General features: G+C 49.0%; 1 protein-coding gene across 1 annotated transcript; it reads right to left on the bottom strand.

The window, feature by feature from the left end:
- Positions 1-40,214: 40,214 nt before the first annotated feature.
- Positions 40,215-129,301, bottom strand: GULP1 (GULP PTB domain containing engulfment adaptor 1). Its single transcript, XM_081095552.1, has 11 exons — positions 129,190-129,301; positions 90,942-91,013; positions 86,757-86,818; positions 67,584-67,655; positions 60,358-60,456; positions 59,061-59,198; positions 55,920-56,036; positions 55,206-55,298; positions 47,447-47,585; positions 45,108-45,202; positions 40,215-41,997 (listed from the first exon to the last, which is right to left on the bottom strand). Exons 2-11 carry the CDS (start codon positions 90,967-90,969, stop codon positions 41,926-41,928), a joined length of 915 nt encoding a protein of 304 aa, XP_080951678.1. The 5' UTR covers positions 90,970-91,013; positions 129,190-129,301; the 3' UTR covers positions 40,215-41,925.
- Between the last annotated feature and the right edge of the window lie 14,878 nt (positions 129,302-144,179).

Here is a 144,179-nt window from a genome sequence, read left to right as displayed (position 1 = left end):
GGATCTACCACAAGTAAAGGTCAGGGATTGTTATCTTCCTTTTAAATTTTTTTTACTGTTTCCCTTCATGACGCTGTGTCTGTGCTCCATGTGAGTGACGTAGGTGCTGATGCAGATGGTTCCGACTCCGGTGAAAATCGTGTTACGTGGCCGTAGGAACGGATCTCCCACGAGGACCTGCTGTGCAGCAAAGTGACTTGAGAGCGAGAAAAACCCCATAGAGAGAGCAGAGCGATAGAGAGGGGGGGTCCCAGGGAGCAAGGGAGGCACCTCTGTGTTGTCAGGAGGACTTGCCCCTCCCCTGCCACGGCACGCTCAGGTGAGCCGGTGAACACGGGCTGAGCTCGAGTGTGGGGCATTTTAGCTTCTCAGGGAAGCAGAAACTGGGCTCCCCTTACTGCTTGCTTCCGACGTGAGGAAAATGCCGCCACCCACTCTTGGCTGCTGCGGGCAGCGCGTCTCTGCAGGCGCTCACTGAGCCTCTCCCTGCGCGTCTGTTCCACGCGGAGCGGCAGGCTCGTGGGCCTGAGCATCTTCGTAAAAGGCCTTGGCGCCTCGGTTCCTGGAGATGTCGTGCTGCTCTCTGTGCTGAGGAGCTCCCACGTTGAGTCTTTGCTTCAGTATTCGCATCTCACAACCGTTCGTGGGCGGGTCAGTGAGACTCATGTAAACATTCGCGGACTTATGAACGTAGCACAGCTGGTGCACAAGAAAGCCCCGTTTGTTTTACCTGGGGACTCTGCTAGTCTAAGCATCGAGAGAATCACGTCTTCACCTTTAAAATGCACGTGATCGAACATGCTGCAAGGGATCTTTCTCATTTCCCAACTCTGCAGATTCTCCACCGCACTTTTTTTTTTTTAATATTTTTTTATTGATTTTTTACAGAGAGGAAGGGAGAGAGATAGAGAGTTAGAAACATTGATGAGAGAGAATCATCGATCAGCTGCCTCCTGCACATCCCCCACTGGGGATATGCCCGCAACCCAGGTACATGCCCTTGACCGGAATCGAACCTGGGACTTCTCAGTCCGCAGGCCGACGCTCTATCCACTGAGCCAAACCAGTTTCGGCTCCACCGCACTTTTAACCAGATTTGAGATTTGCTACACACTTCCTGCACTTTAAAAGCTGCTGTTTCTGTTTGTTTGTATGTATGTTTTTTGGTTGTTATTGTTGTTGTTGTTAATCCTCACCCCAGAATATTTTTTCCATTGGTTTTGTAGAGTGGAAGGGGAGCAGGGAAGAGAGAGAGAGAAACATCGATGAGAGAGAGAGAGACAGACAGACAGACAGACAGACGGACAGACATCAATGTGAGAAAGACACATCGATTGGTTGCCTCAAGCAGCACTCTGACCCAGGATCAGGGAACAAACCTGCAACCCAGGTATGTGCCCTTAACCAGAATCGAACCTGCCACCCTTCAGTGTGCGGGCCGACACTCTAACCACTGAGCACACCAGCCAGGGCTCTGCTATTTCTGAAATAAGTAAAAAAATAAGAAAGTGAAAGACAGAGCCGCTTGTCCACGATCATGTTCAAAGGGGATTGTTTCCACGAAACTATTAAATTTAATAGCATAATGAAGCAAAATTCCTAAGGACTTTTAATGCTAATTATCTCATGGCTGCATCTTTGGCAAAATAAAACCTTAAGAGCTTTTAAAGATGACAGTAAAACTCAACTTATAACTATAATTATGCTAAAAGCAGTATTAAAACGCTAAAGAGGACATGTATCTCTGTTGTGTAAACTATATAAATAGTGAAAAGTAAATTGTAAAACACCAACTAGCACTTTTTTCCGTATTCATTTAGAATACTGTTGGCAGATGACCCCGCTGTGTTAGGTTAACAATATTGTTAAAGTTATTCCCTATGCGGAGTTGATATAACATCTGTATCATTCAAGTATGTTCCCAGATTCTTCGAAACACTCTAGATGTCATGCAGCCAAGGCTGCTGCTCCCCCTGCCCGTCACGGGTGTGGACTGGGCAGATACGGCCGGAGTCAAAGCACGTGACCTGCCTGTCCGCGTGTCAGTCATCCTCAAAAACATCATTCAAAAGGCACCGTCAGCATGAGAACTGATCCGGTATCCGTGTGTTCAGCTCTTTAGTTGTATATCTTTTCCATGTTCTTGACCTTAAAAAGAAATAATATCCCCATGAGTTACTTTACTTCACTAAAGATACAATGGTCTAGACCAGCCGTGGGCAAACTACGGCCCGCGGGCCCGATCCGGCCCGTTTGAAATGAATAAAACTAAAAAAAAAAAAAAGACCGTACCCTTTTATGTAATGATGTTTACTTTGAATTTATATTAGTTCACACAAACACTCCATCCATGCTTTTGTTCCGGCCCTCCGGTCAAGTTTAAGAACCCATTGTGGCCCTCAAGTCAAAAAGTTTGCCCACCCCTGGTCTAGACCCATGGTCGGCAAACTGTGGTTTGCGAGCCACATGCGGCTCTTTGGCCCCTTGAGTGTGGCTCTTCCTAAGCCTTAGGAATGCCCTAATTAAGTTAATAGCAGTGTACCTACCTATGTAGTTTAAGTTTAAAAAATTTGGCTATTTGGCTCTGTTGACTAATGAGTTTGCCGACCACTGGTAGGCTCATGATGAGCAAATCCAGTCTGTCTAATGCTCTATGATAAAACAACCAAAAGTGTTAATTAAATTCCATGCCTACAACCTAAATGTTTATGTCACATGTATTATTTCATATTCTCAACTTTTTTATTTAAAATGTTTTGGTTAGCCCTGGTTTGGCTCAGTGGATAGAGTGTGGACTGAAGGGTCCTGGGTTTGATTCCTGGTCAGGGCACAAGCCCAGGTTGCAGGCTCAATCCCCAGTAGGGGGCGTGCAGGAGACAGCCAGTCAGTGATTCTCTCTCATCACTGATGTTTCTATCTCTCTCTCCCCCTTTCCCTTTCTGAAATCAGTAAAAATATATTTAATAAAATGTTTGGTTTTGCCCGGCCAGTTGCTCAGTGGTTAGAGCCTTGGCCACCCACCAAATGGTAGCAGGTTCAATCCCATCCAGGTTGGGGCATATGCAGGAGGTATTTCTCCTCCCCTCCCCTCCCCCCTCCCCTCCCATCCCCTTCCCTCCCCTCTCCTTTCCACTCTAAAAATCAAATCAATGGAAAAAATATTCTCAGGTGAGAATTAACAAGAAAATAAATAAATGAATAAATAATTAAATTAAAAAATGATTTGGTTTTACATTTGATCTTGCTTTTAAAATAGAATTCTACCCTGGGTGGGCTCAGTGGATTGGCACACCCTCCTGTGCACTGATTCTGGCCAGGGCAGGGCCCCCTCAGGCTTCTGGTTCGTTCTCTCTCCCCCCTCCCCCCCCCCCCCACTAAAATCAATAAAAATAAAAGGGATTCGGAGCCTCGGGAGCCTGGCTCCTGCTCACATGCGATACTTTTGAGGTTGATTCTGAGCCACAGGCCAGAGAAAGAGGCTCCCAGAGGCACCCGGCCTGCTTCCCAGAAGGAAGCTGGAGGGCAGCTCTCCAGGCTGCCAGCAGGAGGACAGCGCTAGAGAGGAAGCATCCGGAGAAGCCATCGCCTTCCCGGCCGGGCCCAGGCCTGAGCTGCAGATCTACAGGGTGTGACTTTGGGAGGACATCCTAGACCAGAAGGGGGTGCAGAGCTGGGCAGACTGCAGAGGCGGCGTGGTGCAGAGAGGCCTGGGGAACTGGGCATGGCCAGAGTGAAGGCGCGTAGCTGGACACGAGGCCTTCAGCTGAGGCCAAGAGGCCACATCCTTGTCCCAGAACCAGGCCCTAGGGCCTAGAGTGAGTGCTTGGCCCGACAGCACAGGTCAGGGCCCCCCTGGAACAAAAGAGCCCCGAGGGCCCTAAGCCCAAGCTTGCAAAAGTCAAGGTCACCCTCAGCACAAGTCAAGGTCACCCTCAGCACAAGTCAAGGTCGCCCTCAGCACAAGTCAAGGTCATCTCCAGCACAAGTCAAGGTCACCCTCAGCACAAGTCAAGGTCATCTCCAGCACAAGTCAAGGTCATCTCCAGCACAAGTCAAGGTCACCCTCGGCACAAGTCAAGGTCATCTCCAGCACAAGTCAAGGTCACCCTCAGCACAAGTCAAGGTCACCCTCAGCACAAGTCAAGGTCATCTCCAGCACAAGTCAAGGTCGCCCTCGGCACAAGTCAAGGTCAATGTCATCCCCAGCACACGTCAAGGTCATCTCCAGCATAAGTCAAGGTCATCTCCTGCACCCTGACTGTTCGCGGGAATAGAACTTCCTGCCTTTGCAGGGTGGAACTCCTTCTAAGGTTTAGAAGACATGATCCACATGAAGTGCTTAGCAGAACCCCTCCATAACGTAGTCCCCAACGAGTTACAGCTTTCATTATTATTGCTATTTTGCTGTATGTGGTGAAAACCACAATTTAAAAAAAAATGCTTTATCTTCTAGGTTCGCAGTTTTATAAAACAAGGAACAATGCATTTTCGAAAGATGTCCAGGATCCAAGATGTTTAGAAATGATGAGAAGCATTTATGATCAAAGTGCACTTGGGTGGCGTGAAGCAGGTAGTCACTGAGCACACACTCGTCTCCGAGGAGCTGGGACAGCAAGGGCGACGCAGCCGGGCAGGAGGGGGACGCAGCCGGGCAGGAGGGGGACGCAGCCCGGCAGGAGGGGGACGCAGCCGGGCAGGAGGGGGGACGCAGCCCGGCAGGAGGGGGACGCAGCCCGGCAGGAGGGGGGACGCAGCCCGGCAGGAGGGGGGACGCAGCCCGGCAGGAGGGGGACGCAGCCCGGCAGGAGGGCGGGGGACTGTTCTGCTCTTTACAGTTGGGATCGTCCTTCAGCGACAGGGCTTCATGTTCCCCAATTCCTGCCAAGGATACAGAGAGCAGGGAGCCAGGCTGCTTCCCTCCAGGGGCCCCATGTCCTTTATCATCGTTTCTCCTATGTAACCTCCATGGATGTGAGGGTGAACCCCTGTGGATGGGGGTGAACCCCTGTGGATGGGGGGTGAACCCCTGTGGATGGGGGGTGAACCCTTGTGGATGGGGGTGAACCCTGTGGATGGGGGTTGAACCCTGTGGATGGGGGTGAACCCCTGTGGGTGGGGGGTGAACCCTGTGGGTGGGGGGTGAACCCTGTGGATGGGGGTTGAACCCTGTGGATGGGGGTGAACCCCTGTGGATGGGGGTGAACCCCTGTGGATGGGGGTTGAACCCTGTGGATGGGGGTGAACCCTGTGGATGGGGGGTGAACCCTGTGGATGGGGGGTGAACCCTGTGGATGGGGGTGAACCCCTGTGGATGGGGGTTGAACCCTGTGGATGGGGGTGAACCCCTGTGGATGGGGGTTGAACCCTGTGGATGGGGGTGAACCCCTGTGGATGGGGGGTGAACCCTGTGGATGGGGGTTGAACCCTGTGGATGGGGGTGAACCCTGTGGATGGGGGTTGAACCCTGTGGATGGGGGTGAACCCCTGTGGATGGGGGGTGAACCCTGTGGATGGGGGGTGAACCCTGTGGATGGGGGTGAACCCTGTGGATGGGGGTTGAACCCTGTGGATGGGGGTGAACCCCTGTGGATGGGGGGTGAACCCTGTGGATGGGGGGTGAACCCTGTGGATGGGGGTGAACCCTGTGGATGGGGGTTGAACCCTGTGGATGGGGGTGAACCCCTGTGGATGGGGGGTGAACCCTGTGGATGGGGGTGAACCCCTGTGGATGGGGGGTGAACCCTGTGGATGGGGGTTGAACTCTGTGGATGGGGGTGAACCCTGTGGATGGGGGTTGAACCCTGTGGATGGGGGTGAACCCCTGTGGATGGGGGTTGAACCCTGTGGATGGGGGTGAACCCCTGTGGATGGGGGGTGAACCCTGTGGATGGGGGTTGAACCCTGTGGATGGGGGTGAACCCTGTGGATGGGGGTCGAACCCTGTGGATGGGGGTGAACCCCTGTGGATGGGGGGTGAACCCTGTGGATGGGGGTTGAACCCTGTGGATGGGGGTGAACCCTGTGGATGTGGGGGTGTAACCTCTGTGGGTGGGGGGGTGAACCCTGTGGATGGGGGGTGAACCCTGTGGATGGGGGTGAACCCTGTGGATGTGGCAGTTGGCTCAGAGAAGAGCGAGCACTGACCGAGACTCTGGACGCTTCTCCTTCCTCAGACGGCGGGCTCCCTCTCTGTGTCTCCCCGCAGCCTCCCCGCTCCCCGCAGCCGCGCCCCTTGGCTCCCAACAACAAGAATCTGTCAGGCTCCCCAGGAGGCAGCTGTGTCCAGTTACTGGGCTCCAGTCAGGCACACAGCTCACGTCGACACCTCATCAAAGCCTGCGGCCATGAGGAAATGGTAGGAGCGTTGGAGCCCTGCGCTGTGGGAGACACAGCAGTCAGACGGCCGCCACATCGTCCAGTCACAAAGGGACGTTCCGAGGAAGGGGACAGCCAAGCCCACACATGCGCATAGACCATGAGGGTCCGACTTCCTCATCCTGGAGCCACCAAGGGGGATAACTGAACAACAGTGCAGTTTGTTGAATAATTTTCCCTAAAACATTGTGAAATCCTCGCTGTGTCTTGCTTAAGGCCCTTCTGTTCCAAAAGGTTTTGATGTTATGTTATCTTTTATTTGGAAAGTGACTCAATGCAAATACTGTTACATGAAATAGATACCAAGAAAGAGTATTCACTAAATTATTTCTGAGTCAATCAATGAATAAGGGGTGTATGATTTCTCAGCTATATTTTTTCATAAAGCAAAATTTGACTAGGATCTCTCTCTCTCTCTCTCTCTCTCTGTGTGTGTGTGTGTATGTATATATATATATATATATATATATATATATATATATATATTTGAATTCCTGTTATATAATAAACAATCAATATTTGTATCTATGTATTATCATTTTTAAGGACTCACAATTTTGTTACTTTCTATTTTGGAAAGTCTCATTTGTCATTTGCTATTTAATCTAAATTGCTTATCTTTTTTGTGGGATCTGTTACTAATCTCTGTGTTCATTTTCATGTTCTTTTAAAAGTATTCAGTAATAAAATAGAGGACAAGTCAAAATTTATTTCAACAAGTTTTTCCATAATTCCACATGCGGAAATGGGCAAAAAAAAAACAACCCAAAAACTGCAGAAAGCAATGTGATTATGACTAATTCGTGTTGAAGTACTGGATTTCAAAGCATTTTTTAGGACATTTTATTTTTTTTATTTTTCTGATTTAAATTTTACTTTTCACTTACAGTTTGCATTCAGTACTAGGTTGCACTGGTTTCAGGTGGACCGCATCGTGGATAGACGATCAGAGACTTGACCAAGCGTTCCGCCTGTATTTCCAGTGCCCACCGGGCCCCCCACAGTTACTGCAGCGTTATTCACTGTACCCCTGTGCTGTGCCTGCCATCCCTGTGTCCGTTGTGGAACCACCAGTTGGTCCTTTGTTAATACTTTCCCCTTTGCTACCACATCCCCACCCCTCACCCACTCTGGCAGCCATCGTGTGTCCGCTGTGTCTGTGATTCTGTGTGTCTTTTGTCTTATTCTTTACTTTGTTCTTTGGATCCCACCTATAGTGGGGATCACATGGTACTTGTCTTTTCTGATTGACTGTTTCACTGGGCATAATACCCTCTAGTCCTCTGCAGGCTGTCAGGAATGGTAAGATGCCATTCTTTTTATGGCCAAGTAATATTCCATTGTATATATGTACAGCCAGTTTTTTAAAAAATATATATATATTTTTTATTTTTTCCAGAGAGGAAAGGAGAGGGACAGAGAGTTAGAAGCATCGATGAGAGAGAAACATTGATCAGCCACCTCCTGCACACTCCCTACTGGGGATGTGCCCGCAACCAAGATACATGCATGCCCTTGACTGGAATCGAACCTGGGACCCTTCAGTCAGCAGGCCGACGCCCTATCCACTGAGCCAAACTGGTCCACACTACAGCCAGTTTTTTTTAATCCACTGGTCTGTTAATTGGCATGTGGGTTGCTTCCATATCGTGGGTGCTGGAAATAACACTGCAGTGAGCATGTGTTCACTGCACATGTTCTTTTGAATTCGTGTTTTGGAATATATTCCTAAAAGTGGAAATGCTGGGTCAGAAGGCAGTTCCATTTTAACATTTTGAGGAAACGCCATACTGTTCTCCGCAGTGGCGGCACCAGTCAGCATTCCCACCAGCAATGCAGGGGGGCTCCCTTCTCTCCACATCCTTGCCAGCACTTGCTGATAGCATTCTGACAGGGGTGAGTGGTACCGCATTGTCGTTTTAATGTGCCTCCTTCTGACGGTTAGTGATGGAGAGCATCTGCCCATGTGCCTCTTGGCCACCTGGATGGAGAAGTGTTTATTCCTGTCGTCGGACTGTTAGGTTTGGGGGTTGAGTTGTATGAGTTCTTTATACACTTTGGATATTAACCCCTGATCAAGTGTGTCGTGGACAAACATGTCCCGTTCGGCATGTTATCTGTCTGTTTTGTTGTTAGTGCCCGTTGCTTCTAATGTGATGTAGCTCCACTGGTTTGTTTTCTTTCGTCTTCCTTGCCCAAGAGAGAGATGTCAGAAAAAATCGGGCTAAGAGCAATGTCCGAGATTTTACTGCTTATTTACCTTCTAGAAGCTTCATGGTCTCAGTTTCGCATTTGCCTTTAATCCATGTTAAGTGTATTCTGGTGGGTGGGGTCAGAAGGTGGTCTCATCCCATATGTTGCATGGATCTGTCCGATTTCCCCAGCACCATCTATTAAATAGACTGTCTTATTCCATTGTATGTTCTTGCCTCCCTGCTCAGAGATTAATTGACCAAATAGATGTGGATTGATTTCTGACTCTCTCTTCTGCTCCATTGACCTGTGTCAGTTTCCATGCCATACCATAATGTTTTGATTTAAATTTTTATTTTAAAACATGGCCTTGTAGAATACTTCAATATCAGGTAGCATGATGCCTCCAACTTTATTGTTCTTTCCTAAGATCACTGTAGCTATTCAGGGTATTTTGTGGTTCCGTATAAATTTTTGGATTATTCTAGTTCTATGAAAAAATGTCCCCAGTGTTTTGATGGGAATTGTATTGAATCTGCAGGTGGCTTTGGGTGGCATGGACATTTTAATGATGTCAGTTCTCCCTCTCTGTGAGCATGGCACATGCTTATATTTATTTATTTGTTTCAATTTCTTTCTTCAGGGTCTTTCTTCAGGTTTTCTTTCTTTCTTTCCCCAGTTGTAAAAGTGACGTTGTTTTCTTAGTTTCCCTTTCTGAGAGTTCGTTCCTGGTGTATAAAATGGCAACCAACTTCTGAATGTTTATGTGTATCCTGCTGCTGGCTGTGTTTATCAGTTCTGTGGGTTTTTGCTGAGTTTTCGGTTTCTCCATACACAGCACCGTGGCATCTGCAAGTGATGGCAGTTTACTTCTGCCTTTCCAACCTCCAGTGCCATGTCGAACAGAAGGGCGATGGGGACACCCCCGTCTTGTTCCTGACCTTAAGGGGGTGCCTTCAGAGCTCTCCCACTGAGGGCGGTGTTCGTGTGGGCGTGGCCTTCATTATGTTGAGGGATGTTCCCTCTGTTCCCACTTTGCGGAGAGTTCTGTCATAACTGGGCGCTGGGTTGTATCCAGTGCTGCTTCTGAATCTCTTGATATGACCACGTGGCTTTTACCCTTCATCTTGTTCATGGGTGTCTCCCGTGTATGGATTTGTGGCTCTTGTACCAGCCTTGCGTCCCCAGCGTAAATCCCAGCACTTGTGTTCTGGGCAGGAAGTCCAGTTGGAACTGAGACCTTTTGCTCCTCAGGACGGGCGGGGGGGGGGGAGGGGGGGGCGGGGGCGGGGGGGGGGTCTTTGCAGCTGAGATATTCCTCCTGCTTCTCAACTGCCACAGGTGGGGGTGGCCAGCCCTTCGCGCATCCCGCCCTTCCTCCCAGTCTCCACGGGCCTTCTGTGCGTCCTGGACTGCGGTTCACCTCGCCTTCAGTCCGTGATCCAGGTTGATTGTTCTGGAATTTAATTGTAATTCCAACTTGGTTCTGGGACGAGGTGAATACACGCTTTATCTATCCCGCTGTCATCTTGAATCCTTCAGAGCGTTTTTTTTTTTAATGGTATCTTTTTCCCAAGCAAAGTACAAACGCGAAATTATCTTTATGAGCTCCAGATGTGCTGTCAAATGAAAGCATGCCCGGGTTGTGTGGTGCATTATCCACAGTATCCGGCAGGGCCGAGCTTGCCTGGCTTTATGGAAGGGATCTTCTTCCTAAAGCTGTTACGCCGCCAGTGCAGCTGCGCCTTCGGTGGACTGTTTACCGAAGAGATTCCACCGACGGGAAAGTACTGACCTGCAGAAGCACAGGGTCTCAGGAAGCCGACGCAGACCTTCCAAAGCAAGGACGCTGGACAACCTCCTGGTGTTGCGGTGTGAGTCTTACTCTGCAGTTAAATACACTCACTCTGTAATTTCACTGTTTCGAGGTAGGACTTGAATTTGAAGCATAAGTTTGCTCAATGCTGTTGAAAACTCCATCCGATGAACAAATGGCCCTTGTTAGTTCTTCCTGGCACATAATGGAGCAAGGAAGTCGCCGGCCTGGCTCAGTGGCTGAGCGTCGACCTATGAACTGAGAGGTCACGGTTTGATTCCCCGTCAGGGCGCAGGCTCCATCCCCCTCAGGGCGCAGGCTCCATCCCCCTCAGGGCGCAGGCTCCATCCCCCTCAGGGCGCAGGCTCCATCCCCCTCAGGGCGCAGGCTCCATCCCCCTCAGGGCGCAGGCTCCATCCCCCTCAGGGCGCAGGCTCCATCCCCCTCAGGGCGCAGGCTCCATCCCCCTCAGGGCGCAGGCTCCATCCCCCTCAGGGCGCAGGCTCCATCCCCCTCAGGGCGCAGGCTCCATCCCCAGTGTGGGCGAACAGGAGGCAGCCGATCCCCAGTGTGGGCGCAGGAGGCAGCCGATCCCCAGTGTGGGGCGCAAGCTCCATCCCCCGTGTGGGGCGCAGGCTCCATCCCCCTCAGGGCGCAGGCTCCATCCCCAGTGTGTGCCCAGGAGGCAGCCGATCCCCAGTGTGTGCCCAGGAGGCAGCCGATCCCCAGTGTGGGGCGCACAGGAGGCAGCCGATCCATGGTTCTCTCGCTTCCTCTCCCTTCCTCTCTGGAATCAATAAAAATATATTTTAAAAATAAATAAATAAATAAAAGAGCAAGTAAGATACGTTTTAAATCTCTCAGGAAAAAAATATAAACTATTATGTTTTCCAAATATTAGAATGCCTTGCCAACATACAAAGGGAAAAGGCAGCTACATACTTTTTAAACATTATATCTGACCGTTTCATTAACAGTTAAAAAAGGGTGGAAAATACTTAATAGCAGAAGTTTAGAAATTCAGATTTCATCTCACACAGTTTTATGCTCACAAATTAGATTTCTCGTCAGCAATGCATGAGAGACTATAGTTTCAATAATGAGTAACCACCAGAGAGTAATGCACATACAGTATATACATAGAATTAAATTTGATTAAAACCATCACATACTTAAGTTGCCATATCTTTTAATCCAAGCGAATTAAAAGTCTCATTTTTAAGTCTCATTTCTAACTTGCCTACTGTCAATGTTTATGTGTAATGAAGGAAATAAATTCAAAGTTAATGTATATCTTACATTACTTTTCTCCCCCAATATATAAACATAATGTTAGAAATACACTTTCTAAATCAAAACCACAACGCAATACTAGAGTCTTCACTAGGATAGACAGAATTTTTTAAAAAATGGGAAAAGAAAATTGAAGAGAATTGGAAACCCTCCTAATTGCCGTGGGACTGTAAAATGGTACAACCACCGCAGAAAACCGGGTGGCGGCTCTTCCATAAGCTAAACATCGAAGTGCGTAGACTCAGCAATCCCACTCCTGGGTACACCCCCAAAGGAATGGAAACAGGTGTTAAAACAAAAACTTGCGCATGAATGTTCCGAGGAGCGCTGCTAACTGTAGTTAAAAAATGGAGCAGCCGAAGATCCGTCAGCTGATGGCTGGATAAGCAGACACTGCGTGTCCACACAGTGGGGCGTTATCTGACCAGAAAGAGGATGAAAGTGTTGATCGCGCTGCGGTGGATGAACCTTAAGGGCGCGATGCTAAGTGAAAGAAGCCAGACAGAAGCACACAGATGGCATGACTTCATTTATGTAAAGTGCCAACAGGGCACATCCACAGAGTTAGCAGAATCAGGATTGCCAGCGGCCAGGGAGGCTGGGAATGAGAATGACGGCTAAAAGGGTATGGAGTTTCCCTTCGGAATGAAGAAAATGTCTTAAAACAAAATAAGATGATTGCACAACATTCTAATCGTGGTAAATGCCATTTAGTGGCACGTGTTAAAATGGCTAACATAGTAAATTTTGTGTTATGTGTACTGCACCAAAAATATAAAAATACATGTTGATGGCCACAGACCATGTGGCCTATTACTTAAGAATGTATGTAGCCCTGGCCAGCGGCTCGGTTGGAGCATCGTGGTGTGTTCATCTCCCAGTCAGGATACATACCTCGACTGCCTGTTTGACGGGGGCGTACGGGAGGCAATCAATCAATGTTTCTCTCTCACATGGATGTTACTCTCTCTCCCCCCCCCCTCTCTAAAATTTATAGGGACATATTGCCCGGGGAGGATTTTTAAGAAAGAATTTATATATTTGTTTACTGACTTCCATGACATTTTTCACTGAAAAATTCAAAGCAGTCTATCTCTGCTTCCTCATGACATTTTAAAATTAATGACAGGAAGTGAATTATTAAATGGACATAAACTCATCTTGTCAAGTGGCATCACCCACCGTGTTGGGGGAACAAGGGAGGACGTTGGGGAATGTCGTGGCACGGTGTGTTCCTGGTCCTGACTCTCTTCTCCCACTTTACGTCAGAAATGTCTAGGTAATTGCAGGGAAATTTATTAGGAGCCTATTGCCAAGACATTTGAATCTCAAAGTTACATTTTGAATCAGTCCTTCATTTTCTCAAAAGATAGCGATGGCCTTTGTCCAGAAGGAGGGTCAAGAGGCTGGCTTTATTAATTACTCATCATCATTAGACTCCAGTAGGAGAGGCCACAGAAGGTTCAGGATGCAAGAGGACATTTTGACTATGTGCAATTTCTGCCAAAATCTCCATAGTGAGAGAAATTATTTTTAAATATATTTTTATTGATTTCAGAGAGGAAGGGAGAGGGAGAGAGAGATGGAAACATCAATGATGAGAGAGAATCATGGATCGCTGCCTCCCGCACACCCCACACTGGGGACTGAGCCCGCAACCCAGACATGTGCCCTGACCGGGAATTGAACCATGACCTCTCCAGGTTCATAGGCCAATGCTCAACCACTGAGCCACGCCAGCCAGGCCATAGTGAGAGAATCTAACTTCTAAGTATTGCTTCTGCGAAGTATACAGCAAATGTTATCTATATATCAAAAGTCTTCAGGATCTTAGTAGCATAACATGCTGTCACCCAGTGAGTGAGTTATGCTAATTAACCCAAAATCTGGTTTAGAAACAAGAGCGGGGGAATCTGTGTCAGCTTTAAATGATGGTTCCTTTCCCGGAAAACATTAAAGCACTTTGACACCAAGCAAGGGGCTTTGGGGGAAGGAGTGTAGAGATTCTGGGTGTAAACAGTTTTGCTCTTTGAGATAGGCATGCGTTTGAAGTCTTCAAAGAGCAGGCCTTATCCGATCTCCTACACGCGTGTTCTTGTAGACTGGGATCATGTGCAGAGCCCTGGATTTCTGAAGTTTACACGTGGCATGCTGTCATTCTCTGCATTTTTTAAAAAGTTAAGCTCACGTTTTTCACAACACATTGGGATTTGGACTGAGAGGATGTGCTGAGATGGGGAACAGAATGAGAAATAATATATTAAGAAATTTGACAGATTCAAGAAGCCAAGGACCTACTAACTCAGAAGACTGATGTATCTCAGAATCACTGGTGAATCTCAGGAGACGGTCTGATTAGGGGACAGTCTAGTGAAGGCAGAAACACCCGATGCCCAAGTTTCCTGTTATCTCCCCTCCTACTCTCCCCTCCCTCGCCCCTTACCCAGACTTCCTCTCACTTCTCCACCATGTCCTCACACTTCGCTCTCTCTTGGAGGATTTTTAGAATGCAGGCATTAATGTTTTGGATCACATGTGAAATCTAATCTCATAAAATAATGTGCACAACTTTAATTGGTTATTCTCCTGTGAGTAGAAAGCTCCAGGGTCATGAGCCAAAATCAGCAAAATGAAAAAGCAACTTCTAAAAGATGATTTTTAATTTTAGATTATTAATTGCTGTGCTTTGTTTAAACAAAAGTATTTATAAATATGTTGAAATTTAGATAAGTATAAATATTTAGATTACAGTATTTTCGTTAATTTTTTTTTCTTAAGAAGCATTTGTCTACGGGTTTTTTTCTGTTGATGTCTTTGTCACATTCTGGTTTCAGGGTATTGCTGGTTCCCTAACTTGATTTGGGAAGTATTTCATCCTATTCTATTTTGTGAAAGAGATTGTTTAGAATTGGTATTATTTCTCCTTAATTTTTTCTTAGAAAATGGCCCATGAAACTATCTGGGCCCAAGTTTCCCTTCTTCCTTCCTTCCTTCCTTCCTTCCTTCCTTCCTTCCTTCCTTTCTTTCTTTAAGATACTCTATGTCAGTGGTTCTCAACCTTCCTAACGCCGCGACCCTTTAATACAGTTCTTCATGTTGTGGTGACCCCTAATTTCATTGTTACAAATTGGACATAATGAAAGCATAGTGATTCATCACAAAAACAATATGTAATTATATATGTGTTTTCCGATGGTCTTAGGTGACCCCTGTGAAAGGGTCATTCGACCCCCAAAGGGGTTGCGACCCACAGGTTGAGAACCGCTGCTCTATGTAGAAATTCAATTTTGTATACATATAATTGTTCAGGTTATATATTTGTTAGTGTGTGTCTTTGAAGAATTTGGTATTTTTCATCTAAGTCTCTGAATTTGCAAACATAGAGTTATGTGTGCTGTTCTTCCCCTTTAATACCTGTGGGGTCAGTACCAACATGCCCGATCGCGTTTCTTACTAGGTACTCTGTGTTTTCCCTCGTTTCTTGGTTAGTCTGGTAAGAAGTTTATGGAGGTGAGTAATCGCACAGTTGTTTCCCGCCCGCCTTTGCCCCTGCTTCTACCCTCAGTGTAAACTGGTGGCTGACTCAAGCCCATTTCTGTTGCTCACCAATGGAACCTTCTAATGTTATCTATTTTAAGTAGTCTGTGATGTAATAAATAAAAATTGATAAACAATTTTGGGGAAAGGAATCCTGAGCAAATGAAGCAAGAGAAACTAAATAACCACATTCTGCCGAACACGCGTGTTTGCAGACAGACAGACCGACCGACTGACCGACCGGGCCTGGCGCCGGCGAGAGGCCGTGAGCTCCGGCTGCAGGCGTGGGCAGTGCCGGGCGTGACTGCTCCCCTGAAGCTTAGGCCGCGGCGTGCAGGGCAGGGCTGCTCACCTGATCCGGGGCAGGCTGCATCCTCTGTGCGAGGCTTTGCTTAAAGCCCCTCGGAATGTTCCGGCTCCGAGGCTGTCCCCCCGAATTCTCCCTCCTCGCCCCCAACCGGGGCGGCCTGTGGGTTCTCTCCAGCCCTCCGTGTGGTTGGTACCGTCCCTCCTGGGAAAACCACCCCTTCTCCCAGGCAGATTAGAATGGAACCACGTAAAGCTCCTCTCAGCTCCTGTGGGCGTGCGGGTTCATAATGAAAGGTTTTTAAGATGCCAGCTCCCCAATCCTGCCTCTGTGCTCCTGATTATGGAGCTTGCCGTGGTGTACAGGTTAAAGTTTACATACATGTAGAATATATACAGAAGCATAATGAGGATTGAATACAGTATAACACGATGTGGGTTTTTAAAAGATTTTTTTGTTTTAAATATGTTTTTATTGACTTTTTAGAGAGGAAGGGAGAGGGATAGAGAGACAATGGAAACATCAGTGAGAGAGAAACACTGATGGGCTGCTTCCAGCAACCCCCCACTGGGGATCCAGCCCACAACCCCGGCATGTGCCCTGGCCAGGAATCGAGCCAGTGATCTCAGTTCATGGGTCAGTGCTCAACCACTGAGCCACACCGGCCGGGCTGTAATATGCTGTCTTGTAGGCCATCACCCTGGCCTCTCCCAAGTGCCTCTACAGACCAGGGCCTGGAAGCCCTAGAGCTTCGTGCCTCCCTCTGCACAGGCCCCTGCCAATCGCCTTGACCTTCTGGGCCTAGGACAGCGCCTGGGGAACTGGAGTGGGAACCTTGGCCAAGAGCCGCCTGTGAACTATCAGAATTGGCTGCCTCTGTGTCAACACGAGCCGGCGAAAGTATGAGACCTTTAAGGCCTGGTGCTCGCCCTCCACGAGTTATAAAGACACACTCAGATTTCAGGAACGGCTAATGCGGACTTGAACCTCCTGCCTGCCCTCCTGCTGAAACTGAGAAAGTGCTCCCAGCCTGAATGGCCAACATTTTTACTTCCCTTTTTCCTTTTCTTCCCTTTTCCTTTCTTCAACTTCCCTTCCCTTCCCTTTGCTCTTGTTTATTGAGGCAGATCCAGGAGACAGAGCTGTCTGAGACGGCCCGTTTGCAGGCCTCCAGGAGTCTGACCGCCCGCCCGAACCCACAGGAAGGCGGGGTGACGGTGCACTTGGCTCCCTCCCTGCAGGGCCCTTTCCCTGGATCCGCCCTTCCTGCAGGGGTTTCTCTACCAGCATTACAGGGGTTTGGAAGGGCATGTCCATCTATGAGCTTTCCCTACACCCTCTGCCCCTTTCCTTCCAGCCAGCCCCTCGGAGCCTCGCAGGCCAGGCCCGGGCAGACTTCGTGGGCAAAGGGACCTCACATGTTAGTCTCCGGGGCCCTGGCCGGCTTGACCTTCACAGGCTGGCTTCTCGAGCAACGTCTCTAAGCCGTCTCTTTAAAAAGAGAACACCGGCCTCTTCTCCGCCTTCCCCTCCAGCTCCCGGGAAGCAGACACCAGACGCCCCTCGCAGACACATCCCTGCGGCCGCCCGAGGCCGGGGACGTCCACGAGGCCGAGATCAGCCCCGGCCGCGCTGAGGCTCCGGGCGCTGGAGTTCACCCGAGACACAGACGTGGCCTTTCCCATCGGGCCGGCCGCCGGAGAAACGGCTGATTTCAGGAGCAGGCTCAGTCCGTGGTCAGGCCCCGCAAGGAAAGGAGGAGGAGAAACATCAGTTGTTCGGCTACAAAAGCGGGCTTCCTCCTGAAGAAGCTCATCCAATCGTGACCCATAACCTGGAGGTCAGAGCCAGTAAGAAAACCCAGCTGTTTTCCTGTACCCTGTGGGGGGTGACCTAGAGTTGGTTTCTGTTCCCTCCTTCCGCCCCAGATGTCATCCTCCCGTGTGAGAGGGGCAGGCTTCATGCCGGCCAGCAGTAGGGGTGGTGGCTGCACGTCAGTGCTCACCTGGGGAAGGTCTGAGGGGAGCAGTGTGCCCGTCGGTTCTTCCAGGAACTGTCCAGACCTGGGGGGCTGGGGGAGACCAAGCACATTTGTGTTGTTGATCCTCACCCAAGGGTGTTTTCCCATTGATTTTTAGAGAGAGAGGAAGGGAGGGGGAGAGACAGAGAGAGAAACATCGATGTGAGAGAGACATCAATTGGTTGCTTCCTTCATGTGCCCTGACCAGGGCCAGGGATTTAGCCTGCAACCCAGGTATGTGCATGAGACCCTTCGGTCCACAGGCTGACACTCTATCCACTGGGCCACACGGGCCAGGGCCGCCCCGAACATCTGTGATTGAATTGTGTAGAGAGCTTTGGAAATATTTAAGTTTCACCAAGAGTCTCCTGGTTTCTCCCTAGTTGTTGGATACAACATGCAAATTAGTGATTAGCAAACCCTCTTTATTCTTTATATGTCATTTCTTTTTTCCTAATAATTTCCCCCTTTTACCTCATTTCTTATTCTTTCTTCCACTGTAGTGACCAAATCATTACAATTAAATGTTGAGAATTACATTTTTTTTCAATAGAATTATTTTACATTTTAAAAAATTAACACTTCAGAAAGCAATTAATGGCCAATGGGAGAACATCAGCGATCAGAGGGTCACAGTGAAGGACCTTTAAATCATGTCCATCTGAAATTCACATTTAGTTTCACACACACAGGGAACTCACAGGTTGGAAGGTGGCTTGCCAAGGTAAAGTCTAGAAGTAGTTCTGGAGCAGTATAGGGCCGATTGGGAAGCACCTGCTAAAATAATCTGAATAAAATTTAAACTGTTAGCATAACTGACATCAATGGTTTATCAAAACCGTTCCTCTAATCTGCCCCTGTTCGGTGAGTGGGTGCTTATTGTTTTATCACGAACTCACCCTGAGGACTGAAGCCTGTCCTTGTCACATGGCCACCAGGAAGCGAGAAGCCACCCGGCCTAAAACCATGGCACACTTCTTCAGACACGTTTCCAGGTCAATTTTTAGCGCAACAAACTTCTTTAAGTTCATAAAAATAAAGAGATAATAATGAAAGGTCATTGAGCCGATTATTATCATGCCAAGACCGTAAGGGATAAGTTTTACTATTTACTTATAAAACGGAGGTGCTGAGAGTTTAAATAAATCCCGTATGTCATGCATCGCACTGTGCAGGGATAGGGTTCAAAGCCCGGCTTGAGAGACTGATCCACGCTCACGATTGGACCCTTTAATGATCTCCTCTCGTAATAGAATGTTCTAGCTTGTGGGTGAGAAAGGGGTTCTGTGGAGAGTGAACTCACAGGTGATCTGATCAAAAATCCCCACCTGGGCAGGTCCTGGGGGGAGTCACCCCCGCCCCCCGCATACGATTTCTACACTCAAAGTGCACCTTTGCCTGAAGCAAGCCCTGTCCATTGCGTCTGTGCGTCTAAGGTTACCACGCCTGTGAACTGCCCCCTTTCCCGCCTTTAATCCCTGCCCACCTTCCACGCCACCCCGCCTCCCTTGAAACAGCCCACAATCTGAAGGACCCTGTGATCCAGGCCCCTGGCCGCTTGCTCCGCCTTCCTGTAACCGCCCCTGCGTTTCCTCCGGAACATGAAATGCCTGGAAGGCAGCTGCAAGCAGTTGTTTTCGGAGGCCTTTTTCTCAGTCTGTGGAGACCTTGCTTCCAGGAGTCCCTTCTGTCTGGCTCCACTAAATGTTCATAAAAACTCTCTAAAGTTTACCAGGAGTCCTCAAACTTTTTAAACAGGGGGCCAGTTCACTGTCCCTCAGACCGTTGGAGGGCCAGGCTAAAGTTTAAAAAAAACTATGAACAAATTCCTATGCACACTGCACATATCTTATTTTGAAGTAAAAAAACAAAACGGGAACAAATACAATATTTGTATTTGCATGTGGCCCGCAGGCCGTAGTTTGAGGACCCCTGGTTTAGACATTGTTACCTCGACAACCTTCACTCATGACAGACTGAGTTAATAGTGATTCACGATTCAGACAAACACGGATCTCACTGTCTCTTCTCAGTCCCTAGTTCCCCTCTGATTATGACCTTAGTGAACTGGGAAGCAGGAGAGAGTGGGTCTCTACGCGCATTCAGCGCTCAGGCGGGAACCTCTGAACTCTTCGTGCTTCACTTTCATTGTGTGTAAAAGGGAGTTTGTTGTTGTTGCTGTTGTTTTAATATATTTTTATTGATCTCAGAGAGAGAGAGGGAGAGAGAGATAGAAACATCAATGATGAGAGAGAATCATGGATTGGCTGCCTCCTGCACGCCCCCCACTGGGGATCGAGCCCGCAATCAGGGCATGTGCCCTTGACTGGAATCTAACCCAGGACCCTTCAGTCCACAGGCCAACACTCTATCCATTGAGCCAAACCGGCCAGAGCTAAAATGGAGTTTCTAGAATAAATAATCGAGAAAGCCCCTCTGGCACCCGAAAGCCAGCTCTTCATTCAAACTCTGCACCACATTGAAGTAGTCACGAAAGAAAGCAGTAGTTGGCTGCTGTGACTAACCAACAGTTTACGTTGTGTTGGCAAAGCTGAACTGCCACCTGCAGGGAAGCCGGGGACGGAAGTCACAAGATCTTCCCTGCTCCGGGTCCCCACATTGGGAAATGCGATGGGAAGGCAGAGTCTCCCTGGTATTTGGGTGTGTTCACCAGACAATGAATTAGAGCCTCTCGGGACCTTACAAGGTCAGAGCAGACGTGGGTTGACTGTCGTGTAGAAGATGTGGACCGTGGGCCTTAGGGAAGTGTAAGCTTTGGACAGGGCAGGAAGGAAGCGGGAGCCCCATTGGGAGACCAGGTCCCGGGGCACCTCCAGAGGCAGGAATGAGAACCATGCATGTGAGGGTGGAACGAGAAAAGCTGGAAAGCATTGAAACATGTTCTCATCTTGAGAAATCCCACTGGATAAATAAGTCAAGTTTGAGTTGTAGAGGGTCTCAGATGGCGGTTCTTAGGGATTAGCTGCTGCATAACAAGGTACCACACACTCCATGGCTCAAAACAACACCCACTTACTATCTTAGAGCCCCTGTCAGCCCGAAGTCCAGGCCTGGCTGAGCTGGGTTCTCTGCTCAGCGTCCTCCGAGGTTGAAGTTCAGCTGTGAGCTGAACTGGAGCTGCCGTCTTATCTGGGCGTCAGTCCTCCTTCAGGCTCACCTGCGTTTTGACAGAATTTATTAGAGTTGCATGCTTGGCAGTCCTGTCTTGTTGTTGGCCGTCCACCGGGATTCTCCGAGCATCTGGAGGCCTCCCGGCCCCCGGCTCTCTGACACGTGGGAGCTTGCGTGTCAGTGGCCATCAGGGGACTATTTCTCAGATGCTTTGCTTTCTTTTATTGGACTCACCCCAGGATTCGAGGCCCACCCAAGAACACCTCTTCCTTTTGATGATCTCAAAGTCAATTGATGAGTAGCATAATCACGGGAACGATACCCCATTATATTCCCTGGTCCTGGTCCCATTAAGGGAAGGGATTGTGCAGGCACATCCGCCAGATGGGGCCCGTGGTAAAAGTCTGCCTACGATGGCGCACGTTGGAAACACAATGGTCTAGTTGGATTTTTTAAAAATATATTTTATTGATTTTTTTACAGAGAGGAAGGGAGAGGGATAGAGAGCTAGAAACATCGATGAGAGAGAAACATCAATCAGCTGCTTCCTGCACACCCCCTACTGGGGATGTGCCTGCAACCAAAGTACATGCCCTTGACCGGAATCGAACCTGGGACCCATAAGTCCCCCGACGCTCTATCCAGTGAGCCAAACCAGCTAGGGCAGGTCTTGTTGGATTTTACTGAGAGGCATATGACCACTGTGTGGAGGCTGAGGTGGGGGCAGGCCTCTGCTCCCAGGGCTGAGGGCCTCTCTTCTCCTGGATGCGGACAGCGCTGCCTGGTGGGTCACCACCATGTCCCTCCCTGAGACTCATCCTTGGCCAAAGGACATCACCTCACCTGAGATCACACCCCCTTCTCAGGGAGGCTGCACCCAAGGACACATCTAGTAGGAAGTACCACTTCTTCCCGCCTAGGGACATTCCTGGACAGACGTCCCAGCTGCAGCGTTCCACACGGGCTCGCCTGAGGTTTCTGTTACAACTCCGTTGCCCTGTAATTTCACCCTCTGCCCAATCCTACATCCCTCATTCCTTGATAGATGTTTTTACTGCACATTTCCAACCCAGAATCTTTTTCCTCGGGAAACTGACTTGTGACCGCTAACGCAGAGTTAGTTCTAGGAGGCAAACTCTAAGGTGATAGTTTGGAGCAAAATAACTCCTGGAAAATCGACATTCAGGACCGAGCACTGCTGATGGTAGAATGATGAGATGGCTGAATTGCAGGGAATTGATAAAGGTTATGAAACAGAATAGGATACCTGTGTAAAGAATATACTGTTACACCCGGCTGGCGTGGCTCAGCAGTTGAGTGTTGACCTATGAACCAGGAGGTCACGGTTTGATGCCCAGGTTGTGGGCTTGATCTGCAGTAGGGGACGTGCAGGAGGCAGCCGATCAATGATTCTCTCTCATCATTGATGTTTCTCTCTCTCTTTCTCCCTCTCCCTTCCTCTCTGAATATACTGTTAGAAGCAATAATGTATATATTTAAAGGCTTGGAGAATGTAGACTGAATAAGGAGCATGGAATTAGATAGCTGTTGATTAGGCATGTGGATAGATTAGAAAAACAACAACAAAAGAAAGCAGTTGTTGGCTACATATGATTAATCAACAATTTAAGACAATTATGAAACCAGAGAGTCTTGCACAATGTAAAGAAGCCTATCGCCGTCACCTGGGGAGAAGGGATCACTGAGAATAAGATTCAGGATGTACCGGGGCGGCCGGCTCCAGGAAAGATTTGATTCTCGGGGCTGCGATGGAAAAGCAAATGGAAACCTGAGGCGCAGACTGGGACAAACGGATAAATGTGTGCAGAGCTTGAAGACTCAGGCCACCTCGAACCCTGAGCACCACCGCAGAGGCCCAGTCTTCTGTGTTGAACCTTCACCCTCTTCATGTGCTCTTCGGGGCCACAGGGATCTTAAACTGGGAGACAATGTGTGTTCCTTCTGGGGGTCTCCACCCGTCTACTCCCTGGTTCACTAGACCAATAACTAGAGGGAAGTCCCATTACAGCTTGGCAAAGAAAGCTCTGCGCCTCCTAAGGGAGAGGAGGAGCTGTGTTCCTAAGATGATTTAGAAACTTTATATCAGCAGGAACTAGAAAAACGGTTAGGATAAAACAGGTACATTTGGAAAATGGATAATGTATTAATATGGAAGCAATCTCCTGTGATGCGGGATTTTATGGTCTGGAAAGACAGTGCTGACATACTGATGCGATTGCTTTGAAATGGAAATAATAGAACTTCTATGAAAACTAGTGAAATAAGTTTTAAAAAAACAACACCTCAGAGAAGCATTGCTAGACAGTCCACACAGAGCTATGAAACCCTCCAGCTCTGTTCCTCTACATCACCCGCAGGCCACCCCATTTACAAAAGTGACCGGGACTATGCCTGTGGGAGAGCCGCCGGTTGCTGAGAAGATCCAGGGTGTCTTTGTGGTGAGATAATGAAGGTATGCGGTAGATAATGATGGTATGTGGTGTAGATACGATGGGATGTGGTGCCGACGCAGAACTCAGCTTGTGGACAGCAATGGGGATGGAAGGTGCCAAATGGAGATCCAGGGGAGGCGTTTAACCATCAGGAGAAAAGTGTGGCCATCGTCTTGACAAGCAGCAAGTCGGTCTGACTCGCAGCGGGGCCTGGCCTGTGGCAGCGATGGAGGTCGCCAGGAGAGCATGGCCTCTTTCAGGACACGGAACTGCAGTCACCAGGAGTGTCACTGAACCGCTAGCTACAGAGGGCATGTGGCTCCAAGGACACAATACAGACAATCAGGGCTGGGTAATCGAGAGATTGTGGCCATTGGGCCCAATAGAACCCAATAACCGTTTGTTCGGCATCATCATTGAGCAAGTTCTCAGAGCCAGAGCCCAAACCCTCAAGCATAAGGCCCCGCCTGGCCACCCACACCAGCGCGCTTGGCATGGCTGCTTGTAGACGCTCCGCCAAAGACCAACGGCCAATTTCCTTGAGCAACGACACGCTGAAGAATGCAATAACCGGAGCTTCGAGGACAGCTTCACTGTGAGACACGGTCTCAGCCCCTGTGCATGTGCTTAAAGCCCCGAGCAGAGCTCCCCACGGCCCATCTGGCCCTCGCCTCCCAAGGCCCCGCTTCCCAAAGGGTAGGTCTCCCCCAGCTGCTGATGCTGGGATGGCCGTGGGCGCCTGGGGCTCGGGGAAGTGAGCCGTTGCCTGTGGGGTTCACCCACGCGTAACAGCTGCCGCACTGTCCCTTTCCTCCTGGTGTGAACGCTCACAAGATCCCGATCGGTTGTGGCTCACCGGCCCGAATCCAGCAGCCTCCTGTGCTAGCCTCTTATTTCTCGGATCGGAGGCCCCGCGGGTGTTCACTCCGGAGCTTCCATCCCGATGGTAATTCTCAGTTTCCTCTCTCGCCCAGCCTCCCACGTGTTTGCTGCAAGGATCTGCGCTCGATGCCGACTTCATGCGAGGAAAGGCGCCCAGTGGTTCCAGCTCCAGCGTTCCTCCAACACACATTTTCAGAGGATGAAGTGGGACAAGTTCACGTCTAACCTGGGCCTTCTTAGCCAGGCCCCACAGCAACCGTTTCCTCGGCTAAAATCGATCGGCTCTTCCACTCAGGCAGCCCTGGACCGCTATGACACGTGAGGAAAACTGTCATCTGTAGGTGTGATGGCAGCAAAGCCAGGAGGGACAGGCCGGTTTCTAAACAGAGCACGTGCTTGCTAATACGGTCTCCTCTTAACAGCGCGGCATCAGACCCTGACGCCGTAAGAAGTGCGCTCTGCACCACGTTGCTGCCAGCGAGCGCTTGGTAGCGAGGTGGGGAGGCAGAAGATGCCACGGGAAATAGCGTCGCATGTAGGGATTTAACAATGCCCAAGTGGAACTGAGTAAACTATGAGAACGTGAAAGGAGACTTTCCGTCAAAGAGGAAAATAGCGACCTTGTGAAAAAATGGAGAATGAGAAGAGTGTAGAGTCATGAAAACCAAATATTCAACTTTTCAGAAGGAAAAAGGCCAGCGCCTGGAAGCCACATCTATGCTTGCTTTCTGGCCCACGTCCCATCGTGTTCAAGGAGGCGAAATGGGGCAGACACTTCGTCAGCAGCCGTTCATTTCAGCATATCCGAGCCGCCCAGATCCTCCTATTTTCTAAGAATTTTCGCCAATTTTGGTTTGGGCTGGAATCCTTCCTCGGGATACATTTCAAACCGTGGCCGCAGCACCGGGCTCTCGGTTACCCGGTCTGTGGTTTGTGGGGCGGCTGGTTCTGCAGCCGCTCAGCACCAAGGCTCCTGCCGAAGGCCATGCCGGGCCGCTGCAGGCCAGGCCCCAGGCCGCGCCCCTGGCCTCACTCACTGCGTCCTGAGATGTACTGGGTTTTGGCATCTCGTCCTGGAAAGATGGAGTCCTCCTTTCATCAAAGGTATTACGTGAAGCAAATCGGCAGCTCAGAACTGCAGGACATGTCCTGGGGCAGACAAAGCTGAGAAAAATACACCCGAACAATATTTGTTAAGTAATTTAATGATATAAAAACCAGTGAAAGGAATAGCAGGTTAAGCCTTTTCATATTAATTTCCTTAAACTTTATTATTATTGCTCAAGACTTGTTTGAATCATAAGAATCTATTGCTCTACCTCCATGTGGAATTCATAAGAGTAGCTACCATTTATTGAGCTCCTGCCTAACTTTAAATGCTTTACATACTGATTTTCATTCTACCCTTAACTCCGTGACTAAATACTGCTCATGTTTTATAGGCAAGGAGACTGAGGCTGAAGAGAGAAGTGTTTCTCCTGGGTCACAAGGTTACTCAGTATTGGCGGCATTTCATAAGCGTCCCGGATTATGTTAATGCTTGAAAAATGGGCTTCCCTCCTGGTAGTTCTCATTCCGTGCCCCTTTTCTGATGGGCTGAGTGAGGGGTGGGCACGTGGCTTGCTTGGGCCGATGCAATGATGTGTGTTCCCTTCTGAGCAGAAGAGCTGCGTGCAACTGCCAAGAAAGTGCTGAGTCAGCCGATGACTCGGCATGCCTCCCTTCGCCTTACCACAAGACCAGTAACGCCCGTTAGAGTCGGTGTCTGTTCTCCACTGAATGTATGGGGGTGACATTGGTTAATTATATAGGTTTCGGTGTACCATTTTATAATGCAACATCTGCGCACTGTATTGTGTGTTTACCACGCCCAGTAGGACTGTTTCTTTAGCCTGGAGTATGTAATGGGCATGGAGTGTGGGTGAGAAATAAACTGTGGTGTTTGCCACCAGTAGACGTGCTGACACATTATATACTGGGCTGGTTTCTGCAATAGAGTCCACAGCTAGCAAGCCCCTCAGACCTTATCAACAGGCTCTTCCGTGACCGATACAGGAAATCCTCTTGAGTTGTTCAAGCACAATCCTCTGACAACTCTGACTTGATTATAATCTTTTTGAAGGCAAATCTGTGTTATGCTTACATTTTCAAAAAGCCACCAAAAATTGCTCTACTCAGACTATTTATGTGGTGTCTGCTGCAAACGAATGAGAGTACTTGTGTTTTACACTAGAGGCCCAGTGCACGAATTGGTGCAGCAGTGAGGTCCCTCAGCCTGGCCTGTGGGATCGGGCTAAAACCGGCTCTCCAACATCCTCCAAGGGGTCCTGGATTGCGAGAGGGCACAGGCCAGGCCGAGGGACCCCACCAGTGCACAACTGGGGCTGGGGAGAGACGCGGGAGGTTGGACAGCCAGGGAGGGACTACGGGAGGGCTCCAGGGCATGTCTAGCTCAGCTTGCTCATTCCCGATTGGCAGGACCCCAGCAGCAAGCTAACCTACCAGTCAGAGAGTCTGCCCCCTGGTGGTCAGTGCACATAATAGTGAGCGGTTGAGCAGCCTTAGCATATCATTAGCATATTACTCTTTGATTGGTTGAATGGCTGACTAGACGACCGGACACTTAGCATATTAGGCGCTTATTATATAGGATTTTTTAAAAATATATTTTTATTGACTCCAGAGAGGAAGGGAGAGGGAGAGATAGAAACATCAATGATGAGAGAGAATCATTGATCAGCTGCCTCCTACATGCCCCACACTGGGGATGGAGCCCACAACCCGAGCATGTGCTTTGATGGGGAATCCAACCATGACCTCCTGGTTCATGGGTCGATGCTCAACCACTGAGCTACCCCAGCCAGGCTATTTTTTACACTTTTAATCTGTGGCCACACAACAGTCATGACCTCAAGTATATTAAGTACCCTACTTTTTCATCTCTTAAGGTGCTTTTATTTACTATTAGCAGACAATTACTCGTAAAACAAAGTAAGCAGGATCTTTGAAATTATATTTGAAAATGCTAATATACAGCTTTAAAAATATCTAGTATTTCTGTTGAATGCCTGTAAAATTAATGCCCACTCCATTCAGGTTTGATTAGCATCACTTCCATCTATCAGATGCACAGTTCTCTTGTATTCTTTAAGTTGCTTCAGAGTGCACTTCAGAATACTTTAAAATTAGTCATTTTGGGAAATTCAGCACCTCATTAATAAGTTATCTCTCTGCTTGAATGTAATTTCAACTGTAAAAAGAAACTAGATCCAAAGTTGCAATTGGCAATTGGAAGAATATGCTTCAACACGTTATCAGCATGTCAAAAAATATGCAACATGTCATCCAAAATATATCACATGATTTGCTATTTGAACTATTTATCTTAATAGAAGAATAAATACAATTTATGGATTTTAGAGTAATCCATAGAGAAACCACTTATTACATGTGGCACTTTCACATCTATAGGAATAAATCAGAAGTTCCTGTCAACTCATCTACACTATTTCATGAACACTGTGAAGAACTTAAGCTAGAACAGTTGATAGTAAATAATCAAAAGACTCAGATGATTTCTGTTCTATGGAATTAACTCAATAGCAGATAAAGTTTTTGTCAATAGTACCACATGTAGAACTAAATTATTAAGGGGTCAAAAAGAACATCATCTATATGGGTAAACTAATTTGGAAAAAAACATATGGAACAAATTGGCATTATGCAGCATTAAGAAATACACATAAAGCCCTGGCCAGTGTGGCTCATTTGGTTGGGTGTCGTCCCGTGCACCAAAATGTCGCAGGTTCGATTCCCAGTCAAAGCACATGCCCAGGTTGCGGGCTTGATCCCAAGCAGGGGGAGCGCATCGCATGAGGCAGCTGATAGATCGGTGTTAGCTCTCACATCGATGTTTCTCTCTCTCTCCCTCTCCCCTTCTCTTTCTCTAAAAATCAAAAAGAAGGAATGTACATCAAATTAAGAAAGAGAAACTCATTTGGTGAATTAGTTTTTATAAAACCTTGACACAAAGACAGACGTGTTTTATGACTACATTGTCATTGTAATTTGTTTGTTTCTTACATTTTAAGTTCTTACAAAAGTTTAAACATAGTTGGCCCATCTGCCTCTCATCCTGAATCTGTTTCCAGGATTATGTTGCTATACAAAAATAAAAAATATATTTATTTTATTTTTTCCATCGCTGTTTACCTCCTGTATGCCCTCTTCCACCTCCACCCCTCCCTCCCCTCCCCCACAGTCACAGCCTGTGTCCATGTCCATGAGCTCCTGCTCTCCTCCTCCTTTTTCACTCAATTCCCTCTGCCCACTCCCAGTCCCCCTTCCCTTCCAGAGCTGTCTGCCTCGTCTCTATCTGTGAGTCTGTCTCTACTTTGCTTGGTAGTTAAGTTTGTTCATTAAATTCCACATGTGAGCCCTGGCCGGTTTGGCTCAGTGGATAGAGCATTGGTCTGTGGACTGAAGGGTCCCAGGTTAGATTCCGGCCAAAGAGACATGCCCAGGTTGCAGGCTCGATCCCCAGTAGGGGGCGTGCAGAAGGCAGCCAATCAATGATTCTCTCTCATCATGGATGTTTCTCTCTCTTTCTCCCTTCCTCTCTGAAATCAATAAAAATATATTTAAAAAAATAATAATTCCACATATGAGTGAAATCATATGTTATTTGTCTTTCTCTGACCGGCTTATTGTAATTAGCATAATGTTCTCCAGGTCCATCCATGCTGTCGCAGAGGATCAGATTTCCTCTGTTCATGGCCGAGTCGTATTCCACTGCGTACATGCACCACAGCTTTTCATCCACTCACCTCCTGACGGGCACCTGGGCTGCTGCCAGGTCTTGGCTGTTGTCACTAACGCTGCAATCAACACGGGGGTGCATCTATTCTTTTGAATTAGTGTTTCAGGTTTCTTCAGATAAATTCCCATCTTTATATTCACAGTTGCCTCGGCTCTAATTCGTATTAATTTACAACTATCATGAAGTGTCAAATAATAAAGTCACGAAAACATCTGAATAAATATGTACTTTAAAATGAGAATAAAATGTTCCTACATGGTGACCTATCTGCGATACAGAGACTTCCATGATCTGTGCTTAATGGGGCAGAATGAAGATGCTTAGGTGCAAGCCCTCGCTTCCCCCGCAGATAATTGATGGCTTTGCAGCTGCCTTTGTTTGGGCTCCTCCTGTGCCCGAGGAAAACTCTCATCATCACGAAACTGCTGGTCAGGCCTGTTGCTGCGCTAGAGCCTGTCTCTGTGGTCTGCGCCCACCTTCCCATCCTGTGCTGATTGGAAATTTCTTTAACCGTATTTTTAACCCGAGTTGGCATGGTGTCCGTGGTAACTGCTTGCTTCTGGGAAAGCTGGCTCCCTGATTAGCGGTCTGACTGCAGGGTTCCCACTGATGGCGTGTGGTTTCCCACGCGGCCCGAGCTGGTCCCTGCCGAGTCCTCGCCGGGGAGCCTGCCCATCCCACCGGGACGCCGAGGCCGCCCAGACACACCGCAGCCGGGGTCCGTGCTCACAGCCAGAGACGTGCCTCACCCTTGCCAATGCATAGCCATTCCTTCCAGTCCATCCCTCTTCTGATGCTGTAGCCTCTGTAACATGGAAGCAAAAGAAATGCCCCCAAACTGTTTCCAAATTTTTCACTGAATACCTCAAGCGACTTCACTCCTTGGCTCAGACCAAATTCCGAATCACGTTTCTAGGAACTTCAGTTCTGTACATAGATTTTTTTTTAATTAAAAAGCAACACAAAGACTTCTCTTGCTGGGATGGGGGCCGAGCCGAGGCAGAAGCAGCCGGTGCAGGAGTCTCCATTGTTCCTTCCAGAAAGGGCGCAGCTCAGGCGCAGAGGCTCAGCGAAGAACAGGGGCTTGTTTTCCTCCGGCCGCACCCACCACCCACCCGGCAGAGCAGACCGCGCCTCCAGCCTTTAACATAAAGCTCTGTCTTAAGGATGAGAATGTGGCTTCAGTTTTCCTCCTAAATGCCATCACCGCCGACCTTTGGAAACAGAGCCGAAGTTTCTCTCCGCCTGACGTGGCTCATTTTCCCGAGGAACAATCATCAGTTAACGCATTCATTTTCCTCTCGCTCGGCCCGAGAGCAGGCACATTCCCGAACAGCCCTGTGTTCTGTAACTCCCATTCCGGCGTTTCCCTTCACATCCTGAACAGGAATCTGCTGTCCAGTGTCCCCGATCATTGTTAAAGAAAAGCTAAGTGGGTATTAAATGCCAGATAATATTAAGTAGTATTGGCGATAAAAACACTCTTGAATGGCCTTTACCGTAGAAAATTCAAAGTGATAAAACATGGCCTTCCTTTTACTTTTCCATTTGTTTTGTTTTGTTAGTTTGACAATTTTCATGCATTGCTTTTGGGGACATTTTGGTCCAATTTTCCTTTGACGGTCTAGTTTTTTGCTGGGGAGCCGTACGGAAAACAATCTGGTTTTGATGGAATCCCAAATTCTTCTGTGTGTGTATGTGTGTTCTAAATAAACTCAACCAGGCCATGACTCATGTGCTTGCCTTGGTCTCACTGACTGTTTGCTGTGTTCCAGCTTTCTCATTAATTTTATTTGATCAGATAGACATTCTGATTACTTGTCTTTTTATAAAAAAAAAAAAATTAAACTGTTTGCTAAGAAGGAAGTTGAGGGTTTTTCGTTGTTTTTATTTCTTTTGTAAACTCTCTTCTGAAGGTTGGTAGAGATTTGATCAGTGTGCGGAGCAGAAATGGATGCTTGAGGCCCGTGGTTGCTCAGGGACATCTGTTTTCTGTAGTTTCAGCTGTAAGATCCAGGCTTAAGGGAGGGAGACAGAGCAGTGAGAAATGTCATTTCTGGCTTTGGAAGACTTAACAGGGATGCTGGGAATGTTCATGTTCTCTGCGTTTTTTTTCTTTCTTTTTTAAACTGATTTTTAGAGAGAGAGGAAGGGCGTGGGGGAGAGAAACATCGATGTGAGAGATGTGAGCGCAGAGCATCGAGTGGCTGCCTCCTGCCGACCCGACTGGGGATGGGCCTGCAGCCCGGGCCTGTGCCCTGACCGGGAGCGGAACCCTGACCTCCTGGCTCAGAGGTGGACGCTCAGCCCTGAGCCCCGCCGGCCGGGCAGGCCACTGATGCTTTGGAAGAGAAGCACGGCCGCTCTCGGTGCAGCTGCTCGGAGGCCTGCCCCCCGGGGGGACTCGGTTCGTGCTGCTGCTTTGCGCTCGGCTTCACGGTGAAGGTTTTGAGACAATAAACAGGCCCGAGGCCGGCCGGCCCGGTGCCTGCTGTCCTCTCGCAGGACGAGTGCCAGCCCGAGGCTGTGCACCTAGGAGCCCGACTCGTGTTTATTTGTGACGACGATGTAAACAAAAGAGGAGCTATGCGGTTGCCATGACAACCTCTGAAATCCTTGGTTTGTTTGGAGGACTTCCTTGTGTTTGACGCCAAGAATAGCTCATGCGCCTGAACTCCGCGACCCCATGACACGCATTCCCGAAGCCGGAGATCAGACTGGAGCTGGCGCGAGGGGTCCCAGCGAGCACGAGGGTTCAGACCGGGCTCAGGGCCGCCCTCTGATGGAGCTCAGGTGTCCCACAGCCGTGCGTTTGCAGAGGGATCTGTCTGGAAATTACTGACAAAGTTCACGGAAGGTACGGCTCCCAAATGTGCTCAAGCGGCTCCGAGGCAGGTTTGTTGTTCTGGTTCCCGGTGGTGACAGGAAGTCAGGAGCCAAGAGGCCGCTTCCCTGCAGGCTTTTCCCGTTGAGTCCCTTTGTGTGGAAGAGATGGACGTCCAGGCATCACCAGAGAACAAGGGGAAATTAAAGAGGAATCGTGGTCGAAACAGCTTTTACATCGTTGCGTCACACTTAGCATTCGGACGGAGCCTGCGAGTGGCCCCACTTGTCCGAAAGATGAGCAGGCCAATATCTGGGCACAGCCAGGTTGCCGAGTGCGGGTAGCTGGCCTTCTGGATTCTCGGGGCTCCCCCGCACCACCGGTGTCTTCCTCTTCCCTGCACCCCCAGAGTAAGGTTATTTTTTCCAGTTAGAAGCGGCAGCAAGAATGAAATACGTGGAGACCTAAATGGCTGAATGAAGTGTGAGAGAGAAATTAACACATGCTGACCTTGTCAGAATCACTCCGCACACGCTTCTTACCCACCCTTAGCCATTTCAGACCAATTACTGACTTATTTGGTAAACAGCTGACTTGTCAACAACTGATTTGGGGAAGTATCCACAAAACAAAAGGACACAAAGCTCTGAGAAACAATCACAACTTTGAATTAGTTCCAGAATTGCATTAATTTTTTTCAACTATCAGTCGACTTAGCCATAACGTTCTTTTATTCTTTTTTTCTTTCCAAATGCAGCCAAGACACAAACATCCCTCTTTGCTTTCTTTGCAGGAAAGACCAGCACCTGGATTCCGTCCAGGGCATCCAGACAGCTATTTCGACTGGAACAAGTGACCCTTGGAACAGACGAGAGCGCAGCAGCCTGGCCAGACAGCGGGAGGGAGTAGGCCGCTGGGAAGGGCCCCAACATGTTCTTGTAAATGTCATTGGAAGTAGAAGGACAATGAAGAGTTCAGGACAAATAAGGGAACTTAAAAGGATTAAACACCAATGTAAAGCCTGCGACTCCACCAGGAGGCTCAGGGAAAGAGACAGCTGGAGTCTGTAGCTGCCGTCCTGCATACACACACATGCTCACCCAGGAGCGTTCCCGCCCCTTTGGGGGCAGGAAATGCCCCTAATTATACAACATCCGTGTTTGAGCCCCCATCGCCTCCTTACGCTCAATCATCATTCATTTTTTTCTTCTCTCCGTTGAGGAGAGTTCCTTAGTCTACAATTCGCTTAGGGTATGTTGAGATCTTCACTTAGCAAATGCCTGCTGCGGCCAGATGAGAGTAAACCCGTGGTGAAGGTCCCCTAGCATTTGCCGGGAGGCCTGTTGCTCTTCTGTCTCACAGAGAGTGTGAGGGTTTGAGTCACATCGTCAGCAAGGAGCCTGCGAGCGCGCACTGCAGACTTCACTGGTCGCTGATGGATCGGGTGTTGTGCTTGGCAGCGAAGAGTATCCCCGCATGTCAAGGCCATCCTTCTCTCAAGATTTTTGGATAATACATAGAAAGGTTTAAAAAAAGAGACATTAAAATATTTTTAAAAGATGTTTACAAGACAGTATTTTATGGATTTTTGCAAAACACATTAGTAAGTTGATAGAGTAAGGAGATCACTAGAGCTTCCAGTCAGTTTCCCTTTAAAGAAAGCCTTCGCGCATGGTCCATGGTGCCTACAGAGAGAACTTTGCAAACTGGGCAAGGTTGGCCGGTTAATTCTGAGTGTGCCTCTGAATGAATGCCCACAATTCGGCTAAGGTGCATAAGGAAAGTTTCTGCAAATTTTCAGTTGCACAGTTATGGTGGTAACAGACAGAAAGCCCCACGTTAGCGATGTAGAAACAGGAAATTCAGCTCTTTCCACTTATCCTATGTCAGAAACACTTGAAATGAGCCTTTATGCTCACCCCCTTCGTAAGTAGGCCATCTTTTGCATGTTGTTTGACTATGAGCTGGAAGGGGCGTGTCTTAGAATTCATGAGCTAGAATGAAAAGAAACGAATCCAGAGAAGGTGATGTCTTCTGCTACTTAAGTAGTATCCATATTCCATGAACCTCCCCTTGAAAGCGAGGAAATAGAGCACCCTCAATTATTTGAGGAGGAGGTCTCCTCACTGGAGTAATGGAATCTCACTTTAGATGAAATCTAAAAGTGTTTTGAGGGTGGGATCGCTGGGAGTGGGTTACATTTGGACCCTCACAGCATAAGATGGGCCTCGTGCATAAGAACTAAGGTTTGTGTCAGGTTTATGAGGCAGGATTGACAAGTTTACCCATGAAGGAGAGGACACTGAAGTCAGGTCCTTCCAGCAGGAGACACAGGCCTGAGGACAATGCAGGGTGGGGCAAAAGTAGGTTGACAGTTGTTGGCCTGGAAAATAATACAATCTATATATATAAAAGCCTAATATGCAAATTGTCCCCTCAGGAGTTTGACCGGGAGACCAGGAGTTCCATCGCTCGCTATGCCGTGCGCTGACCACCAGGGCGTGGCGCAGAACAAAGAAAGGCCCGGGCTGGCAGTTGGGGAAGGGAGGCCCAGGCTGGCAGCCAGAAGGCCTCGATCGTCTCTGACCGCCGGCCAGGCCTAGGGACCCTACCCATGCAGGAATTTCGTGCACTGGGCCTCTAGTCCTTAATGACACAAGACTGAACGCTGTGTCTTGATTACTCCCAACTGTAAACCCACTTTTGCCCCATCTCCACAGTGTGTTCTCAGCTTAGAAAGGGTGTACTTTAGGTGGAGTCTGAGATTTAGTTGTCAAAATTGCGTCCAAGATTCTTCAAGTAATTTACCAGAGGCTGAAACCCAAAATCATGAATAAATATTGAATTTGGAAGTATATATGGAAACACTGGGACAGAAAAATATTAACAGCCAGTTTGTTGGTGGTTATGTGAAGTAATATCTAAATGGGTAGGAAAAGTCAGTATTTAGAAATGAAACAACATGAAATCTATCAGAAATTCTATCTGAAAATGAATTACCGTAATGTGACTAAAACTTTAAAGAAATGAAAATGAAAAATAAAAGAAACAAGAAAAGATGGAGATCATGACTGTCATTGGCTGTCCTGAGATGCTTCCATTGGACACATAGCATGAGACACTGGACAGTGCTGGGTCCCCAAATGTAAAACAGTTAAATATAAATATTCCTTGAGGAGTTTTGGGTGCACAGAGTACCTTAGTACATATTGGTTTTCATTTATTCATGTATTTGCTTTTCTTTTCCTCTCTGACAATAAACTAACTAAAGGTAGGGGTCATGTCATCTCCAATTTAACAATGTCTGTTAGCAAAATTACTAGACATTATCTTACCCACATAATAATCTTATTCACATGAAGTGAGGAATAAGTGAATTTTATGGAATAGCTTGATGAGTTATTCATTGGTGTGCAAAGGCAGTGTAGGTGAGTCCTGTGTGTCTTTCAAATACTTAACATTGTGTTTTGATAGGTTCAAAAATTCTTCATGCAGTTCCATCAGCCACAGCTCAAATTCTATTATCAAGTCCACCTTTTTAAGACTATCAGCCACGACACGCTTGGCATTATTATTAGGCTAAAAAAACTCTTGTTTTTGAAAATATATATTTTCACAATACAGTTATTTGCACCAGATGCTTCCGGTAAAAGGAACCAAACTATTGAGGAGTTAGATGGGATCGGGCAGTTTAGGGTAAGGGCTGCAGGGAGGGAAGCGGGTAGATAATGCAGGAATGAGCCAGATGGTCAGGATGTGAATATACACTGAATGGACCAGTCACTGGCAGAGCTGCCCTTCTTTCAGAACCCAAGAGTGGGAACTAAGGGCAGGAAGAGGAGGGCAAAAGGAGATTGGCTGGTGTTATTTTTGAAAGAGCCAATAGAAGGCGAGAGCAGAAAATATAAAACCCTAGACCACTGAGTGTTGGCGGCAACCCATTTCAGGGCCCCTCTTGTGTGCTGAGAGCTTTGTTATTTTTGCTGTAATAAACGTCACTTCCTTTGCTTACCCCTCATTGTCCATGAATTCATTTTTCCACTTCTCAAGACAACAAACCTATCTCAGAGCCCTGGGAGATTCTGGTTGTTGAAGGAAATTAAGTCAACTTCCTCCTGGACACTGGAGCCACCTATTCCGTGAGCGGCATCTCGGGAAACCTGTAATTAGGTAATTCTCCCAGCCTCTCAGCGGTAACTGGGATGATTTCCTCTTCTCACTGCCTTCCTGATCATGCCAGAAAGTCTGACCCCCTTTCTGGGGCGAGATATATTAGCTCAACTGGGTACTACAATACATACGGCCCCAGAGCAGGTGTTCTGCCTGCCCCTGATTGAAATTGAGATCAGCCCAGAAGTATGGGCTACACAAGGAAAGGTGGGATGGGCCACAGGACCACTCCTGTCCCAACACATCTCAAGGACCCAACCTCCTTTCCCCACCAGAAGCAGTACCCCCTGAAGCCTGAGGCTAGAAAAGGCTTACAAGTAATTGTAGAAAACACAGGATCTCCTTAAGCCCTGCAATAGCCCTTGCAACTCCCCCATCTTGGGAGTACACCCAGCAGCGAATGGAGACTGGAATAGGATCTCCCCCTAACTGAGGCGGTGGCACCCTGACGCCCTGTAGTTCCTAATCCATACCCTGGGCTGTCTCAATCCCTCAGGACTCCGAATGGTTACGGCATTGGACCCCAGGATGCTTTTCGCTGCATTCCCCTTGGCCGGGCCTCACAGTAGCTCTCTGCATTTGAGGATCCCTCTGACCAGCCACCCCACTAACTTGGACTGTGCTGGCCCAGGGGTGTAGGGACAGCACCCCGCCCCCTTGCTTGGTCAGGGATTAGTGCAGGATTTAAATCAGTTTTCTTAGACTAGGATGCCACAGTAGGTAGATGATCCCTCTGTGCCCCAACCCAGGAAACCTCACAGGAGGCACACAAGCTGAGAGAGAACCATGGCCCAGCCCTGCAGGCCCTCCATAAAGTGTTAGGGCTAAACCTGACCACAGGCACCAGGGCGTTGGGGGAGGACAGGATCCGACCCATCTCTTCCTTCCCACCCCCTCAGACACTCACAATTTCTGGGGATAATGGGATTCTGTAGAAATAGCCAGACCTTTATACCTATCAGTGAAAGAGACTCAAATGAATGAAGGCCGATTTATTGAATGGGAGCCTGAGTCCAAGGGCAAGTTTAACCAGCCCCAGCCTTGAGTCTTTCCCCCCCCCCCCCCGCCCCCGCCCCCAAGAAAGAATTCAAACTACATGTAACTGAAGCGGGGCGGGGGGTGGGGGCAGCCCAGGAGTACTGACCCAAGCCCGGGCCCTGCCCAACAGCCTATGGGATATCTGAGTGAAGAACTGGACATCGTGGCCAAGGGCTGGCCCGCCTGTTTGTGGGCGGTGGCTACTATGATGTTGCTGGTCCCAGCGGCCACCAAGGTGACCTTAGGAAAGGACCAGATGGCACTTACTCCCCATAATATCACTATCCTCCAAAGGAAGCTTATGGCTTTCAGATAGCCATCTTCTCAAATATCAGGACAACTGTTAGAGGACACTACTAAGAGAGTTAGGGTTAGGGCTAGGGCTAAGGTTAGGGTTAGGGTTAGGGTTAGGGTTAGGGCTAGGGCTAAGGTTAGGGTTAGGGCTAGGGCTAAGGTTAAGGTTAGGGTTAGGGTTAGGGCTAGGGTTAGGGCTAGGGTTAGGGTTAGGGTTAGGGTTATGGCTAGGGCTAGGGTTAGGGCTAGGGTTAGGGTTAGGGTTAGGGTTAGGGCTAGGGTTAGGGCTAGGGTTAGGGTTAGGGCTAGAGCTAGGGTTAGGGTTAGGGTTATGGCTAGGGCTAGGGTTAGGGTTAGGGCTAGGGTTAGGGTTAGGGCTAGGGTTAGGGCTAGGGTTAGGGTTAGGGTTAGGGTTAGGGTTAGGGTTATGGCTAGGGCTAGGGTTAGGGTTAGGGTTAGGTTTAGGGCTAGGGTTAGGGCTAGGGCTAGGGTTAGGGCTAGGGTTAGGGTTAGGGTTAGGGTTAGGGTTAGGGTTAGGGCTAGTGTTAGGGTTAGGAATTATTGTTAGGTATAGGGTTTGGGCTAAGGTTAGGGCTTGGATTAGTGGTAGCTTTATGGTTATAGCTAGGGTCAGCTTTAGGATTAGGGTCAGTGTTAGGGCTAGTGTTAGAATTATGGCTAGGGCCAATTTAGGGTTACGAATTCGGAGTTAGTGTTCGGAATTATGCTTTTTGTTATGATTAGGGTTAGGAGTTAGTGTTAGGAATTAGTGTTAGAATTAGGAGTTAGGGTTAGGTTTAGGAGTTAGGGTTAGGGTTAGGAATTATGGTTAGAAGTCAGGGTTATTGTTATGATTAAGGTTAGGAGTTAAGGTTAGGGGTTAGGGTTAGTGTTAGGAATTAGGATTAGTGTTAGGTTTAGGAATTATGGTTAGGGATAGGATTAAGGTTAGGGCTAGGCTTAGAATTAAGAATAGGCTTAGGGTTAGGATTAGTGTTAGGAAGTATGTTAGGGTTAGTAATTAGGATTAGGGTTAGGTTTCGGGTTAGGAGTTAGGGATAGCGTAAGGAGTTAGGGTTAGGGTTATAGTCCAAATAAAAACTTGCAGCTTTGTTATCTAGTCATGTTCCTTCCTGAAGGAAAAGAAATAACATACCATGACCGTTCACGGGTATTCCTGCAAACCCATGACCCCAGAGAAGATTTAATGGAGAATTTCCTAGAATGTCCGTTTATGACCTCGCTCAGGTGTGGGTGCTCCTTCTTGGAACATGGGGTGCATGGGCTTGGCTACGCTATGGTCCCTGCTCTGCAGCACGCTCCCCTCCCTGTTGGCACTGTCGCTCAGTCAGCTGAGCTGATCACCCTTGTGAGAGCACTGGAGTTGGGGCGGCCAGAGAGTAAATATATACACTGACTCTAAATATGCTTTCTGAGTTTTCCAGGTCCCTGAGGCCATCTAGAAATAAAGATATTTCTTTTCCTTTTAAAAAAATTTTTTTATTGATTTCAGAGAGGGAGAGGCAGAGATATAAACATCGATGATGAGAGAGTATCACCAATGTTTGGGATCAAGCCTGCAACCTGGGCCTGTGCCCTGACTGGGAATTGAACCATGACCTCCTGGTTCATAAGTGCTCAACCATGAGCCACACCAGCCAGGGGTAAGGACCCTTCTTGACCCCCATTGGCTCCCCAATAAATACCATAAGGGGATTGATCGGCTCCTGTCCTCAGTACACCTCCCCTCAGAGGGAGCTCCCTCACATTGCTAAGGTCACCAGAGGAGCTGATTAGGCCACGAAAGGAAATACACTAGCTGACGTGGCTGCCAAGGCAGCAGCCAGAGCAGGACTCTAGTTCCTTGGATGCCTTAGCCTGTGTGGACTTGGTTAGTCGTGTAGCCTTTGATTACCTCTTGGCAGAACCAGGAGGAGCCTGTGCAGTGATAAACAGTACTTCCTGCTCTGACGTCAACAATCCCGGCCACATGAAGACAAACATAAGAAAATTTTATGAACAAGCAGAATGGCTGTATAAGTACAACCAATGGGCCCAGACACTGGGTGGTCTCTCTCTCTCTCTCCCTGGCTGCCTAGCATACCTGGGCTCTTACCCTTCCAGGCCCCCTGATCTCTGAAGTGCTCTTCCTAATTTTTGGACCCTGCATTTTTAACAGCTTAGCCAAATTTGTGCTTTCTCGCCTAGAATCCTTCAAACTACAAATGGTTATGGAAATGGAACCCCCACATGGGTAACCTGATTTTCTGTGGCCCTCCAGATCGTCCTCTCCTGACAGAATCCTGCTTGTGGGCTCCTCACAACGCCCCTCCCCACTCACGCCCCCCCACTCAGCAGGAAGCAGAGTGATCATCATCCCAAATCCCTTACGGCAGTTAGGTTACTGCATTGGCGGGGATCGGGGGCATGAGGAGTCAAATGAGATCAGGTAGTTTAGGGTAAGGGCCGGGGGAGGGAATATGGTAAATTAGGAGGGAATGAGCCAAATGGTCAGGATGTGAGCAAGATAGACTGAATGGACCAGTCACCCATAGAGCTGCCCTTCCCCCTGAACCTGAGAGTGGGAACTAAGGGGAAGATGAAGGCAAAAGGAGATTGGCTGGTGTTATTTTTGAAAGAGCCAACAGGAGGCAAGAGCAGGAAATATAAACCCCTAGACTGGTCAGCTTCTGTGGGAACCCTATTTGGGACCCCTTCGCCTGCTGAGAGCTTTGCTAACTTTCACTGTAATAAACTTCATTTCCCTTTGCTTACTCCTCCTTTGTCCGTGAATTCATTTGTCCGCTTCTTGAGACAAAGAACCCAAACCAAACCACCAGCTCAGACTCGTGTTTCACTGTGACCTCTCTCGCCAGCAGGATCACATCCTTTGCTTTTACAACTGAATATTTGCTCATACGGCTAGCAATGTGTGTGGGCTCTAAGAAATGAAGTTAAACCTGTCTCTCTTGTCGCCAGCCTGTGACCCGAAAAATCCAGCATGAAATTAACCTCAAAATGTGTCTTATTTGGGGATTATTAATGATCAAGTGATACAGTTTAATTAAAATCGTTTATTCTCAGTAAAATCAAACATATCATTGAGTTTACATAGAAATACAATTTTCAACGGGCTCTTCATAAAAATGCACTGGTGAAACAAATTTTTATAACCAATGACCAATTATGGATTGTTTAATCATGCCAGTAGCAGAATTGATTACCTGATTACCATTAAAAATTGGTAAAGTAATGTATCTTAAATGTGCAAATACCATCTTAAGTATTTTATTATGTTACCATTGATAATAAATGGCCACTAAATATATACCTGTTACATAAAGCTTTTTAAAGTACAATAAAAATACAAATTCTATCTGTTAAAAAAAGCCATTGATATGGCTTCTAAACGTCCTCATTATACAAATTCCAAAATACTATATGACAAACAAAATTATAAAGACTTTTCTTTATGAAACATATACTACCTTCTAATTAAGGTACAACCTAACAGATACCAGAAAACAACCAAGAAGGCTTACATATATCATAGACCCTTATGGAGATACACACAAATAGAATATTGCATAAGCTGTTCGATTTCTTTTCCTAGTGAGAATGTACCTTCACTTGAAGAAAATTTCTGAGAGCAAAAGAGACAGAGAATCTGTTTTGGAGGCCTCCCAGCATTGTCCTCACATTGTGATGAACCAAATGGTAAGTTTTAACCGTAAATTTTGGTTGCACTGCGTAACAATTATTATTCAAGTTAAAGATAAACTGAGCAGCAACTTGATTTTTGTGAAGAAAAAAAAAATGAGATTCCAATGTCAACAACAAAACATTAAATTTGCTAAATAATATTGGTGATTCATGAAGAGGAGTTTCTATAGACTGTATAGTATCAAAACTAATGAGACATCACAATATTTTGAGACAAAAATATATTTGGTAAAATAAATACGAGTAACAGACAGTGCAGCTATAGACAGCAAACATTCCAAATGCTTTTTCAGGAAACATGAGATCGAAGGATGTCTATATGTTTAGTAACGCAACTTATCTCATTAGAACTTAAACTGTGTTTGCTAAAAAGGAAATTTTACAGTTTCCCACAATATCTGTTTATGAAATAAAGTATTTAGAGTATAACTGATGATAATGGCTAACATTATTACCTTGCATCTACCAATACTCTACATACATTTGGTTTAATTATAATAGGCATGTATATGTTTGTCATTTCACCTATCAAAAATGACTTAGTGGCATTATATTCAAAGTTTACATTTTCTCAATGATAGGAAACAGCGCTTCATACATAAAATGACATCTGGCCTCATGTTCATTAGTTTGAATACAGCATTCAGTTTGGCATTGGTATATCTCTTTAGGACTTGCAAAGGTTTCATTAAGGTATGGCTTTTGGGAAATCAACACTAAACTAGCAGCCTGGAGTCTGAACACAGATTTCAAGGTGCAAACGCTGTAGAACTCAAACACAAGAGAGATATTTGGATCATTTGTCCTCTGATTAGAAATTCTTTTACAACAGAAACAGACAGGAACATAAAAGAATACAGTGAGTTGTTTTTAAAATAAAATGTTACAGGTCAATAGTGAAGGTAGGAGGAAATTTTACGGAAATAATTTTCAGAAAGTGAAGCTATTAAAAAACATATTGGCACATGGGTAAGACCTGTTGTAAAGCAATCACAGACGTACGTGCAGATCAAACAAGTTTAACACGAACCAGGCGCTCTCCTCTGACATCAGCACTTGCTGTCCACGGGGTCCAGACAAAACACCGTGCCTTCCAGAGTTAGTCCCATTTTGAACCCCTCCTGTAAAGCAGAGAAAAATCATTAAAGTAGGAGAGCACCTGGCAATAAATAAATACATAAATAAATAAAATCAGCAAATCAAAGAGACTATGAACCAAAGTTGAAATCTTCAGGCTTTGAGCGACTAAGAAATAATTCAATGTCAGAATGTCGGCTTGTCAAATTTTCACGTAGGTGTACACCCCAGGCAGATCTTGACACCCATTAGCAGAACAAGCTTTCTTTACGGAGTCCCCATTAAACTAATTTAATGACTATGTAGCATCAGCCTATTATTTTTTAATATGATTTAACTGTTTCCCGTATTTTGCCATTTCTAAGATGTACTGTATTATTTTCCATAATCTTCACACTTATGATTATTCTCTCCTCAGAACAGACTGTATTAACTTGAAGAATACAACATGAGTATCAGTAGCAGAAGGCACGCGGGACTGACCCTGGCCCGCAGTTAGTTGGCGTTTGCTCCGTCACTTGCGCTAGTGTGATTATTAGTAAGAAAATGATACTTATAATTTGCTAGATTATAGTACTTTACTTAATTTGTATGTTTTCTCTGATTAGACTGAACATGTCTACATGTGTACCAGCCACTTGGTTTTCTTTTGTGAACTACTGTTATTTTTTTTAAATTCATCTGTTGATTGTTTAGTTTCTTAATCATCTGTCTATGTACTTTAATTACGTATATTTGACATAGTTATACTATTAAATAGAAATTTTAAAAGAACTATGGAAGTTCTTCTGTAAAAGACTTTATGTTCATATAAAATATGCCCTTATAAAAATTTCTCTCCAAATAATAGGTCTGATATTCATATTTCAAACATTTAAATCTGTCTACTGCTTATGAAATGTATTTGAATATTTGCTGTGTCCACTATACTGGTACATTGATCCTCCGAGTTATTAACCAGTCCACTTCACATCACTTAATGCACAATTCTTTCACCATTCACTGACTTTCCAGGTATTACGTTGTTATAGCTTACAAGGTGTACTTCTGGGCTGCCCATGCTATTTTATACTGATTTCCCTGCTGACGTCATGTACCAGAAGTTTAAATTATGTCAAATGAAAAACCTGAATTTTTGATTTCAAATAAATATCTAACTTTCTAGCAATTTATAATGAAATATGGCTTAACATTTTTTACAATTTTGTTAAATAATTCAATGTCAGAATGTCGGCTTGTCAAATTTTCACGTAGGTGTACACCCCAGGCAGATCTTGACACCCATTAGCAGAACAAGCTTTCTTTACGGAGTCCCCATTAAACTAATTTATGGGATTAGCAAACATACATCCCGTACATGTATGGGATGTTTCTGTGACCTTTCTCTGTCAATAAAAAAGGGAAACCAAATATTTCAGTAGGCTTATTAACTCAATATGATGGTTTATGACACCTATTATACTGTATAAATGTTTACATTCAATGCAAAGATAAAAATAGTAGCTAACTGTGCATTTGATTAATTAAGCTAACAAAATAAATAATAGAATCATCATAGACTTTAGATGAAAATGTTATTTTACTTTAATTAAGGTGACCTTGCAAGTTATTCCTGGACTCAAAGACATAGGCAAGCAATGACACGGACAACACAATAGTGACTATGTCGTTGAGAAATACTTTAAAATATGGGTTGTAGGGTCCCTTTAAACACAATTAATAATCAGATACATCCATCTGAAACTGCCGTTTGAATATTGCTTAAACAAAGCATGCAAATGTTACAGTTTTAGCCTTAAGAAGTTGCAAGCTGTTTAAAATTATTATAAAAATAATATACCAACCATCTCTGGCGCTGCCCACCATGAAAGCAGAAAAGAGAAGACATTAAGGAAATATTAGAAAAACGAAAGTAACAGCAAAAACACCACAGCTCAGCATTCCCTGTCTAGCACATCATGCAGCCACTCCACACAGCGCTTCTCAAAGCCGAGTGCCGACAGAGACCTCAAGTTGTAGGCTTATCTTCAAAAATGTATAGAAAAATTTTCAATTTTGTGAAAATCTAAAAAGCATTGATAAGAAAGTACTCTTTATGATTTGTTGAAACTTGGGAACAAATACTATCACATCACTGCCCATAGGTGCATTCGTCCTTCCACAAGCATAGCCATGGATTCCATGTGGCAGAAATACAGCGTTCCTGACAAGTTACCGTGCACTATTTGGGTGAACGTTTCACAGCATTTGGAATATAGCAAAGAGATGGCGACACCAAGACGGACAGAAGGTTTGATACTGGCGATTTCAGTTTCAGCTAAATAACACCATTCATCCTGTTATATCAAAGTTCTTAACTTGGATTTTATTAGGTGTTGTAATTTTTTTTATTTAATTATGATTTTTGAATTAATATTTGTCTGAGAGCTTCAAGGATATGTCTTTGATAAAAACTAGGATGTAATAACTTCACCAGATTATAAAGAGAAAATGAAACAGGAGAACTTAGTGTTTATAAGAACATGGATTAATCATGGCCCATTCTACAGAGCTCTTAAAACCAGGATCGTCAAACTTCCAGAGCAGCTCAAAACTGGAAAATGAAAGGGAAGGAACAAAACCCAACTGAACGACATTCCTAAAAAGCTGGCGACCGGCTTCTGCTCTTCACCGAGAGCCCCAGTCACGCCCTGCCCTCCATGCCTCTCTCAGGAGCGGCTGGCGTCAGCCTGACAAAGGTTTTCCTTCAGCCACCCAGTCACAGTTTTGAAATTCATAATTGTTAAGACTGAGATAGAATCTTATAAATCCAGTGTAATGACCTTTTAATTCTTGGATTTCAAAATAATGAGCCATCATGATTAGAACATGAACCATTGTATTGCCGTTGCAAGTTGCACCATCAAGAACCAAACCAAACCTCATCCTGAGCGTCTGCAGGAGTGTTTATAGGACTAAATGCATATTATTATTGTAAAGTAATTACTTTAAGTACGTTTTCATAGTGATAATAACTCAAGGAAAGGATAATGTGGGTAGACAGGATCACATATTAAAAAGAAAAATCCATGTCTGGGCCAATCTGTTGGAGAGTCTACAGAGTCACATATTAAAGAGAGAACACCAGGCCTGGGCCCATCTGCCGGGTAGTCACCTGCATTTCATCGAGTTTTGATTGAATGTCGGGAGGGAAGTCGCCTGCCGCACAGCTGAACGGGTCGAAGGGCTCTGCTCCAAACAGGTCTCGTTCTGGACAGAAGACAAGATGTGGGCATGAACCAGAGGCCGATCCGTAAAGAAACGCCGCGTGACAAGCGAGCCGCTCGCCCTGTGCGCGGGGCTTGCCCAGCCTCAGGTTTGTCAAATGCCACCAGAAGCACAGACTCCCTTTAGGATGCGTCTTTAACGAGGCCTCCCCAACATCAAAGCCACCGAACACTTGGTAATTAATGCACTGCAATACCTACATGTTATTAAAATGAATGTGCTCCTACCGAGACGTCCCAGTTCCATTCACGGACCTGGTTGTGAGGCAACGCACAGGACTGACGAGGCCAGGAGGCAGTTTTACTCAGAGCTCGCGTATGAATCTCAGAAAACATTTAAGGGATCTCATCTCATGTGGTGTGAATTCATGTCACCTTCCTAGAAAACCCTTGATCCCAGTATCATCCCAGCATCAAAAAGCTCTCTGTACAGATATTTTAAAGTATACTTTTTCTTAATCACAAAGAAGTATCCAAGTTAAAATCGATGGCTGTGATTGATAAGGCTATGACCTATTATTTAATTGAAAAAGAAATTTTTTGATGGTTAATAAGTTTCTTTCCACTGAATCAATTCAAATAAAACCCTAACAGACGATAAAGGAATTTCAAGTTATCGATGGGCCTGGGAAGTTATAATGTAGTGAGACTTTCATTTTCAGGAAACTGTAACCACACTCTAAAGTCAAGGCTGGGTAAGAAATACTACTCAAGCTGCTTGTATCCTGGGCATCGCTCCTTTCCCCATGATTCTTGCTTCTCCAGTTATAACTTTGGGGCGCCAGATTCATATATGAAACAAGTTAATAAATGACAAATGCTTAGAAGTCCCTGGTTCTGGTAAGGATTGTATAAACCTAAGAGGGACATACCATTTATCACCCAAATAAAGACACTCTGAAGAGTGAGAGGTCTCCCACCAGTTGTGAAACAGCGGGGAAGGAAGAGTGTCGGACACGCAGAAGGACAGAAAACAGCCATGACAGCATCAGGATATTGGCAACCTTTTCTAAGAACACGATGATGGGTGTATTGGCACAAAATATACCCAGAGGGATTTGTGTATACATTTCAAATTAGGTAAAGTATCGAACGCTCCCATCAACAGACTTTTAAAGTCCCTGATGTTATTCCTCCGCATTTACATTCGTCTTCTAAAGTCAATGGCTGCCTCACATGGGAACAGACGTTACGTTCCACAAAGGGACACACACCAACCAGGGCCCTGCCATGCTGTGAGCCTTACGCTCACACTTCAGAGTCACACTGAAGCGTGTTCCTGTGATGCCGAGAGGGTGCGGGAGAGCAGATGGTGTCAATTCTCCTTCCTTCCGGTTCCCTTTGGACACGGAGCCGGTGCCGGATCATGGCCCGTGGGAACTATGCTTCCGGTTTCTGTGACAGGGCGCAGCTCAAACAGTCAAGACAATTAACAGTGAGCGTCTGTCGGCTGCTTTCCAGTTCATCAAAAAGAGGCTCTCATGTTCCTTCTAGATTCAGAAGGTGAATCAGAAAAGCAACGCCTTTCGAACATTTCAGATGTCAAAGAAAGAACGCTTCTGTAGGAGTAATAAATGAATCATGGAATGCATAGATTTATGTATTTCTCCCACTAAGCTTATCCCAAAATTTACACTGAGCTCCGTGAGACATGTCAAAATCATGAAAATTCCCACCAGAGTTGTTTTTAATCACTAAAACATTAAAAATACAGCCCTAATATAACCCAATAAAAATATAAGTCAATGCTTTGTATTATAATGTAAGTAACCCTACACCAAAATGTCATTTTCATACAATTTTAAATGTAAGTGATGCCTGTAGTAGTATACTCTGAACTATGAATGTGACACATGTATACTTTGTAAACATAATACTGTATGCACATGTAAACATAACACTTTGGTAATTAAAAAATTTAATGAGCCCAGCCAGTGTGGCTCAGTGGCTGAGCTTTGACCTGTGAACCAGGAGGTCTCAGTTTGATTCCCGGTCGTGGGCTCAATCCCCAGAGTGGGGACTGCAGGAGGCAGCCGATCCATGATTCTCTCTCTCTCTCATCATTAACGTTTCTATCTATCTCTCCCTTCTTCTCTGAAATCAGCAACAAAAATGTTATAAAAAATTTTACTGAGCTTGCTAAGATATCTAATTTCACATAAAGTGTTTGTCAGCCATCACAATGTACACGAGCGCAGCAGGCATAGTGACGTATGTCGGAACTTACTGATCTCGGCAGCTCTGCCAGGCACTGGGGGCGGCTGCGTGCCGTTGGGCGTGGGCACGGCCGGCGGGTGGGAGGTGGGGGAGAAGGGAACCATGTCGAAGATGTCCGTGGAGGGCGACTGAGGCGACACGCTGCCGGCCTGCGGTGAGAGAAGGTAGGTTAGTTCATGTGGACACACTGCCCTGCGAACTACTTCAGATACATGTAAAACGTATGAACAACAAATTCCGTGAACCAAAAACAATGACATATTGGCAATTTCATATGGTCCACACAGCTATGCTAAATGCTCATGGGCAAGAGAGCAAGAGAAAATTTCTGCAAAAATGTCCTCAAAGATGAGGGCAAACCTAGTGACAATACTGTTCTCGGGAGATGCGGAGCACGTGCTGGATTTTTCATACATCCAGCAATAACTGCCATTTGTATCAGAGACCTGAACATGCTAGAAACTATAGAAAACATGATGTCAGTAATAGATCTTGCATAGGATTATAAGTTTTAAACAAAAATAATTAAACATAAGTAATTGAACCTTCTTAGATAAAACCATGTAAATGCAATGATAACAAGTTTCACAGTTTTTAAGGGTGTGTTTCAATTTATATTCATAACCACAGTGACAGCCAACTCTTACACACATTGCAGTGCCTTTTCTGCTGACTAAGATTTCACCAAGTTTTTTATAATAAAACCCTACCTTGTGGTTTAAGTTAATAATCACCGAATACACCACCAAGATCATTGCTATCTGGGCCAGGGCATAATGACGGAATGAAATAATCATCACTTTGTCATTCAGGGGAAAACACACACACACACACACACACACACACGCATGCACACACACGCACACACACATGCACGCACGCACACACACATGCACACACACGCACACGCACACACAATCCATAGAAAGGAAAGAAAGAAGTCCCACATCGGAGAGGGATAGTGAGAAAATGTTTCCTTTTCCTACGAGAACATAAACAGAGAACGCTTTGAGTAGTTCATGTTAAAGTGACAGCTCCCAGAATGCATTATTTTTCTGAGTCACAGACGATGAAAACAATGAACGCTAATAAGGCTGCTTATGTGTAGAGATGACAGACCTGCCATTAGCAGGATTGCTAGCGCACGTTCCCACGCAGGAAAATCGCTGTCATCTTCCCCTTTTACCGTCCTCCCCTTTAACATAAATACTATCCAAAGCCTCAGGCAGCCTCGCCCTCACCCCGTCCTCCTCAGGACGCTGCTCTGCGAACCCCCGCCCTGGCGTCCTCCTCTCTCACCTTCCTCAGAGTACCAAGAACTCACATCTCAACTGCAGTCAAAACGCTCTGTCCCTCTCTTTTCCTCTCTCATCCTCTCTCTTCCCTCCCAGGCTCAGGTCCCTGAGGAAGGCACTCCCTCTCCTGCCCCAAAGTGTACTCCATTCAACCCTCGACGCCTATCAAGCTAGTCTCTCCGTTTAGGCATGAACTCGACCGAAACTGCTCCCGCCAACGTCACCGATGACCTCCTGTCCCATCTGCTGCATCGAAGGGGCCCTTGAGGTCCCCGTCCCCTCATCTTTCTGGGGGTTGGTGCACCACCCACACCCTCCGCCTGGAGCTCTCTGACGTCAGGCGACCAAAGGCCCCGATCCCATTGTTCAAGGCACACCGCGCTGCCCACTGCCTCTAACAGCACGGCCGGCAGAATTAAAGATAAGCGGGAAGTGAAGAGAAGTTTCCATGTAGAAAATTACACGCGGTCTCGGGGTGCGGCTCCCGCTGACGGGCCGGGGAAGGCCACACTTAGGGGGCGGCGGTGCTATCCCCAGAGACAGCCTGGAGGCGGCCGCGCGAGCAGGGCTGGCGGGAATGGGGGGAAGGGTCAGACAGGGGGGCGGGGACGCACAGCGCTGGGGCCCGTGGGCAGACACTGTGGGCAGCAGCTGGAAGAACGGACAGAGAGAGGCTCTCAGGGGACGGAGGGACAAGGAGGAAAGTGCACACGGAAACTTGTTTGGAAAATTACAGCGTGTGGGAAGGACAGGTGCCTGGGAAAACGTTACTAATACTGGAAGGAATATGAGCAGAGGCGTCTAGTAGAGCTGGTGTTCCCGTTGTGACCGTCCTTACATTCTGGATCCACTGACTTGGCCTTGTCCCGGGGCGATGCCCGGGCTCCCCGTTATTTCGCTGCTGAGACGAGTTCTGTGCCCGCACGGAGCTGGTCATGGCGCAGAAGCTACTGGACACGAGTGAGAGCGCCCACGTCTGAGGTCCCTGCTCCTGGGCGCCTGTGGCTCCTTCTCCAGGAGGTGGGGGCTGGGACATGCGTGGGGGATGTGCGTGAGGGACATGCTTGGGGGACGTGCTTGGGGGACCATTTCAGCCCTGAGCTGTGCCCACACAGAAGGTGTGGCGGTCTGACTCCCAGCAGTAAATGCCGTGTGCATTTCATAAAAACACTGACCGAAAGCCCGATCATTTCTGTGGGGATGTCTATAGAAATATGAGCATGACACCAAAATTTTACTTTATGCTGTTATTTTGGTGCCATCAACCTTCCAAGACCCTTTTAAAAATGTAAGACAACTTTAAGGTTAAAATATGATTTATCAAAATTATTAAAATAGAGGTTCAATATTCTACTTAGAATGAAATTTAAAAAGTAAATTACTTATATTTATTAATATGAAGGTCTAAATTAAAAATTTCTCATTAAAAATGGTTAAATAAGACTAAAGATGGGAAGTATAATAGTAATGTAAAAAGGTTCCAGCAATACGTTCTATCCTGCCATGCTAATTCACGCTTTTAAAGTCCACTGTTAGGGCACATTTTCGATATCCCTTTTTATTTATTTATATTTAATTTTTTTATTTTTAAAATATATTTTTATTGATTTCAGAGAAGAAGGGAGAGGGAGAGAGAGAGAGATAGAATCATCAATGATGAGAGAGAATCACTGATCAGCTGCTTCCTGCACGCCCCACCCTGGGGATCGAGCCCACAACTTGGGCATGTGCCCTGACCGGGAATCGAACCATGACCTCCTGGTCAACCACTGAGCCATGCGGGCCGGGTTACATCACTTTTTAAATAAGTAACAACTTCTAGAATTTAGAACTTACAGCACCATGGATGTATTTTTTCAGCTTTCTCGATCCACAATTTGTTTATATTGGTTTCTTAGTTATAAGACCCAATATCATCGTATATGTTCTTACAAGAATTCTGCAAATCGCATGGCTACCACGTCCACTCTCTCAGAGAGGACACTGACACGAGGAGAGCTGCGTGGCTGAATCAGGGACTCATGGTCGGGGCCGGATGGAGTATTTTTCTTCCCGTGAGACAAGGGTTTACTTCTGCAGATCGTCGTCTGGAAGTGAAGTCAGGAGAGAGAAGCTGAGGGCTGCTCAGCGCGTCCTGTGGGCACCGAGTGTTCCTGAGGCAACGCGCATGTTTAAAAGGCGGCCTTTGTTTACAGATTCCCAGTGGGCTGTTTGTGACGGGGCGTCTGCACCATCTGCCCCTGCCCATCCCCATTCCCTCGTCGCTGAGAAAACGCCCGAGGGAGATAAACTGTTCTCTCGCAGGGAGTCCACTCTTCAGCTCCGTCCGTGGCCCCGCGGCCGACCACGCGACGGCAGGGCCTGCGGGTCTCATGGGTCTCATGGAAGGAAGACATCGTGTTCCTCAGCAACGGAACGCCCAGTGGGTCTCGGGACGACAACTTTGTTCACTTCACTTCCTGGCAAGAGCCTGATTTGGCTAAAGGCTCCTCGAGCCAGAAATGTACAATGTAAGCACCCAGACACGAGAATCAAGAGCAGGGATTGGATGTCACTGCTGTGCCCACATCTCATAAGGAAGCAGCCCTCTGGAGGCGGCCACGCGGCCAGGAGGGCAGAACAAACCCCTTTTCTGATATAAATGCAGGCAGCACTGCCATGTGAACGCAATAAATGGAAATCAGATTGTCCCGAGATAATTAGTACCAAATGGTGGAAAACCAACCTCTGATCTACGGCCAAAGCACCAGAGCACAGCGCAGAGCAAACAGCACAGCCAAATAGCGGAAAGTTCTCGCTGTATCGAAACGCTGTCCTGAGAAGGACCCGGCTTCCAAAAGCCACGGGAAGCCGCCCACCGTGTCAGTGGACACAGGCGTGGACACAGCCTGTCGGGGCGACTTCACTCGGCGGAAAAGGGACCCGGGACCACCGTCGTGTGTCCAGGAGACAGGCCCGCGTGCCGGTTGTTCGGTACAAGCAAAGACACGGCATGTGACTTTACACACGAGAACATGAAACGCAGGAGTGGTCTTCATCCATCGCGCACTTAAGGAATTGGCTTTAGGTGAAAGGGGGCTTGGGATATTTCTGTCTATTAAAGATACACCTTCTTCGTCGTGAAAAATGCCTTTTCATTTTAATACTGAGAGCAAACAAAAGAAAAAGTCTCTTACTTGTTTTCTCTGGCCTGAACTAACCTACCCCTTCAGCGCCCCAGGAGCAGACGTACCCTGGGAGCGTGAGCTAAAACCACCGACAAGCGTTCCCCCGAGGACAGAGGAAGAGCAAACGTGTTCATTCGGGGCCCACACCACGGGCTCGCCCCTCTGAGTCCCAGGCCTGTCTCTTCTGCATCCACTGAACAGCTCCGCCCAGTGGGCAGAACTCACGTGAGCAAGAGTGAAATACTGCTTCTTACTGCCCCTCCCCCACGTCACGTCTACTTCAGAGGGCGGCACCCGTACCCCAGGCTCAGGATGGAACCTTAAGGGACAATCCTGGCCGCTCTCTTACTCCACGGCGCCCACCAGCCGCCAGGAAATCCTGCAAACTCTGCTTCCACGCGCGTCAGGAATCACGCTCTGCTGACGGGCTCAACTGACAGACGTCTAGACCGACCGGCCTCCTCCCGCCCTCTCCACGGCAGGAGCGGCCTGGCCAGTCTGGGACCTCACTCTGGCCTCTTGACACGCTTTTTCTCAATTGATTTTTAGAGAGAGGGAGGGAGAGGGAGAGGGAGAGAGAAACATCCATGATGAGAGAGAGTCATGGATCGGCTGCCTCCTACACGCCCCCTACTGGGGATCAAGCGCAACCCAGGCTGTACTCTGACCGGGAGTCAGACCTGGGACCTCTTGGTCCATGGGACAGTGCTCGACCATTGAGCCACACCGGCTGGGGCACTCTGGCCTCTTCGTAGCCTGAGGTGCCGGCAGCAGCCAGATGGTGCCCTAATCCTGACCTCTCCCCCACGGCCGTTAAACCACAACAACAACACTAACAGCTCCGCCCTGGCCCACGGGCCCTGGGAGACCCAGACCCAGACCTTCCAGTCACGTTGCTGGCTCTCCCTCCAGGCGCAGGCCGTGCCTGTTCTGGCCGTCGGCCCTGACGTTCATCCGCCGCCTCCATTCGCATGCCACCATCTCTCTAAAAGGCTCCCGCCCGTTCTCTTCCCTTCTGCTCCATGTCACTCAGAGCATCTCTCAGGTGGCGACTGCCCAGGGATGGGAGGGGGAGGGGAGGTGGAGGAGAGCATGGGGGGGGGTCCATGGTGATGGAAGGAGACTTGACTTGGGGGTGGGGGACGCACAAAACAGGGTACGGATGATGTGTCGCAGCGTCGTGCCCCTGAAACCTGTATGATTTTGTCCACCAGTGTCACCTCCATAAATTCACCCAAAATAAAAATAAATAAATAAAATGGAGGAGGCGAAAAAGCCATAAAGGTGATGAGAAGCGCCTGGCAACGGCAGTGAAGAGGAAGCAGTCGGAAGGAACGGCAGAACCAGCCGGAACCGAGGAGGACGCGCCAGCACGTCGTTGTGCACGACAAAGGCGCGAGGGCACAGGCCTCAGTCCATCCGCTCACCTGGCCCTATCGCCCCACGGGCACCCACTACTTGCCAAGCAGTGGGAATACACCCGGCTGCAGGGGACGATGGGGAGGGGGTGCAGAGGGAAGCATGTGTTTTGACCCACTTCCAGGGCACAGCAAGTGTGAAACCCTAACTATCTCCTCAGAGAAGCATTCTTCAGGGCGATGAGCTGGGGACGCATTCTATCTGGCACTAGATGGCAAACAGACCTAGGTGCTAAAACATGTTCCCTGAGTCGGCCTAGTGACTGAACCAAAATGAACTTGCAAATAAAAATCTGCAACAAAAATTCTTTTCAAAAGTTTGCAAATGCTATCATTGTGTCTCAGCTCCTAGTATATGCTGTAAGTGATACATTAAATATTTTTAAAATACAAAATAATGCTAAGCCGGTGTGGCTAAGTGGTGAGCATCAACTTTTGAACCAGGAGGTCACGGTTTGATTCCCGGTCAGGGCACATGCCTGGGTTGTGGGCTTGATCCCCAGTGTGGGGTGTGCAGGAGGCAGCCGATCCATGATTCTCTCTCATCATTGATGTTTCTATCTATCTCCCTCTCCCTTCTCTGAAGTCAATAAAAATATATATTAACAAAAATACTAGATCAGGTATACACTTTAATGGAGAAAACCATCAGTACACATGATTCAAAAAGAAAAAATACCCTAAATATATTTTGCCTAGGAAAAATATTGTTTGAACTTCCATTTCCCTCCAAAAATGTTACTTAGCCAAATCACAAAATAATGGTATCTTTCTTGGTATTGGGAAGAGGATCTAACATTTCTGAGAAACCAAAGGGAAATAATTTAACCATAAACATTGAGTGTTGTCTGAAGAGACTACCCTTCATGTCAGTGTCTGAAATACGCTGTGTCGCTCCCCGTGGGAACCGGTCTGTGCAACGTAAGAAAGCAGATTTGGTCTTGGTGATAGTCCAGCTCCTAGGAGGACGCTCAGTGCTCCAAGGGCAGGTTGGCTGAGGCCAGTGAGTCTAACCTCAGCACACAGTAACCAACAGGAATAGAATGAAGAATATGCCACAGAAAAAAATTGAGGCCTGAATTATTCTAGGAAGAAATAACAACAACAAGTGATAAGAGCAACACGGAAAAACAACTCCGATCTGAGCTACCAAGGAAATCTTACATTTTTTAAAATTATTTTTTACTAGAGGTTTGGTGCATGAAATTCGTGCCCTGGGGTGGTGGGGGGGGGACCCCCCAGCATGGCCTGTGCCCTCTCACAGTGGGAGAGCCCTGTGATCGATCGCCCCAAAGAGGTAGGCCCCGCCCCCTCATCCAGGGCTCCTCGATGGATTGCCCCAGAGGGAGGCAGGAGCCACTGGGACCCGCCTCCGCGCTGTGCACGCAGCGTTAAGTCCTCGCCCACCCGCGCACGCCCTGCGGTGCACGCAACCTCCTGGTGATGGACTGTGACGGTGTGAGGGCACCAGGGCGTGATGGCGAGATGACCATTTGCATATCAGCTCTTTATTATATAGGACTGATTTCAGAGAAGGAGAGGGGGGGGAGAGAAAGAAACATCAATGATGAGAGAGAACCATTGATCCGCTGCCTCCTGCACGCCCCCTATTGGGGATCTAGCCTGCAAGCCGGGCCTGTGCCCTGACCTGGAGTCGAACCGTGACCTCCTGGTTCATAGGTCGACGCTCAGTCACTGAGCTCCTCTGGCCGGATGGACATCTTAATTTTTAATTAACCTTGGGGAGTAGCTGTCACCTCTACCCACGTGCAGCTTTAAACTACTGACGACAGAGTGTTCCTAGGAACGTCGCCGAGCTGCTGACCCAGAGACATTCTGTCACCAGGAAAGCCTCTTCCCGGGAAAGCATGCCCTGACTGTGTACTTACTGGGGAGGCTGACACCTGCGTTATTCGCAGCTGGTTTTCCAGGTCCTGCACTTTGTTTTTAAGCTCCACGTTTTCTGTTTCCAAGTCTTGAATCTAAAAGGCAAATGATCATTGGACAGACCTTCAGAAAAGGATTCCTGGGAAACGTCGGCTCTGATCATAACTGCGTTCACGAGTGGGATTTCCTGTTGTTTCCATTGCAATGTGCTGCCTGGTATTTATTAAATGAAGCTTGGGGAGTACAGAGTGCTGGGTCCCCGGGCAGACCTATGACGTTTAGAATGTTTTTACACGTGTGCACCAGGCATGTTCCTAATCCCTTGTCTGTGCTCCCTGGGGCGCGGTGCAGTCTGGCCCGTAACCTTGGAGAGTAACCACAGGCCGGGGAGGCGCTGGCGGCCGCGGGAACAGCGTGGAGAGGTGGCCATTCAGGCGCGGGCCGGGCCTGCGTGGGAAACCACTTACCCGGCCTCGGCTGCTGCTGCTGCTCTGATCCCCGTGAGAAGCATCAGGAGTGAAGCAGAGTCACATGAGACACTACGCTCTTGCGGGAATCCAACACGAAACGGTTAACGACCGCGCGCGGGCGGGTGATGGTGGGAGGGACACGGGACAGCGTGGGGGGATGGATGGCGGCCTGCTACGTCTGCCTGATGACATGGGGGTTTCCCTGTGTTGATGCCACATGCGACATGACCCGCGCAGTTTACTCACTCTTTTCTGGAGCCCTGCGATCTGTTTTCTAGTTTCGACATCCTTGCCTCCAGATTCTAGAAATTTCCGGTATGCCAGGTTGAACGCTTGGCCGATGGTTAAAGTGATCTCTTCCGCCTTCACACGAATAAAACAAAGGAGATCTGCCTTAGTGGTCATGTGTCAGGCTGCTCTGTGAACCAAGACAAGCATCCCCATCGGTACTTCCGAGGGCAGCAGCCGGGGGGAGGGGAGCGGAAACGAGCGGAGTTCTCGCTGCTGAGTAACAGCTCGATGCCTCCCCCTGCACGATGTAAAAAATAACGTGCCCCGCGCGGCTCAGGGGCTGAGCATCGACCTATGAGCCCGAGGTCACGGTTTAAGTCCCAGTGAGGACACAGGCCTGGGTTGCGGGCTCGATCCCCAGTGTGGAGCATGCAGGAGGCAGCCGATCAATTATTCTCTCTCATCACTGATGTTTCCATCTCTCTTTCCCTCTCCTTTCCTTTCTGAGATCAATAAAAATAGATTAAAAAAATAAGACAAACACACACACTGACTTATGATATTAACATGAAGTTGGGTAGAGTCATTAACTGAACGCTTCACAAACATCACCCCAATGCAACCACATAGGCCCGGGAATTTCTCTTTTAATGAGTATTACATTATAAATTCAATTTCCTTTATATTTATAGCTACAGGCTATGCATATTAACACAATTAGAGCAAATAAAACCTTGAGGTAGAAACAATACAATGAAACTGTGAGGAAACAGTCCTCCTTGAGCTCATTCATGGGGGTGACGCTAACTTGAGGTCGGAGAGGGAGCTCGGACCCTTGCTTCCCGAAGCCCAGGCTCCATCCCCCTGCAGCGGAATTACTGGCGAATGAGTGACCCGTAGATTCCCTGCCCGCCAGCCGATCAACATGAACTTGTTTTTTGCAGTGGAAACCGAAGAGCTCTGCTTTGGAAGGCCCCCTTCTGAGTGCTGAGCACACAGACGGTGTGAGCCATCCTGCAGGCTCCACGTTTTCAGCCTTCGGAAAACGCCATGCGCATACGCTGTCTTCAGAGAGAATGATGCATCAAGGAATTACAATTACGGAAATCGGTGACAAACAGTGATGATCGGGTAGCAATAAAGTCAGGGATTCTGGCAAGCTTATGTTTAAACGATCACATAAGCAATTTGATGGGGATCAAATGAAGAGAAGCACTTGACACAAAGCCATAAGAAGGCTCATGTTCATAATGATCTCTCCTATTAATATTTCAAAGGACCCCAAGGAAGTTTATTTCCATGCGTAGGACAACCAAGTGCACTGCTCGGTGTAAGCCAGTGATGGCGAACCTTCTGAGCGCGGCGTGTCAGCATTTAGAAAAACCCTAACTTAACTCTGGTGCCGTGTCACATAGAAAAATTTTTTGATATTTGCAACCATAGTAAAACAAAGACTTATATTTCTGATGTTTATTTTATATATTTAAATGCCATTTAACAAAGAAAAATCAACCAAAAAAATGAGTTCGCGTGTCACCTCTGACACGCGTGTCATAGGTTCGCCATCACTGGTGTAAGTGGTAAAGGCTAGTCTATCTCACACACAGAAGATCCACTTTAGCCTTCTTGGTCACACAGGGAACATCTGCAAGCAATCACGGTTAAGCAGCACTGGGAGCATTAAACATAATGCATCCACTCAATACGATACATTGCAAAAACCACTGGGACTGCACAGAAAATTCCTTATTGTGCACACAGCGCTTCTCATGTGGGTGAGCATATCTTTTTCTGACGAAATGTTCTATAATGTTCATCAAATTCTCAAAACATATTTGGATGCCAATTAGGTTAGCACATTAATTTGCCTTTTTAAAGAGCACCATAGTCTAAAAGATACAGATATTAGCATGTTCTACTGAAAGATGGCCTTTTTCTTTAAAGAGAAATTCGCTGAGTGTCTATTGTCCACCTGTTGTAGGACTTAGGTGGACAAATAAAAAAAGCGTTCGTTTTCAAGAAGCTCACATACGGAAAACAGAAATAACTGCGTGAGGGTGGCAATCACACTAGTCCTCCGACAGCTATGGCAGCCGGAGCAATGAGCAAATGCATGAATTAAGCTCTTTTCCTGTCTCAGCCAAGAATGTTGCCGAGGTGAGACGTTCTTCCTTCGTTGAAGACATCAGTGGATGAGCGTCCCCCAGGCACCACGAGGTCACCGTTCCGATTCCCGGTCAGGGCACAGGCCCTGGCTGCAGGCCTGGTCCCCAGCAGGGGGCGGGAGGGGGGTGCAGGAGGCAGCTGATCGAAGTTGATGATTCTCTCTCATCATTGATGTTTCTATCTCCCTCTCCCACTCCCTTTCTCTTTATCTAAAATCAATAAAAACATACTTGAGAAAGAAAAAGCCACTGATGGCTGCAACGTGTCTTGGAATTCACATCTTATGCTTTCCAACAGGACCTCGGACTAGAGAATATAGGTTATGATTAGCATTAGCTTATGCTTATAATCAAGACCCAGGGTTTTCCTTAAGATTCCAGAAGATTAAAGAATCGTTGCAAAACTTAACTTTAGAATTCCCTGACTGCCCTCACCCGCTGAGAACTTTAGATGACACTCACAAGTGAACACTCGCCCCCATGTACAGGCGCACACATGCGCTCACACCTTCCCCGATTCCACTACCTGTCACTATGGTAAGCTTTCTGAGGAATGAAAATGAAGAACCATATCTTCAAAGTGTTGGCTATTTTTAAAGAAGTCGCACAGACGTTATTTCCTGGAGTTTAACATCTTTCTTTGCGTCAGATCCATTAACACTCCAGAAAAGACGAACTCTGCTGACCATCACTCTGCAAAATCATACCTGAGATTAAAATCACAAATAGGTGAAACGATTCTAAGATAAATGAGTGCACAGCATAAGCAGGGCTGGCGCCCTGGGAGACGCAGTTTGCCTGCGAGCCTGCGTGCCTGACACGAGAATTCAGTTACGGACGGGATCCTGCAGGCCGGCCGGGGCAGGACGGGCCCATTAGTGAGTTTAAGTAATTACAGGCCTCGCTCACGTCCCAAGACCTGACTAACGCCGGAAGCAAGACATTCCTGGACCGTAACACGACAGCCCCCCCACGACACCTGCATACGTACACACTTCTCGCTGTCAAAGACGTAGCACAGGTGCTTATTGGACTCGGAATCTTTGCAGATGAAAGTGAAGATCCTCTTGTCCGTCTTATCGTCGGCGCAGAACGATATTCGGTGCAGCTGGCAGTTGTGCTGAACTTCCTGCGAACACGCACAAACACACACGTGAACACACACAAACACACAAAACACAGACACATGTGAACACACGTGAATGCACATGTGAACACACACATGTGAACACAGAGACACATGTGAATGCACGTGTGAACACAAACACACATGTGAACACACAAACACACATGAGGGGCTAGTCCATTCCCTGAACACCAGCTGGTGCTGGACTTCCTGCGAACATGCACAAACACACACGTGAACATGCACACACACACGAGGGGCTGGTCCGTTCCCTGAACACCAGCTGGTGCTGGACCTCCCGCGAACATGCACAAACACACACGTGAACACACAAACACACATGAGGGGCTAGTCCATTCCCTGAACACCAGCTGGTGCTGGACCTCCTGTGAACACGCACAAACACACATGTGAACACACAAACACACATGAGGGGCTGGTCCATTCCCTGAACACCAGCTGGTGCTGGACCTCCCGCGAACACGCACAAACACACACGAACACGCACAAACACACGTGAGGGGCTGGTCCATTCCCTGAACACCAGCTGGTGCTGGACTTCCTGCGAACACGCACAAACACACATGAGGGGCTGGTCCATTCCCTGAACACCAGCTGGTGCTGGACTTCCTGCCGTGTGGGCAGATGCCGTGTGGGCCCAGGTGCCGTGGGGAGAGACAGCAAGGGCCCGCCACCTGCTGCCCCGGGGAGACCCGCGGAGGCGGCCACGGCAGCCGCCAGGCAGCGCGGAACCAGCTCCGCTGTCAGACGGCAGGTCCGAGGGCTCATGGCGGCAGCCCTGGTGCCAGGACACGCTGACCATGTCCACAGGCAGCAGGCAGCCCAGGGCCTTTCCAGAAACAGCACCAGCCTCCGCTTCCTTCCCACTCAGCGACCCACCCCTCACGCGTCCCTCCCAGCCCCGGAGGGGCCCTGAGACCAGACTCCCAGGGCTCATGTGCCCAGCGGGGCCCGAGCCGCTCACACCGGCAGCACAGGCCCCGGAGCGCAGGCCCAGCGCCCCCCGCAGGACCCCAGGCTAAGCGGCCGTCAACTGGGAGCCTCAGTTCCAACCGGTAGCAAACATCACGTATCTATTAAAACGGGAATCTAACCACAAGGAAAGATTCGAGAGGGTCTGACATTCAAAAATGAGCCTTACCTTGGTTTTGGGTTCTAGAATTTTTACTCCATAAATTGATATTTGCAACTCAACTTTCGGAATTTTCTGGCCTTCAGATTTCTTGATATGTCTTGCAAACTACAAATGAAAAATTATTCACAAAATTATAATTGTTTCTATGAAGAATGAACACACACAAATATATATATATATATACATACATATATATATGAAGTTTGTATTGTGTTGAACTTTTCATTAAATTCTTGCCCATTATAAAGTATTTTATAAATCCCCCATAACCTCAAAATATTTAGAAATCCCAGTACCTATCATTACATCCTGAAAATCAGATTGATTCCCAGGAACTTTTAGAAACCACCGTTAATCTGCTTCGATCGTGGCATCTATAAACTTGTATTCACGCCGGTTGAGAAAATGAAAACTTGGTGGGAAGATAAGCAGAGATCAATTTTTTCCCTATGGACCTTTTTTTTTTTTTAATTAACACGTTTATTTTTTTGTTTGCTTGTTACTCCAAGGATATTTTTCCATTGAATTTTTTAGAAAGAGTGGAAGGGAGGGAGAGAAACAGAGAGAGAGAAACATCCATGTGAGAGAGACACATTGACCGGTTGCTCCTGGAGATCAAGCCTGCAACCCAGGCATATGCCCTTGACTGGAATCGAACCCGAGACCCTTCACTCGGAGGCCGATACTCTCTCCACGGAGCCAGACTGGCCCGGGCGACCTTTTGTTGGTAGTGCGGGTGGAGAACGTGCCCCCTGGGGCTGCTGGGCCAGCCTTCCCTTTCCAGATGCTTCTTTGGTGCACGTCCTCCCCAATGAAATCAACGAATAAAATGAAACCGATTCCCACACTCGAAGTCAAGCTAAGAACGGAGTAACCACCCCAACCAGCGCACAGCCCTCGGAGTGGAGGTCCGGTGAGCGTCCTGCAGACACGGACCTTCCCAGAGGCTTCGCACGGGGGCGACGGCACCTCTCCCTGAAGGCACCTCTCCCTGAAGGCACCTCTCCCTGAAGGCACCTCTCCCTGAAGGCACCTCTCCCTGAAGGCGCCTCTCCCTGAAGGCGCCTCTCCCTGAAGGCACCTCTCCCTGAAGGCGCCTCTCGCTGAAGCGCAGGTGCACGTAAATGCCGTGGTTCTGTCACAGAATCACCCGGAGACGAGAACAGCCACGCGCCCCGTGTGGGATCTCCGCTCTGCTCACACGGACTCAGTGCCGGAAACAGGCCTGCAGGGCCGTCACACCGGACACTAAACAACGTTAGTTCTAAGGATTTGCTTTAGAGCACACACCACTGACACACGCTGCTTCCTGTGGGCGCGCCCCGCGCAGCACTCGGACACGGCTACTAAGGACAGTCCTCATCGCCTCACTGGGTCCCAGCTGACGGGGCGCCCTCCAGGGTCCACGCTGCTCCTCTGCCTGCGTGCCCGCCCCCCCCCCCCTTCTTTGTAAGACATGGAAACGCAGAGAAAGAACTAAGGGAGAGAAGCGGACTTCTCCGCCCCTTTAGCGCCTTCTCAGCATGTGGCTCATCCCGGCCGGCTCACAGCTCCGAGCAGGACAGGGTTCGGCTCGTGTGTGTGTGTGTGTGTGTGTGTGTGTGTGTGTGTGTGTGCGTGTGTGCGTGTGTGCGCGTGCGTGCGTGTGTGTGTGTGTGTGTGTGCGTGCGTGAGCGCACTGTGGGCACCAGCCTCTAACTCGGGGCAGACGTGACTGCAGGGGTGCAGTCCCCAGTCCCCCGGGGTACATTCCCCAGCCCCCAGGGGTGCAGTCCCCAGCCCCCAGGGGTGCAGTCCCCAATCCCCCGGGGTGCAGTCCCCAGCCCCCAGGGGTGCAGTCCCCAATCCCCCGGGGTGCAGTCCCCAGTCCCCCGGGGTGCAGTCCCCCGGAGCAGAGAGGCCAGGGCCTCCCCGCTGCGGCCTGTGTGGGGTGTTGGCTTTATTCTTCTCGGGTGGGATTCTGCACATGAATTCCACTAATTCGGGCCAGAGGGTTTTGTTTTTTGTTTTTTTTTTCTTGAAGAGATTTGTTCTGCTTTAGTGAGAATCATGAAAATCACCCCGGCTCTCGCCCAAAGAGAGAGGACGGGTGTGTGGGTGTCCCCCCCCCCTCCCCCGCCCTAGTCCCCTTCCCGCGTTGGAGGAATGAGCGCCCTGGGATGTGCCGGGGCGGCTTTCACCATCACCCGCCATGTGGGACCGGGGACCGGGGACCAGCCGTCTGGGCTGCCAGACTCCTCGGCCTCCCGGCCGCTCCCTCCTCCCACAGGGACGAGCAGCGGCCGCCCACCTTCCCACAGCTGCACCCACACTCCCGGGACCCCTCCTGTTCCCAAGGGCCGGCACAGAGCACCCACCAACAGCAACCCGTCTGCTGAGCTATTGCTTTTCTGCCAGAAAAAAGTAAGAAGGGAAGAAGGAATGCAGAAAGGAAGTGGGGGTGGCAGGCAGGAAAACAGACGGAGGCCGGGGGGGAAACACAGGGAGACAACGGAAAACCAACAGCAAGTGTCTGGTCTGAGGCTTCCGGAGGCCTGGCCTCCGCTCCGCGTGAGAGGGAGGGACTGTGTTCAGGGACTCACAGGTCACCCGCGCCGGGACCGGGGTCCTGAAGGGTGGGCAGCGGTCAGGCCTGAACCTAGCTCTGCGGCCCCCCATCACTAAACGCTCTTCTTCTGCACACAGATTTTCTGCGTTTAAAAAACAAACTTCTTTTTGTTTGTTTCTTTTTGTTTCTTTTTGCGTGGCCCAGTGGTTGCGTGTCCACCCAGGAACCAGGAGGCCACGAGTTCGATGACGGGTCAAGGGCACGGGCCCGGGTTGCAGGCTCCATCCCAGCAGGGGCCGTGCAGGAGGCAGCCCACCAGGGATTCTCTCTCATCATTGATGTTTCCATCGCTCTCTCCCTCTCCCTCCCTCTCTCTCTCAAATCAATAAGAAATATTGAAAAACAAACTAAACAGCATCTCGTTACAGAGAGAGACCGAAGTCGAATGAAAAGGCTGCTGGATTAGATTTCACAGAAGTTGGGAGTTATTCCTGAGCCCACGGTCCTGGCTTCTCCCACGGACTGAGTCCTCGAAAACTGACACTAATTGTGTTTATAAAAATAAATAGATGCTATTCAAATTAAATTGTCAGACTTTATAGAATTTGGTATTTTCTTGCATCTCAGGCTAAAACATACTCAAGAAATATAAAATATGATGTTTCAACAAATACATACTCGTTGACAAAAATTTTTACATTTTAGAAAAACTTATAAACGATAAATTCTCCACAAAATGGCAGAGAAGTGGCATACAATAAAATAGATCAGTTTTAAAATCCTCCTGAAAGGTATCAGGCATAATTAAACAGAGCAGCATGAAAAATAAATTACTGAAAAAGTTTTAAGTTTTCCATCGTATTGCATTGATCCTAAAATTCTCATTCTTTTTAAGTCAAAGGCCAACATATTAATATGGCAAACTTCTAAAAACTTTAGTAACTATAAAATGCTACCTTAGCCAAAGCAAGTGGAATAAAATGCTTCACTGGAGTGGGTAACAAAGCAGTCAGAACGCGGATGACTAAGAAAAATAAGCAGGAAATTAAATGAGGGATGTGGCCACAATGCGAGCACATTTATGTTTAAGTGGAGCCACAGTGCCACCCTCTGGCCATTTCAGTATAACAGCAGAATTAAACATTCTTTTTAAAAACTATAAACAATATACTTTGATTTGTGGCCGCTAACAAACACACACAAAAGAATTTAAAAACACGTGAAAAACACTGCTCCATTCATTTTCATGGGCTCCTGAGTCATAACCCTCAATATACTTCCCAAATCTAAGTATTATTTGCAATCACCCAAGTGAAGATGGCTTCGCACAAACACGTTTGTTCCGGAAGGTCCTGGGAAGGCTGAGCCACTACCACCTGGCTGTGCGTTTGTAAACGGCGCCAGGTAACGTGTATCTTCCTGTCAACCACTTCCCGTCCTTAACAGAGAACCTTTCAAACGTAAAACTACGTCGGAACCGCGTAGAAAGTCCCACAAAAACACGCATGTGGCCCAAGTGGGCTTACCGCTGTGAGTACACAAAACAGCGAGTTTTTCATGCGTTATTATTTATTAACTATCGTATTATTTTCCATAATAACAACTGTAGGCCTACTTTTGCCCCATGCTGTACATAAAAACTAGCTTTGTCTCCAAAGCATTTCATTTCAAGTATCTCTTTGCATTTTATCTGGCCATGATGTGAGTGAGTCCTTTCGGTCTGGGGTTTGGGGTGACGGAATAGAGGCCCCCCTAGATACGAAGAAACACTGCGGTTAATGCCATTATTCTTTTATAAAACACTCTGATGGTCAGGGGAGCTGGGCTCCTGCTCAGCGCGTGAAGCATTCTGAACACGGAAACAGAACCGTATTCTGCCTGCTGCCCATGAACTGAGACCTTTTATTAGTAACGTCTCCATCAGCGCTGAGAAGCGCTGGCCCAGGAAGGGCAAGTCTGCATCCTCCCTACTGCGCGGCGGGAAGAAATGGCTGCCTCGCTTTCCCCCCAAAGGGGAGTGACATCACCTTGGGACCACACAGCCTATTTACTTAAAACATGAGGACTGCCAGAACCGGTTTGGCTCAGTGGATAGAGCGTCGGCCTGCGGACTGAAAGGTCCCAGGTTCGATTCCGGTCAAGGGCATGTACCTGGGTTGCGGGCACATCCCCAGTAGGAGATGTGCAGGAGGCAGCTGATCGATGTTTCTCTCTCACCGATGTTTCTAACTCTCTATCTCTCTCCCTTCCTCTCTGTAAAAAATCAATAAAATATATTTAAAAAAAACAAACAAACAAAAACCATGAGGACGAATATCTGCAGATAAAATGAGTACAGAAAAGTGTTATCCATTTCGGTTCTTCACTCAGAACAAAAGGCGCCCCACCTCCATCTGTCCGCAGACTGAACGCTCAGGCTCCGCCTGACGCAGCCCCCAGGCAGAGCAAAGCTGGGCCCGTCCGTGGCTTCGCCTGGGCGACCAGAAGCCTCACTCTCCGAAACGGAGTGAAATAGAGAACAGCTGCCGCTCACAAAGCAAAGCCCTGAGAGCAGTGGGGAGGAGCAGTGACCTGTACACGTGAGGAAACTGAGTCTGTATCTAATGTCGTCAATAGGTTCTCGAACAGGCACAACGATTTATAACGAGACCGATTTCACCAGAGGCTGACTGACAGCAACTCCAGCTCAGTCCCATGGCATCTCATCAGTGTTACAACAAAATGACATTGAGCCCGGCCGGCGGGGCTCGGGGGCTGAGCGTTGATCTATAAACCAGGAGGTCAGGGTTCCATTCCCGGGCAGGGCACAGGCCTGGGTTGTGGGATCCATCCCTAGTAGGGGGCATGCAGGTGGCAGCCGATCAATGACTCTCTCTCATCATTGATGTTTCTATCTCTCTCCCTCTCCCTTCCTCTCCGAAATCAATAAAAATATATTTATTAAAAAAATAAAACAAAAAATGATATTGAACAAAAGATGTTATCTGAGGGCCTGTGGTTTAGTGGGATGTTAGATTTTCTTAGTAAGATAGAGATGAGAAGTCTGAGGGAAGCAATGAAGTGTCCACTGATGAGTGAGTAGATAAAGAAGATGTGACACATGTGTGAATATTACTCAGCCTTTTATAAAAAGGGGGCATCTTGCCATGTGAGACATGGGTGGACCTTGAGGGCATTATGCGAAGTGAGCCAAGCCAGGCAGCAAACGACGAGTATCGCACGGTCTCATAGGCAGAATCCAAAACAAAAAGAGCCCACAGACGGCGGGCTGCGAGGCAGGGGCGGGCGTGGGCACTGGGTAAAGGGAGCACAGAGGTGTGAACTGCAGGTACACAATCAGGTAAGTCCCGGGTGTAAGTTCATAATCTATACTGATGAAAGTGTAATATGCTCATTAGACCGGACAGCCGAACGACCTTCCGGACGAAGCCGGGGCTGCGAGGGCCAAGGGCAGCTGCCGCAGCTGCGAGGGCTGAGCCCCTTGCACAAATTGCGTGCATCGGGCCTCTAGGACTGCGTATCTGAAAGTTGCTAAGAGAGTAGAACTGAGTTTTTGCCGGGGTCCAACCCCAGCAGGTCCAGGGGTTCCCAAAGGCGTAGACGGAGTCGGCGAAGAAGGAATGACACGGAGACAGCGTTCAGTTGATCAGCAGCCTAGCCAGGATCTCCAGCCAAGTTCTGGTCTCGATCTCCAGAGAGGTTCTGCTGTTTATTGTCTTGTTACATCCGTATTTATCCCAGTTGATTTTAATCCTGTCAATTTCTATTACAAAGGTTAGGGCGTTTCTTATCTCCATTCCAGGGAGTAAAGATTATGTAGCTTAAGCATGATTGTTTGTAGTGATTAACTACCCGCCTGGCACTTAGTTAAGGAGTTTCATCCCCTCCCTGACTTCAGGGAAAAATTCCTACCTGGGGAAACAACCTTTCTAGGAGAGGCATCCCCTCCCTGACTTCAGGGAAAAATTCCTACCTGGGGAAACAACCTTTCTCAGAGAGGTGACCTTGGTTAAAAAACACAGCGCTAAGGGGAGCAAACATATTAAGAACAGTATGCTATATACGCCAGGTCCCTTGAAACATATGCTGTGCAGATGTTTCTTTCCTGCAGCGACTGTGTCAAGCAGCAAGGATGGACCGGCTTCCGGCAAGTTTTCATCAGAGAGGAAGGGAGAGGGAGGGAGAGAGAAACATCAGTGATGAGAGAGAATCATGGATCGGCTGCCCCTGCACGCCCCCCACTGGGGATCGGGCCCACAAACCGGATTCATGGGTTGATGCTCAACCACGGAGCCATGCGGGCCGGGCTGACAGTCTAACTATTAAACAGTTGTTACATCCGTAGCAGCTGGGTTAGAGCATGTGGCCCAGGCGAGGTAAGGCAAGCTACTGAAGCCAGACTTGTGGAATTTTGCCTTCCTTTCCGTTGTTAAGTATGAGCACCTGCACTTAGAGAACGATGAAGTGTGCCACACTAAAAACCATTAATTATGCGTTCGCACTTATTACGAAGCATTTCTCCTTAATCTGGTGATATCTATTCAAGTGTCCATTTTTAACAGGGGAAGCCATTTCTACCACCGAGGTATTGCCATCAGTCTGATGATGACTTAAACCGGATCAACACACCAGCCGTTGGGAGGGGAGGGGGTGTCGGGGGGAGAGGGGCGCGGGGCTCGCCTACCTTCAGCTTCCTCACGGCGTCCCGCACGACCTCGGTGCCTTTGGGCTGCTCCACCTCCGTGCTGCCGAGAAACTGAGAGAGGCCATCGGTGAGACAGGCTGTACCATCGCCTGGCGTCACACCACTAGGACTAAACCTGGCACAATAGATGGATGCGGTTTCATGCAAACCCAAATCCCACTACACGGAAAAGTCATGCACATTCTTTTAAATTCTATGAAAATGTCAATATATGATTTGATCACATAAATTCTTACTATTTAATTAATAAAACTCATCTACCTTTTAAAATACAAACTTTTAAAATACCCAATACCTACCATCCACCAAAGCTACAAGCCAAACTACATTAAAAAAAAAAAAATACAGCCTGGCCAGTGTTGCTCAGTGGTTGAGCATTGGCCTATCAATTAGGAGGTCCCGGTTCAATTCCCGGTCAGGGCACAGGCCCGGGCTGCAGGCTTGATCTCCAGTGTGGGACGTGTAGGAGGCAGCCAATCATTGATTCTCTCTCATCATTGATGTTTCTACCTCTCTCTTCTTTTCCCTTTCTCTCCAAAGTCAATAAAAATGTATTTTAAAAAATAAAACATAGATGATCTGCAATTTTACTCTATTTTCAAATATACCTGAAGGGTTTTTAGTTAAAACATCTGTAATACTTTCAACAATAAAGATAAATTTAAAACAATAACAACAACACACAGAACAACTTGATCTATCCAAAAAAAAGTTTCATAAAATCTTCTATCCTGGAGAGAATTAATACCTCCAAAACAAAAGTCTGATATCATAATATGTTGAAGACCAAGTCAAATTGAAATATGAGTATTTTCTTCTATAAAATATTTCTATATAAATAGCAAATAATTATTAAATTAATTAAGTGTATGTAATTCCCCAAAGACGTTTTTTGTTATAGACTACCAATTATGCCCCAACATGAGTCATGAATTCGTCACTTCTCATATCAATAAGTGTGTATGTGTACACACGCGTGTGAGTGTGCGTGCGCACGCTTCACATAAAATGATTAAGTACAACTCCCCCCCATTTTTAAGTTTAATTGTATTGGGGTAACGTGAGCTGCTAGCACTGCACAATGTCAGGTGTACAAGGTTACCGCCGACATCCGTGTGCTCTGTTCTGGGCCCACAGACGCCCAGCCTCCTGTCTCCACACGCCTGGCCCCTGCCCACTCGCCTCCCTCCACCTCTCTCCCTCCGTAGCCTCTCTCTGTTGCCTGTACCTTCGAGCGTGTTTTGTTTGCTTTGTTAGTTTATTCGTTGCTTTTTGACTTCTATTCCCCACATGAGTGACATCATACGGCTTTTTGTTCTTTTCGTGGCTAAGCACGCCCTTTCTGTGACTCAGCCCAGGGAGCGGAAGGGAACACAGCAGTAACGTCACAGTGTCTTTGAAAATCGCACTGACTCCTCCCGTCCTTCGTGAAATAAGTGAGGGCTACGGAAAGCAGACTCCGGGTTTTCAACGGGCTCCCTGCCTCGCCCGCCGGGGAACACGGGGAGCAGGTTACAACGGGCCATGCATGACCCAGCCCCTGTGGGGCAGGGCTGGGGGGTGCTCATCAAGCTCGCAGGGTCTCTGCACTCCCGCCCAAGGGGCAGCTCGGACACAGGGACAGCCAGCGAGACAGGAGCAGCAGGCGCGCCACTAACTCGGGGCCCAGCTACGTCAGCATTCGTCCTCGCATTCATCCTCCCTACGTCAGCATCCATCCTCGCCTCCGGGGCTGGCCTGCAGGGACCAGAACGCGTGGGGAACTCGCCGTCAGGAAGGAACGGAGGACCCGCGGCTCAGATGTGGGAGGCCTGTTCCCCACCGAGCGCCCCCGCCCGTGACTTCTGCTTCAGACCCGGTACTGACCTGACCTGGCCGCTGTAGGACAGAAGCACTCGGGGCTGTGACCTCAGCCCAGGGCCCAGGCGCCTGGCGCCATTGGTGGGTCCGCACCAGGCATCCCTGTGTTTCCCAGCTCCCCAGGGTGTGCGTCAGGTGGGAAAGTCCTGTTTTAGCCCGGCCGCGGGGCTCAGTGCCGAGCATCGACCCGTGAACCAGGACGTCAGGGTTGGATTCCCGGTCAGGGCACGGGCCCAGGGTGCGGGCTCCATCCCAAGTGGGGGGTGTGCAGGAGGCCGCCTACCCATGGTTCTCTCTCATCATTGATGTTTCGATCTCTCCCTCCTTCTCCTTTCCTCTCTGAGATCAATAAAAATATATTTAAGAAAGAAAAAAGAGAGAGGGAGAGAAAGAAAAAAGGAAGGAAGGGAGGGAGGAAGGCAAGGAGATCGGGAAGGAGGGAGGGGAGGGGGCGAGGAAGGGAGGCAGGTGCCGTTCGGACCATCCAGGAAGGAGAAAGGGTTCAAGTGAAGGAAGGTTGGCACCGAGGGGCCAGGTAGCTGCGAGCCAGGCCGGGTGCCTCCTGCCCTCGGCGTCTGACCTTCTCCCCGAGCTTCTCCGCGGGGTGGGCGGCTGGAGCTCACAGCACCAGCGAGGCCGGAGGCCCTCACCGGCAAGGGGCTCTTCACGGCGGAAGGACTGGCGTGTCCCTAACGGACTGTGCGGGCCCCGGGGACACCTGCAGGAGGGCACCCATGCTGGGCAGAAACTCCGGAGCCAGGGGACGCTGTGCAGACAGGCCCGCGTGGGGTCAGGGGCCGGGGCCTCCTCCATGGCCGTCCTGCTGCCTCGGGGCCCGCACAGTCCCCGTCACGCCCGCTGTCATGAGGCCCCTAAGCCGCGGGACACGGAGGAGCCCTGGGAGGTGGGCACAGCCACAGGGACACCGGCAGCGCTCACCCTAACGCACTTCTCTGTGACGTCAGCTGCCCTCAATGCAAACAACTTCAAACTGACAAGTGGGCCCAGCTGGCTCAGGGGCTGAGCATCGACCTATGAACCAGGAGGTCACGGTTCCATTCCTGACAATGTGGACAGGAAAGAAGATATAAAGTACGAAGGGGGCATTTATTTAGAATGTGTTAGACTATGACAAGCAAGAAGACAGCATGTTCTTCATCTACGCGCTGAACTATGTGACAACAGGGCATGTATTTCAAATAGATGTTACAAATGATGAAACGCCTTCTTTGAATCTTCTACAAAGACTCCGACAGGTCAGAGGACACTGCCGACGCTGTGAAAGCTTGTTCCGTGTTCGTGCAGACACCCAGCCGCTCGGCGCCCAGGGAGGACCGGGGCTGCCGTCTGTCAGCACCGAACACACCGAGAGCCGCCCGACCCCTCTGACTCGCGGAATACGGGCAGACTTCGCTTAAGACGCTATGAAGAGGTGGAGGGGTCCTGGGGGGAGGGGGAAGTCATCTGTAATACTTTCAACAATAAAGACACATTTTAAAAAACGCTATTAAGACAGTTCATATTCGGCTTAATATTTTCCGAAATTTCCACAGCTATTTTCAATTACTTAAAATGGTACAGGCTTTTAAAAGACGAGTCTCCGGTGATGCCTGTCCTCATTGAGTCCGGGTCTGTTATCGTGTCCCGCACACAAGCGCTTTGGAGGAGCCGGAGTTACAGCTGGAGGCGTCTGCCTGCATCTGAAACTGCCTTTTCCCCTCATCAGTCAAGGCTAGTCGCCCCCTGGCGGGCTCCTTCGCCAGCAGAGGGCAGTGTTGGCCGTCACACGCCCGTTATATTGCCTGGCTGGCTCCTCCATCACCCTGAGAAATGGAGGCTGTTACTTCTTTAATATCCACTAAAGTAAGTGACTAAAGAGTTACCAGACCTAACTGCTACGCAATTTGGCACTATTTACCATACGAGGAAGTTAATTTATAACAGAAATAAAGAGTACATCTTTTGTTTGTATATAATTCAACGTGTACCGATTTTATGTAGATAATATATTTTTTTCTACATAATTTTTTAAATATTAAGGGAGGATAATGCCTACTTTTTACCACATACAAGTTTCGTCCAGCATCCAGTGTGAACAACGATCGGTGGCATAATGGCCAACAGGGATTCTAATCTTAGAAAAAATAAATAACAGACAATGTCTCCTTCTTTGTGAGCAAGGTTGCAGAGCCTTAAATAGGATGGGCGAATGCCCTTGGCACTCACTTGACGGCAAGTGTAAACAAAAGAAAAAGTTCTTAAACCTTCTAGCTTCTCCGCTGCACCAGGGGACAAGCCGTATGGGGTGAGTCAGACCATTTAATCTGGAGTCTCCGGTGGACTGGTGAGGCCACGGTGCCAAGCAATACAGGGAAAACCAATTTTCAAAGGCACATTGTAACAGGCGATTCCTAAAGAATGGGCAGGACCAGTCGGCTTTAAACCGATTACTTAATTGCCAAAACCAGAATCCTGGAAAAAGTAATTAAAGTAGATCCACCAAAAAGAATAGTCACACGTTAAATGCGAAACCAGACACTCCGAAGGTTACCCTGAAAGGAAGGCCAGGAAATTCCGACAGAGAAGAAAAGCGATGCTGGGCTCAGCATTAAGAAGCCCGCATTCCACATTTGATCGGATGTTTACGTTTCCCATTTTATGAGAGTAACTTTGTATTCAATGTCATCTGTTCTTATGTTACATGACTAAGGAGTGCATTATTATATTATTTATTTTTTTAGAGAGAGTGGAAGGGAGGGGGAGAGAGAAACATCCATGTGTGAGAGAGAAACATCCATGTGTGAGAGAGAAACATCCATGTGAGAGACACACATCAATTGGTTGCCTCACACATCTGCCCCTGGTTGGGCTGGGGATGGGTCCTGCAACCGAGGTACGTGCCCCATGACTGGAATCGAACCCGGGACCCTTCAGTCGACAGGCCGATGCTCTATCCACTGAGTCAAACCGACTAAGGCTGGGTGTATTATATTAACTAGAGGCCCGGTGCACAAAATTTGTGCACTTGTCGGGGGCGGGGGGGTCCCTCAGCCTGACCTGAGCCCTCTCACAGTCCAGGGGCCCCGTAACGGATCGCCCCCACAGAGGGAGGCCCCGCCCACCCGCCACAGCCCGCTGGTCGGTGGCCTGGGCCTGCCTCTTTGGGGTGATCATGGAGCCCCCACAATTGGTTGCCTCACCGGCCAGTGGCCTGGGCCTCCCTCTGTGGGGCGATCCTGGGGTGATGGCCAGGACCCCAACCCATCGCATCGCACCTGCCGTGGCTGGCCTGGAGCCAGTGGGTGTCATAGCGTGGTCGTCTGGATGGTCGTTCGGTCGATTGCATATTACGCTTTTATTATTATAGAGAGGCTCTTGCTTTTACAATAAGACTTGAACGTTTAAGCCAAAACAAAGCGACTTGCTACCAGCAAGAAACTGCTCGTGGCCCGCCCGTCAGCAAGGTCTCCCTGACACAGCTGTGTCGCAGGGTCACGGAGAAGCAGCAGCCATCCTGCCCGAGGCCCCTCCAGCAGCCGGGCCTCCTTCCGTCCCAGGAGCCAGACAGCGGGACGAAGGCAGGGCACCCCCCCCATGTTACTATAAATAGAAACACTACAATAACAAAACAAATGCCAACTTAGCCAGACAGGCCGCACCACCGTCCGCCTTCTCATTAGAGACCCACAGGCCTGTGGAGGCGGAGACGCCGCGTTAAAACCCCATTATTTTCAGACGCGGAGCCAGGGCCGGAGGTGAGAGGCTCCTCAAGGTCACGAAGCTGGTTAGTGGCCGAGCGAGGGCTCGGGTCCCAGCTCTCCCGATTTCAGAATGGAGGGCCCTGTTGCTGCCGTAAATGGGGCAGAAACAGAATTCCAGGTCGCACCCACACCGGGTGTGTACTGCTCACCGAGGCCACGTTCGCTTGGCTAACTGAGGTTTACATCCTCTCTGCGGTGAGATGCGCTTAGAGCAGCGGTTCTCAACCTGTGGGTCGCGACCCCTTTGGCGGCCGAACGACCCTTTCACAGGGGTCGCCTAAGACCATCCTGCACATCAGATATTTACATGACGACTCATCACAGCAGCAACATGACAGTGATGAAGTAGCAACGAAAATGGTTGGGTCACCACATGAGGAGCTGTATTTAAAGGGCCAGAAGGTGGAGAACCACTGGCTTCAAAGCTAAGGCAGTCAGAGCAGTGAGGCGGCCGGACAGCGCGGTGACCTGCACACCCTTGGCTCACCGAACCTCTCGGCTGCCGTGTCCTCATTCACAAAATGGGGACAAACTCATGTCTCGGTGAGAGTGAGACGAGAGCAGCCCGTGGCTGGCACCAAGGGGACACTCACAGAATTCATGCTGAGACGGTGAGATGAAGTGACGAAACAGTCACAACCAGCACACAGAAGGGCTAACCCACCCAGGATGGATGGGGGGGGGGGGCGGGGGGACGGAGGGGAGCAAGGGGAAGCCCTCGGGGGGCCACTGGGATGGGAGCACGGGCGGCGGAGTCCTCACCAGCACGCACACGCACACCTTCCTCTCCCATTCCGGTGGCTGCGTGCCAACACGTCTTCTCATTTCTCACGGTAACTCAATCCAATGGCCACTCTCATGGCAATGTGATCAGGTCAAGCTTGAGACAGGAGAGTTTTTCAGGAAATCTATACGTGATGTGCCAGCAAGTATCTGTACTGTTTTGCCAGAGAGGCCAAGGACTTCTCTTGGTGACCAGATACCTCGCTGCTTTCCAGTTTGGGGTAAATACGATTTTTGTAATCTATTTACAAGTTACTGCTCTACAGGAAACATTTACCCTGTACTCAGCCCATGTGCCAGATCCTCTTATTACGCCTGGTGGTTTTGTGTCATTTACTCTGCGTGTCCTGGAATATAACTGTCCATGAAGTGAAATGCACTTTCCTTTCCTTTTCAATACTGTTACCAGTGATTTCATTTTCCTTGATCGCCGGATGTTACAAAACAATGAATGGCGGTGACAATGCGCATCCGTATCTTATTCTTAATTTTCATGCAACTTAAGGTTTGGGCAACACAGCCCACTGCTATTGTTCTACTTCAGATTTCAAATTCGAGCAAGTAATTGCCCTCAATCTGCCTGTGTCCCTGACCTCTGTCCACGGAGAAGCCCCCGTTACACCACGAACCCCCTCTTCCTCCCCACCTCATGTCTTCCCCTGAGGGAGCAGACATTCTTTAAACACCCCTCCGATCTGGCGATAGCATTTCCAGTGCCTCCCCTCGGAGACACTGTATTATAATTTATTATTACTGACCACCTCCACCACCATCACTATCATTATCTCTGTGTCCTGATGCACTTCAAAAATACGTATTGTACATCCTCATCATTTTTATTTCTGCATCCTGATCTGTTTCAAAAGTGTTGATTGTGCATCAACTAGGCGTCAGGGACAATTCTAGGCACCAGGGACCCAGCAGGGAACCAACAGACCAGATCTCTGACCCGGTCACGGTGCCCCCGCTACCTCTGCTCGATGACGAGGGGGCCTGTGTGCTTCTCCCGGGCTCGTCCACCCCACTCCTCCGGAGCCTCCTTGGCGCACAACCTAAACAGCCGCAGCGAGACAGGTTCCCAGGGGCAGCCCGGCCGCGGCAGGTGTCCTGGCTCAGCCACCTGGCGAAGTCCTCCTCCCCCGCTGGGAGCAGGCGTCTCCTCGCACGTGAGTGTCCGTGGGAGGGTCACACGCAGAGGCTGTCCTGCTCACACTGCTGCCCTCGCTTCGTCACAAAGGGAGGGAGACCTGCCTTTCGGGTTGGGCAGCGCTCTTCTGAGTGAGACGGGAGCGCGGGCTGCTGACCCTGAGACGCAAACGTGTCCATGCCTTTCACGGCCCCGCTGTCACTGATCCGGCCTGTAATGCTGCGAAGGCCGCTGCACACGGCGCTCATGAGCGGGGATCCTGTCTCCGGGGGTTACTCCTGGAGGCAGAGAGTCCCACACCGACAGGCACAGGCCAAGAAAGGAACAACCTAACAAACCCCGAGATCTGGGACAGGCTGAGGCGCTGAATGCCTGACTGTGGATGTGTGCTCTTCCCTCCTTTCCAGCAGGTGCCCCTAGGGAGAGCAGACTGCACCAGGTGCTCACTGAAGACCTACTGTGTGCCTAGGGAGAGCAGACTGCACCAGGTGCTCACTGAAGACCTACTTGTGCCTAGGGAGAGCGGACTACACCAGGTGCTCACTGAAGACCTACTTGTGCCTAGGGAGAGCGGACTACACCAGGTGTTTACTGAAGACCTACTGTGTGCCCAGGGAGAGCAGACTGCACCAGGTGCTCACTGAAGACCTACTGTATGCCCAGGGAGAGCAGACTGCCCCAGGTGCTCACTGAAGACCTACTGTGTGCCCAGGGAGAGCAGACTGCCCAAGGTGCTCACTGAAGACCTACTGTGTGCCCAAGGAGAGCAGACTGCCCCAGGTGTTTACTGAAGACCTACTGTGTGCCCAGGGAGAGCAGACTGCACCAGGTGCTCACTGAAGACCTACTGTGTGCCCAAGGAGAGCAGACTGCACCAGGTGTTTACTGAAGACCTACTGTGTGCCCAGGGAGAGCAGACTGCACCAGGTGTTTACTGAAGACCTACTGTGTGCCCAGGGAGAGCAGACTGCACCAGGTGCTCACTGAAGACCTACTGTGTGCCCAGAGAGAGCAGACTGCACCAGGTGTTTACTGAAGACCTACTACTGTGTGCCTAGGGAGAGCAAACTGCCCCAGGTGCTCACTGAAGACCTACTGTGTGCCCAAGGAGAGCAGACTGCACCAGATGCTCACTGAAGACCTACTATGTGCCCAGGGAGAGCAGACTGCACCAGAGAAGGCCTTCTTTTAAGTAACAGATGCTCACTGAACACCTACTGTGTGCCAGGCACTGGGCAGGGTCTTGGACACAGTCATGAACAGAACCATCAAAGGTCTCTGTGCAGTGGCCGAGTGGAGCCCTGCCACAGGGTTTCCAGGCCCCAGGGCCCGGATCCTGGCTCTGCCGCTCAATACGGCTGTGAATGTCACCTTGGAGAGCAGCTTTCTCTTTGGTGAGACGTAGGTGAATGTCCCTGCCCTGAAGGAGGGCGTGAGCAGAGGCTGCAGGGGAAGTGCCACAGGCAGGCACGGAACCCTCACTGCCATCGCGGAACCCTTGCTGCCATCACAGAACCCTTGCTCCCATCATGGAACCCTCACTGCCATTGCGGAACCCTTGCTGCCATCATGGAACCCTCACCGCCATCACAGAACCCTCGCTGCCATCATGGAACCCTCACTGCCATTGCGGAACCCTTGCTGCCATCACAGAACCCTTGCTGCCATCGTGGAACCCTCGCTGCCATCACAGAACCCTTGCTCCTGTCGTGGAACCCTTGCTCCCGTCGCGAGACGCTCCCACGAGCTGCAGGCGAGCTGGTTCCTGGCTGGGAACACGGGGCTTGTGACCGATTACCTTCAACAAGGGCCAGGGCTTGCATTTGTCTCTTATTTTGTAGAAACAACGTAGTTCACTGATGGGGCTTAGGGACTCTGCCGGGAAGCTGGTGTCCTGGCTGAGTGACAGCCGGGGAAGCATAGAGGCGTCCACCATCCCGCAGGGGCAGGAGCCTGGCAATGAGCTGCGGAGGATGGGGGGGTTGGGAGGGGGCCGCTGGGCTTTGGGGAGCCAGTGGATCCTCTCCAGGGCGGGCCTGCCTTGCAGCCGGATCTGAGGGAGCTCAAACGCTGATTTCTCTCGCGAGCTGAGAGCTGAGTCCCTGCTCGTAAGAGCGAGCAGCTCTCCCGTGCCCAGCATCACAGCTCTCGTCCTGCTCGCGACCAGCAGGCCACCATACATCTGCTTCGCACCTCACGGTAGTGAGTTGGCTTATTTTTTTAATTCCACGTCTTTTTCTCTAAAAAAACAACTACTGATTTTTAGCGAGGAAGGGAGAAGGATAGCGAGAGAGAAACATCAGTGATGAGAGAGAATCATGGACCGGCTGCCTCCTGCCCGCCCCCCAATGGGATCGAGCCTGCAGCCCGGGCCTGTGCCCTGACCGGGATCGAACCCTGACCTCCTGGTTCATCGGTCGATGCTCAGCCCCTGAGCCAGGCCGGCCGGGCTGTCTTTCTTTTGAAAGGCATCTATTTTTGTGTTTTTCCAACACTTGGCGATCATCACTCATCAGTACCCCTGCATCCTCACTGTAACGTGTAATCAGTTCATTTTAACCCTCATATTTGCTGATTTTATTTGCTTTCCCTCGGCCTTTAAAAAAATAAATCTCTTCATATTCCTGGGCAGCTTCTGAGAGTATTTTCCAGCTGCCACTTGAAAGCTTTGATCCCGGTATTAACATAGATCTTTGTGTTTCATTGGACCATGTCTAAAAATTTAATAACCTGATTAGTGGCGATAATTCCAAGTCATATAAAACACTCCCCTTCACATACACAGGATTATGCTGCAGTATATTAGTTTTCTGAAAAAGAACAACATGCACTTTTATTTACCCTCATATGTTTAATTAATGTATCAGGTATTTACACGTGTTATTTTCACACTGCAGAACTGGCATTTGAAAGAATCCTTTACCCCACATACAGGTTATCATGAACATGACTAAGTTGAAAGTAAGCTACTTATTTTTAACGTATTTCTTGTTTAAGCATTCTGTGACATGCTATTGCAATTCCTTGTCTATCGGGCTAAATAGAAAATACATACACTGACTCAGTCCTGAAATTATTTTATTTTCATTTAAAAGCAATAATGAGCCCTGGCCGGTTTGGCTCAGTGGATAGAGCGTCGGCCTGGGGACTGAAGAGTCCTGGGTTTGATTCTGGTCAAGGGCATGTACCTTGGTTGCAGGCACATCCCCAGTAGGAGGTGTGCAGGAGGCAGCTGATCGATGCTTCCCTCTCATCGATGTTTCTAACTCTCTATCCCTCTCCCTTCCTCTCTGTAAAAATCAATAAAATATATTAAAAAAATAAAATAAAATAAAAAATAAATAAATAAAAGCAATAAATGACCCTAAAATGCCTGGGTAAGTGAAGTATGGGCAAGTACACGACAGCTCAGCATCAGGAGACTTAGCTGCCTCTCATTTCAGGGCTCATCTATAATAACAAAAGCGTAATATGCTAAGTTTCCGCACATCCATTCAACCAAAGTGTAACATGCTAATGATATGCTAAGGCCGCTCAACTGCTCGCTAGGACATGCACTGACCACCAGGGGGCAGACGTTCCAACTGGTAGGTTAGCTTGCTGCTGGGGTCCCACCCATCAGGACTGAGTGAGATGGGTCAGACACGCCCTGGAGCCCTCCTGTGGTCCCTCCCCAACTGGCCAACCTCCTGCATCCCTCCCTGGCCCCATCATGCACCGGTGGGTCCCTCGGCCTGGCCTGCGCCCTCTTGCAATCTGGGACCCCACGGGGGATGTCAGAGAGCTGGTTTCGACCCGATCCCACAGGCCAGGCGGAGGGACCCCACGAATTTGTGCACCAGGCCTCTAGTCTAGAATAAATGTCAAAATCATAGCACATCCAAGGAAGCGGTAGATCCGCTGGGCATAAGAGTTAGGAAACGAGTAGCCTGCTTTCTCCTAAGTGGCGAGTGGTTACTGGACACCCAGGCTGGAACATCTGTCCCCAACTCAGCAAATACAGGGTGCGATGTGTGAAACCAGGGGGGGAGGGGAGGAGTGAGGGGTGGTGTGGGGAGGTAAGGGACTGGGGGGGGGGTGAGTGGAGGATGTAAGGGACCAGGGGGGGAGGGGAGGAGTGAGGGGTGGTGTGGGGAGGTAAGGGACTGGGGGGGGGGGTGAGTGGAGGATGTAAGGGACCAGGAGGGGAGGGGAGGAGTGAGGGGTGGTGTGGGGAGGTAAGGTGGGGGGAGGGCGGGGGGGAGGAGGAGTGAGGGCGCCCTTTGTTAGCATGAGACTTGGGGCTGGGAGAGTTCCGAGAGGAAGGACGGTGACACCGGCGGTGGAAGCTGTGGGGAGGGAGAGCGGGAGGAGAAAACACCCACCGCGGGGCAAGTGCTGGAAGCCTGGAAGCCTGGAAGCCGGCAAAGGCAGGGGAGGCTGTGCCGGCAGAAGAGCCGGGGTTTTCAGAGCGAGAAGCAGCCAGGCTCCGAGGAGAGGGGAGGACAAGGGGGAGGACAGGGGGTTTGCTGGGGAGTGGCCTTGAGCCCCCGGGACCCAGGCGTAGCTCCTTCTGCAGAATATAGAGCCCTGCTTTCACCTGAGGATGTGACGATGACAGGTGTTTGGAGCGGCGATCAAGGCCACAGAGTAGAGGCGGGCAGCACCCAGGCTGCCAGCTCCTCAGCGGCGGCCGCGGGAGGAGGGTCAGTGAAGGCTCCGGCTGACGCTGACAAGGCGACATAAGTCCACGCGTCTCCTCTGTGCGATGGGCTTCCCACGCCCCGGGCCCTCCGGCGCTCCGCCGGCCGGGGTGGGGCAGGTCGCTGAATCTGAAGGGCCCGCGGGCCCCACGCTTTCCTCTGGAACAACCGTGACTCTGAAAACCAGCTTCGCAGCCATGACTCCCCTCATTTCCACCCGCTGGCGTCTGTTACTCTCAAGTGCTTTGGAGAAACAGCTATCGCTTCCCATCAGAATGAGACAGGACGGGGGCTACCCTGGCTCGCAGTCTGCCCTCCGCAGCGGCCTGTCCAATAGCGGCCTTTATCTCCGTCACACAAACACGTAGCTCACTCAGCCGGGAGAGAGCTGGGGGCGCGACACGCGCTGGGGGCACCGAGGGCACAGGGGACGGAGCAGCCAGGCCCGCCTGCCGGCAACAGGCTCCTCGGACATACCCGCCTCCGGATGCCCCTCACGCCGCTGAGAGCCCGGAGTTTCAGGGTCAGGTTTCCCAACCGAAATATACGAATCCTGACATCTTGTCAGCTTCATTTTCAGACAACACGCTCCCTTGGGAGCTCTCTCTCTCTCTCTCTCTTTAATTTTAATATATTTTTATTGACTTCAGAGAGGAAGGGAGAGGGAGAGAGAAACATCAATGAGAGAGAATCACTGGTCAGTTGCCTCCTGCACGCCCCCTGCTGGGGACGGAGGCCGCAGCCTTGGGCATGGGCCCTGACTGGGAATCCAACCTCTGGGTTCATAGGTCGACGCTCAACCACTGAGCCACGCCTGCGGGAGCCTCCCCGTGGTTCACGTGGGAAGTTGGAGCATGACGTTCCCGCCACAGCACGGGGGGAGGGATGCTGCGGGCATTATTTTGAGATTCCCTGCAGGTCCAGATCACGGCGGTGATTATCAGGGGGAAAGGTGTTGGGCAAATTATGATAAATATTTTTAAATGTTTTAATTATTTTGTTCAGTCTATGTTGACATACATTTAAATCCAGCGAGTTAGGATACAGGTGCGTGTAGATTTCTGAGAATTAACTTACATGCACATGTATTAGTAAAGCTTTATATCATACAGTCTCGTCAAAACAGACATGACGCCGGCGCAACTCGTTTGGGGACTCGCGGGGCCTTAGCGGGTCAGAGCCCTCAGTCACGGGTAGAGCGGGTTTCTAACATGTAGATGCATCTACGTGCACCACGCCCGGAGGGGCTGCTTGTGAATAGAACTCCTCATTCGGGGGCAATGGAAGCAGCGGGGAGTGCGCCTTTCATTTTCAAATCGAAGGCAGGCAGCCTGCGCCGTAAGAGAATTAGCCTCCATCTCCACATCCAGTGAAATCACAGGCATGACCTCAGGCGCCTAATGAGTAACGTGCTCTGGCATTTTCCGCGGCTCCAACAACAAACCTGCAAGAGCGTCTTTATTAGCACTGAGCCAGGGCCCAAGAACGCATTCTGAGAAAACAGAAAGTGAGCGTCCCAAACACACACACAATCTCCCATTAGGAATGGCCCTGCCCGGCCGGTGTGGCTCAGTGGCTATCAACCTAGGAACCAGGAGGTCACGGTTGGATTCCCAGTCAGGGCACAGGCCCGGGTTGTGGATTCGACCCCCCGTGTGGGGCCTGCAGGAGGCAGCCGATCCATGATTCTCTCTCATCACTGATGTTTCTATTTCTCTCTCCCTCTCCTTTCCTCTCTGACATCAATAAAAACATTTAAAAAACAAAGAATCACATTGACAGCCATGATGTGATCATGACAAATTAGATGCTGAAGGAGCACCTCCTGCCAGGGTCTCAGACGTGCCCTCCCCTCTCCCCCTCCTCCCCCTGGCCCTCTCCCCCTCCTCCCCCTGGCCGGTGTGACCTGCTCGCTCCCCTCCTCACAGCTCCCACCCCCTCCCCACCGGCCGAGGCTCCCTATGCATTAGGGCGCTGAACAGTGAGCCTGGCATCGGGCCGTGGGAACTGTGTGTCTGAGGAGAGGGGCGTTTACAAGTGGGAGTGTGGCCCTGGCAAGCCCGGTGCCCAGGAGGCGGGGACGGGGAGCTCCAGGTTGGGTCTGCAGTCCGCTGGGGGAGCGGGGACGGCCTGGAGGCAGGCACGTTCTGGAAGGAGGCAGTGACAAAGGACGCTTGTTCTTTTCAGTCCTGGCGAATTCTCAGGAGTAAATTGCTACAAACTGCTCATCAGAAGAGCAGAAGCCATCAGCAGGGGACCCGGGGTCATCCTTCCTCACAGAACAGGGCGTTCTCAAAGGGAGACGTCCTCTGCTGACATGGAGAGACCAAGGGCTCCTGTCCAACGCCGGTGGCTGCTGCGTGCGGCCCTGGTGGGGGGGCTGGGAGGGGGGGCTCGCGCTCTGAGACGCTGGGGTCTGGGCGCCCCTGATCAGCTGCAGCAATGGGCACGGATCCACTTCCTCTAACCGCGATTTCCTGATTTGTAAAGTGGGGGCCATAAGAGTAAGCGAAGTGGGTCAGTTTATAAAGAGTTGGTATAGCCTGGCTGGTGGCTGAGTGTCAACCTAGGAACCAGGAGGGCAGGGCTCGATTCCCGGTCAGGGCACAGGCCCGGGTTGTGGGCTCGATCCCCAGTGTGGGGTGTGCAGGAGGCAGCCGACCCATGATTCTCTCTCATCACTGATGTTTCTCTCTCTCTCCCTCTCCCTTCCTCTCTGACATCAATGAAAACAAACACATTTTTAAAAGAGAGAGTTGTCATGGCATTGCCTCTGCACAGGACTGACATAGGGATCAGGACTGACATAGGGATGGGACTGACACAGGGATGGGACTGACACAGGGATGGGGACTGACACAGGGATGGGACGGACATAGGGACGGGGACGGACATAGGGACGGGGACTGGCACAGGGATGGGGACTGGCACAGGGACGGAGACGGACAGGTGCCTGACAAGTCACACGCCGTGGGAGCGCCAGGGGGGCGGGGACTGCAGCGGGCGCAGGAGCGGGTCAGCCAGTGGCCAGCCTGGCCTCCCCCAAGGGGCCGATGAGAAGATGTGACTCAGGAGAAGAACAGCTGGAAGGACAGGGTGTGCGGGCGAGGACGTGGAGAAGGCAGGGCTTTACCAGAACAAAGGACTAAATAAACTTGACGCCATCCAGTCCTGCGAATCAGAGAAGGACACACAGACAGCCCTGCTGCGAGGGGCCTGCCAGCTGCCCGCTCACCCAGGGCAGCTCCAGGCGCGCGCTGCCCAGGAGGGCTCGGCCCGCACAGCCGTGCTCCTGAGACCTGCGGCCGCAGAGGCAGGTGCGCTTGTCCTGGCAGCACCGCAGGGAGGACGGTCCCGGCCCCGCAGCTCCTGCGGCCCGCAGGCCTTGCCTGGGTGCGCTCGGCGCACGTTAGCTGCCCGGCGGCGGCGGTGGCAGCGGGAGCAGAGGATCGAAGCCAAAGCCCCGCTGCTGCTCTCCTATCAGCTGCCGCCAGACGGGCGGAGGGAGCAGGCGCCGCTGGTGAGAAGAGACGGGACCGGGATCCCATTGCTTCACTGCCCGTGTCTCCAAAACCACCTGCCCCGGCTTCTCCAGGACAGTGCGCCAACGCAGGTCCTCTCGCCCTCTTTTTAAATTGTATTTCTATTGACGTCAGAGAGGAAGGGAGAGTGAGAGAGATAGAAGCACCAATGATGAGAGAGAATCATGGACTGGCTGCCTCCTGCACGCTCCCCCCCACCTGCCCCCTCTCCCCCGCAGGGATTGAGCCCACAACCCGGGCCTGTGCTGACAGGGAACCGAACCCTGACCTCCTGGTTCATAGGTCAACCTTCACCACTGAGCCACTCGGGGCTAAAGTGCGGGTCTGTAGGCTCACTCTGGAGCAGCGGTTCTCAACCTGTGGGCCACGACCCCTTTGGGGGTTGAACGACCCTTTCACAGGGGTCGCCTAAGACCATCGGAAAACACATATATAATTACATATTGTTTTTGTGATTCATCACGATGCTTTCATTATGTTCAATTTGTACCAATGAAAATCCATCCTGCATGTCAGATATTTACATGACGATTCATAACAGCAGCAACATGACAGTTATGCAGTAGCCACGAAAATAAGTTTCTGGTTGGGGGTCACCACACCATGAGGAACTGGATTAAAGGGCCGCGGCGTCAGGAAGGTTGAGAACCGCTGCCCTAAGAGGAAAAGTGTGAAGGCTCCTCCGAAGGTCGCTGTCGAGCGGCTCCTGTGCGGAGATGATGAGCTGAGCCTCCTTGCTAACCACATGGAAGGCAGGACGGGGAATGCAGTGGAGCCCCTCACGTGTTCCATGTTTCCCTGAAACACGCGCACGCCCGCTGCTGGGCCGGCTGCTCTGGAGCCGGGGGCCACTGTGGCCCGGGAGCCCGCCAGGCTGGGGCCGCGGCTCCACATCAGCGCGGGACGGCCCTGGCCCATCGGGCGCCCGAGCGCCTCACCCACCGCGCCCACGGACGCGTCCGCTGCCCGACTTGAACGCTCGCGAACGTTTCCCGTGACTGTTTTCTTTGCTGACTTCCTCCTGTGGCGCGGCTGTCGGTATCTTTATTTCTAGGATCCGAACTCTCCCCGACTCATTCGTAAACCGATGGGAACACTGCGCTGAGGGCCATTCGTCACACAGCCACCAACAATAATCCCAGACGCATTCGCAACATGATCTTGTTCTAATACCACTTCCCTCTGCCATGACTCATTAGGCCGCATCATGTAACTTCCTCTCCTCATTAACTTCTTCCTCGTAAAACTTCCTCACAGTCTGCAAGGGTTTGCACCAATGTCCTTGCATTTCTCCGGGTGACGTTAGGACAAAGGTGACCCACGCATTGGCATCTTGCTCCACGAAAACTCAGAGTAGGCGACGTACAGGCAACGTCTTCACGTGGACTAGCAGATCCATGGTCACAGTGGCCCAGAGTTCAAGTTAAAGGTAGCTCTAATGGGCCCTGGCCCGTGTGGCTCAGTGGATAGAGCGTCGGCCTGCGGACTGAAGGGTCCCAGGTTCGATTCCAATCAAGAGTACGTGCCCAGGTTGCGGGCTCGATCCCCAGTGGGGGGCGTGCAGGAGGCAGCTGATCCTTGATTCTCTCTCATCGATGTTTCTCTCTCTCCCTCTCCCTTCCTCTCTGAAATCAATAAAATATATACTTTTTTTTTTTTAAAAAAGGTATAATTGGAACCTTTCAACCCTATAGAAACCCCTTTTTCAACATGAGACATTTCAGAAAAATACACAGACTGTGGTTAGTTTCCCTTGAAGGACAGAATTCTACTACGATCAGGAATCGTGTCACAACAAAACGGAGCCAGCTCCTTGCCATGACGTGCTTTTCTACACTATTTTCTATGTGGTTTTCACAGTCTCCCAAGGGCCAATGAAGGCTGTCTGAGGGCAAGGAGGGTCCTACTAAGGCAGTTTTCCCGGTCCGTTAATAAGCTTCCCAAGCTCCGTCCTGGCAACCCAATCCTCACGTGGCCTTAGAGCCATTTGTAAGCAGGGCAGTGACTTCAAGTGTATGGGTTTTACAGAGAAAATATTTTAAACCTTTTTTTTTTTTTTTGCTGCAAAGTCAGCAAAAAGCCCTAGTTGCTTCACTCCACAAGTTCACTGTTGGGGAGCAGCTCTGGGCGTCCAGGCGGCCATGTAAGTGCTTCCTGTGCTGGCTCAGACGCGGGCCAGCCCTCCAGAGCGGCCCCATTAAGCCCCATCGACTTTCTGTCCCATGAATTTTTAAAAACGTTTTTCCTGAAATAATGCCTCCTACCCAACCTCATTCTATCCCAGCACCCGGCCTGCTAACCCGCAAGCTCTTACATTCTCTTATGAAAATAATTTCCTCTTTTCCCCACACTGTCTCCCCGGGTGAGTTACTTGAGTCTGTCACACTCTCACCCTCCCAAACTCAACTCTTCAATTCATTTCCGTCTCTCCCACATAGATTTCTCTGAAATCTACTTCAGGTTTGGTGTTCACTAACACCAAATTAATATCTTTAAATATATATATATATATATATATATATATATATATATATGTTCTTATTGACTTTTAGAGAGAGAGGAAGGGCGAGGGATAGAGAGAGAGAAACATCGATGAGAGAATCATTGATCGGCTGCCTCCTGCACGTCTCCTACGGGGGAATCAAGCCCTTGAGCCCTCAACCTGGGCAAGTGCCCTGACCAAGAATCAAACCCGCAACCTCCTCGTCCACAAGCTGGTGCTCACCACTGGGCCACACTGGCCGGGAATAACACCTTCCTTTAAAGACCATTTTGTTCATTGCATTCATCCCTCCAGTTTTCCAACAATGAATCGAATCTTTGACGTGGAGTATAGGTTGCTTCTATGTATTAAAATGCAGCAACTGGACAAAAGCTTCACCCCAAAAATGATTTGTTTTGTTTGTTTTCTTAATGGTTTAAGCTCTGTTTGTCCCCTTTTGGGGCATGAAAAATGACATTCATTAAAACTGCAGCTCATTTCTCTCATCCCCGGGTTAGTTTCTATATTTTTCGGTGTAATGCAACATTAAAATGTTTCAAGGACACTCATTTGTTGGTTATTTTATTTCCTACAGACCATGATTCTGCAAGTCACTTTAACAAGAACCCAAATCTAAATTTAAAGACAACACATGCATAACATAAACAGAAATTGTGAAGGGTACCGCTTTTTAAAAATCACTTATTTGGAGACAAAAATAACTTTCCTATACTATACCCTACAAAATGACTTTATTTATGCAAATTTTTCTCAGGGATCATACACCAGGAAATGCCAATGCATAAACAAACTTTCTAAGATCAACCAGGAATTACTAATGTCCTCATAAATACGTAACAAGTAAAACTCAGTAATATTATAGGAACTGCTTTACCTTTGCATTGTAGGGAATGTAGTGTTTTGATAAAGCTTCAGGCGTGTGCATCCATGTTTTGTCTGCAATGAGAACACACAGTGTTAACTTCAATCACAGGCTCTGAGGGCGTCATTCACGCGTTGGCACATGTGAGGAATCTGATGTGGGGAGAGCATCTCCGATCCCCGGCAGACATGAGAACAAGGCGACTGACAGTGCTCACAGCACCCTCTCCTTGATCTGAAGGTCCCTGCTTTTCCTGCCAAGTGTTTTCAAACAATGCAAATGTTACCGCGCCCCCTGGGCTCTGAGTAATTACACCAATTACGTGACTAATTTTGTGATAACTTGCTCTTTTTGCTCTCATAAATTACAGGTTATGTTTCTTAATTCCCTAATGAAAAAAGTCATTTTCTCTTTATTCATTATTTAGCAAAGAATGAACAACTTAATAAAGGGAAATTTTAATATTAAACTAATAACTGCATTTATATAAAACAGAAATAAGTCAACCTACTTGGGTCCATTTAGAAATCAATATGATATTAGGATGATTTTTTAATCTAAGCTTAGAGAAACATTAAGTGTGAATCTACTATCAGCAGTTTTTTATATAAATAATCTTAATTTGAAATGTTTTAGATTAGAGTAACAGAATATTGGAAATAAAAGTAGCTGAAAGGATAGAAGACATTGAAACCAATTTGGATTGTATATTCTTGATAGAAATATAAAATATACTTTTCATTCCATTTTTAAATTTTATACATTCCACATATCATCCCAAATATTTTGTGGAATGCATAAATGAGCAAAAAGCAAAAAATATTAACGTTTAGTCAAACCAAATGTTGTTAGATGAAAGGATGCATATGAGTGGATCTAAAGAGAAATAATACTTAAACATTGAAATCTAAGTGCTATGCACTATGACTGTATCTACCCTCCAGTATGTTAAGTGTTAAGGAAAATAAAGTGTAATTAGTTAAATTATTCAATCACATTTGTTCACATGCTATATTCATATGTTTTGTTACTAAATTACTCATTTTTGTGAAATAAATAAATTTTTATTTTAAAAAATTCAGATAGAAAGCTAAGGTAAGGAAAGGAGTTACATAACAAATACATTTGTTAAAATGTAATCAGTGATTGCGAAGTTGGACCGGTTTTTACAGAACGATGAACAACTGTGCCCAATGAGGCTCTGGGTCTCTCTCAGACCCGGGAGCTGCCCCGCACCATCAGGATCTGGAGATAAATCAGTGCGGTGCCCGCTACCCACTCAGGGAACAGCAGGCACACCCCGACCCGAGGCGGGTGGTTGGGGACCACGAGGAAAAGCCACTCCGTGGGGATCTCGGGCAGCAGCCTGTTCCCGGCTCAGAGGCACCAGGTGGCCCGGCAGGGCTGCGGCTGGGGCCCGGTCAGCTCTGAACCGCGGTGACCCGGCGAGCCTCCCCCCAGGGGACCGCCTGGCTGTGTCAGAGCAGGGGACACACTGTGTGCTGGGGCTAGTGATCGGACAGAGGAAGTGGACGTTATACTCGCTAGGGCTGCCCTTCAACCCCCGTGTCAGGTATAACAGGGATTCCCTCGTGCAGCTCCAGTTTTCCAACTCAAACTGCAATTCAAGCCGACGGCGGTGCTGGGAACCGGGGGCAGCGGCTCCAAGAGCTTTTCCTCTCACAGCCTCGCTGCCTGAGACATTCGGGGGGACGGGGACCTCAGGGAGGATGCCGCGCCAGGCTCACTCGGCGTTAGAGTGACATGCTGATCAGCCGTGGCCTAAGTGTGTGTAACCCCGAGACCTGGAGAGTAAGAGGAATATCAGGAAACGAACAGAGAATGAGACGAAGTAGGAAATAAGTATTTCGGCTTCAGGATTCTGTAGGTCACGTTAATTTTCCTTGTGGTCATATTCCCAGTCTTCAAATGAGACAAAATACGCAACGCCCGTAGCGGGCCTGCTCCCCAGTGTGGGGCATGCAGGAGGCACTCAATCCATGATTCTCTCTCATCATCGACGTTTCTTTCCTCCTCTCCCTTCCTCTCTGAAATCAATAAAAATATACTTAAAATAAATAAAACCACGGGAAAGGGAATTACAAGCAAATAAGAGAAGTTCCAGGAGGATTTTTTGTGTTTGTTTTTAAAAGATAGCGTGACTACAGTAACGAATGGAGATATCAGGTTTTATTACTGTATTACCACATGATTATTTGTAGATATTGTTTTACTGGTAAAGGAATTAAGAAAGAAACATTGTTTTACTTTTGGTGTATGTTTTAAGTCAGAAGCAAGCTACAGACCACAATGAATGTCGCCCAGCCTCACCCTTACCAAGAAAAGATAAGTAAGATGATAATTTCCCAGCTCCCCAGGGCCCAGAGGCAACCGGACGTGACGTCACCTAAACCTCCACCCAGCCAGAGGAGCACATGGCTCCTCACAGAGAAGGCAGGGCCTGGAGCGATCCCATCATGTTTCCGCACAACTTGGTTGAAGTGTTTTCCTACATTGAATCAACGACCACACCATTTCTCGCTATTTGTCCTTTATCTAACTTAGTCTCATGACCACATGACCACATGACCGCATGACCGCATGACCGCATGACCGCCTTCCCAACACTGAAAGGCGAGTCCCATGACCAGGCCCAGGCCCTCAGCCCGGCTCCCTGCTGTGTGGCTGGAAGACCTACTGTCAACCCAGCCCTTCTCATCCGGCAGGTTCCGCGTGTCAATCAGCTCTGAAAACACACTGTTCCACTCTGGCTGGTGTGGCTCAGTGGATAGAGTGTAGGCCTGCAGACTGAAGGTTCGACTCCCAGTCAGGGCACTGGCCCGGATTGCAGGCTCCATCCCCAGTAGGGGGCGTGCAGGAGGCAGCCGATCAATGAATCTCATCCTTGATGTTTCTCTCTCTCCCTCTCCTTCCCTCTCTGAAGTCAATAAAAATATATTTTTAAAAAGCCTGTTCCCAACAGCGTGGAATGGAACAGGACAGTCACTAGTCAGACAATGCACTGGGGCTGTGGTCCCGACCTGCTGGCTTTATCCTTCAGCCATTTTCTGGACGTATTATTCTACCCGCCCTGAAGGACGTGACACTAGCGAAGTGTTCTGTCTTCCCTCTGAGTGCATCATAGTCGGTAAAATGCCATGTTTTCCTCCCCCCTAAAATATAAATGACACTGTTTCTTTCATTCTAATACTGATAATTTTATTAATTTATACTTATTTTAAATTCCTATCTTAAAATTAATAACGAACTTATTTTGGCGTCATTGCTTTCAATTCACCTATCATCCATCCTCACATATTATTCAATATAACGTGAAGCCGCCCCGGGGGGTGGCTCAGTGGATGGAGCATCATCCCATACACCGAAAAGGCTGCAGGTTCGATCCCAGTCAGGGTACATAGCGAGGCTCTGGGTCTGATCTCTGGTCGAGGCACTTATGGGAAGTAGCCAATGGATGTTTCTCTCTCACACTGATGTGTCTCTCTCTCTCTCCCTTCCTCTCTCTGAACGTATCCTCAGGGGAGGATTAAAAAAAATAAAAGCAAAGCATACTCACACACACACACATACATGAGTGAATTTAAATCAAGGTAAACTTATGCAAACTTAAAGATGTTAGTGGTTTCTGGCTACATAAGGTGAAGTTTGAAGTGATTTCAGATCATTTTTTTAAAAATATATTTTATTGATTTTTTACAGAGAGGAAGGGAGAGGGATAGAGAGCTAGAAACATCGATGAGAGAGAAACATCGATCAGCTGCCTCCTGCACATCTCCTACTGGGGATGTGCCTGCAACCCAGGTACATGCCCTTGACCGGAATCGAACCTGGGACCCTTCAGTCCGCAGGCTGACGCTCTATCCACTGAGCCAAACCGGTTTCAGCAGATCATTTTAATTTTTGCAATTTCACACCACAGAGTAAAAATGCCAGAGAGCTCACCATCACAAATGCATTCTGAACCAGGTACGTACATTAAACAACTCCTCTCTTGCACTCGGGTGACAGCCAAACAGGGGTACCTGGCAATGTTTGCAAATGCGTGTGCTCTATGTCACTTCACTCCTGAGCCCCCTGGTTTGATAACAGGAAGAACTCACGGCTTAACATCGCTATTTGACTTTCATCGGAATTCATACTGAACTGACCCCAGGGCCATCAGATGGGCACACTTACCTTTCTTTCTGCTAAAAGCACGGTTCATGATGGGGGTCAGCCGAATAGTTCGCTTCAAGCACACTTTACGCCCTACAGAAATAACAAGATCATAAAGAATCGGTGAAGAAGTGCTGGCCAAACTCCGTTAAGCAAATGCATTTAAAACTTTCAAAATACTTGCAAACGATCTCCCAAAGGACACTGGGTAAGAATAAACATGAGTACTCAAATGTATGGGTGGCCCAGCAGGTAGGATTCCTCCAAAGTTCCTAAATTTTCTTGGTTTTCTTCTATTGCACATCTGTCACTAATGATATTTACTTGCACATTTGAGGGGGGACATCTAGTAAGCAGACCAACTCTGGGGAAAGGCCACCGAGAGTCTACAGGGAACAGAGCCTGCCGCTCACACGAGAGCCAGCAGCGAGGGCGGGACATGTCACAACCCATGGGACATCGATTAGATTGACTAACAGCTGTCTTCCTTCATAAGTAGAAAAAAATGAGAACTAAAATAAATGATGCTTTGGGCTCACTTAACAAATCTTAACAACAAGACCCCCAAAATTAAACTTTTCCAAGTAACTTCCTTATATCCCATAATTTTGTTCAAAAATATTTTAAGAGCTATAAAAATATTCAATACCCAACATGGTAAAATCTACAATTTCTGGAAACAAATAAAAAAAAATCAGGCATGCAAAGAAGAAAAAAAAAATAATGGGGAGAAAAATCAATGAAAACTGATCCAGAAGAATGACAGGGATGATAGTGGTGGCAGCCACGGGCATTCGGAGACACTCCGCGTGCTCAAGAAGCTGGGCACAGAGGAAGCAGGTGATCAGAGGCAGAGACGAGATACAAAAGCAACCAACTCCAGCTTCCAGAAATGAAAGCCACAATGTGGGGCATAAAGAATGCACTAGATGGGACTAATGGTAGATAAGATACTGCAAGAGAAGAGTGGTGAGATTGAAGACACAGACACAGCAACTCACCTACCTAAAATGTGACAGACAGAAAAGAGGGAAGGAGGGAGGGAGGGAGGGAGGGAAGGAGGGAGGGAGGACCACTAAATTGTGGAAAAACATCAACTTGTCAAACAGTCCCTGAAGGAAAAGAGAGAAGAGGAGCAGAAAAATATTTGGAAAAAAAAAAAAAGGCTGAGAATTCTCCAAAAGTATAAACCCAAGGATTCAAGAAGCTTAACAAACCCCAAATACCAGAAACAAGAAAACTACACACAAATCAAAATCAAATTTCTTAAATCCAGGGAGAAAGAGGAAATATTAAAAGCGGCAATAAAAAAAAAAGCACATTACATACAGAGGAACAAGATTAGAATGGCAGCAGTTCTCAATATCTTTAAAGTATGGAAAGATCGCCCTAGCCAGTTTGGTTCAGTGGATAGAGCGTCGGCCTGCAGACTAAAGGGTCCCAGGTTCGACTCCGGTCAAGGGCATGTACCTTGGTTGTGGGCACATCCCCAGTGAGGGGTGTGCCGGAGGCAGCTGATCGATGTTTCTCTCTCATCTATGTTTCTAGCTTTCTATCCCTCTCCCTTCCTCTCTGTAAAAAATCAATAAAATATATTTTTTTAAAAAAATAAGTAAAGTATGGAAAGATCTAAAACTTAATGTAAAAAGAAAACAGATAATTTCATTATGTAAAGGGAAAAGTTAGAGTGATTTTTTTAAAAAATATATTTTATTGATTTTTTTACAGAGAGGAAGGGAGAGAGATAGAGTTAGAAACATCGATGAGAGAGAAACATTGATCAGCTGCCTCCTGCACATCTCCTATTGGGGATGTGCCCGCAACCCAGGTACATGCCCCTGACCGGGATCGAACCTGGGACCTTTCAGTCCGCAGGCCGACGCTCTATCCACTGAGCCAAACCGGTTTCGGCTAGAGTGATTCTTAAGGCCCATTTTGAGTTTCTTTATTAAACACCAATATATATTTTTTGCTTTTATCTTTCTAAAGGATCCATTATAATAAATTATAAATATTGTTAGAAAAATTTATAAATTCATTTGATACATGGTAAGTGTAGTAATGTTCAAAAATATAAACGAATATTTACATGTAATCAATAAAACAATATATAGTTCATAATTTATTGAAACATTATCACTCTAAGCTTAAAGCCAACTGGAAGTTTAAATTGCTAAGTAAACATTTAAAATACATTATAAACATTAAAGGTAGAAGTCATTACATGAATTATTTTATCCCCAAATTTTACTTAAAAATCAGTAACTGCATTTGACAAAACACCGTGAGGCCAACTAGTATTAATTACTCCATAAATGTTACCTTTTGTGGGCTTACATTTTTTTTTTTTAAAGTTGGAATCAACAATCATTTCTTTAAATAAACCCGGCACCTCCAGGTTGGAAAACTGATTTGCCAAAGGAAACACTGGTATTTATAGCCGAGTTCAAACCCCGGAGTGACTGCGAATGGACGGCCGCTTCCTGCTTGGCAACCTGCTGCCCGCGCTCTCCCCCGAAAAGCTCAGTCACAGGCTGCGGGGCGCCAGCGTGCCCGGCGCGCACTCGAACCCGCCACAGCCGCCGCTGCGCTGCGTGTTTATCCTCGTGCGCCTCTAAAGGTCAACTGTTTTTAGAATTCTTTCAAGGTTAAAGTTTTTGTTTTTTTAATCTAACATCTGATGACATCATCGTTCACATACGAGCCATGAATCATTTTAAAATCCAGCCCTGGCCAGTTCTCTCAGTGGTTAGAGCATCGGCCTCCGAGGGAAGGGTCATCGGTTTGATTCTGGTTGGCAGCACGTGCCTGGGTGCAGGCTGCATACCCCACCTCCATACTCTCCCCTTCCCTTCCACTCTCTCTAAAGATCAATGGGGAGGAAGCATCCTCAGGTGAGGATTAACTCACTCACTACATACAGACATACATACAGACAGACAGACACACACACACACACACACACACGTACCCGGCAGCACTCATGGCAGAGCTGCGACACCACGATGTCCTGTGCAGAGCCTGGGTGCAGCGGAGGCAGCCCTCGGCCCTCCCCCAGCCTGAGCCGTCCCGTCCCCCCCCCGCCCCCCCCCCCCCCCCCCCCCCCGCCAGGCCCTTCTGTGTCCTTAAGACCTGAGCGAAAGCCCAGGGGCGGGGCGTGCTGGAATTCTCAGCCGCCTGAGCGACCTCTCTCAGGGACCTGGTGGGTGTCCCCATGCACTTCCACAATGGCCATACGCTCTTATAAATATATTTCCATCGATGTCAGACAGGAAGGGAGAGGGAGAGCTAGAAACATCCACGATGGGAGAGAATCATGGACCGGCTGCCTCCTGCTCGCCTCACATGGGATGGAGCCCGCAACCCGGGCCTGTGCCCTGACCGGGAATCGAACCGGCACCTCCTGGTGCATAGGCCGGGCCCTGCCTTCTGTTTTGACTGTCCACAGCAGTGCTGCACCTTCCCGGCCCGTCGTTTCGGTCATGTCACCGAACCCTGGTACCCACGGCCTCAGAGGTAACTGTGGCTCCATCCCCGAGGGGGCAGCGCCTGTGGGGAAGCGCTCGGTGCCTTCGGGAGACAGAGCAAGAGTCCGACTGCTCAGCTCCGGCTCCGAAGGCTCGATGGATCGCATCCTAAATTCATAAAACGCATATTGTTTGAAGATCCAGTTGATCTGCAGGCAAAGCCACAATCTCGAAACCTCACTTCAGTGTCAGATGTCCGGCCTTTTTGTTGGGATTGAAAGGATTTTTAAACTTTTATTTGAATCTCCTGCGTTCGTGTCAGCGGATTTTAGACTGGAATTTTGTGCAGGAAGCCCTTACACTTCATTCTAGCCATCAGTCACTGCCAATGCGCACAGACTCGCCGCTTTATTCATTTCGTAAACTTTTGCTTCAAGAGCGTTTTCTTTCATCGAGGGAGAGAGAGGAGAGAGAAGTGTCCCTCCTCCCGCCTGGCCAGCAGCCTGGGGAGAGACTTCCTGGATGCCAGAGCAGTGTCCCTGCTTCCCTGGGAGGAAACCCGCAGGAAATCTAATCTTTAAAAGCAGCTTCCAAATGTTTACAAGGCGGGGCCTTCCCTGCTGTCTGGGGAGGGGGGCACCCCGCCACGCGCCCCCAGCGATGCCCTCGGCCTCCGGGAGCGGGCCTCTGCCATTACCAGGTCCTGTCTTTCACTTCAGCGGGACCAGGGGTTCTTTAAGTCTGTGGATTTCTACCAGCCCTCCCTCCCCTCCCAGCTGCCAGGCCTTCCTCCTGGGAAACCTCTTCCCCTCCATCCCCATCCTGACAATGGGGAGCTTCACACCAGCCCCCCGCCCCCCCAGCCCGCAAAAGAACAGCATCCAGGAAGCTCCCCGCCCTGCATTCTGGGAGCGGCTCCTGCAGAGACCCACCCTTCCCCATGGGGCTCAGATAAGAGTCAGGGCGCTGTTTACTCTCCGCTGTCAGACAAAGACTCTCCAAACCCATTACTTGCTGCAGAAACGATTAGCTGGGCTGCTCCGGCCACCGGCTAATCTGGACGGAACACCTGCTCCCCTTCCCCACCCTTCAGCTAAACCGCTCCCCTTCCCCAGACTCCTGAACCCTGACCGCCCTCCACTTGGGGCTCAGCCCTTCCTGGGGAACTTTCCTGAGAATCGGCTGACCTCAGGGCCACACAAGTCTGCTCTGCAGCCTCTCTGCACCCGCCCTGTGGTCCTACCTCCCCAGCCCCTTCTTCCTAGCCTCCCTGACTCCGCACCAAGGACGCCCTTTCCTCCCAGCTTCCAGGGTGCAGGGCATGTCTCCATGGCAACCACCGCCCCTCACTGCAGGAACCTGTCCAGGGAAAGCTTCCCGGTCCCCACAGCCACGTTTGTTCTTTAGTTGATGCTCCACTGGCTCAGAGGCACAAAGGTTTCTGGCAACTGAGCCCCAGGCTGCTTTTCCAGGCTCCTTCACGGAAGGGACCTGCACTGTGGACAGAAGGGGCCGCATGCTGGCCTGACAGCTCAGGGGCGGCCTGCGTGGGGTCTTGCAAACTCAGACCTAAAGTCACCACAAAGGATGGTGTGAAGTTAAACTGTAACTAAAGCAGGTATGGCGGGCAGTTACGTCCTAGGCCGGTATCTTCACTGACAAGGGCAGCCTTTACCGTAACTGAGCCTGTCTGTCTTTTTGCATCTGTGAGAACACACCCTTGACATGTCTGGGTAACTTGTAGCTTCCCTGTTCCTGGAGCCCCTGGGGCACAACCAAATGTGCTGGGTGCCAGGACAGATACCACAAATCCCTTCATTATCATGTTAATTGATCCTGCACCCACCTAAGTGTGTGTCCATCATTTTACTTCTTATCCAATCCCAGGGGCTTCCCTGCTTTGCTTTATCCCTCCTCCTTAATCTGTCACCAATGAATTTCATGTAACCCACCTACGTCCCTCCTTTGATTGCAAATGTATAAATACACATGTAACCCCGCCATTCTCCGGAGCACTATCTCAATTCCTTGAGGCTCTCCTTCCCGGCATATGTCCACAGTTTGGCTCAAATAAACTCACAAAAATTCCTTACAAGTTTCAATGTTTTTTGTTGTTGTTGTTAACAGCGCTAACAAATGCTTTCATCTCACCATCAAATGAATTGCAAAAAGGATGGCTTAGAAAAGCAACTTAATCTGTGTTTTTAACACTTCCTTATCTTTCCACCCCTGCTGGGTAGCTGATTTACAGTAAATACCTGTTGGATTACAAAGTGAATGGACACACGAGTTTCTAAGACAACATGTGTTGTATGGTAACACAAACACATCCTAGCTGCCGAAATTTGTTGAAAATGTGTCATATGAAAACTTAAGCTGAAGATACTTCCAGGGTTAAGAAATGCTCCAAGGTGGCTCAGGAATGAACAAAACTATATACTCTTACCTTCTTACACACGGTGCATAGGATTATGTTATACAAATAAAGACAATTTACGTTTTCATCAAAGAACACATTTATACACAAGCCTACACTAGCCATGACCATTCTCTGGTACAAGGAATAGTTCTGCGGGATAGAAGGAATCTATTGAAACCCTGTAAGTTAGAGAGCAATTTGATTAAAGTCGTGCATATTTTCAGGCAAAAATTCCACCGACATGAAGTCATCTCTGTGATTGTTTCAATACCAGACATGAAGGAAAAGCTGACTTCCGTGGGAGTAGAGCGGTATTCTTTGCCTGGGGTAAACTTTTCATAGAAAAGGGGCTCAATGGACAGTACCTCACAGGGTGATCAGGCATTCCTAACTGGCAGCTCCTGCTGGGGAGTCACACCCCAGGCAGGAAACTGCTTTAGTACAAGGGGTGTCTTCGCCTTGAGGGAGCCCTGCCCATTGTTTCGGGGCATCTAGGTGAGCACCCCTTTGAAAGAAAGGGTCAGTACCCTCAGGAGAGCCCAGTCTTGCTAACTACCCATAACCCAATGCCCTCCCGGCTCAGTTTCCGCCTTAACTCCAAGGGCATAAAACAGTGATGGCGAACCTATGACACGCGTGTCAGAGGTGACACGCGAACTCATTTTTTTGGTTGATTTTTCTTTGTGAAATGGCATTTAAATATATAAAATAAATATCAAAAATAGAAGTCTTTGTTTTACTATGGTTGCAAATATCAAAAAATTTCTCTATGTGACACGGCACCAGAGTGAAGTTAGGGTTTTTCAAAATGCTGGCACGCCGAGCTCAGAAGGTTCGCCATCACTGGCATAAAAGAAGCTTCAAAACTGCCCTCCGGGAGCCTGGAGGTCTGCGCCCCGGCATCTGCCACCAGCTCGTTTAGATAAACTCGTGCAGAAGTTCTCTGTAGCTCTGGGTGCTTCTTCCATCAACAGGAGGAAAGTGTTGGTAAATGAGAAAATAGTAAGAAGTCATTCAGTGGCCCCAACAGAACATTCGTAAGGAAGGGTCACGGCTAGTGTTGTGAGCAGCGATCTAAATGCGCGGCAGGCAGGTAGGTGGACGGGAGCAGAGCCAGGACATGGGCAGGTGCAGAAGGTCCCCAGGGGGAAGCCCCAGGTGCCCAGCCAAGGACCATGGTGGGGGGCCTCGCCCCCAGGGTGACCTTCCTCCCCTAGCAGGTCACTGGTCATGCGGTTTGGACCCCTGCCCTCCCCCCCCCGCCCCCCCCCCCCCCCCCGGAGATAACATCGAGGCCTCAGCTGTATTTCAGCTCCAGGCCCAGGAATCCAGGGAAACCAGCCCAGCAACCCCACAGCTGAGGTCCGGACCAGCTGCGCTGGACAATGATCCCCCGCCATCAATATATGAATCTGGGTAGAAGGCTGGCCCCCTCCTGCCATCCTGCTCTATGCAGTCACCCAGGTACATGGGTCCTGGGATGCATTTCCGGGGTGCTGTCTGCGCCCCTGCCCTCGAGTTCAAGAGAAAGCGGAGCTCAATGGAGATGGGACATCACACCTTCCAAACAACTAGGGCTTCTCGTCTAGGTCCCCCCAGATGTCAGTGCCCCTTTTATTCTTGTCTTTTGATGCCTCGTAGCAGCAGTTTAATATGTTTTCTACTCTTTTTTAAATACATATATTTTATTGACTTCTAGATAGAGGAAGGGAGGGGGAGAGACAAAAACACTGATGAGAAAGAAACATCGATCGGCTACCTCCTGCACGCCCCCTACTGGGGATCGAGCCTGCAAACCAGACCTGTGCCCCGACCTGGAATGGAACCCTGACCTCCTGGTTCACAGGTCGACGCTCAACCACTGAGCCACACCGGCCGGCTGAAATCTCTCCTATTCTTGTGAGTCAGATCCTAGGAGGTAATCTTGCCTCCTCCTTTATTGAGATGACAGCTGTCAGCCTTTAACACTTTCTCCTGTCCACCCCACCGGTCAATCGGGCACTTAAAGACTGAAATACGAACTCCCCGTCATTAATCTCTCTGCCGATTCTCTGCATCTCCTCTCTCATCTCAGAGGAACAGAACAGCTCTCCCCACAACACTTTTGCTCTGTTCTAGCACAATCCCAATTCCTCCCAATTCCCGGGAATTACCACTCGCATTATCCTCACCGCGTCTCTTCAATATCAGCAGGGTGTAGATACCTCTTTGAACTTTCGCCACAAAGTTCTTGAAATCGTGGTTCCTCTTTCCACCGCATTTTGATCTATTTCCGAGGGAGAGCTGAGCAGTCAGACTGAGGGGTGCGCACTGAGGGTGAGAGAAGGGGAGCTCGGGGACGACCACTACCTCCTTCCTATCTGAGCCCAGTGGCCTCTATTGAGGAGGAGACACGAGGGGAGTCAGTGTGAAAGGTGGGCCTCGGGGCTCTGCTTAGACAGGAGGGTGGGTCCTGAGACAGGGCAGGGGAGACGTGAGTGGCTGGCTGCAGAGAGGGGCCCGGCCTGGCAGACGGAACAGGAGCAGTGAGATGGTGTGTGATGTAAACACCTCCTAGGGGATGGGTCAGCTAGAAGCTGGGTGTCAGAGAGGTGTGGTCACGGAGCCCAGGGCACGCCAAAGCTCGCCCATCAGTCAGAAGAAGATCAAGCTCCGAGAGGGTTCAGTCCGAGCAAAACCAAGGCAGTGTGCGGTTCTGGTGCCAGGGAAGGCTGTGTCCCTTCAGAGAAGACGAAGGAATATTGACTTGTCTCCGGAGGGCCAGCCTGAGAAATGGCATCAGGTTCAAAACACGGAACCCTGGCTGGTGTGGCTCAATGGTTGGAGCATCATCCTGTGCACTAAAGGGTCAAGGGTTCAATTCCGGGTTGGGGCACAGACCCAGGTTTTGGATTTTGGTCCCAGGTCGTGGTGTGTGTGTGTGTGTGAGGCAACCAATCGATGTTTCTCTCTCACGTTGATTTTTTTTTCTCTCTCTCCCTCTTCTTTCCTCTCTGTCTATAATCAATGAAAAACAAATCCTGGGGTGAGGATTATAAAAAGAAAAAAATGATGGAGCTTATCGGTGGCATCTGCATCGCAGCTTCAGGGTGAAGGGGCTGGAACAGCTTGCCTGGTGCTGGGTCCTGAAAGAATATGTGAGGACGAAGAGACAAGAAGTAGAGAAACTCAAGGAACTGTTCTACAAATGGAAACAGAAATAAGACAGGACTGAAGGGCGACACAAACGGAGGGGACAGACAGTCTGCTGGGCTCTGTTGCACCTGCATCTACGCAGATGGCACATTACTTAACGGGAGAAAATCGGTGGCACAGAGCAGAGAGAGGATAAATGCAGGAACAGATCGCCTGAACCGGCGTACAGACGTACGTACGGCCAACTGCACCGAGGAGCGGCTGTCCTTCCATAAGAGGAGGGGCTCACGCGGAACAGAAGGGAAGGCTGGGTCCCTGGAACCTTTAAAATGGGCAGCAGGTTCAGCGATAAGAAAATATGGAATTTCTCTGCTAGCTGCACGTAGTTTATCAGGTAAGTAGGAAGCAGGCCGTCAGCTCCGAGAGGGGAGAATGAAGGGTGCAAGCATCAGAGAGGAGAGGAGGGGAGGTGAGCGAGGGGGCGGAGAGGGGGGGCAGGGAGCAGTGATCGGGGCTCCGAGAGCAAAGGGAGGAAGCACGGAGCTGATCTCCTAGGAGTGTAAGTGCCCTGATGAGGACTGCACTCTAAACATGAGACCAATCACCAGCATCCTGTGAATTCGTGTGTGCCTGTGTGTGTGTGCGTGTGTGTGCGTGTGTGTGCCTGTGTGTGTGTGTGCGCGCACATGTGTGTGCGTGCCTGTGTGTGTGCGTGTGTGCCTGTGTGTGCGCACGTGTGTGTGCATGTGTGTGCATGTGCGTGTGTGCCTGTGTGTGCCTGTGTGTGTGTGTGTGTGTGTGTGTGTGTGTGTGTGTGTTCCGGCCACTTTACCTCCGTCAGGGTGGGGCTGTGCATAGTCATCAGGAGCTGGGACTTTTCCCGGCAGGTCAGACAGAAAGAAAAAGGGACGAAAGTGTCCTCACCAACTACCTTCCAGGTATGGAAACAAGGCTTTCCTTCGACAGGGGTGCAGCCTCAGAAACCACGTCAAACAACTGTTCCTCTTCCTGGCATATCCCTCCACTAGAATCAACGGGGACGTGCCCTTCTCGTTTACTGTTTAGAATTCTTTCTAAATTACCCGTGTGATAGCTTGTCCACAATTTAACCGCCACGGAGAAAGGTGCATGTCTGTACACACCCACACGTCATGCTCTCACGCCTGTACACCCCACACCATCATGCTCTCACGCCTGTACACCCCACACCATCATGCTTTCACGTCCACACGTCATGCTCTCACGCCTGTACACCCCACAACATCATGCTTTCAGGCCTGTACACCCCACACCATCATGCTTTCACGCCTGTACACCCACACCATCATGCTTTCACGCCTGTACACCCCACACCATCATGCTTTCACGTCCACACGTCATGCTCTCACGCCTGTACACCCCCACAACATCATGCTTTCAGGCCTGTACACCCCACACCATCATGCTTTCACGCCTGTACACCCACACCATCATGCTTTCAGGCCTGTACACCCCCACACCATCATGCTTTCAGGCCTGTACACCCCACACCATCATGCTTTCAGGCCTGTACACCCCACACCATCATGCTCTCACGCCTGTACACCCCCACACCATCATGCTTTCAGGCCTGTACACCCCACACCATCATGCTTTCACGCCTGTACACCCACACCATCATGCTTTCACGCCTGTACACCCCACACCATCATGCTTTCAGGCCTGTACACCCCACACCATCATGCTCTCACGCCTGTACACCCCCACACCATCATGCTTTCAGGCCTGTACACCCCACACCATCATGCTTTCACGCCTGTACACCCCACACCATCATGCTCTCACGCCTGTACACCCCACACCATCATGCTTTCACGCCTGTACACCCCACACCATCATGCTCTCACGCCTGTACACCCCACACCATCATGCTCTCACGCCTGTACACCCCCACACCATCATGCTTTCAGGCCTGTACACCCCACACCATCATGCTCTCACGCCTGTACACCCCACACCATCATGCTTTCACGCCTGTACACCCCACACCATCATGCTCTCACGCCTGTACACCCCACACCATCATGCTCTCACGCCTGTACACCCCCACACCATCATGCTTTCAGGCCTGTACACCCCACACCATCATGCTCTCACGCCTGTACACCCCACCATCATGCTTTCACGCCTGTACACCCCACACCATCATGCTCTCACGCCTGTACACCCCACACCATCATGCTTTCACGCCTGTACACCCCACACCATCATGCTCTCACGCCTGTACACCCCACACCATCATGCTTTCACGCCTGTACACCCCACACCATCATGCTCTCACGCCTGTACACCCCACACCATCATGCTCTCACGCCTGTACACCCCACACCATCATGCTTTCAGACCTGTACACCCCACACCATCATGCTTTCACGTCCACACGTTTACACTGAAGAAGGCTCTGGAAGGTCTTCCGACAGTGACGCGGCAGAAGACAAGCATCTTTACGCTGAACGGGGACTTCACTGATGGGGACCAATAAGTAAAGCAACGGGTTAGCTTCACACACTGTGACTACGGACGCTGCGTCGGGACCCCCCATCCCTCTCACCAGCAAGTCCTCTTGCCTTGTTTCCCTCATGGACCAGGAGTGAGTACGTCCGGGCTGGGAGCCGGGGTCCCGTGGCAGCTGCGGCCACAGAGCAGAGAGGGAGGAGAGCCAAGGCCACCCAGGCCTGTGGCCACCCACAGGGAGCACCCGCATGCGTCTCATCGGGAAGATCTCTCCCTGCCGGAAAGCCTGGACCTCACCTGTCTCTTCATATTCCTGGCCTCTGACAGAGGAAAAGTATGAGCTGTCCTCAGTTAGCCCACCGGCGTGAGCGTGGCTCAGTGTGGCTCAGTGTGGCTCAGTGTGGCTCAGTGAGGCTCAGTGTGGCTCAGTGTGGCTCAGTGTGGCTCAGTGTGGCGTGTCGGCCTATGAACCAGGAGGTCAGGTTCTATTCCCGGTCAGGGCACAGGCCCTGGGGGCGTGCAGGGGGCAGCCGATCAATGATTCTCATCACTGATGTTTCTCTCTCTCTCTCTCTCTCTCTCTCTCTCTCTCTCTCTCCCTCTCTCTCTCTCTCTCTCTTTCTCTCTGAAATCAATAAGAAATATTTGTAAGAAATGATAGTGAGCCAGAGAGTGAGAGGAAGGGGAGAGTCCGCCGTTAACAGCCGTGAGCGGACCGACAATGAAGTGCCCCCAGCCGTGCGTGTCGGAGCTTTGAATCTACTTCTCTCGGAAGCAGAGGCCCCACATCCTGCTGATGGCGGAGGACGTTCAGGGCTGCTGCCTGCAGCCCACCCATGAAAAGTAGCACAGCCCTCGCCGTGTGGCTCAGTGGACAGAGCGTCGGCCTGCGGACCAAAGGGTCCTGGGTTCGATTCCAGTCAAGGGCACGTACCCTTGCAGGCTCCTCCCTGGCCTGGGCCCTGGTCTGGGCACGTGCAAGAGGCAACCAATCGATGTGTTTCTCTCACACCGATGTTTCTCTCTGTCTTTCCGTCTCTCTTCCAATCTCCCTAAACATCAATGGAAAAATATCCTCGGGTGAGAATTAACAACAACAAAAAACCCACACAAAACACAACAAAACACAACAACACAGTAGTAAATGTTTCTTCCCTACAGACTAAGCCCCTACCCCGCCCCTGCTTCCCCTTTTCCAACCCCCTTAGCCGTAGCCAGCCCCAATTCTTTCAAAACAGCTTACATCTTCCTTTCCCCAAACATCATGTATGAAAGGTCCCGCCAACCCCAGGACAGGGCTCAGGCCTCCCCCATCCAGCCTGGAGGCCGTGGCTTCGCGGCCTGCCCCGGCCCCGTCGTCTGCTGCCTCGCGTCTGGCTCGATAAACCCTTCCTGTCAGGAAAGCCGGGGCCACGAGCGTTTTCGTTTGATCCAACGAGTGGAGTCATTTCCTTTCTCCCTCGGCCTGAATGCCCAGCGGAGAATGACAGGGCTGTAATTAGGCTGCTGTTTTCCTCCCAGCCTGGTTCAGAGAAAGACAATTGCAGGGCAGGACCTTTCCTCCTACTGGTCCTGCAACTTGGACCCTCCCCTGGCCTTTCCTCCCTGGCCTGGCACGCGTCATGCGTGACCCCCTCAGAGGAGGCGCAGGGGCAGAGCACAGCCTCGCAGGATTCCCACAGAAGCCCTTGCAGGATCACTCCCTCAGCATTCAGCCCAAGAGATGACATCTCGAGCTCAGTTGTGTTTCAGCTCCAGGCCCAGAAGGGCAGCCAGGTCAAGCGGGGTGACCCCATGGCCGACATCAGGACCAGACAGATGACGAATGACACCTGCCCGGTGCCCACCCATCAGTAGAGCCTGGGACCCTGAGGGGCACGCGGGACAGCTGGTGAATGGTCTACCGAGATCTTCGCTGGGGCCCCAGACTAAAGCTCTCAAGACAGAGGACTCGGGCTCCTCCTGGAGCAGCCTGGTGTCCCCCTGTCCTCCCCCAGGTGCACGCCTTTGCCTGTCTCTCTTCTACATCCCAAAGGCCCTTCTTTGACCTCCGCATCTTGTTTCCTGAGCCCACGCAGCCCAGCTGGCTCACTGTTTTTACTTCTGTGACTTTGTAATAAACGTTTGCTTGTATCTGAGTCTTGGCTCTGAATTCTTTCTTAGCCCGAACTCAAGTACTGAGGCTGCTGAACTGAGGTCCAATCTTGGTAGCACTCTGGTGCCATTTCATTGGCTAACAGGTCCAATTTCTATAAAAGCACAGATCTAACAATATAAAAACATTTTTGTAAATGTTTCCTAGAGGGGTTAACAATAGCAAAAACATCTAGAATAATAATTTTTAGGAAGAAATAATTTTATAGTGCAGTAATAATAGAAGCACTTATATTTATATAATAAGCATTTACATTTCTAAATATATCAATACTAGAGGCCTGGTGCACAAATTTGTGCATAGGTGGGGTCCCTCAGCCTGGCCAGCGATCGGGCTGATCAGGGACGTATGGCTCAGTCCCGATGGGGGCCAGCCGGCTGGGGAGGGACCGAAGGAGGTTGGCAGGTTGGCCAGGGAGGGACCACAGAGTGTGTTCGGCCCTCTCACCCAGTCCTAATTGGCTAGACCCCAGCAGCAAGCTAACCTACCGGTCGGAGTGTCTGCCCCCTAGTGGTCAGTGTGTGTCATAGTGACTGGTTGAGCAGTCAACAAAACGGTCAACCGATCAGTCAGACACTTACCATATTATGCTTTTATTATGTAGGATTCTTGAATTGCTCTCCCATTAGTGTCTTGTATATGTGTACTTACATGCAGACTTCATTAAAAGAATCGTCAATATTTTTTAATTGTCCCATAAACAAATATTTGTTTTGATAAATAAATGGAAGACAGAAGTGAGAAATTTAACTTGAAAACGAAAGCAAGCATGTCTCTGGAAAGATCTAGCCATTTAATTTCACTGTTTTATAGGCAATCTCGCACAAAGGTATATTTGATATTTCCATTGTGTTACCACTTATGCTATAATTTCTAATGTCCTTAAATATTCATTTACTGCTTTTGAAATACACCCACATCATTCTATTAATAAAATATTAACATCCTATCTATAAGAGCAAAAATGATACAAAAAGGAACTGTGGGTTACTTCAGGTTAGTGATTCTCATGTCGGGGGCGGGGGGAGAGCAGGGCACCGAGCACTGGTTGTTTTAAAAAAAACATGTAAACAGTGTATTTATTACATTCCTAATAGAAAACACAAGACGTTCTATCAAATCTTGGTTGGCAAGGGCTGTTAATGATCCAAAAGCATATACGGACAATAAAGTGAGAAATACTTTCAAGTAACGAGGGTTTGAGAAGTTGACAAATGTGTTGGGGAAAACAGTCTCCTGACAACCTTTGGCATTTTTAAGATCTAATGAGGAGAATAATCTCCTTACTTGGCATGTTCACACCATGGAGCTGCTGCAGGCACAGCCCTGCCAGGCCCGCGGCCCCGGGCACATGCCCCCTGGCTCCGCTCTGGGATTTCCCAGCTGCTGGTCTGGTGCTCGCTCGCTGTCCTTTCATCATCCTTAACCACAGGGGAGTCAGGAAAACATAAGCCTCAGCTTTAGGGACACCGGACAGGGAGGAAATGAGTGTGTCTGGGAATCACACACGGTCGGTCGCCAGCCTTCCTTCACTAGGAAGTAAGTGGGTATCAGAGAACTCGAAACACTGTTCATGCTCCAAGTGTATACACGTGCCCAAATAATGCGAAGACAGTCACCCAACTCTACACATCTTCATCTTCAAGTTTCTAAAATCTTACTCCATCCATTAGAGAAATATTGTATTTTAAATGTTTTTTACTATATTTTATTGATTTTTTTTTTTTTTTTTTTTTTTTTACAGAGAGGAAGGGAGAGGGATAGAAAGTTAGAAACATCGATGAGAGAGAAACATCGATCAGCTGCCTCCTGCACACCCCCTACTGGGGATGTGCCCGCAACCAAGGTACATGCCCTTGACCGGAATCGAACCTGGAACCCTTCAGTCCGCAGGCCGACGCTCTATCCACTGAGCCAAACCGGTTAGGGCTTAAATATGTTTTTATGGATTTTTTAGAGAGAGAGGAAGGGAGAGAGAGATAGAAACATCAATGATGAGAGAGAATCACCGATGGGCTGCCTCCTGCATGCCCCACTAGGGGCGGAGCCGAGCCCGCAACCCAGCCGCGTGCCCTGACCTGGAATCAAGCCTTGACCTCCTGGTTCCCAGGCCGATGTTCAACCACTGAGCCACACTGGCCTGGCCGAAGTATTGTCTTAAACATAATATTTGCTGTTATAAGCTGAGGCCCATCTGCCTTTGCTCTACACGAACACCTTAATGTGTGTGTGTTTTGACGGATACATTTCCACACGCACAGAATGTGGATGAGAAATCACCCATCAAAATACAAAGTGGCCCTGGCTGGTTTGGCTCTGTGGATAGCGCGTCAGCCTGCGGACTGAAGGGTCCTGGGTTCAATTCCATGTGCAAGGGCCCATGCCTGGGTGGTAGGCTCAACCCCCAGTAGGGGGCGTGCAGGAGGCAGCCGATCCGTGATTCTCTCTCATCATTGATGTTTCTATCTCTCTCTCCCTCTCCCTTCCTCTCTGAAATCAATAAAGATATGTTTAAAAAAACAAAAAAGCCCTCTCTGACTCATGGAGTCAGGGCTTCTGAAACTCAGGGGAGCCCGCCTTGCTCCTGTCGGCCTCATTCAGGCAACGAGAGCGATTCCTGAGAACGCTCAGCAAGTCCCATACCCGCATGGACCCAGCGGGAAACATCTTGGCTTAGAAAAGAGATCTCACTCATGTCCTGATATCTCCGATTTCTTTTATAAGTAAAGCATCCCAATTGAAGAGAGTAAAGAAAATGGTGGTAATTCATCTTAGTCTAAAGGATGCACTGATTTTAACTCTTGAGGAAAAATATATAACTGCATAACCACAGCCTATATAATAAAAGGCTAATATGCAAATTGACCAAACGACAGAACGACCTGGTCGCTATGACACACACTGACCACCAGGGGGCAGACGCTCAACACAGGAGCTGCCCCCTGGTGGTCAGTGCACTCCCACAGGGGGAGCGCCGCCCAGCCAGAAGCCAGGCTCAGGGCCGGCAAGGGCAGTGGCGGTGGCGGGAGCCTCTCCTGCCTCCGCGACAGCGCTAAGGAAGTCCAACTGCCGGCTTAGGCCTGTTCCCTGCGGGGTGCCAGCTGGCCATCCCCCTGAGGGCTCCCGGACTGGGAGAGGGTGCAGGCTAGGCTGAGGGACCCCCTCCCCCCTGAGTGCATGAATCTCATGCACCGGGCCTCTAGGTCATATATAACGATTCTGAAACCACTGCTTTATTAACAATGAAGGAGTCACTACCAACTGTGTACAGCCAACCAGTTCCTGCCTCTGCTCTTCCAGCCCCTGTTCTCCTTCTAATTCAAAACACGGACTAAAGTGATTCAAAAATATAACGTAACTGTCAATTATTTCACTGTATGACACATGTTGAATGCTTCAATATCATTCATCATGAACCAGTAACAATTAAATGTTTAAATATTAAGATGAAAACAGTAGACAACCAACAAATGGGAAAGTCCCTACTTTATTGAAACCAGGATTACTTCTGTCCTATTGTGTAAATGCTAAGCCACCTGGTATAACAATGTCAGAAATACAGCGCAAGGTCCCTAACATATATTTCTTAATTGTGTGGTGATCACAATGTAATACATATTTGGGGCAATTCCTTTGCACTGTGAATATTAGTAATATTATTTGGGGGAATCACCGATTTGTAGGTATACATATCACAGTTATTAGACCAAGCATGTCAAACTCACGGCTCACGGGCCGCCTGCCTCATTTATTTGGCCCGTGTTAGCCTTTGAGGTTGACATGCTTGGGTTAGACGTAGAGAAACGGAATTAGCTGAAACCTACACGTATACAATTAGAAAAGGAGAAGGAAAGAATCAGTGAAGAGAACAGCGTCCTAAATGCCTGAATGAATGAAAAAGTGAACAAAATCGACAGGGGCCATTGGCGCCGATGCTATCCTCGACTTCCTTTAAAGTTCAAGCCAAACCAATCTCTCCCTGCACTTGCCAATAATGTGGCAATAATTCATTTGGCCATAGTCTCCAACCTCCCTCCAAAGCATTATTTCTGGGCATAATTCCAAGACTCCCAAGCTAGTGTCGCAACGGGAATTGCTGCTCAAACCTTCGCATGAGCAGAAATGTATGGTCATTTGGAAAATCTATAGCAGAAACACCCGTTCTCATTTCCTGGCTTTATTGCTGCGCTGCATCCCTGGCGCTGCTCTCCCCGACCCAAGGGCACAGCGGCTTCTCCCAGCGCTCACGCCGCCTGTGTGCGGAGTCCTGAGTCCGCTGTATGCTTAGTACAGGAGCACTGTTACTAGGAGTCCATTTACCACCCAAATGGTAACTCACCGTTAGTCACTCCTCGTCATTTCTTTCTTTCTCCTTCCTTCCTTCCTTCCCTCCCCTCCTTCCTTCCTTCCTTCCTTCCTTCCTTCCTTCCTTCCCTCCCCTCCTTCCTTCCTTCCTTCCTTCCTTCCTTCCTTCCTTCCTTCCTTCCCTCCCCTCCTTCCTTCCTTCCTTCCTTCCTTCCTTCCTTCCTTCCTTCCTTCCTTCCTTCCCTCCCTCCCTCCCTCCCTCCCTCCCTCCCTCCCTCCCTCTTCTTTCTTTCTTTCCCTCCCTTCCTTCTTTTTCTTGGTAATTCTCACCCAAGGATGTTTTCCATTGATTTTTTTAAGAGAGTGAATGGGAGAGAGACAGAGAGAGAAGCATCGATGTGAAAGAGCACGTTGGGTGGCTGCCTCCCGCACGGGCCCTGACCAGGGTCAGGGATCAAGACTGCGACCGAGTACGTGCCCCTGAGCAGAATCAAACCGGGACCCTGGGCCGCTGCTCTACCCACGGAGCCACGCTGCCTAGGGCTCCACGCAATCCCTTTAGTGAGAAAAACACACAGATATACCGGGAAGGCAGGCCCAACTGCAAATCAAAGACACGCTCCCTGGGGGAGGACAGGGATACAAGGAAAGTGACAGGTGAAGACAGAAGGGAGAGGAGTGAACGCGCCTCCTGCGCCCGCGGATGCGTTACCGCGTGACGAGGGAGGAACGGGGGCTGCTACAGGACTGGCACGTTTCCAGGTGGGTGTTCTGCTTCGCTGCAAGCGGGGAGGTGGGGCCAGGAGACACGCGCTGGGCTGGAGAGCGATGTGACTCGGCAGCAGCCACTGTGCGCCTATCTGTGTCCGGCCCTGCAGTTCATTTACCCGGAAAGGAATGAGCTGGAATTCTTCCTCCTGCAGGTTTCCTGTGATCAGTGGTGAGCGAGGGAGACACGTCCGGCGGGCCCCACAGTCTGCGATGTAGACTAAACAAGAGCAGGTGAGCAGAGTGGCTAGAATTCCTTGCCTCCGCCTCATCTTCGGGGTGCTCTGAAGCGTTGCTGTACCCTAGACTTGACGCCTAGTGCGTGTCTGGCAATGAACTAATGTTTTAAATATAGCATCTCATTTACTCCCCCAAATCCTTCTCTCGGAGTGCGAGCAATTCGATATGACCATGTCTACACTGACGCAGCCAAGTGATTCACCCAAATCTAGTGGCAGAATCAGCATTTTACTGTCAACGGAAGTGACTCTAATGACGCTGTCTGAACTTCCCAATATCTCAGGCTGACTCTTATCTGGGACTCAATTACTATGAGGCAAATTCCTCATAAAACACCACTGGGTACGAAAGGGCCATAGTAACTCTTATTCCCAAATCGCTAGCCATCTAACCAAAACACCAACACAGCATTCACTGAAGTCATGCCTCATCTAGACAAGTTCAAACAAGTCTTCGTGTCTGAGTGAAATGCAGTGTTTGAAAGTCTTGCCTGCTTTTCAGATGGTGGGAAGAGGGGATCCTAGAGGACGCAGGAGCCGACTCCGAAGGGATGCAACCGGACGAGTCACTGTGGCAGGAAGGTTAGTCGCGTAGCCTACGCCCAGCCCAGCCAGCACCCAAACACAAAGCTCGGGCCCGCAGGCTGAGCTCAGAGCCTCGCAGGCTGAAGTGCTGGGTGCCATGCACGAGTCTACGCTGCCGTCCAGAACCGAAGCCAGACGTGGTTGTCCCCCCTCCCCCCGCCCCCCCCCCCTCCCCGCAGGCTTTGTCTGTAGGTGGTTCTGTCCTTCACAGATTGGCTGCCCGTTCACCTGGGCCCTGGGCACACGCAGAGGGGGCTGGAAAGAAGAGCAATTCATCTTTCACAGAAGAACCCACAGGACCGTCTAGACGTCCCACGGAGAGTGGGTCTAGGGGCCGGACTATGTTCTAAACCAACCGAGCTTGGGAAAGTATCAGACATGTTCGCTCCTTTATTTTTTTAAATAAAACTGTCTTGATTTCAGAGAGGAAGGGAAAGGGAGAGAGATAGAAACATTAATGATGAGAGAGAACTACTGATCGGCTGCCTCCTGCACGCCCCCCACTGGGGATCGAGCCACAACCCTGGCCTGTGCCCTGACTGGGAATCGAACCGTGACCTCCTGGTTCACAGGCCGATGCTCAATCACTGAGCCACACTGGCCGGGCCAGACAAGATTCCTAAAAGAAAGGTTCTGCGAGATAAAGTCAGTTTAGACAGGACGGTGTGGAATATGTTTGTAGGCTCTGTCGACAGCCCAGCCGGCACCTCGGGGAACCTTGCCAACCTGGGGGGCTCAAGCGCCGAGTCCCTGTGCTTAGGACAGCACGCACCGCGCCTGGCACCGGCTCCGCGATGTGCTGGTGCGGGGACCAAGCTGCTGGGGTGCGAGGTGGTCAGGGCCGCGCCGGGCACGTGCTCGAGGCAGGCCGGATGCAGCGCTCAGGGAGGCGGACTCGCTCCTGGCTGGTTTGTGGAGGAGCCAGCTTTTCACATCACATGCAGGTGGGAAAACACTCTGACAGCTATTGGTATTGGATATCGACCAAGGAGAACGTGTTTTACCGGCATCGCTGTGGCAGCGGCACAGGGTAATCTGAACAGGGAGACTGGCCGAGGGTGACGGCAGTGGCTGGGGCCAGAGGTAATAAAGACCAGAGTAGAGCTAGAAAGTGTGTGTGGGGGGGGGGGGGGCGAAACTGGCCGCGGACACAAGGAGAGAAGATGGAATACACGGCAGTTTTTAAAAATCTTTCTAGCCCTGGCCGGTTTGGCTCAGTGGATAGAGCGTCAGCCTGCGGACTAAAGGGTCCCGGGTTCAATTCCTGATCAAGGGCACAGGCCTGGGTTGCAGGTTCAGTCCTCAGTGTGGGGCGTGCAGGAGGCAGCCAATCAGTGATTCCCTCTCATCATGGATGTTTCTCTCTCTCTCTCTCTCCCTCTCCTTTACTCTCTGAAATCAATAAAAATATATATATATTTTTAAAAATCTTCCTAGGACTATCTTTTGGAAAAGAAAACCTGTGCAGGTGGCTTCCCTCTCTGCGGGAAAGCAAACCTGGTGAGAGGTGTTCCTGTGAGAGAGTCAGAACTTCCTTCTCAGCCACAATTCAAATGGGAAACGCATGTATATTTTCATTTCAGCTACTTTATAAAGTTATGTTTTTAACAAAGGAGGCTTTCCAAAAACGGTCTCCAGGCTTGTAGTCGAACCTTCTGGTAATGTGAACTGATGACATACTGCTCGTCAGCGTGGCATTGGCTTTACTCCGTGGGTCCTGGAGCTGCAGCCCTCGAGGACTTCTTTTCTTACGGAGCAAAGGCAGCCACTTTGTTTAACGTTGATTAACGTGCCTCAGGGAGCTCCCATCTGGCGTCTACGACCTGATGTACCAGGTTTCGGAGGAGATGGACATTCGGGGATTCCCACGGCAGAAGGTACGATAAACACGCGGTCATGCCCACGGCAGCCCGGGGGGGTGGGGGGGCCTGTGAGGACCCCGGCAGCGTGGTCTGGCGTGAGGGCACCCGCTGCCCCCGTGCTGGCTGAGAGTCGACAGGCAGGCCCTGTGGCTCATCGGCCAGCTGCCCCCCTGGTACTTGCCAGCTCTCACTGCCCTGGCGGGTCCTCCCTCCGACACCTCTGAGACCCAGTGGAGATAAAGACAGGAATAGTCTTCATCGTTAATGCTACGGACAGTTGATCGTGTTTTGTTTTTCCTGCTCTTTTCTTTATGGGGCACCCAGCCCCTCAGCCCCCTGAGACTCTCCACCCACCTGTAGGCTTTGTTTCCTGGACGCCTCCGCCCCTGGCACAAAACTGAAAGACAAGCCGCTTCTCACAGAGTGACACGGAAAAGGAAACAGAATTTGATGTTTCAAATGAGACCTGGGACCCCCCACTCTTTGATTAGCAAAGCACACAGAAGCTACTTTGCGTCAGCCGCATCATAAGAATAAACAACAGCCCGACCGGCGGGGCTCAGGGGTTGAGCGTCGACCTACGAACCAGGAGATCACAGTTCGATTCCCGGTCAGGGCACAGGCCCGGGTTGTGGGCTCGATCCCCAGTGTGGGGCCTGCAGGAGGCAGCAGATCCATGGTTCTCTCTCATCATTGATGTTTCTCCCTCTTTCTTCCTCTCTGAAATCAATTAAAATATATTTTTAAAAAAGAATAGTTAACAGCTACTAGATTTCACTGTAGCAAGTGCTGTTCCACGCACTTTATAAATATCGCCTTCCGCAATTCCCACCACAATGCCACCAGGGAGGCACTGCCCTTACCCTGCCTCACACACGAGGACACGGAGAGGCTGGGAAACTCGAGCACAGTCATTGAAGTCAGTGGGAGAGTCAGCCACAGGCATCTGGTCTACCCTATTTTCCCCGGAGGATCGCAGGACTGACGCAGGCACCGAATCAAAATAAAAAGACTTCCAGCGACTTTACATACTTTCTCTAAAAAACAAAGGTTTCCAATGGGACCGTATCTTTCGTGCTATTTTTACAAATATAAAATCTAAGTATCTCCTTCTTCGGAAAGCATGTCGGTCATGCACCATCCCAACCTTACTAGTTCCCTCACTCCTCATTTCATAAAACGCCCAGAATGAGGCTAATAATTGATGGTAGTGACTTTACGGGCGCCAGGTACCAAATGTGACCAGGCGTCGTGAGCGCAGACCAACGAACAGTGAAAAGAGGCCGCGCTGCTTTATGGGTGGAAAGCTGTACTGGTGTGGGGGCCTGTTTTTGTTTAAAATCATCAAAGGGAAGAAAATTAATTTCCACATCCGCACCTAAATGTAAATGCCAGAAACCACTGCTTTCATTCCACGTGTCCATTATATTACTTTTCACACACAAAAAAATTAACCTCTCTAATTATTGTTAGAAGCGTAATTTGACTGGCATTCTAAAAATAAAAAGACCATTTTCATTAGCTGGCGTTTGACATTTGCCACCGAGTTTTCTAAAAGGCTATTTTTCATGTTTTTGAAAACCAATGATCTTAAACTGTCAGCCCATCATTGTAAAGCCTAATTCAAAGCGTTAGCTCGTTCCGCAGGCAGAGCCGTTACGGATCTGTCGTATTAATTTAAACTAACAGTCAGGGCTCCTTCCGCTCCGAACGAAGGACAATCGACTCCAGCTGCCGCAGGAACAGAACGGGCTCGAGTGGCTCCCCTAACCGAGCCACACGACGGGCAGCTCCGTGGTGGACCTGGCCAGGTGGTGGGCCAGGCTGGGACTCGAGGTGGCCCAGACCGTACCAGTCCTCTCTGCTCCTCATCATTTGCGTTAATTTTTTTTAAATAGATTTTTATTGATCTCAGAGAGGAAGGGGAAGAGAGAGAGAGAGAGAGAGAGAGAGAGAGAGAGAGAGAGAGAGAGGGAGAGAAACATCAGTGATGAGAGAGAATCATGGATCAGCTGCCTCCTGCACACCCCACACTGGGGATCGAGCCCACAACCCGGGCCTGTGCCCTGACCGGGAATCGAACCCTGACCGGGAATCGAACCCTGACCTCCTGGCTCATAGGTTGACACTCAACCACTGAGCCACACCAGCCAGGCGGGTTAATTTTAATTAAGATCATGCAGCCTTTTAGGTTTTCCCTGTTGAGGTATCTTTCCAGAACATTCACTGAGGGTGGATGACTGAGCCTGAGGCAGAGGCTCCCAGATGCCAGGCAATAGGCCCAGGGTGGAGCGAGAGCACCTTGGACGGGACCCCTGGCACCTGAGAGACAGGCAGGACCCTCGGGCCCAGGAGAAGGCAATGCTTGGCCACGTTCCCACCTACAACATCAGAGAGCGATTCCGGCTACATGTCCACCCCGCGGCCGCCGCTGCCCAGACTGGGAAGGGCACACTCACCACTTCCTTCTTAATTAGAGTCAAATGAGAAACATGAAAGGGCTTGCGAGGATCGGACACAGAGCGACCGTTCTCACGTGGCTAGGAGGCCACGTAAGAGACATTTGTGGTTTCTTCCAAATGGATCCTGGGAGGGTCCAACATAGGAGCGAGGTGCTGTTGTTTGTTTGTTTGTTTACTTAAATCTTTACTGTTGAAAGTCTTACCTTTTCCCCCCCGACCTCACCCCGCCGCCCCTGCACCCGCCCCAGGCCTTCGCACCCTGCTGTCGGTGTCCATGGGTCACGCACACAAGTTGGACGAGTACTTTGTAAACATGGAAGCGCCAGGTAGGTGGTAAAGCACCTTGATTTGTGCCACCCCAGAGCTCCCCCTGCCCCAGCAGGGCTTTCTCTGCGACTAGAAAGCATGAGCCACTACGAACACACGCACACCAGGGGGAGGCCACTGCTCCCACCTCCATCCCCATCCCGCCTCCCAGTCCCCAACGCCGCGCTGGTCAGAGTCAAGCCCCAGCACACGCCTGAGGGCTTATTAATAGGAATGACTCCATCATCTTGCCAGCACGGAAAGTGACAGCTCATCTTTCTTTTTCCCACCAGAAATAATCCCTAGAGTCAAGCACTTCGTCACAAAGGACATGGAGATCGATGGTTCTGCTCTCAAGCTGGTGACAAACACGCAGGTCTGGATGTTTTGAAATCCTTCTAATTCCTGCACAAATAACACAGAAGGGCCAGCGCACACCGCCATTCGTCAGATTGTGCGGCCGTAACGAGACATCGGTGGTGACCTGGAGCCGGGAGTCCTGACAAAATCGAAATGCGACAACATCGGAACACATGGCCGGTGCTCTGCGTGCCCCTGGGGCTGGGGGCTTCCACGGGAATAGCGTTTCAGATCGAGAATGTCTCCAGACAACGGCTTTCCTCTTCATCCCGGGAGGGGCCCGCCCACAGGAGCTGGGACCCGGGCAGCTGCCCGCCGCCCGCAGCTCAATGCCAAGGACTCCCAGGCCTTCCCAACCACAAAGACGCCTTCTGTAGCAAACTCTGAGAATCATGTTCCTTTATTTGGGCTTTTGAAACTTGCAGCACCCATACTGTGGCCCAATTTTAGTAAATACAGGGTGGGGCGAAAGTAGGTTTACAGGTGTTGCCATTCAATGTGTGTATAGACTGATTGATTAAATGTTTACTGGTCCTCTAACATCTACCCAGCACTGTGAAATGCACAAAGTAAGTACTGAGGGACATAAAGAACCACCTCAGGCTAATGAACCCGAACATATTTTTTACTGCATCATGGCCATCGTTTGGGACAATCCATCATCAGAAGCTTTCTGAGAAATGCTACCTTAAAAAATGAATTTCCACACAACACAATGTACAGATGATGTAGTATAGGATTATACACTTGAAAATATGTAATTTCATTAACCAAGGTCACCCCAATAAATTCAATAAAAAAATTTTGTAATAAAAAAAGGTTATATGATCGATTGGTGGTGTAACTGGCACATTGAGTTATATTTGGGATTATAAGATCTAATTTATAGATGGCCTAAAAACTTCTTCTACATTATTCAATGTTTTAATTGTTGAGATTTTAATTTTCTACGGTACGTTAATTTTTTTAGTCACCGGTTGATAGTACAAATTGTTAATATATAAATCTTAGCTTTCAGCCTCAATTTGTAATCCTTCTGCTTTTAATTAATCTTACTTTCTTGAATTAACAAAATATTTTCGTGTAAGGTGGATAAATTGTAATGATTAGAACAGAATGCTAAAGAAAATCACCCAAAATACCCCTTGTGAGTTGGTGTTTAAATCCTTCACTTTAGGGGCAGAAACACAGCACAAACATCACTTCTTGGCAGCCAGGAAGTCTGCGTTTTCCCCAGGTGACTGGGCCTGGCGCCATGTGCGTCTGGGAAATTTATCCCGATTTTGGATGATAAGATACAGCATACTAGCAGCTGACCATTGCTTCATCTCAGAACAGCTAACGATTATTTTTAAGCGTTAATTTCAGAAAAGTCTCCCCGTGTGTTACGCTGCTGTAACTGACAACCCCACGCGTTTTGCTGCCCAGCAAGTACTGAAGCCCAGGGAGAAAAGGAGATGCTGTTTCTCCTCCGACTGGACCAGACAGAGGACATCGATGGAGGAGGCGTTAACTTCAACGGGGCAGGCGCAGCTGCGATCAGATCGGGCGCGGAACTGCAAGGGGCCTGAGGGGCATTTTCAAAAGGAGTCAATTCCGTTTGGACGCTGTTCGCTCCTGGGACCAGAGTGGAACCAGCAGCCGAAACCCTGCGTTTCTGGGCGAGACCCGGGGCACTGCCCCGCCATGGGTGCGCTCGGGGAGGCGAGGCTCTGCCCAGCTCTGCTGAAGACACCGTCTTCCTCGGGGGGCGGAGCGAGAGGGGGCCGTGGACCCTCCGGGGTCGAGCCCACAGAACAGGCTTCTGCACCCCGCAATCTCCCGGTGAGTCCCACAGAATCCCTCTTCTAGTGACATTGCACGAGGCCCACTTCCACCAGCAACGGAAAGATAAATTCAGTAACATTTTAAAAGTATATTTTCTCAGTTTATTCTAGATAATTATATCTTTCCTCCCTTTTGCATTATTAATTATTATTAGTTATTAATTAGCCACTGAATGGGCACAAGATTCCCAGAAAAGGGCTTTACAAATGAGCAGTGTTCCTGTCCCACAGGACCGAGGCATCTGGGTTTAGCTTTATTCTCTGCAAACACGGTGTTTGCTTGTACCCAAGAACGGTGGGGCTCCTTCCATGCTCCCCGAGGGTATTTTGAAATAATGAAAGTATTTTCCTTTAATTCTTAATTCCAACGCTCAGTTACAGGAGTCAGTGGTATGTGCTTTAGTTACCAGTCTTGCGCTCGCTAGTCCTGTGATGGAAGAGATGGACTATTGGCATTGCCATGCTGATGTGGCTCAGTGATTGAGCATCATGAACCAGGACATGACAGTTCAATTCCTGGTCAGGGCACAGGCCTGGGTTGTGGGCTTAATCCCCAGTAGGGGGCTAGCAGGAGACAGCCAATCAATGATTCCCTCTCATCATTAATGTTTTTATATCTCCCTCTCCCTTCCTCTCTGAAATCAATAAAAATATATTGGGTAAAAAAAGGAAGGAAGGAAGGAAGGAAGGAAGGAAGGGAGAAGAGGAAGCTGGCATCGGCTGCAGCTTTAATCCCCTAGCTTCATCTGCTCCTCCTTTTCAAAGGGCATATTCCAGTCCTGTTCTTTCCTTCTCCAGCGGCAAGCAGCTTTCTCTGATTCTACACGGACACATGATTTGGACTAATGTTAACATTTCCTCCAAACCTAACTGTTCTTTGAAATGTGCGAGGGCAGCAGCATAAGTCACATTCTCCAAGGCATCATGGGACTCCAGAGAGCCGCCTACCTCTTCGGCACCTGGGCCACATGTCACCGGCGGGCACAGGCAGCGCAGTCCCCGAGATAAAGTCGCTTCGTTACCGAGATGAAGGGGATTTTATCGGGGATCCTTCCCGCGAGCCCTGAGATATGGACACATCGCAGGCTTCAGGCTATAGTCTTCAAAAAACCTCCCCCAAATGTGCCCTTTCCTCTTATCTGTGAAATGCAGTTCCCTTAGATTTACGCCTGATTCTAGCGAAGGCTCCTAAGGCCCAGATGGAAAAAGCTCTCAAGACCACGTGGCTCTACAGCCGGTGTGAGTTTGACATGCTGCAACTATAGGGAGGAGTCGTAGTTACCTGTAAACTCTGGGATTGCGGAATGAAAGGGGTGAGCTTTGTTTAGGATTCTCAAATGATGCTACAAAGCATCTTTCAAGATGCTACTGCATCCCAGCATCTTCAGGCTTGTCCCTCATGGTAACATATCTGCTCTTATAACATTTATACTAATAAAAGGGTAATATGCTAATTAGGGAGCGGGCCTAAGCCGTCAGTAGGACATCCCCTGAGGGCTCCCAGACTGTGAGAGGGGGCAGGCCGGGCTGAGGGACCCCCCTCCTCCAGTGCACGAATTTTCATGCACCGGGCCTCTAGTTATCCCATAAAACCAAACATTATAACGTGTTACAAAGGGGCCCTCAACACCACCTAGTTCCTCTGCCATAAGCCTGTTTTAGAATTTCATTTTATTTTCTGGGGACAGCACGCACGCAGCCCCACCACTACCACACTGTGCAGCGAGTTTCCCAAATGTGGAGAAATTGCAGCGGGGCAGCCCACCCCGAGGGCATTTCTGATCAAGGTATTTCCCCTGCAGGTAAGAACCTGTTTCGTAGTTTAAAACAGTCACGTGCATGAATTCCGCCAAAGAAATTATCAATGGCTCTAATTACACAGTTTGTTCTTAGAAGAGACCAGAACTATTTTTGTCAGTGGGTGTGATTTCAAAATGTACACAGGTTCACGAACACGGCAGTTGGAATCATCTCCCGTCACAAATATTACTTTAGAACAGGACAGAACGCTGAGCCCTGAGCTGGTGGGGGCCTCTGTGTAGTGACTAACAGTGGTGAGCTCTAGGGGATCGCCACGCTCACGGGATCGAGCTTCCTTTTGAACGCCCTGCATCCTTTTGAACTCTGGGAGGGCAGGCATCTGATCCCGCAAATCTGCGCTCCCTTCTTGCTAAATTAAGCTCTTTAAAAAAATCACAAATCACTTTCTCCAATGAAGATTCCTGACGTGTTATGATTTAGAATACGTGCCTACTGGCTAGAATCGTCCTAGTAAGTAAAGCATTATCTGTCTCGCGGGCAGACAGCTGTTGTCGATATTTCAATTAAAATATATTCATGCAGCTTCTTTTCAAAGAAAAGGATGAAGATTTCAGGAAACGAGACCTATAACAGTAGCGGGTCATCAAGCAGAAGCATATAAAAGGCAGTCGTCAATGCTAAACACATTCCTTAAAAACGCCATTTTAATGCAATAAAATAAACTTAGTGTTCAGTAAGCAGACTGAAATCGGAACTTCTCTCAACAAACACAATAACCCGCCTGTCTCGTACCCCTGATTCCCCAGGACATCATTGTAACATTCAGTCAGTATTAGTGCATAAGGTGAAGATACAGATTTTTTAAATTATACATCTCCGTTATCCTATATAATAAAACCCCAACATGCAAATTGACCGAACGGCAGAACGACCAGTCGCTATGACATGCACTGACCACCAGAGGGCAGACGCTCAACACAGGAGCTGCCCCCTGGTGGTCAGTGCACTCCCACAGGGGGAGCACCACTCAGAGGCAGTGGCAGGAGCCTCTCCCACCTCCGCTGCAGGGGGTGATACGGAGCGAGGGATCCCAGACTGCGAGAGAGATGTCTGATGGCAGGCGGACATCCCCCGAGGGGTCCCAGACTGCTGGAGGGCACAGGCCAGGCTGAGGGACCCCCCACCCCCAGTGCATGAATTTCATGCACCGAGCCTCTAGCTTAGAGATAATGTCAAAGCATTTGAAAATCCAAAAGATACATAAAAGGGATACATTTACTTCTCTCAAGAAACAGCCCATCTTTAAAAGCAGTAACAAGGTGCCTTTCCATCACCAGCCCCTTAGGTAATCAGTGTTGACTGAGACCTTCTCCTGTGGCTGAGGTCATGAGCGAACTAGACTTGGAGGCAGCTTCTTTGCGTCAGGAAACACAGCAGGTTTTAGAAGCCGCACCGGTGACGGGAGTGACAGGAGAGACAGCAGGTGCGCTGGCGGCACAAGCAGGGGAGCCGGGCCGGATAGAAGCTACAGCAGGCTCCAGGGGAGGGACGTTTCAACTGCAGCTCAAAGGTGAGGGAAGCTCGCCAGGCAGAGGGAACGCTGTGTGCAGAGACTCGAAGGTGCACCCACCTGCCATTTGAAGAACTGACAGTGGATGAAGGAGGAGGAAGAGCTGAGTAAGACAGACCGTAAAGAAACCCGCTGGTCCCCTTAGGCTTTGCGATGGGAAGCAGGTGCAATTTCTTTAAAATACACACATGATGGAGTGACCAACAAAACAAGACCCGAAGCAGCAGGGCCTGGCACAGACTGACAGATCTCGATGTGGGTTAGGGGCACGAGGAGAGATAAACCAAAGAACTCAAATACTTAGGCACAGCCCGGAGACAGGGCCAATAGGGTGGTGAAGACCTGGGGGAGGGGGTTGGGAAGAGGAGGGGGAGGGGGGACAGAGGGGAGACATCTGTAATACTATCAACAATAAAAAGTATATATATATATATATATATATATATATATATATATATATTATTTTTAATATTTATATTGACTTCCGAGAGGAAGGGAGAGGGAGAGAGAGAGAAAAATATCAAAGATGGGAGGGAATCATTGATTGGCTGCCTCCTGCACATCCCCTATTGGAGATCAAGCCCAAAATCCAAGCATGTGTCCTTGATGGGAATCAAACCTGGGACCCTTTAGGCTGCAGGCTGACGCTCTATCCCCTGAGCCTAACCGGCTAGGGCAACAATAAAAAGTGTATTTTTTAAAATAAAATAAAAAGGCATGACTTACCTACAAAAAAATTTTAAATAAAATACATAAAAGCATATCCAGTTCTCCTAAACCTGAAACACAAACTGCCCTTACTATCCGACACCTTCCTGCTGGGAGCCATTAAATCTGCATTTATTGGCATATATTATATGCATTTATCTGCATATTAGTATATGTGTGTTTTTGAAGTGGAAACTAAAGAAAGGACTAAAAGGCTGTTACTGTAGCTCAGGCGGATCTGACGGTAGAGAAACACAGGCTGCCCCTGAGGATGGGAGAAAAGGGACTCCATTCTATTTCAAACGCTTAATGGACCGACTTAGCTTCTACAAGTCAGGGGCTGAGGCCCCAGCCCGTTTGGCTCAGTGGATAGAGCGTCGGCCTGCGGATCAAAGGGTCCCGGGTTCGATTATGGTCAAGGGCACGTATCTTGATTGCAGGCTCCTCCCCAGCCCAGGCCCTGGTCGGGCGAGTGCAGGAGGCAACCCATCGATGAGCCTCTCTCACATCGATGTTTCTCTCCATCTTCCCCTCTCCCTTACACTCTCCAAAATCAATGGAAAAAATATCCTCGGATGAGGATTAACAAACAAACAAATAAATAATGAATGAATGAATGAATGAATGAAAGAAAGTCAGGGCTGAGGAGGCTGACAGTGACCTCAGAGCTGTGACTCAGCAGCAGCGAGATGCCGCTGGGCCGGGGAGGCTGGGACAGACGTGACCCCCGACGCCTTTGGAACAACTGACATCAAACCTCCCGCTCAAGGAGCTCCGGCCTCCTGAAGGCTGGACGGTGGTGGGAAACCCGCCGGACTCCACGGGGAAGGGCAGAGCACGTGCTTGTGCACTTACAGGCAGAGGCGGCCAATGGCCAGGGAGACCCGGGCTGTCATGCAGCATTTACGACAGAGGAGGAGCAAGGAAGGAGCAGTTCACCGGTTTTGCCAAACCCCCAGCATTTGCTTGTGAAATTGGACAGCGAGCCCTGCTCCTGCGAGATGGCATCCCTGCGGAGGAGGCGGCTGATGATCATGGGACGCGAAGGCGGGCGTGAGAGCAGGGAGAACGGCCTCCTTTGCCCCCATGGGGCTGAACGCTGCTGGATTACAGCGTGCAGGTAGGGAGCGTTCCCACGGAGCCCGGGCGGCTTTGCGCCCCAGTTTTGGGGGTCGGTGGCCGAAGGGAGAAGAGTGTTATCCTGAGACGAGAACAAAGCCACGAGGAGGACACGCGCCGGTGCCTGGGGAGCACGCGGGACTCGTCCGTCAGGCCCTCAGCACCTCGCAGGCCACTGCTGTCCTGTCTGCACCCGGCAGCCTCCCCACAAGTCCAGGCAGAAGCCCCCCGACTGGAGCCGGCCCGGAACACCCGTGGGAAACACCCTGACGCCAGCTGCAGACCTACCTGCTGAAAACATGGCCGGGAATCGCCCATCTGCGGCGTGGCCACCATCCGAGCTCACCGGCCAATCCCAGCCCATAACAGGAGCGGCTCAACAGCAACCGACGGAACGGCCGTGAACCCAGAGAGAGTCTGACCCGAACAGAAAGCATGCCCAGAAAACTACAACTGACCACTGACTGTCAGGGACCAGAAGAGGAGGGATCTGAGGGCCTGAGGCCGGGGGAGAGGAGGGGAGGGGAGGGGAGGGGAGGGGAGGGGAGGCGAGGGGAGGAGAGGGGAGGAGAGGGGAGGGGAGGGGAGGAGAGGGGAGGGGAGGGGAGGAGAGGGGAAGGGAGGGGAAGGGAGGGGAGGGGATGGGAGGGGAAGGGAGGAGCAGGGAGGGGAGGGGAGGGGAGGAGCAGGGAGGGGAGGGGAGGGGAGGAGAGGGGAAGGGAGGGGAAGGGAGGGGAGGAGCAGGGAGGGGAGGGGAGGGGAGGAGCAGGGAGGGGAGGGGAGGGGAGGAGCAGGGAGGGGAGGGGAGGGGAGGAGGCGGGAGAAGATGAAGCAGGTGGTGAGTCCCGCATAGAGCCGGATGGCAGATGTGTCAGGAAATCAGAGAGGGTGGCCCGGGAATGCTGACGAGGTGTTTGATTCCTGGATTGAAATACTTTCATGCCGTAGAGCAGCGATTATTTAAAAGGTTCAGTGGACCGATTCAGCTTCTCAAAGAACTTTCCCACAGGCCACACCTGACTCCTCAGGGCACTGGCCTCTTCCCCATAGACGGTCAGACAGGAAAATGACAGCAACGTGGCCACAGCCATCTGGTGTGAATGAATCAAAATTACACCTATTTCTCCGTCAGACGGGCTAAAAGCACATCTCCGGGTGTGCCGCAGGGTTTGGTCGTTAGCTTCTGTGCTGTGAGACGGCAACGGCGGAGTGGCTGCAGGAGGCGCCGTGGTACAGGGAGGACCCGCCTGGGTTCGAGCCCCATCCCTGCCAGTGACCTCGGGCAAGGTCGCTGCCCGGCTCCGTGCTGCACTTCCTCCTCCGGAAACCGCCTCCGCGGAGTAAAGTGTTCATAGGGGCAGACAGCTCAGGACAGGGCCCCTCACAGGCCGCACTGCACGTAGCTTTGCCATTATTATTATTGTTATTATTATTATTATTATTATTAAAAATATTTGTATTGATTTCAGAGAGGAAGGGAGAGGGAGAGAGAGAGAAACATCCATGATAAGAGAGAATCATGGACCGGCTGCCTCCTGCACACCCCGCACTGGGGACGGAGCCTGCAACCTGGCATGTGCCCTGACTGGGAACTGAACCAATGGCCTCCTGGTTCATAGGCCGATGCTCAACCACTGAGCCACACTGGCTGGGCGCCATTATTGTTATTAATGTTATTAATGTTGCCTGGGGTACCACGGCGGATTGGTAATGCTCAGGGGTTTAGAGAACTCCACGCGAGATTGGGGTTTTGTAAAAGGCCCATAAACTCCAAGCACATAGACCTTCTAGTGAAATTCCATGCTCATAGCACTAAAGTCAAATTGTGCACAGGACACGTCCTTTACACTCTTCCTGGGACAGTCTAACTAAGTAAATGACAGAGGGTATGCAAACTTGCTTGGAAAAAAGTCAGAATCCCCACTCAGATGAGTAAAATGCAAGCTTATGCTCCTTTTCTAGTAGAATTATTGTTATCCATATATTTTTATAAAAGTAATGAACCAAGAAACTTATTTCCAGTGTAGACATTCATTGCGTATATTCAACACTATTTTTAAGAAAGAGGGGCTGGCCCTGGCTGGTATGGCTCAGTGGCTAGAGCGTCAGCCTGTGGACCAAAGGGTCTGGGTTCGATTCCAGTCAAGGGCATGTACCTCGGTTGCAGGCTCCTCCCAGGCAGGAGACAACCAATCGATGTATCTCTCTCACATCAATGTTTCTCTCTGTCTTTCCCTTTCTCTTCCACACTCGCTAAAAATCAATGGAAAAATATCCTCGGGTGAGGATCAAAAAATAAATACATACATACATAAAAATGTTAAAAAAAGAAAAAAAGAGGGTCTGCTTACTTCGTAGCTATTAACAAGTCATGTGTTTGAATTTTGAACTATCCTTAAACAGCAACATTTTTCCATTTCCTCCTAGGTCGGGATTAGCAAATAATTTTATTAATGAAGCAAAGCAAGCAATTCTATCTAAGCTATTATCGAAATTTGAAGGAAAAACAAAAAACCAACCCAGACTGCCACATACACGTGAAACGATTCTCGCACCGCAGGGACAGCCAGCGCCGGGCCTTCTGGGAAAGTCATTATGAGCCATTGATTGTCCTGTGCTATCTCTTGGTAACTCCACAAAAAAAGGAAATTACCTAAAAATAACTTAAGCGTTTTAATTGCACCACCATGCCATCCAGTATACGTTCATGGAATCGTGCTTTAACATTCTGAAACGGGGTAGGAAAGGACAGAAGAACATGGAAATATGTGAAGTAGATTTAATGTTGAAGCTGGCTTTGCATTCCAGAAATCTAAACAGCCCTCGAGGCTTCTAGAAATTAGTGAAATCCGCTCGGGAATGCTCGGTCTAATTCCTGTCATAGCAACCTGGCATTAGGACAGCTTACAGAAAGGATGCAGATCTGTGATTTATTAAGTTGCTCAGACACTGAGGCACTTTTCAAAATCAAGTGAAAAATGCTTTGTAATTTATTTAATAGATCTAATTTATTTTCTACATTAAGTCCAAAAGGAGTCATGTTTCTGATTTATTAAATACCTAACTAACCATACAAGAATGTTCAACCCATATCCCCCTGTATATTTCAAGATATTTCATGAAATACCTGGCTCGGGTGGTATAACTCTTTATTAGTTCACAAATCTTTTTCCTCATAAGTCAAAAGATACCCAATCTAAAAATAAACAAATATGCCACATTCTTCAAATCAGTTACATATTTTAAAAACACTATGTGCCTGGCTGGGGTTGCTCAATGGTTTAGCATCGACCTATGAACCAGGAGGTCACAGTTAGATTCCCGGTCAGAGCACCTGCCCAGGTTGCGGGCTCCATCCCCAGTGTGGGGCATGCAGGAGGCAGCCGATCCACGATTCTCTCTCATCATTGATATTTCTCTCTCTCTCTCTCCCTCTCCTTTCCTCTCTGAAATCAGTAAAAATATATTTTTAAAAAACGGTAATTGATAGAAACTCTTCGGACATGGGTGTGATTACTACATGATACAGATTGCTTGTATACGCGGGTGTTGTTCCATAGATGGTCACTGCTGGAAGCCGATCTACGCTTGCTGCTTGACGCAGTCGCTGCAGGGAAGAAACATCTGCACAGCTTACGTTTCAAGGGACCTGGCATATATGACATATGTTCACTCCCCCACTTAAGCTCTATGTGTTTAAACCAGGACCACCTCCCCAAGAAAGGTTGTTTCCCCAGGTTAGGGGTTAACAGGACCAAGGAAGAGAATAAATCAGTAAATCCCCCTAGTGTTACAGAAATACCATGTGCTACTTACGAAGAACTTGGACTAAGACTGTTGGCAGTAAATGTGGGACTTGTTGGGCCCACATCCCCAGGGTCTGCCCACCAGGGAAAGCACCAAAGCCTATACCCCTGGAGCCCCACCGACACAGGGCAGTCCCAGGGAAGGCAAGCAGTGGGGCTGGGAGGACATAACCTTGACTGGGTAGGAGAATCTCCTTCAGTCACTTCCTTGTAGCCCATCAGTAGAGCAGTGACCTTGGAATAGCCCTTATAATGGAACACAGAGATTAACCTAGACAGGATTAAACTCAACAGAACTAGACAGAGACAGGATTTTTGGCAAAGGTCAGATAAGAAACAAGGAACTGTAGAACGTTACCCAAAACATACCATGATGTGACTATAGAGGCATGCTTATAGGATCAAATGGTATAAATATAGATGTAACAGGACAATAAAGAGAGAACCTCGCTATGATGATCAACTGAACGCTGTCTCCATGTCCTTCATTCTTCGCCAACTCCGTCCACACCTTTGGGAACCCCAGGACCTGCTGGGGCTGGACCCCAACAGGTCACCTGGTCAAAAAGTTTGCCCCTTAGCCCATCAGACCACTTGCGGATGAATCACGCATGGAATTTACAAGTCATGCTTTGCCAATTTCCTTCTCCGAGACGGCCACTCCCATTCCCGTATGGATTTACTAATGTAAATCCTATTCCTTTGCCCTCAATTATTTGTCTTTATGTATAAAAAATGCCCTTTTAACAATGTCCTCCATGTACATCATGCTCTAAAGCACATCAAGCCATTTTATAAAGGTATTACTTCTAAATAAGGGAAGGCTTGGGTATATATAATAAGTGACACCTCAGAGCATACACAATTAGTTTGCACTACAAGCCCCACAATGCAGTTCACCACTTCACAACACAGAGAGCAACGTAGCTGATGGCCATCACTTTGCCACGTTTCACTATTTCATTCAAATAGGAATGAATTTACACAGGAACCACGCATTACAACTGCATATTACCTAAGTATACAGAACTTTTTTTCCCCTTTAACTCTCTTACTAAATGAAAACCAATGTTATTGTTATACAGGTAAAGATGAACTTGAAGAGTATTAATTATTAGAACAGAAGTATCATTTACTTAGATAATGTACTGAATGTAAACTTTAAATGTAGGACGAGGGTCAGGGGAAGGGAATGGTTTCCTGGGTGTCTGCAGTGGTTTAAGGGTTATTTTCTTCTGTATGTAACTGCGGCTGAGGCCTGAGGCAGGCGGAACAGGGTGTGAATTTGCTCTCCCCTGAGGTACTTCCCTAGGACTCTCTCCAGACCTGAGTGCCATCGGCCTAAGGCAGTGATGGCGAACCTTTAGAGCTCCGCGTGTCAGCATTTTGAAAAACCCTAACTTAACTCTGGTGCCGTGTCACATAGAGAAATTTTTTGATCTTTGCAACCATAGTAAAACAAAGACTTATATTTTTGATATTTATTTTCTACATTTAAATGCCATTTCACAAAGAAAAATCAACCAAAACAATGAGTTCGCGTGTCACCTCTGACACGCGTGTCATAGGCTCGCCATCACTGGTCTAAAGGTTAGAGTCTATTCACACAGAGGGAGCAGGAGAAATTGCATTTCTCTTCCTTTCTGCCACTTTCCTGACATTGCTTCCCGCTCTGTCACCTGTTTACGACACTTTCTGCCCAGAGACTGGATGTCCACGCGGATGCATCCCTTACTGCTCCTAAAAGCTTAAGAATGTGAATCCAAACCTCGAAATTTACAGTCTCAAAACGAAAACTTTCTCTCCCTGTCACCTTCCCTGGGCCTTGCCCTTCTGCACGAGGTACCCGAGGTACCCGGCGCCGAACTGTGACGTGTTCTCAGGTCCCCCCCTGAGGGCGCCATCAGCATCGCCTTCCCTCCCCTTCCTCCCCGGCACTCAGCACACCCCCAGCCCGAAGGAGCTGAAATATGTTTCATGTTGCCAGGTTTTGCTGAAAATGGGAAGACACAGGAAGCTGATTCTCTACCTTCCTGCCCTTACATCCATAGTCACCACCTCATTCAAATAACCAGAGGGCTGAGGCTCACGGTCAGGGCACGTCTGCACGGCCATCAGCTGAGGAATGGACCCTCGCCACCCGCCGCCAATGATGTGTTTTAGACACGGGGGATGACCATGCACATACAACACGCCCTGTCCTGGCTCAGCTACGTAAGGGAGACAGTGGCTGAATGTGTGAGCACAGGATGCTACCGCTTGCAACAAAAATTCAGAATCTTAACTTTGATTTTTTTTCTTCCACATAAACTAGGTTTTGTTGGAAAATTCTTTAAATATATTTATTTAAGTCAACAGGTCAACAAACATTTTCAAAAATGGCTGATGAAATGGTAACTCATTACCACCTTCTAGAGGTATTTTCAGAAGGAGAGTAAGAAGCCTTTAAGATATTATAACCATTGAAACAGTGATGCAGATTTCAGTAACGCCACTAATGGAAAATGAGTGAAGTATGCATCAATCTAGAAGCATCTTCTCTGAATAGTAAACACATCTAAAAATATTTTAAAAGCGTTTGCTCGTATTAACTGATACAATGAAAACTATGAAACACTAACTCATATGATCAAATAAGACAAAACAGATTACTACAAAAATAAAGAAATTCAACAGAGAATACATAGAATATTATCTCAACTCTGTGTAAAGGGGAAAATCAACAAAACAAAACAAAATCAAATGATAGAGAACAAAAGTGATGAAAGTTATTTTTAGAAAACAGGCTCATTCGTGATTTTATTTTGCTTTTACGTATTTTACCAATTTCTTTTTAAATTTTCAGCACAAAATAAAACATTTCCGTCATTTGTCTTTTTTTCAAACGGTTTCAAGTACGTGAACAAAGTGTCCTTCTTCTTACCTGGCTGTGTCGGCCTGGAGGCGGCAGGCACTGGCGCGGGGCGCCCCGATCACGCCGTGGCCGCCGCGTTCTCCTTCAGCCGCGCTCTCCTCGGTGTGTCGGACGGAATCACCTAGAACAAGAAATAACATGAAAACTGGGCTTCGTAGAATGAATCAGTAATTACACGTATGTGTATCTCAATACAGAGGTTGCAGTACATGTTCTAAAATTCTAGTCGTTTCCTGTGAACGTTCAAGGAAGTGGCCTACTGGGCGCCAGGGTGAAGGATGTAGGTTTTTTTGTAAAGGGAGAGGAGCCGGTGGCTAGATAAGGCAAACAGCAAGACTGCCAGGTGATACACTCAATGTTCCAACCCACCGACAGCACCCCTCCTCCCTCAACTACCATCAGCCGCCTCCTCCTCCTCCTCCTCCAATTAGCTGGTCAGCGTGACGGAGCCCCCGGCCCTGCCTTCAGGAAGCATTTGTCCATCTGAGCTTTCATTCTGCTGGAGGCAGCGGGGCAGGCGCCAGGGGTCGACCCTTGGGGTCAGACCGGCCTGGGGGCAGCAGCCTGAGGACGGGTTCGGCCGGGAAAGCAGTCAGAGGCAGGACTCAGGCTGTTGGAGGGCACTTACGTGTAACACGGCGAGAGGCGGAGGAGGAAGACGGGCTTCCTACAAGCAAGGGGTTTAGGAAACAGGCTACGGAGGTAAATAAGTGTCCTGGGAGCTTGGGAGCGAGGCAGGTAAAGGCAACTGCCTGGGGGGGTTCTGAGGGTGGGGGGGAGGTTGGAGCTCTGGGTCCTGTCCTAAGGGTTTAAGGGCGGAGGGGTCAGGGGAGGCCCCGGGGAAGATCCAATAGAACAGCCAGCACTTTCCAGGTGTGTCCTCTCAGGGCTGTGGTCTCCACTGATTGGCCGGCACCAGGGTGGGGTCATTATCAAGGCAGCTGGTCCCGGGAGGCAGCTGGGGCTGGTTTTGCTGCTTTTCTGGGCCTGGAGCTGACATACTATTGAGGCCTAGATGGTATCTCCAGGAGGAAAGGTCAGGGGGTCAAACCACATGACCATCCATATGCTAGGGGAGGAAGGTCACCTGGGGGAGGCCCGCCTGCCACTGTCCATGGCTGGGCACCTGGGCTTCCCCTGGGGCCCTCCTGTCCTGGCCCTGCTCATGCTCAGGGCTACCTGCCCCCCACTTCCACTCTGACCCCCAGGGAGAAGCATTTAGGGAGCTGCTCCCTCCACCCGTCCTCACATGCAGCTAGAACAGGCACTGCAGTTGGTGTAGATGTTTACATTTTATGCCAACAAACAGCTTTCCTTCCAGAGGCAACAGCAGTCGTGCCTTCCCTGAATGCGGTATTTTCAACAGTACCTCTGACCTACATTCAAATCGTAGCAGCAGAAGTGAGTTTAGTATCTCTTCTTACCACAAGAGCAACGAGCGTTTGTTTTTTATTGGAGGGCTGGGGTGGGGGGAAAAATATATGAAAACAAATCTGTTCTGTTCTGCCTCCTTCCATAACTTTGATAGAGGCCACTGGCAAAGACGGAGCTATACTTCTTACGCTTTTAAATCATACTAAAGGCAGATCTCAAATAGTTTATTTCATCCTGTTTGCAACTGTGCCATCTGCAAGCTAGCTTTTCCCATCTTCAACACAATTCTCTTTGGAGGCCTATTTATCTTTTCGTTGATTCTATTCTTTTTCACAACTTTAGAGACAAAACTGAAGGCACCTTACTTTCGGTGGCCCCAGAGACAAACTCTGAGGAAATAATTCAAGTAAAGACGTTGATTTAGGAGAGTCTAAGGGAGAAGGGTTATAGGCAGACCATTAATAGCATCTAAAATAAAGGCAACAATTTTAAAATTTGGATTGAAATATGAGCAGGGTGCATTTTAAGGCCATTTGTAGATATTTATAATTTTATTTATTTATTTTAATATATTGTATTGATTTCAGAGAGGAAGGGAGAGGGAGAGATAGAAACATCAATGATGAGAGAGAATCATTGATCGGCTGCCTCCCCCAAGCCCCGCACTGGGGATCTAGCCTGCAACCCGGGCACATGCCCTCGACCGGAACCGAACCCAGGACCCTTCAGTCCACAGCGACGCTCTATCGACTGAGCCAAACCAGCTAGAGCGGTGTTTATCATTTTAATGAGAAAATGTTTCTCTACCCAGCAATGCCATTATTTATTAAATCATATAGTGTGCTCTTAGCGTTAATGGGCTGTAGGGTATGTGACTAATATAATTAGCGTTATCTTTCCTCAGAATGTGAAGGCTGAGTCTTATCACATCCTTCCATCGCTGGAAGGAGCTTTGTTCACCCTGGACAGGACGTTTCAACAAGACTCAGCTGAGGTGACCGTGAAACTAGGCCGCGAGTCCCCCAGGGACTTGCCAGATCGTCTTTTTGTCTTGGGAAGAGGGAGGAAAAAGGAAACGCAGAATTAGTTCTTTTTGTGTGTGTGTTTTGTTTTGTTTTTAGCCAAGTGGTAATTTCCCTATTTATTTTGTGCGACTATTAGCCTCAGAAGTAAGAAATCACCCAAGATAACAGAAGTAACTCTGCTAACCAGACTGTTAAAAAACAAAACAAAACCACCCTCCAAAACATTAGAGCAAAGTCAACATTTTCCTTAAACTACTCAGCGTAATTCAAGTTACATCCCCCGGGAGTTATTTCTCTCACATGGACTGAAATCCATTCTCACTGTGGGAAATACTTTTCAACTTGGAACAGGCCATGCAATGTGACAGAATAAAGAGCAGCACAGAAACGCCGCCTGAGAAACAGGAGTCAACGCGGCCGGCTCCTGTCCTTCGTTCGTTCTGCAGGAAGACATCATGCTCCGAAATGACTGCATGATTCCACGTCTGACGTGATTAGATTTGCTCGTGTACAGGGCATTTTAATTAGTTCTACCAACAATGAGAGGTGTTTCTGAGCTGCTCTCTTGAACATATTTTTATTTTAAAAGATAAAAATCTTGATTTCCAATTCAGATGACTCTTTACATTTTAGAAGCATAATGCACTCAATTTTATACTCTTTTGCCACCATTTCTTACACAGTCTCATGAAATTTAAAAATGTTTATGAAGTCAAGGGAAGCCTGCCAACCCTTTCATTTTTCCCAACAGTATTAGTTTTAAAAAAACCACATTATTAATGTTGCAATATGACCAAATGCTTCAATTTGTTAATGCAACACTTATATCTTTAAATATTCCATACACAATAAAACCAAACTAAACAAACAAGTCAAGCTAAAAGGTGCAAACCAAAGCCTCCATTATCAGGCCCTTAAAACAGAGGTGGGCAACCCCTGGCACGTGTGCCGCCACTCCAGTAACTGTTGCTGGCACACGAAACCCTCTCTTATAATCTTCCATTTACAATTTTTTTCTTAATATCGACTTTTTTATTTTTCAGATAAATTCAGTGTAGGTGCATCTTAGGTAAATAAATAATTTTACATAACAAGTTATCGTAAAGACCATAGGCATGGATTGACGAGAGAGGGGAAGAGCAATTTCTATGCCTCTGCCTTAGCTCTCCCTGCCTTCCTAGATCCGACCAATGTTTTGGTTTCATCCACATACGTTTGCGAATCTTTGTTCTCAGGGATGAACTTTGTTAAGTCTCGTAATAGGAGTAGCCTGACGGATGAAAGTAGTAGCTCGTGCAAATCTCTGAAGGTCACGAAATATAAACCTGACGTAAACTCTCTGTCATCAGTGATGCAGCAGCAAAAGTCCCACTGATAATATCAAACGGAGCCATAAAGTTTTCTGCCGGACTATCAGTGTACATGTATACATTAAAAAATAAATGTATTTTTCATCATCATACACTGTGTTTTTGTCGCTCGAATGAATTTTATCATTTCTTCAAGGTTCTTCACATACGTATACCTTAAGAGATATCAAGTAGGCGTAACATGTTCTCAAAAAATTAGGGTTGGCACGCAGAAGAATTTTGAGTCAGAGATTTTGCTGGTTTTGGCACGCACTCACAAAAAGGTTGCCCACCCCTGCCTTAAAACCTTTTTGGAAATCATTTACTACTGATTTTTCTTTTCTTAGCTGGCTCCAAGAATTTAGCGATATTTCAATCTAATTTGCAGAATGCTGCAAAAAAAAAAAAATTTCCTGAATAGTCATTTCTCATCCACTACAGGCATCTAAATTCAATATACAAAATCAGATCCTTGGCCTATAACTGTCTTTTTTCATTTTTTTTTTCTTTTTCCTGTGATTTTAATTAAGGAAATCGTACAATCCTCATTCTAACTGCTCAAGCCAGAAACCTGCACAGGCATCATTAATTCCTGTTGTTTCTCTTGCCATTTATGTGCAGTTACATCAGAATGCATTTACTTCTCCTTAATACAGAAACTCCATTTTTGTTTCCTCTCCACCTTTCCATCCCAGCCGGCCCATAGGAGCCACCCATGGGTCCTCTAACCAGCTGTCTGGCCGCATCGCCCTCCAGCCCGGCCAAGTGCCTTCGCACCTTCCTGAGAGATGAATGCCCCACTGTTTGCCCCCTGATGCTTAGGCAATGGGCACACCCATGGTGCCTTGGGGTGGCTGCCATCATGGCCTGGGGCAGTCATTTCCCAGCATGTTAGTCTCTTCATTGAGGGGCTGGCATACCTGTACCACTGATGCCCAATCATATCAGTCATTAGGGAGAGGAGAGCAGTCGACTTCCTCCCTCGCGTTTGTCAGTGTGTTAAGAGCTCGGTTAATGCAAGGTCAATTGAGGAAGAAACATCGAGAAGGCAGAACTGTGGACCTTCAGTTTATTTTTTTAAATATATTCTTATTGATTTCAGAGAGGAAAGGAGGGGGGAAGAGCGATAGAACCATCAATGAAGAGAGAGACTCACTGATTGGCCGCCTCCTGCACACCCCCTGCTGGGGATGGAGCATGTGCCCTGACCAGGAATGGAATGTGACCTCCTGGTTCATGGTCGATGCCCAACCACTGAGCCATACCGGCCCGGCTGGGCCTTCAGTTTAGACGTGGTTCAGTGAAAAGGCTGGGGACGTTGTCAGCAGGGACCCCGAAACAAAGGCGCAGGAAGAGGAGGAAGCCGCCTCCTTCCACAGGCAGGTGGCAGGTGGGCAGGTGGGCAGGTGGGCAGGTGGGCAGGTGGGTAGGATTGGAGCGCAGAAGCTTCCGCAAGGCTGTTTTGTAAGAAATCTCGGTGGCAAGGAAAGGCCTGACCAAGAAGGTCCTGACCCATGCGATGAAGTTCAGGTTCCCTCTGAGGGTCACAGGAGCCCACAAAACAGGGAAGGTGCAGTAAGACACGGGTTTCGGGAGGATCGCGCAGCGGAGACCGTGCAGGAGGCAGACCGGCCCCTGCTCCCGGGAGCTGCGTGCCTGTCACATGGCGACGCCTGGAAGGGGCCCGGGCTCCCATGCGGGTGAGATGCCCAGGGAACGGTGCCCGGGGCGCATGCACGTGGTGAGAGCAAGACCGGACGCCTGGCGCCGGCTGCCTGGTCTCTGGACGGCGGGCCGGACCCAGAGCCCAGCACCTGTCCCTGCTCCTCGTGCGCTCCCCGTCCCCTCCCCGGGCTCTCGGGGGTAAGAGGTGACAGAGGATGGGACCTGAGAAACTGCTGCAGAGCTAGCCCGGTTCTCCGTTTACCACGCTAACCGCACACCCACCCAGCGCCTTCCTCTCCATAGTCAGCCCCTCTCTCTGCTGCGCTCAGTGGCAAGCACGTCGCTTCTGGGGAGCGTGGCCATGTTTTCAGCCGGAACAGGGGAAGGCAAAGTCTCCGTTCTCTCTGAACGTGACTCCTCACGGACCCTGACCCCCAAACAGTGTCTTTTGTGGCGCCCACAGCCGAGGCATCGACACGAACCCAGAGAGGGACCACCGGGCACCGGCTGGGAAGCTGCTGGACTGAATGAACAATGTGTGGCGGAGTGAAACGCACACCAGGGTGGAGGGATGCTTTTAATGCGGTGGGGGGTCAACAAGTAACAGGTGTGACTAGGAAAAGGATGGCAATCTTAGCGATGCTCGGAGAAATGCCGAAGCCGGGAGAACGATGGAGGGAGTCCGAGCACAGCGAGAGAGAGCGCCCCGAGAGAAAGCATTTCCCCAGCTAATGACCAGGCAGAAGTGCTGGGACTGGCTTTGGACCAAACAGGTAACCCGCACATTCCTAACCAATCACTGGGTCTGCAGCCACTGACTGACCAATCAGAGTGAATCCTTAGAGACGCAGATATGGTCTATCCTCCAATCACACGGCTACTGTATAGGACGGAAGGTGAGGTCCACGAAGGAAAATCTGACCTATTGCTGAACACAGTGGTAGGGTCATTAATAAATAAGCACGACTTATACCTCATAGGAATTTACAAAGATGTAAATGAGGTAATTCACACATCGTAATCACGCTGCCTGGTAGATAACAATGGACCTTACAAATTCATAATAATTATTCCTTCGTCTGTTGGATGGCTTAAAAGTTCTATACTTTCATATTATAAATAAAAGTGTAATACAAATTTTTGTACATAAATTTTTGTGATCATCTCAAATTATTCCTTCATTGTGGCTTCCTAGAAGTGAGACAGCGAGGTCAAAACTCATTTGATCTTTTGAATATTTCAAACACATTTTTACAGTTGTGTTCTAGAAAGATACGCCTAGAAGACTTGTACCAATAGCAGATGATAAGGAGAATTTTAACCAGCCTTACCAGCAATGATCTTTTTTCTATACTTTTGACAATTGGACTATCAAAAATTTGTCTCTTTTTCTGAAATGTATACTTCCTGAATGGCAAGTGTTTGTTTTATTAAATACTTATTTTATAACTGATATTTTCCTTGTGGAGTGCTGTTACATTTTTATAATATTTATGAGCTTTTTTAGATTTTGATGGAAACATCATGCCTCAGGACCTTTGCACTTCATATTCCCTCCGCCTTCATCGCCCTGCTCCCAGATAACCACCCTCATTCACTCTTGGATGAGGAAAAGGCCGGTTTTATAGTATATTCTACCCACCAAACGTGAACGCACTGGCTCACGCATTTAGACCTTAGGTGTGAACCGGCACAAAGGCAGCTAGGTCATTACCAAAGGCGTCAAAGAATTTAATTTAATTAATGGTTATATGTGTCCAATGTCTTACAGATTTAAGGCGCTTTTACTTTTAAAATTAAACACCTACTCAGTTTACCTTCTAACACTAGGACTATTTCTAAAACATGAAAATAAGGATTTTAGTACCAAGTACTTTAGAAACAGAATTTTGTCCCAATATTCGCCATGTTTTAAACACCTTCCTTCTGTCCTTCCTACTTCTTCCCTCCGCCTTTCCTTCCCTTTTCCTTCCTTTCTTCCTTTATCCTTCCTTCCACATCACAAAAGACAAGAATTATGAGTCACCGTTCTTTCCTGTAGTATTTTAATAAACTAGAACATATTCGGATAATTAAATAAAGTACCTATAAATTAAAAGATTAGAACCAAGATGGCGGCATAGGTTAACGCCGGAGTTTGCTGCTTTGAACAACTACTTCAAAAGTGAAACTAAAAGACAGAACGGACATCACCCAGAACCACAGGAACGCTGGCTGAGTGGAAGTCCTACAACTAGGAGGAAAGAGAAACGCATACGGACACTCAGAGGAGGCGCAGTGCTGAAGTCAAATTCTGAGGTGCGGAGTGCGCGGAGCGGGCTGGCGGCGGAGGGTGCGGTTGGCATTTTCAATCGGGAGGGAGTCGCAGACTCTGAGCTCCAGATACAGGCGAGTCTTTAGGGACCCAGATTCAAACGGGAGAAGCGGGACTGTCTGGCTTCGGTCAGAGCGAGTGCAGCTTTCTCTCCGAGCTTTGCAGCGGGTGCTGGGACTCAGAGAGGCAGAGCCCCTGGGGACAGGACTGAGAGCCGCCATAACTGCTCTCTCTGGCCCACCCTGTTGATCCTGTGCGACCCGCCCCGCCCAAGCCCTGCACAGAGGCATTTGCCAGATAGCCTCAGGCAAACGCCAGATTAGCACCTCCCTAGAGGACAGAAGTTCTCTCACTGCAGACACAGCTGACTCTCATAGCCACTTGGCCTGGAGGTCAAACCCTCCCTGGTATTAGCTACAACAATCAAGGTTTAACTATAAGACTGCGCACAAAGACCACTAGGGGGTGCACCAAGGAAGCATAACAAAATGCGGAGACAAAGAAACAGGACAAAATTGTCAATGGAAGATATAGAGTTCAGAACCACACTTTTAAGGTCTCTCAAGAACTGTTTAGAAGCCGCCGATAAACTTAATGAGATCTACAAGAAAACTAATGAGACCCTCGATGTTATATTGGGGAACCAACTAGAAATTAAGCATACATGGACTGAAATAACGAATATTATGCAGACTCCCGACAGCACACCAGAGGAGCGCAAGAATCAAGTCAATGATTTGAAATGCGAGGAAGCAAAAAACACCAAACCGGAAAAGCAAAATGAAAAAAGAATCCAAAAATGCGAGGATAGTGTAAGGAGCCTCTGGGACAGCTTCAAGCGTACCAACATCAGAATTATAGGGGTGCCAGAAGATGAGAGAGAGCAAGATATTGAAAACCTATTTGAAGAAATAATGACAGAAAACTTCCCCCACCTGGTAAAAGAAATGGACTTACAGGTCCAAGAAGCGCGGAGAACCCCAAACAAAAGGAATCCAAAGAGGACCACACCAAGACACATCCTAATTAAAATGCCAAGAGCAAAAGATAAAGAGAGAATCTTAAAAACAGCAAGAGAAAGACACTCAGTTACCTACAAGGGAATACCCATACGACTGTCAGCTGATTTCTCAACAGAAACTTTGCAGGCCAGAAGGGAGTGGCAAGAAATATTCAAAGTGATGAATTCCAAGAACCTACAACCAAGATTACTTTATCCAGCAAAGCTATCATTCAGAATTGAAGGTCAGATAAAGAGCTTCACAGATAAGGAAAAGCTAAAGGAGTTCATCACCACCAAACCAGTATTATATGAAATGCTGAAAGGTATCCTTTAAGAAGAGGAAGAGGAAGAGGAAGAAAAAGGTAAAGATACAAATTATGAACAACAAATATGCATCTATCAACAAGTGAATCTAAGAATCAAGTGAATAAATAATCCGATGAACAGAATGAACTGGTGGTTATAATAGAATCAGGGACATAGAAAGGAATGGACTGACTATTCTTGGGGGGGAAAGGGGTGTGGGAGATGCGGGAAGAGACTGGACAAAAATCGTGCACCTATGGATGAGGACAGTGGGTGGGGAGTGAGGGCGGAGGGTGGGGCGGGAACTGGGAGGAGGGGAGTTATGGGGGGGGGGGGGGAAAGAGGAACAAATGTAATAATCTGAACAATAAAGATTTAATTAAAAGAAAAAAAAAGAAATAAATAAAGTACCTATAAAACACTATGCTAAAAGCCACGTTCACCAATTGAAAGACTTTCTATTACTATCGAAAGCTCTAAAACAATGCGAACAGTTTTCGGTTTTTGTGGAAATAGAGCATCTTCTGAAGCTCGTTGTGAAGAGCCACCCAACACAGGCCAAACAGATGAAGGAAATCAAGAAACTGTGCCTGACGAAAAATGTGGCTATAAAGCACCCAGTAACGTGGATTACATAAAAGTCATTCGTTTAATTTTCCCAGTTCTGTGGAGTTTAATTTTATTCATGTGAATATCCCAGAAGTACGTAATATATTTAAAGAAACCTTTCAGGGAGCCATAATTCAGCGTTCCAATTTCCCCCCGTTAAGGCGGGGGGTGGGGAGGGGAATTGTACGCATCCTTGTCTCTATTATAAATTAATTGCAGTATTATCATAATTACAGTGTATAATTAACTTGCATTATGCAAACACTGCCCAATAAACACGGGAATGCTTTCTGCATCAGTGTAACTCAACACAAAATTGCACAAATGAATCTGCTGTGAACCAAATATTATTTTACGGATGAGGTACTGGTCTACGAGATGCTGTCATTACCGGTCATGTGCATGGTGACTGGCTATGTTTCAAGGCCTTTCCAGCGACGAACCCTTTTCAGTAATAAGGTTCTGCAAACCATGTTCATGTTGCTCTGCGACCGAAGACTAGGACCTGCTCTAAACCGCTGTTCTTTAGCCCAACGGCAGACAGTTCATTCTCCATTGAATTAATTTAGTGCACATGCACCTCATGCTTTTCTGCCAACACCAGCAGCTCCCCACCCCCGACCCCCAAATCCCACAACACGGGGTTCCTCTGCAGACCTCACTTCTGCCCTCCTTCCTGGGGGTGACGCTGGGCTGAGGGGGACTCCAGCGCTAGCTCTGACACTGAGCGAGGAGCACGCCGTGACCCTGACCCTAAGGACCCACGCAGGAATGGAAATGTGCACCGAGCTAAAGAAGAAAAATCAATCGCCGTCTTTCCCCAAAGCGGTTTAGCAGGGAGCAACCTCCTTCCACTGGAACTGATTCCCTGGAGGCCATTTTATCCCCAGGTTTCCTGCCTCAAAATGAACCCAGCTCCGAAACACAGAGCTACGGGAAATGCAGACCCGAGGCCTGGATGCAGCCATGCCTGATGCTCACTCTAGAATTTCAGTGATGATACCCAGCATACATTTTGTTTTGTTCATCTAAGTTTTTTTTTTTAAAATATATTTTATTGATTTTTTACAGAGAAGAAGGTAGAGAGATAGAGAGTTAGAAACATCGATGAGAGAGAAACATCGATCAGCTGCCTCCTGCACATCTCCCACTGGGGATATGCCCGCAACCCAGGTACATACCCCTGACCGGAATCGAACCTGGGACCTTTCAGTCCGCAGGCCAACGCTCTAGCCACTGAGCCAAACCGGTTTTGGTGTCAGCTAAGTTTTGATATATATTTTTTTTTTTGGTCAAGTACAACCAACACAAGTCATTCTCAAACATGTTATATACTCACGTACAATCTACATCGTATTGAACTTTAGGTGACTTTCTCTAAATTGAGCTCACAGTTCAAAATAACAGTGGGCCAAATGGACCTATATAATAAAAGGCTGATATGCAAACTGACCAAAGGGCAAAATGACCGGTCGCTATGACGCACACTGACCACCAGGAGGAGGACACTCAACACAGAAGCTGCCCCCCGGTGGTCAGTGCACCAGAAGCCAGGCTCACGATTGGCGAGCGCAGTGGCGGTGGCGGGAGCCTCTCCTGCCTCCGTGGCAGCGCTAAGGATGTCTGACTGCCAGCTGAGGCCCGCAGTCAGACATCCCCTGAGGGCTCCTGGACAGCAAGAGGGCACAGGCCGGGCTGAGGGACCCCCCACCCACGAGGGCACGAATTTCGTGCACTGGGCCTCTAGTTGGCTGATATATTGGGGAAAAAAAAGTTGTCTACGAAATTGTTATTCAGCGACGCTTGGTGTTTTGACAATACTTTTTGCTGTTGGATGTTGGGAAGGACATGGGAGTCCAGATGAGCTTCAGTGGATTTTTCCGAATTAGGAAAGCAGAACTTGCATACATTGAAATGTTTGTGTTTTCTTACGCAACGATAAGCATAGCCTCTCATCAAATTGCGGCCGGAGTATTATAGTACTCATATCACTTCTGCTGCAGGCAGCATAAACGTGACTGGTGTAAACAACTACAATCAAATAGACACGAACACTTTATAAACCTGCTAAATGACAGTTCATGTGGAGCATCTGCTAATTAAAAAATCACACAAGATACATAATGTCTCTTCATTCCTGAGGCGTTAATGTCATGTTTTACATAAAAGCAAATAAAAAACTGGTCAGCATCAGAATAGAATTATTTTAACCTGATTCTACTCTGATAAGGGACTTTCTTATTCTTTTGACGCTTTTCACAAAAGCAATAGCTAAGTAACATGTTTGTGTCTTGCTAACTGGTCACAGAAGTTTCTAGAGCAATTATTTACTTTGGCACCTGGAACTTTTATAGCTTTCACTATCTGATGGAGACTCAATATCTACTACGCAGTATATGAATGGCCTATCACAGGGGCCTGGGTTATGGGCTCCAACCCCAGTAGGGGGCGTGCAGGAGGCAGCTGATCAATGATTGTCTCTCACTACTGATGTTTCTCTCTCTCTCTTTTCCTCTCTGAAATAAAAAAAGATACAAAAAAAAAAAAGAAAAAAAAGAATGGCCTATCAAACATAAAGATGAACTATCAGTGCTTTAGGACTGGAAAAATATTTAAGAGACTTCAGGACGTATCAGACACCTGGTCTACCGTTTCACGGTTTCACTCTGACGGCCAAGTACACAGGTATCACCGGGCACCAAGTTCTCCCCAAACAAGCTTAGCTCTGTGGCTTGTTTCTCTTCACTGCTCCCTGAGAGAAATCATGGCCATTGTCCTTCTTTCTTCATGGATCCGAATAGAATACGCTGTTAATTAGGCGCCGCTCCCCAACGCGACCTTCTCTACCATCTGCTTCTCCACTTCCCCCTCTTAGACCTTGGCCACATCTCAAACAGAATTCAATAAACTATAATAACTGACGAAAAGGGTCATGAATTATAAACGTGTACTGGAACCTTCCCTTCCCCAAGCCCACAGGAGTGTCTACGCCAGAAAATGACGGTATCAAACGTGTGTCATCAGTCAGCATCCTGTTGACCCAGCCCATCGAAACGGCTCCCCGAGGCCTCCTCCCTCACACGCTCCCCGTCCGAGGGGCTCCTTTCTCTCTTGACAAACACCAGAGCCGTCCTTCCTGGGATCCTCGGCGGCTCTGGGATTAAGGAAGACACTTCCTCCCCGGACAAGGCCTGCGATCGTCCCCTCAGGGCCCACGCAACGGGTGGGCCGGGCCCAGGCCCCGTCACTGCTGACGGGCTTAGTGCAATAACAGCCGCGGAACTGCCATCTCCGCGAGGCCGGCCTGATTTCATCGACGATTAAATGTCTCACGTGGAAGTCGGGTCCCGGAGCCAGGAGCCAGGAGCCAGGAGCCAGGAGCCAGGAGCGCTGGCACAGGAGGCCGCACGGCCGCTCTCCCCCGTCCCTGTCCCCGGGGCCCTTCCGAAGGAGTCGGGTCCTGTTCCAACATGAGGGCGCCCTGCAGCCAGAGGCGTGCTTCCCGGAAAGGAGGCTGTGCTGGGAGCGGGCGTGTGCACCCAGATCCCCTTTCCCACACGTGACGTCAGAGCTCACTTTAGCGAAGACATCGCCTGAGGGTTCAACACAGACTGAGCCCTGGAAAGAGAAGCCACGTGACCCCCAAGTGCATCTACTGCCAACCCGGGGATCAGAGGGCGGCTCCCGAGGCCCAGGATGGGGTCAAGGGGGAGCGCCGAGGCCAGCCAGCCTCCCCTCCGCCCGGCCTCCTCTCCGCCCGGCCTCCCCTCTGGGCTCCTGACCTGCCCATGGGCACAGCCCTGGCCTCTGTGGTCCACTCGGGAGCCCCCCACCCAGGAGCCCCTCACCCGGGAGCCCCCCACCCAGGAGTGCCCGGAGCCAGGGCGGCGGCCTTTCGGGCACAAAGCCTCACGCGCTGAGTGCAGGTGCGGTCCCAGAGCCGAGCGCACCCTGTTTCGCAGGAGCCTTTTCAGCAAAGAACAGTGGAGTGAACAGAGCAAGGGCCTGCCTTCCCCAGGGAGGGCGGGAGGGGCCCAGCTGCCTGGTGAACCCCTCGCTGCCCAGACCCCTGAGGCTGCTCGCTTCCCTGGTCTCCTCCGCACTCTTCTGTTATTGCTGTTCCTCGCCTTCTCCATGGACTCAGAGAGTGGGGGGGAGAGGGACAGAGAGAGAGAGAGAGACGCATCCATTGGCTGCCTACGAACACGCCCCAACCAGGGCTGGGGTTCCAGCCTGCAACCAAGGTACCTGCCCTGTCTGGCCAGAATCGAACCCAGGACCCTTCAGTCCGCAGGCTCATGCTCTATCCACTGAGCCACACCGGCCAGGCCTCCTCCGCACCTTCATTCGCACTATGGACACCAATGGGAGGCCCGCTGGGCTCGGTGCCCACAGGTGGAGCATGTAATCCAGCAGAGGAGTCGGACCTAAAAACTTACAACCTGTGGTTACGCTAACACAGACGTCATCCCGTTACCCACTCGCGACCAGCTTGGTTCTTAATTTCTAAACAGCGACCTATTCAAACCAGGTCGGCCTCCGATGGTGATGAAGCTGTAAGGTTCTTCTTACTTTTCAGATGTTTTCAAATTGTTATTTTTTAAATATGTTTACTGATTTCAGAGAGGAAGGGAGAGGGAGAGAGAGAACCATCCATGATGAGAGAGAAGCATGGATCAGCTGCCTCCTGCACGCCCCACAGTGGGGACCGAGCCTGCACCCCGGGCCTGTGCCCTGAGCGGGAATCAAATCAAACCGTGACCTCCTGGTTCACAGGTCAACGCTCCGCCCCTGAGCCACGCTGGCCGGGCTCAGATGTTCTCACGTTCTAATGCCGTTTCATTTTCAAACACCAGCCCTGTCCCTTTTGTAGGGCTGTGTTCTCCTTCTTTTACCCACAAGGAAGTCGATACCGAGAGACGGGTTGGAAGGACCAGCGCCAAGACCACAGCTCGGAAATCCTGGAGCGTTTTATTCGTTTCCCACAGCTCAAGGGTCACTCCAGTCTGCACGTAAAACCCGGGGTTCTGTTTGTCATTTCACTTCACATTTGGGGGGAAATTATGTTTATTGATTAGAAAAGAAAGCCCTCACCCTTTGTGGCTGAAGCACAACCTGGTGAGAAGACTGTCTGCCAGCCCAGCTCCTCCGGGCGCAGCCTGAGCTCGGAACGCACAGCCTGCGGCCTGCACAGCCTCTATCTGCAGCTTCCTCTCCCCTCATTTGTTTATTTCTTTCACTAGATGAGCAGCGAGCTCTCTCACCTTTCTTCTTCACCACTAAAACCACGGGTTTCCGACCCCGCTGTCTGCGAGGAGCACTCTGCCAGGTTTTCACATGCACGAATGTCGAGG

The sequence above is a fragment of the Myotis nattereri genome (assembly GCF_964212035.1).
Source record: "Myotis nattereri genome assembly, chromosome: 7".
Taxonomy (NCBI): Eukaryota; Metazoa; Chordata; class Mammalia; order Chiroptera; family Vespertilionidae; genus Myotis; species Myotis nattereri.
The sequence above is the reverse complement of the archived record's forward strand: the minus strand, read 5'-3'. Positions and strand labels throughout refer to the sequence as shown.

Excerpts from the sequence above, each read along its gene's own strand:
- GULP1 (XM_081095552.1), bottom strand. The coding sequence starts at position 90,969 with ATGAACCGTGCTTTTAGCAGAAAGAAAG. Across the intron at positions 59,199-60,357 it reads TTCTAGAACCCAAAACCAAG|GAAGTTCAGCACAACTGCCA; the intron begins GTAAGGCTCATT and ends GCGTGTTCGCAG. Across the intron at positions 56,037-59,060 it reads TCTTTGACAGCGAGAAGTGT|GCGGAAGAGATCACTTTAAC; the intron begins GTACGTATGCAG and ends ATTCGTGTGAAG.